Source organism: Ranitomeya variabilis, chromosome 2, assembly GCF_051348905.1.
Source record: "Ranitomeya variabilis isolate aRanVar5 chromosome 2, aRanVar5.hap1, whole genome shotgun sequence".
NCBI classification, from domain to species: Eukaryota; Metazoa; Chordata; class Amphibia; order Anura; family Dendrobatidae; genus Ranitomeya; species Ranitomeya variabilis.
The window spans coordinates 625165390-625285413 of record NC_135233.1 but is presented as its reverse complement, the minus strand read 5'-3'; the positions used below and the strand labels follow the sequence as shown (position 1 = coordinate 625285413).

At 48.7% G+C, this 120024-nt stretch overlaps 3 protein-coding genes across 9 annotated transcripts; 2 read left to right on the top strand and 1 right to left on the bottom strand.

Moving 5' to 3' along the window:
• Positions 1-15925: 15925 nt before the first annotated feature.
• KATNB1 (katanin regulatory subunit B1) lies at positions 15926-42305 on the top strand. Of its 4 annotated transcripts, none has more exons than XM_077288999.1 (20): positions 15926-16048; positions 19119-19160; positions 19240-19370; positions 19566-19683; positions 19801-19901; positions 33678-33719; positions 33796-33879; positions 37328-37443; positions 37521-37592; positions 37738-37888; positions 37981-38168; positions 38257-38354; positions 38434-38484; positions 39753-39826; positions 39965-40105; positions 40179-40328; positions 41518-41594; positions 41666-41740; positions 41812-41928; positions 42005-42305. In XM_077288999.1, the coding sequence occupies exons 2-20, from the start codon at positions 19121-19123 to the stop codon at positions 42150-42152; spliced, it is 1974 nt and encodes a 657-aa protein (XP_077145114.1). In that variant the 5' UTR covers positions 15926-16048; positions 19119-19120; the 3' UTR covers positions 42153-42305. The 4 variants fall into 4 exon arrangements, with proteins under 4 accessions (XP_077145114.1, XP_077145111.1, XP_077145112.1 ...); XM_077288996.1 differs by having other exon boundaries at positions 15982-16104; XM_077288997.1 differs by having other exon boundaries at positions 16034-16178.
• Positions 42306-42311: 6 nt separating this feature from the next.
• On the bottom strand, positions 42312-119589 carry KIFC3 (kinesin family member C3). 4 transcript variants are annotated; one of them, XM_077288994.1, is made up of 18 exons: positions 119518-119589; positions 63197-63690; positions 62918-62962; positions 62552-62659; positions 62236-62457; positions 54782-54955; positions 54282-54429; positions 53886-54016; positions 53697-53808; positions 53364-53545; positions 53189-53293; positions 52987-53117; positions 44194-44317; positions 43978-44107; positions 43666-43895; positions 43256-43390; positions 43078-43141; positions 42312-42933 (listed from the first exon to the last, which is right to left on the bottom strand). In XM_077288994.1, exons 2-18 carry the CDS (start codon positions 63560-63562, stop codon positions 42908-42910), a joined length of 2433 nt encoding a protein of 810 aa, XP_077145109.1. In that variant the 5' UTR covers positions 63563-63690; positions 119518-119589; the 3' UTR covers positions 42312-42907. The 4 variants fall into 4 exon arrangements, with proteins under 4 accessions (XP_077145109.1, XP_077145108.1, XP_077145107.1 ...); XM_077288993.1 differs by lacking the exon at positions 119518-119589 and adding an exon at positions 105023-105129; XM_077288992.1 differs by lacking the exons at positions 42312-42933; positions 43078-43141; positions 43256-43390; ... (1 more) ...; positions 43978-44107; positions 44194-44317 and adding exons at positions 50474-51680; positions 51769-52167.
• LOC143808972 (uncharacterized) lies at positions 47508-50510 on the top strand. The gene is made up of 7 exons (XM_077292151.1): positions 47508-48083; positions 48202-48291; positions 48492-48575; positions 48660-48870; positions 48951-49107; positions 49227-49889; positions 50501-50510. Exons 1-7 carry the CDS (start codon positions 47880-47882, stop codon positions 50508-50510), a joined length of 1419 nt encoding a protein of 472 aa, XP_077148266.1. The 5' UTR covers positions 47508-47879.
• Positions 119590-120024: the final 435 nt, after the last annotated feature.

Genomic DNA, 120024 nt, shown 5'->3' with positions numbered 1-120024 from the left:
GTTAGGGGTGTATTGGGATTAGGGTTAGGTTTGAAGTTAGGGTTGAGATTAGGATTAGGGGTGTGTTGGATTTAGGGTTCTGATTAGGGTTATGGTTGTTTTGGAGTTAGCGTTGTGATTATCGTTAGGGTTGTGATTAGGATTATGGATCGGGTTGGGATTAGGGTTAGGGGTGTGTTGGCGTTAGGGTTGGAGTTAGAATTGGGGGGTTTCCACTGTTTAGGTACATCAGGGGGTCTCTAAACACCACAGCCAATTTTGCGCTCAAAAAGTCAAATGGTGCTCCCTCCCTTCTGAGCTCTGCCGTGCGCCCAAACAGTGGTTTACCCCCACATATGGGGCATCAGCGTACTCAGGATAAAATGGACAACAACTTTTGGGGTCCAATTTCTCCTGTTACCCTTGTGAAAATAAAGGGGGCTAAAAAATATTTTTAGTGGAAATTTTTTATTTTTGTTTTCACGACTCTGCATTATAAACTTCTGTGAAGCACTTGGGCATTCAAAGTTCTCACCACACATCTAGATTAGTTCCTTGGGGGGTTTGTTATGATCCTAGTGGTAGAGGATCTCAGGAGTTCCAGCTAAGTCCGCAAACACAAAAACCAGCTCATAGGGAAGTGGTAACTTGGCTGACCGCATATCTGATCCTGGCACAACAACTAGAAGTAGCCGGGGAACGTACCTACGTTGATTCTAGACGTCTCGCACCAGCCGGAGAACTAACTAACCCTTTCAGAGAAAATAAGACCTCACTTGCCTCCAGAGAAAAGACCCCAAAGTTATTATACAAGCCCCCAACAAATAATAATGGTGAGGTAAGAAGAAAAGACAAACGTAAGAATGAACTAGATTTAGCAAAGAGAGGCCCACTAATTAATAGCAGAAAATAGGAAGAGGACTTATGCGGTCAGCAAAAAACCCTATAAAAATATCCACGCTGAAGATCCAAGAACCCCCGCACCGACTAACGGTGTGGGGGGAGAATATCAGCCCCCTAGAGCTTCCAGCAAAAACAGAAATCACATTTTGAACAAGCTGGAACAAAATAAGAGCAAATGCAAAAGGACAAAAATAAGAAAGCAGAACTTAGCTTATCTTGCAAAACTCAGGGACCAGGAGTCAGGAGGAAAACAGACATAGACTGATTACATCGCTTCCAGGCACTAGACTGAGTTTCCAGGAAGTCTAAATAGGAACACCCAAGGCCTAACGAACCAGGTGGGTACCAACCTGGGGAAGGATAATCCAAGTGCCATACCGCTAGTGACCACAAGAGGGAGCCAACAAATATAGTTCACAACAGGGGTTGTTATGATCTGGTGACATTGGAGCCGCATGAAACTTTCTCTGGAGTCGGTGGAACCTGTACTGACTGCAAATCCTGAACTAACACCGCAGCTAGAAGTAGCCGTGGGGTGTGCCTAACATACCCTAGACACCTCGACACAGCCGGAGGACTAAATACCCCTATAGATGGAAATAGGAATGCTACCTTGCCTCAGAGCAGACCCCCAAAGGATAGGCAGCCCCCCACGAATAATGACTGTGAGTAGGAGAAGAATAGACACACGCAGGTAGAAACAGGATTTAGCAAAAGAGGCCACTCTAGCTAAATAGGAAAGGATAGGACAGATTACTAGGCGGTCAGTATTAAAACCCTTCCAAAAATATCCACAGCAGATAATACAAAAAGTTCCACAATCTAACTAAAGACATGGAATGTATATCTGCCACTCCAGAGAATCCAACAAGACTGAGAAAATACTGACACAATCTAAGCTGGACAAGAAAACACAAAGAATAGCACTGAATTGTGAAGCACATAGCATGTGTGCCACAAGAAAAAAAAACCAGACACTTATCTTTGCTGATTTGGCAGAAAGGCAGGAGGAACCAAGCAGAGGTCCAACACCTCCCAACAACAATTGACAACTGGCAAGGACTAATGAATCCTGCATGCCTAAATACCCCAGTCAGAACTGCAAACAGCAGATACACCTGACCAGGACTGCAACTCAGGGGCAACTGCATTACCACCTACAACCACCGGAGGGAGCCCAAAAGCAGAATTCACAACAGTACCCCCCCTTGAGGAGGGGTCACCGAACCCTCACCAGAGCTCCCAGGCCAATCAGGACGAGCCAGATGAAAAGCTTGAACCAAATCAGCAGCATGGACATCAGAAGCAAAAACCCAAGAATTATCCTCCTGGCCATAACCCTTCCATTTGACAAGGTACTGAAGCCTCCGCCTCGAAAAACGAGAATCCAAAATCTTCTCAACCACATACTCCAACTCCCCATCAACCAACACAGGGGCCGGAGGATCAACAGAGGGAACAACGGGCACCACATATTTCCGCAATAAAGATCTATGGAAGACATTATGGATAGCAAAAGAGGCCGGAAGCGCCAATCGAAAAGACACCGGATTAATAATCTCAGAAATCCTATAAGGACCAATAAACCGAGGCTTAAACTTAGGGGAAGAGACCTTCATAGGAACATGACGGGAAGACAACCAAACCAAATCCCCAACCCGAAGCCGGGAACCAACACACCGACGACGGTTAGCAAAACGTTGAGCCTCCTCCTGAGACAACACCAAATTTTCCACCACACGAGCCCAAATCTGCTGCAACCTGTCAACCACAGAATCCACACCAGGACAGTCAGAAGGCTCAACCTGCCCAGAAGAAAAACGAGGATGAAAACCAAAATTACAAAAAAAAAGGCGAAACCAAAGAAGCCGAACTAGCCCGATTATTAAGGGCAAACTCGGCCAAAGGCAAAAAGGCCACCCAATCATCCTGATCGGCAGACACAAAGCATCTCAAATAAGTCTCCAAAGTCTGATTAGTTCGCTCGGTCTGGCCATTTGTCTGAGGATGAAATGCAGAAGAAAAAGACAAATCAATGCCCAGCCTAGCACAAAAGGCCCGCCAAAACCTAGAAACAAACTGGGAACCTCTGTCGGACACAATATTCTCCGGAATACCATGCAAACGAACCACATGCTGAAAAAACAACGGAACCAACTCTGAAGAGGAAGGCAATTTAGGCAAAGGCACCAAATGAACCATCTTAGAAAACCGGTCAGAAACAACCCAGATAACCGACATCCTCTGGGAAACCGGAAGATCAGAAATAAAATCCATAGAAATATGCGTCCAGGGCCTCTCAGGGACCGGCAATGGCAAAAGTAACCCACTAGCACGGGAACAACAAGGCATGGCCCGCGCACAAGTCCCACAGGACTGCACAAAAGAACGCACATCACGTGACAACGAAGGCCACCAAAAGGACCTACCAACTAAATCTCTGGTACCAAAAATACCAGGATGACCAGCCAACACAGAACAGTGAACCTCAGAAATCACTCTACTAGTCCATCTGTCAGGAATAAACAATTTCCTCACAGGACAGCGGTCAGGTCTATCAGCCTGAAATTCCTGAAGAACCCGCCGTAAATCAGGGGAAATGGCAGAAAGGACCACCCCTTCTTTAAGAATGCCGACCGGTTCAAGGACCTCAGGAGAATCAGGCAAAAAACTCCTAGAAAGGGCATCAGCCTTAATATTCTTAGAACCCGGAAGATACGAAACCACGAAATCAAAACGGGAAAAAAACAAGGACCATCGAGCCTGTCTAGGACTCAGCCATTTGGCAGACTCGAGGTAAATCAAATTCTTATGATCGGTCAGGACCACAATACGGTGCTTAGCTCCCTCAAGCCAATGTCGCCACTCCTCAAACGCCCACTTCATAGCCAACAACTCCCGATTGCCGACATCATAATTGCGTTCAGCAGGCGAAAACTTGCGGGAGAAGAAGGCACACGGTTTCATCAAAGAACCAACAGAATCCCTCAGACAAAACGGCCCCTGCCCCAATCTCAGAAGCATCAATCTCAACCTGAAACGGAAGAGAAACATCTGGTTGGCGCAACACCGGAGCAGAAGTAAATCGGCGTTTAAGCTCCTGAAAGGCAGAGACAGCCGCAGAGGACCAATTCGCCACATCAGCGCCTTTTTTCGTCAAATCAGTCAAGGGTTTAACCATGCTGGAGAAGTTAGCAATGAAACGGCGATAAAAATTTGCAAAACCCCAAAATTTCTGAAGGCTCTTCACGGATGTGGGTTGAATCCAATCATGAATGGCCTGAACCTTAACCGGATCCATCTCCATAGATGAGGGAGAAAAAATAAAGCCCAAAAAAGAAACCTTCTGCACCCCAAAGAGACACTTAGACCCCTTCACAAACAAGGCATTGTCACGAAGGATCTGAAATACCATCCTGACCTGTTCCACATGAGACTTCCAATCATCGGAAAAAAATCAAAATATCGTCCAAATATACAATCAAGAATTTATCAATATAAGTCCGGAAGATATCATGCATGAAGGATTGAAAAACAGATGGAGCGTTAGTGAGCCCGAATGGCATCACAAGGTATTCAAAATGGCCTTCGGGCGTATTAAACGCAGTTTTCCATTCATCACCCTGCTTAATACGAACAAGATTATATGCCCCCCGAAGGTCAATCTTCGTAAACCAACTAGCCCCCTTAATCCTAGCAAACAAATCGGAAAGCAAAGGTAAAGGGTATTGAAACTTGACCGTGATCTTATTCAAGAGACGATAATCAATACAAGGTCTCAAGGAGCCATCCTTCTTAGCAACAAAAAAAAAAAACCTGCTCCCAACGGTGAAGAAGATGGCCGAATATGCCCTTTCTCCAAAGACTCCTTAACATAACTCCGCATGGCGGTATGTTCAGGCACAGACAGGTTGAAAAGTCGGCCCTTAGGAAACTTACTGCCTGGAATCAAGTCAATCGCACAATCACAGTCCCTAAGCGGTGGAAGGGAACTGGACTTGGGCTCATCAAATACATCCTGAAAATCAGACAAAAACTCTGAAATGTCAGAAGAGGAAGAAGAGGAGATTGACATCAAAGGAACATCATTATGAACCCCCTGACAACCCCAACTAGTCACAGACATAGATTTCCAATCCAACACAGGATTATGTACCTGCAACCACGGGAAACCCAGCACGATAACATCATGCAAATTATGCAACACCAGAAATCGACAATCTTCCTGATGGGCTGGCGCCATGTGCATGGTCACCTGTGTCCAAAACTGGGGCTTATTTTTAGCCAAAGGTGTAGCATCAATCCCCCTTAAAGGAATAGGGTTCTGCAAAGGCTGCAAGGGAAAACCACAACGCCTGGCAAACTCAAAATCCATTAAGTTCAAGGCGGCGCCTGAATCCACAAATGCCATGACAGAAAATGATGACAATGAGCAGATCAAGGACACCGATAACAGAAATTTAGGTTGTACAGTACTGGTAGTAAATGAACTAACGATCCTTTTTGTCCGCTTAGGGCAGACTGAAATGACATGAGAAGCGTCGCCACAATGACTTTGCTCTAAGGACGACGCCACAGCGCGCACAGTTTGACGCTCCCGCAAGCGCCGATCAATCTGAATGGCCAGAGACATAGAATCACTCAGACCGGAAAGCGTGGGAAACCCCACCATAACATCTTTAACGGATTCAGAAAGACCCTTTCTGAAAATTGCCGCCAAAGCATCATCATTCCATTTAGTCAACACAGACCATTTTCTAAATTTCTGACAATACAATTCTGCCATCTCTTGACCCTGAGACAGGGCCAACAAGGTTTTCTCCGCTTGATCCACAGAATTCGGTTCATCATATAATAATCCTAAAGCCTGAAAAAAGGAATCTACATTAAACAAGGCCGGATTCCCAGATTCCAGGGAAAATGCCCAATCCTGTGGATCGCCACGCAGCAGAGAGATGACAATTTTAACCTGCTGAATGGAACCAAGCAGAGGTCCAACACCTCCCAACAACAATTGACAACTGGCAAGGACTAATGAATCCTGCACGCCTAAATACCCCAGTCAGAACTGCAATCAGCAGATACACCTGACCAGGACTACAACTCAGGGGCAACTGCATTACCACCTACAATCACCGGAGGGAGCCCAAAAGCAGAATTCACAACAGGGGGTCTAGTTTCCAAAATGGGATCACTTGTGGGGGGTTTCTACTGTTTAGGTACATCAGGGGCTCTGCAAACGCAACATAATGCCCGCAGACTATTCTATCAATGTCTGCATTCCAAAACGGCGCTCTTTCCGTTCCGAGCTCTGCCGTGCACCCAAACAGTGGTTTACCCCAACATATGTGGTATCAGCCTACTCAGGAGAAATTGGACCCCAAAATTTATTGTGCAATTTATGCTGTTTCCCTTGCGAAAGTAAAAATTTGGGGGTGAAAAGATCATTTTTGTGGAAAAAATATGATTTTTTTTATTTTCATGGCTCTACATTATAAACTTCTGTGAAGCAGTTGGGGGTTCATAGTGCTCACCACACATCTAGATAAGCTTTTTGGGGGGTCTAATATCCAAAATGGGGTCACTTGTGGGGGGTTTCTACTGTTTAGGTACATCAGGAGCTCTGCAAATGCAACATGACGCCCGCAGACCATCCCATCAAAGTCTGCATTCCAAGCGGCGCTCCTTCCCTTCCGAGCCCCGATGGGTGCCCAAACAGTGCCCCCCCCCCACATATGGGGTATCAGCGTACTCAGAACAAACTGGTCAACAGATTTTGGAGTCCAATGTCTCCTGTTACCCTTGAGAATAAAAATAATTGCAGGCTAAAAAATAATTTTTGAGGAAAAAAAAAAGGATTTTTTTATTTTCACGGCTCTACGTTATAAACTTCCGTGAAGCACCTGGGGGGTTTAAAGTGCTCACCACACATCTAGATAAGTTCCTTAAGGGGTCTAGTTTCCAAAATGGTGTCACTTGTGGGGGTTTCCACTGTTTAGGCACATCATGGGCTCTCCAAACGTGACATGGCGTCCGATCTCAATTCCAGCTAATTCTACATTGAAAAAGTAAAACGGCACTCCTTCTCTTCCAAGCTCTGCGGTGCGCCTAGACAGTGGTTTACCCCCACATATGGGATATCGACGTACTCAGGAGAAATTGCACAACAACTTTTGTGGTCTAATTTCTCCTGTTACCCAAGTGAAAATACAATTTTGGGGGCAAAAAGATCATTTTTGTAGAAAAAATGCAATTTTTTTTTTTCACGGCTCTACGTTATAAACTTCTGTGAAGCACCTGGGGGTTTAAAGTGCTCACCACACATCTAGATAAGTTCCATAAGGGGTCTAGTTTCCAAAATGGTGTCACTTGTGGGGGTTTCCACTGTTTAGGCACATCAGGGGCTCTCCAAACGCGACATGGCGTCCGATCTCAATTCCAGCCAATTCTGCATTGAAAAAGTGAAAACGGCGCTCCTTCTCTTCCAAGCTCTGCGGTGTGCCCAAACAGTGGTTTACCCCCACATATGGGGTATCTGCGTATTCAGGAGAAATTGCACAACAAAATTTATGGTTAAATTTCTGTTTTTACACTTGTGAAAATAAAAAAAAATGGTTCTGAATTAAAATGTTTGCAAAAAAAAGTTAAATGTTCATTTTTTCCTTCCACATTGCTTCAGTTCCTGTGAAGCACATAAAGGGTTAATAAACTTCTTGAATGTGGTTTTGAGCACCTTGAGGGGTGCAGTTTTTAGAATGGTGTCATACTTGGTTATTTTCTATCATATAGACCCCCTCAAAATGACTTCAAATGTGATGTGGTCCCTAAAAAAATGGTGTTGTAAAAATGAGAAATTGCTGGTCAACTTTTAACCCTTATAACTCCCTAACAAAAAAAATTTTTGTTTCCAAAATTGTGCTGATGTAAAGTAGACATGTGGGAAATATTATTTATGAACTATTTTTTGTGACATATCTCTCTGATTTAAGGGAATAAAAATACAAAGTTTGAAAATTGCAAATTTTTAAAATTTTTCACCATATTTACATTTTTTTCATAAATAATCGCAAGTAATATCGAAGAAATGTTACCACTATCATGAAGTACAATATGTCACGAAAAAACAATCTCAGAATCAGCGGGATCTGATAAAGCGTTCCAGAGTTATAACCTCATAAAGTGACAGTGGTCAGAATTGTAAAAATTGGCTCGGTCATTAAGTCCCAAATTGGCTCTGTCACCTGTAACTAGAGGTAGACCACGTTGCAAAAGGACCCAGTGTTTTTTTTATAATCCCACTAATACGATTACTAGCCGAATTGACACAAATGGGATACGTTCACAAGATTGTTTCATAGAGGCTTTTTTACAGACACTTTCACGTGAAGAGTTACAGGCCTTTACTTTAAACTTATCCACTCCTTCATTAGGATATCCCCTTGCTATAAACTTGAAGCACATATCCTTTAACTGTTGATCAACCATATTTTCATCAGACACTATTCTACGCGCTCTCAATAATTGGCTCCAAGGAAGTGAATCCACTATCTTCCTTGGATGATTACTGTCGAACAACAACAAACTGTTCCTATCAGTCTCTTTCACAAAAATATCGGTTTTCAATCTGTTTCCATCTTTGTAAACGAGAGTATCCAAAAATTGTACCTGAACTGTTGAATGTGTCAACGTAAATTGTAATTCTGGATATACTCCATTAAGATCGTCAGAAAAAAACCCAATTCTGTCAAGTTACTGTCCCATATCACAAAGATATCATCAATATAGCGCCACCAGCAGGGCCGGACTGGCCATAGGGCACTTCTGGCAAATGCCAGAAGGGCCGGTGCCAGTGGTGGGCCGCTCAATCCGCCGCCCCCGCCGTCGCATTCAACTATACCGGCGTATAGACGCCGGTACAGTTGAATGCAATGATGGAGGAGAGAGCGTCTACAGACGCTCCTCTCCCATCATTCCCCGCTCTGCCTCTGACACTGCGGGTGCGCGATGATGTCATATCATCGCGCACCTGCTGTGTCCCGGGCAGACTGCAGCTGCTGAGACAGGAGCAGGAACCAGGAAGCAACGCTGGGCACGAGGAGAGGTGAGGAGAGTTTTTTTTTTTTCTGGACTGTGGGGCCATTCTCGGAGGAGGTGAGGGGAGGAAGAGAAGAAATGTGGGCTGTATATAGTTCTCTGTGGGCTGTGCTCTGTGCTGTATACTGCTGTGGGCTGTATATAGTTCTCTGTGGGCTGTGCTCTGTGCTGTATACCACTGTGGGCTGTATATAGTTCTCTGTGGGCTGTGCTCTGTGCTGTATACTGCTGTGGGCTGTATATAGCTCTCTGTGGGCTGTGCTCTGTGCTGTATACTGCTGTGGGCTGTATATAGTTCTCTGTGGGCTGTGCTCTGTGCTGTATACTGCTGTGGGCTGTATATAGTTCTCTGTGGGCTGTGCTCTGTGCTGTATACTGCTGTGGGCTGTATATAGTTCTCTGTGGGCTGTGCTCTGTGCTGTATACTACTGTGGGCTGTATATAGTTCTCTGTGGGCTGTGCTCTGTGCTGTATACTACTGTGGGCTGTATATAGTTCTCTGTGGGCTGTGCTCTGTGCTGTATACTACTGTGGGCTGTATATAGTTCTCTGTGGGCTGTGCTCTGTGCTGTATACTGCTGTGGGCTGTATATAGTTCTCTGTGGGCTGTGCTCTGTGCTGTATACTGCTCTGTGCTGTATATAGGTCTCTGTGGGCTGTGCTCTGTGCTGTATACTGCTGTGGGCTGTATATAGTTCTCTGTGGGCTGTGCTCTGTGCTGTATACTACTGTGGGCTGTATATAGTTCTCTGTGGGCTGTGCTCTGTGCTGTATACTGTGGGCTGTATATAGTTCTCTGGGCTGTGCTCTGTGCTGTATACTGCTGTGGGCTGTATATAGTTCTCTGTGGGCTGTGCTCTGCTGTATACTACTGTGGGCTGTATATAGTTCTCTGTGGGCTGTGCTCTGTGCTGTATACTGTGGGCTGTATATAGTTCTCTGTGGGCTGTGCTCTGTGCTGTATACTGCTGTGGGCTGTATATAGTTCTCTGTGGGCTGTGCTCTGTGCTGTATACTGCTGTGGGCTATATATAGTTCTCTGTGGGCTGTGCTCTGTGCTGTATACTACTGTGGGCTGTATATAGTTCTCTGTGGGCTGTGCTCTGTGCTGTATACTGCTGTGGGCTATATATAGTTCTCTGTGGGCTGTGCTCTGTGCTGTATACTACTGTGGGCTGTATATAGTTCTCTGTGGGCTGTGCTCTGTGCTGTATACTACTGTGGGCTGTATATAGCTCTCTGTGGGCTGTATATAGTTCTCTGGGCTGTGCTCTGTGCTGTATACTACTGTGGGCTGTATATAGTACTCTGTGGGCTGTGCTCTGTGCTGTATACTACTGTGTGCTCTGTGCTATATATAGTTCTCTGTGGGCTGTGCTCTGTGCTGTATACTACTGTGGGCTGTATATAGTACTCTGTGGGCTGTGCTCTGTGCTGTATACTGCTGTGGGCTGTATATAGCTCTCTGTGGGCTGTGCTCTGTGCTGTATACTACTGTGTGCTCTGTGCTATATATAGTTCTCTGTGGGCTGTGCTCTGTGCTGTATACTGCTGTGGGCTGTATATAGTTCTCTGTGGGCTGTGCTCTGTGCTGTATACTGCTGTGGGCTGTATATAGTTCTCTGTGGGCTGTGCTCTGTGCTGTATACTACTGTGGGCTGTATATAGCTCTCTGTGGGCTGTGCTCTGTGCTGTATACTACTGTGGGCTGTATATAGTTATCTGTGGGCTGTGCTCTGTGCTGTATGCTACTGTGGGCTGTATATAGTTCTCTGTGGGCTGTGCTCTGTGCTGTATATAGTTCTCTGTGGGCTGTGCTATGTGCTGTATACTACTGTGGGCTGTATATAGTTCTCTGTGGGCTGTGCTCTGTGCTGTATACTACTGTGTGCTGTATATAGTTCTCTGTGGGCTGTGCTGTATATAGTACTCTGTGGGCTGTGCTGTATATAGTACTCTGTGGGCTGTGCTGTATATAGTACTCTGTGGGCTGTGCTGTATATAGTACTCTGTGGGCTGTGCTGTGTATAGTACTCTGTGGGCTGTGCTGTATATAGTACTCTGTGGGCTGTGCTGTATATAGTACTCTCTGGTCTGTGCTTTATATAGTACTCTCTGGGCTGTGCTGTATATAGTACTCTCTGGGCTGTGCTTTATATAGTACTCTGGGCTGTGCTGTATATAGTACTCTGGGCTGTGCTTTATATAGTTCTCTGTGGGCTGTGCTGTATATAGTTCTCTGTGGGCTGTGCTGTATATAGTTCTCTGTGGGCTGTGCTGTATATATTACTTTGTGGGCTGTGCTGTATATATTACTTTGTGGGCTGTGCTGTATATATTACTCTGTGGGCTGTGCTGTATACTACTGTGTGGACTGTGCTGTATACTTCTACGTGGGCTGTGCTGTATACTACTGTGTGGTCTGTGCTGTATACTACTGTGTGGTCTGTGCTGAATACTGCTGTGTGGGCTGTGTTATCTACTATGCGAGCTGTGCTATAGTATGCAGGCTGTGCTGTATACTATGCGGTTTGTGCTATATAATATGCGGGCTTTGCTATATACTATGGGGAGTATATTATATTCTATGGGGGAGGCCATGTTATGTACTATGTGGCTGTGTTATATACTATTGTGGGGGTATATTATATTCTATGGGGGAGGCTGCGTTATATACTATGGGGGGCTGCATTATATTCTATGGGGGGCTACATTATATATTATGGGGAGGTGGGCTGTATTATATTCTATGGGGGTTACATACTCTGGGGTGGCTGCATTATACTCTGTGGGGTGGCTGCATTATACTCTGGGGTGGCTGCATTATACTCTGGGGTGGCTGCATTATACTCTGGGGTGGCTGCATTATACTCTGGGGTGGCTGCATTATACTATATGTGGGCTGCATTATACTGTATCGAGGACTATGGGGAATACGTTATACTATATGAAGAACTATGGGGTGCATTATACTATGGGAAGTGAATTGTACTACATGGATGACTGTGGCGGTGCATTATACTATATGGAGCACTATGAGGATTGTATTATGCTATATGGAGGACTATGAGGATTGTATTATGCTATATGGAGGACTATGAGGAGTGTATTATACTATGTGGAGGACTGAGCAGTGTATTTTAATATATGGAGGACTATAGGGAGTGTATTATACTATATGGAGGACTATGGAGCACATTATAATATATGGAGGACTATGGGGTGTATTTTACTAAACAAGTAAAATGCTGCATATTCGGATTGTTTTTGCTGGAACAAAAAGCCTTGTTGTCAGCAGCACATTGCCAGTGTAAACTGTAGATGTGCTGCTGAAAACATGATACTGTATGGTGATCTATTAGTGATCGTTCTGTCTCATCATTATTCCTCAGCTGGTGGAAAGAGGCCGGGAAACAAGCGTTGAACAACTTCAGTATTGTCGATCAAACTCGTTTAGCGGCCTGAACTCAGCGCACGTAAATACAACAGAAAGGCTTCTGTGTGATGTGCAATATGTTAGCATTTGGGGACCCATTTTAAACTTTGCCTAGGGCCCCACTTTGCCTAAAACCGGCCCTGCCTACAAGTGTACAAAGATATTATACAGTCACCATGTGACAAGTGGGCCTGTGTAACTTCAAATGCCAGGGCTGAATTTTAGTCCCAGTCCGGCCCTGGCCACCAGGCTCTGACGTGGCGCCAGAGGTTGGAACGGTACACAAACCTTTCCTCAAATACCGCCATGTAGATGTTTGCATATGTGGGGGCCACATTGGACCCCATGGCGGTACCTCTCAACTGCAGGTAGTACTCATCCCTAAAGAGGAAATAATTCCTCCTGAGCATGAGCTCCAGCAGTGTGAGGACAAGCTGTGCACACTCTGGGGCCACGTCAGAGACCGATAGAGCACTGGAAACAGCCTCAAGGCCCTGTCGTGTTCAATCGATGTGTATAAAGATGTCACATCGAACGATGCCAAAATAGAAGTTTCTGAAACTGTCACATCATCAATTTTATCAAGAAAATCATTTGTGTCCCTAATATAGGACCGTGTTGACATAGCAAAGGGACGTAATATTCGATCCAAGAAAATAGCAGTTTTATTAAACAATGAACCCCTACCCAAGACGATCGGTCTACCCGGAGGGTTAAACAAATCCTTGTGGATTTTAGGTAACACATATAGCACAGGCGTAACTGGTGCATCCACAGTCAAGAACTCAAGACAGCTTGTGGTCAATGAGTCCCATGGCTAGGGAGTCACTGCCCACAAGCTGTATTTCCTTCTGAAAATGTAAGGTTGGATTACAAAATAACTTCTCATATACAAGGTGATCATCCAAGTATCTCAGCTTTATATTTGGAACTGTCTCTGCCATTAAGCCCTTCCTGTGTGACCGGTGATGTCTGCACCATTAACCCCTTCCTGTGTGACCGGTGATGTCTGCACCATTAACCCCTTCCTGTGTGTCTGGTGATGTCTCCGCCATTAACCCCTTCCTGTGTGACCTGTGATGTCTGCGCCTTTAACCCCTTCCTGTGTGACCGGTGATGTCTCCGCCATTAACCCCTTCCTGTGTGACCGGTGATGTCTGCGCCATTAACCCCTTCCTGTGTGACCGGTGATGTCTCCGCCATTAACCCCTTCCTGTGTTGTCTCCGCCATTAACCCCTTCCTGTGTGACTGATGTCTGCGCCATCAACCCCTTCCCGTGTGTCCGGTGATGTCTCCGCCATTAACCCCTTCCTGTGTGTCCGGTGATGTCTCCGCCATTAACTTCTTCCTGTGTGACGGTGTGCACAGTGCCGTGTATGAGGCATTCGGGGTGGATATATCGGGGCGCACTATCTCTACTCTCTCCTCTCTCACATGTCATCACACGTCGCTCTTTCTCACTTTGCGGTCTTCGCTGGAGGCCCCGCCCATTCTGGTGACGTCATTTCCCTACATAACTCCCCTGTTTATGCATAAATATAAATTTTTAAGCGGGCATCATTCAATAATATATAGATAAATGACGTGGGTTCACTACCAAGCATGTATTATATAAGTCACAATTAGAAGAAAAAAGCACATGCCAAAAACGGTTGGAACTCCACAAGAAGATTTTGTTTCAAAATTACAATAGTTTATTTCCACATAGAGATACTACACACAATTTAAAAACATTTAAAAAATACTCCAGAGAGGAGACAACTCCAATAGTCCAGAAGACAAATCATGCAAGTATTTACCAAATAATATAAATATTGCCTGGTTTAGAGAGATTTTTTGGCACCAAATGTGTTTATATATATCTCAATTGCTGCATAAAGTGTTGTTCAAAAAATATGTATATATAGTTCCCATATACGGAACCCTTGGGTTAGCGACATTATGTATACAGGAGGAACGTGTCATACATAAAGAGAGAGAATCACAAATGGTATGGCAAACTCATAAATTATAACACTTATGCCCACAGATGGCGTGCTGCCACTATATTTGCATGCATTGATATTACTTAGTCTGATATTGGGTCTACAAAGCTGCTCACACTAATACCAAAAGCAGCACAGATCATAGAAACCAATGAAGAGGCATTAGTTGCCAACCAAAATAACAGATAAAGGCTGTATACTTCACCCTAATCAGTCCTCTACAGTCGCCCCCTGGTCCCTAAAGCAGCGGTGCAGCCAGGATATATTGGAGTACGAGACCCACGCGTTCCGACACACACGGTGTCTTTTTCAAGGTGAGTGTATCCCTTGTGTGGAAGTCTACTTATTTAAGCCATCTAAATCATATTTACCCTTGTTTCAGGTGTAAGAAGCGGAACCTGGCAGTAGCGTTCAGCGTGCCTGGTCCTAACCCGGAAGTGTGAAGCTGGGGTCATATCTTTGCAGAGCGCTTGCGCAGTGATCTACTGCATTTTCTTTTTTACAATGCGCTGGCGCGTCTGGATCCTGGAAAGTGTATTGTTGTGCGCCTGCGCTTGTAGATGTTATAATCACGCCTGCGTACTGAGTACTCAGATTTGTCTTTATGCGCTTGCGCATGGATCCGGAATAGCGTTTTTCGCAAAAAACAATTTATAAATATATAAGGATAAATATGCTTATATATCTAGTTTCCAGAAGCTATATCCTTATATATATATTTGCGCAACTGCAGTTCCTTGTTATTGTGATCCCAACATGAGCATGTTCAAGTGTTGGGATCACAATAACAAGGAACTCACCTTGAAAAAGACACCGTGTGTGTCGGAACGCGTGGGTCTCGTACTCCAATATATCCTGGCTGCACCGCTGCTTTAGGGACCAGGGGGCGACTGTAGAGGACTGATTAGGGTGAAGTATACAGCCTTTATCTGTTATTTTGGTTGGCAACTAATGCCTCTTCATTGGTTTCTATGATCTGTGCTGCTTTTGGTATTAGTGTGAGCATCTTTGTAGACCCAATATCAGACTAAGTAATATCAATGCATGCAAATATAGTGGCAGCACGCCATCTGTGGGCATAAGTGTTATAATTTATGAGTTTGCCATACCATTTGTGATTCTCTCTCTTTATGTATGACACGTTCCTCCTGTACACATAATGTCGCTAACCCAAGGGTTCCGTATATGGGAACTATATATACATATTTTTTGAACAACACTTTATGCAGCAATTGAGATATATATAAACACATTTGGTGCCAAAAAATCTCTCTAAACCAGGCAATATTTATATTATTTGGTAAATACTTGCATGATTTGTCTTCTGGACTATTGGAGTTGTCTCCTCTCTGGAGTATTTTTTAAATGTTTTTAAATTGTGTGTAGTATCTCTATGTGGAAATAAACTTTTGTAATTTTGAAACAAAATCTTCTTGTGGAGTTCCAACCGTTTTTGGCATGTGCTTTTTTTCTTCTAATTGTAACTCCCCTGTTTATATCACACAGGAAATAACATTTCTCATTTCCGCCAGAAACCATCATGGAGTCAGGGCACGTTTGTCGCCACGTCTTTACGTCAGACGCACGTTGGGGGCGTGACCTTAAGTTTGTTTTTACGCTGGTTGTTAAGAAACCGCGATGGGAGCGCAGGTGTGAACACGTGCCAAGCGGAGAGTGACCGGGAACGGCGGCACCGGGAGAAGGGAGTGAGTGACCGGGAACCTGCGGCACCGGGAGGAGGGAGGGGGTGACCGGGAACCGGCTGCTCCGGGAGGAGGAAGTGAGTGACCGAGAACCGGCTGCTCCGGGAGGAGGGAGTGAGAGACCGGGGAACGGCGGCACCGGGAAGACGGAATGAGAGACCGGGGAACGGCGGCACCGGGAGGAGGGAGTTAGAGACCGAGAACAGGCGGCTCCGGGAGAAGGGAGGGAGTGAGTGACCGGGGAACGGCGGCAGCGGGAGGAGGGAGAGAGTGACCGGGGGGAAAATGGCTTGGTGTCCGGGCGCTCCTCTGTGATATTGAGGTGTTCGGGGGCTCAGTACTGGGGCGTACCTCTGTGATATTGAGGTGTTTGGGGGGCTCAGTACTGGGATGCTCCTCTGTGATATTGAGGTGTTCGGGGGGCTCAGTACTGGGATGTTCCTCTGTGATATTGAGGTGTTCGGGGGGCTCAGTACTGGGATGTTCCTCTGTGATATTGAGGTGTTCGGGGGGCTCAGTACTGGGATGTTCCTCTGTGATATTGAGGTGTTCGGGGGGCTCAGTACTGGGATGTTCCTCTGCGATATTGAGGTGTTCGGGGGGCTCAGTACTGGGATGTTCCTCTGTGATATTGAGGTGTTCGGGGGGCTCAGTACTGGGATGTTCCTCTGTGATATTGAGGTGTTCGGGGGGCTCAGTACTGGGATGTTCCTCTGCGATATTGAGGTGTTCGGGGGGCTCAGTACTGGGATGTTCCTCTGTGATATTGAGGTGTTCGGGGGGCTCAGTACTGGGATGTTCCTCTGTGATATTGAGGTGTTCGGGGGGCTCAGTACTGGGACGTTCCTCTGTGAAATTGAGGTGTTCGGGGGGCTCAGTACTGGGACGTTCCTCTGTGATATTGAGGTGTTCGGGGGGCTCAGTACTGGGGCGTACCTCTGTGATATTGAGGTGTCCGGGCGCTCCTCTGTGATATTGAGGTGTTCGGGGGCTCAGTACTGGGGCGTACCTCTGTGATATTGAGGTGTTCAGGGGGCTCAGTACTGGGACGTTCCTCTGTGATATTGAGGTGTTCGGGGGGCTCAGTACTGGGATGTTCCTCTGTGATATTGAGGTGTTCGGGGGGCTCAGTACTGGGATGTTCCTCTGTGATATTGAGGTGTTCGGGGGGCTCAGTACTGGGAGGTTCCTCTGTGATATTGAGGTGTTTGGGGGGCTCAGTACTGGGATGCTCCTCTGTGATATTGAGGTGTTCGGGGGGCTCAGTACTGGGATGTTCCTCTGATATTGAGGTGTTCGGGGGGCTCAGTACTGGGATGTTCCTCTGTGATATTGAGGTGTTCGGGGGGCTCAGTACTGGGATGTTCCTCTGTGATATTGAGGTGTTCGGGGGGCTCAGTACTGGGATGTTCCTCTGCGATATTGAGGTGTTCGGGGGGCTCAGTACTGGGATGTTCCTCTGCGATATTGAGGTGTTCGGGGGGCTCAGTACTGGGATGTTCCTCTGTGATATTGAGGTGTTCGGGGGGCTCAGTACTGGGATGTTCCTCTGTGATATTGAGGTGTTCGGGGGGCTCAGTACTGGGACGTTCCTCTGTGAAATTGAGGTGTTCGGGGGGCTCAGTACTGGGACGTTCCTCTGTGATATTGAGGTGTTCGGGGGGCTCAGTACTGGGGCGTACCTCTGTGATATTGAGGTGTTCGGGGGCTCAGTACTGGGGCGTTCCTCTGTGATATTGAGGTGTTCGGGGGGCTCAGTACTGGGGCGTACCTCTGTGATAGAGGTGTTCGGGGGCTCAGTACTGGGGCGTTCTTCTGCGATATTGAGGTGTTCGGGGGGCTCAGTAATGGCGCGTACCTCTGTGATATTGAGGTGTTCGGGGGCTCAGTACTGGGACGTTCCTCTGTGATATTGAGGTGTTCGGGGGGCTCAGTACTGGGGCGTACCTCTGTGATATTGAGGTGTTCGGGGGGCTCAGTACTGGGACGTTCCTCTGTGATATTGAGGTGTTCGGGGGGCTCAGTACTGGGGCGTACCTCTGTGATATTGAGGTGTTCGGGGGCTCAGTACTGGGGCGTTCCTCTGTGATATTGAGGTGTTCGGGGGGCTCAGTACTGGGATGTTCCTCTGTGATATTGAGGTGTTCGGGGGCTCAGTACTGGGGCGTTCCTCTGTGATATTGAGGTGTTCGGGGGGCTCAGTACTGGGGCGCTCCTCTGCGATATTGAGGTGTTCGGGGGGCTCAGTACTGGGGCGCTCCTCTGTGATATTGAGGTGTTCGGGGGCTCAGTACTGGGGCGTTCCTCTGTGATATTGAGGTGTTCGGGGGGCTCAGTACTGGGGCGTACCTCTGTGATATTGAGGTGTTCGGGGGCTCAGTACTGGGACGTTCCTCTGTGATATTGAGGTGTTCGGGGGGCTCAGTACTGGGGCGTACCTCTGTGATATTGAGGTGTTCGGGGGGCTCAGTACTGGGACGTTCCTCTGTGATATTGAGGTGTTCGGGGGGCTCAGTACTGGGGCGTACCTCTGTGATATTGAGGTGTTCGGGGGCTCAGTACTGGGGCGTTCTTCTGCGATATTGAGGTGTCCGGGGGGCTCAGTAATGGCGCGTACCTCTGTGATATTGAGGTGTCCGGGGGGCTCAGTACTGGGGCGTACCTCTGTGATATTGAGGTGTTCGGGGGCTCAGTACTGGGGCGTTCTTCTGCGATATTGAGGTGTTCGGGGGGCTCAGTAATGGCGCGTACCTCTGTGATATTGAGGTGTCCGGGGGGCTCAGTACTGGGGCGTTCCTCTGCGATATTGAGGTGTTCGGGGGGCTCAGTCATGGGGCGTACCTCTGCGATTTTGAGGTGTTCGGGGGCTCAGTTCTGTGGTGACCCTTGTAATATTGTTACCTCTACATTCGTGGTTTCGTCCCTGTGGGGTTTTTGTGCTGAAGACTTGGAGGGTCCTCCCCCTGAATCCTGGGCCGCCTTCACCTTGTGATGCTCTTCTGTTCCTTCCCACACAGCCATGGCTACTTCAGGAGTGACAAAAAGATCCTGGAAGCTGCGTAAGTGTGGTGGGCACAGTGGAGGATGGGCGGGCCCATGGTGCCAGCGCTGCAGCCTGTGACCTTTCCTGTCTTACAGAAGAAATTGTGGCTCATGCCAGTACCGTGTCTACGCTCGCCCTGGGGAAGAGCTCGGGCCGCCTCCTTGCCACCGGCGGAGATGACTGCCGCGTCAATCTGTGGTCCGTGAACAAACCCAACTGTATAATGGTGAGGGTCCGTCGCCTTGCCCTGCCCCGATGGAGTGCCCCATTTTGTCTTGCACTGCCCCGATGGGGTGCCCCCTTTTGTCTTGCCCTGTCCTGATCGGGGGGCCCCCTTTTGCCTCGCCCTGTCACGAGGGGGGCCCCTCACTGACGGCCGCTGTCCTTCCCTTCTCTCTAACATGGCGGTGTCTATTTACAGAGCCTGACTGGTCACACGTCCCCGGTGGAGAGCGTCCGATTCAGCATCTCCGAGAAGCTGATTGTGGCTGGATCTCAGTCTGGTTCTCTGCGGGTGTGGAATATGGAAGAAGCTAAAAGTAAGTGACCCCTTCCTGGGGGCAGAGGTGCAATGTGGAGGGGGCAGCGGTATAATGGGGGGCAGGGGTGTAGTGTGGAGGAGGGCACCTTGTCTGACCCTTCCTTCTCGCCCTCAGTACAAAGGACGTTAATGGGGCACAAGGCTGGAGTCTGCAGCCTGGATTTCCACCCATACGGAGACTTTGTGGCCTCGGGGTCTCTGGACACAAATATTAAGGTATAGTGAGATTATCCCTGTACGATACCTCATTACTATAGATGACCCCTCAGGCCCAGTCGAGGGGGCATCGCCGTCAAGTCCGGCCCATAATCCATCACCTCCAGCAGAATCTAAGACTCCCATCAGACCCCCCTTAATGACCGCCATTATGTCTTTTTACTGCCCTGAGATAAGAGACTAGCCTCCCCATACGGTGACAATCCAGCAGCTGTCGGCCGTACGCTATAGCTGGCAACTAGCTGCACCAGCCACTATCATATCTGTTTAACCCCTTATATGCTGCTGTCAATAGTGACTGCATCATATAAACTTTTAGCAGAGTGTGGTTGTAGGGAAACTATGTATTTGTAGGTGATGTATGGCCGGCAGTAAATTAGCATCTGTTCTGGCCCCGTCTCACATAGCGATTTACCAACGATCACGACCAGCGATACGACCTGGCCGTGATCGTTGGTAAGTCGTTGTGTGGTCGCTGGGGAGCTGTCACACAGACAGCTCTCTCCAGCGACCAACGATCAGGGGAACGACTTCGGCATCGTTGAAACTGTCTTCAACGATGCCGAAGTCCCCCTGCAGCACCCGGGTAACCAGGGTAAACATCGGGTTACTAAGCGCAGGGCCGCGCTTAGTAACCCGATGTTTACCCTGGTTACCAAAAAAAACAAACAGTACATACTCACCATCTGATGTCCGTCAGGTCCCTTGCCGTCTGCTTCCTGCTCTGACTGAGTGCCGCCGTACAGTGAGAGCAGAGCGCAGCGGTGACGTCACTGCTGTGCTGTGCTCTCACTGTACGGCGGCACTCAGTCAGAGCAGGAAGCAGACGGCAAGGGACCTGACGGACATCAGATGGTGAGTATGTACTGTTTTTTTTTTTTTTTACATTTACGCTGGTAACCAGGGTAAACATCGGGTTACTAAGCGCGGCCCTGCGCTTAGTAACCCGATGTTTACCCTGGTTACCAGTGAAGACATCGCTGGATCGGTGTCACACACACCGATTCAGCGATGTCAGCGGGACCTCAACGACCAAAAAAAGGTCCAGGCCATTCCGACACGACCAGCGATCTCGCAGCAGGGGCCTGATCGCTGGTACGTGTCACACATAGCGAGATCGCTACTGAGGTCGCTGTTGCGTCACAAAACTTGTGACTCAGCAGCGATCTCGCTAGCGATCTCGCTATGTGAGACGGGGCCTTTAGGCTGCAGCTCATCACAAAGGTCATAACCTATGTTATCTATCACAAAGGTAGCTTTCCTGGTCGCAGGGTCTCAGACCCCAGGGGGCCTTCCTGAGAAATCGCAGAATTGGAAACCTTTCACACCTCTAATGCCTTTGAAGGAAGACAGCGAATGGGACCTAGTGCAGACTGACAACTGCTATTTACTATGGGAAAGAAAGGCTAAGACAAAGAGCGTTTAGAGAAAAACTAATGTATTAATTGGGGAGTAGCCACGGTCCAGTCACAAGCCCGGAATTAGAATATTAAAGGGAACCTGTCACCCCGTTTTTTCAGTATGAGATAAAAATACCATTAAATAGGGCCTGAGCTGTGCTGGACAATAGTGTATTTTGTGTATCCTGATTCCCCACCTATGCTGCCGAAATACCTTACCAAAGTCGCCGTTTTCGCCTGTCAATCAAGGTGGTCTGGTCAAATGGGCTTGGTGAAATCGCTTCTTCTCCCCCAGATCTTGCTTATCTCTCCGTTGGTGGCATAGTGGTTTGCGCATGCCCAACAGCGGAATGCACTGCGCAGCTGAAGAAAAAGAGCGCGATCTGCGCTATTCACCGCTTTATCGCTGGCGGCGGCCATCTTCCTGAGGCCGCGCGTGCGCAGATGGAGCGCTCTGCTGCCCGGGGCTTCAGGAAAATGGCCGCGGGATGCCGCGCGTGCGCAGATGGAGATCGCGGCGGCCATTTTCCTGAAGCCGATATGCGAACTCGTATTTTTATGTTACAATTTTTGTGTCACCAAATTCCCGCCGTCATACGCTCGCAGACGCTTGCGGAAGGAGTGCGTCAAAACAACGCATTAGTCCATAGGAACGCAAGGACATGCATTCGCTTGCACAAGGGTCTATATACAGAAATCCCATGAGACACCCCCATTGGGCATGGCTTATGTCTAGGAAATTCTAATGGAAAATCTTTTCCCTATCAAACGCATGCGCATAAACAATGCGAACGCATGCAAAAATGCATGCAAAGATTGCGTTTTTTTATCCGTCATGAGTAAGTTGATGCGATAAAAAATGCAGCGTTATCATGCGTTTTGCCATGCGGGTGCGTATGAAACGCTGCGGACTCAACTGCAAATGTGAACCTAGCCTTACTGTAACGCTGATGCGTGTCATGCGTATGCTCGTGTTATGGATGTTTTGTGGCCCGTGCTGACATAAAAAAACGGACATGTCAGCGTGTTTTGCCCTCGGACACAGGGTCCTTGGAAACCCACTGACATGACAGACCTATTCACTTGAATAGGCAAATAGCGCTCCATTCCTCCTGAGTCCCTCCACATGGCTGCCCAATGGTATAATATTCTGTGACACACCCATGGTGTCAATATGATCACTGCACGCCTAGATGAATTCATTGAGAGGTGTAATTCATAAAATGGGGTCACTTATGGGGGGTTCTGCTGTTTCGGCCCCTCATGGGCTCTCCCAGTGGGTTATGGCACCTGCAAACCATAACTGTAAAATCTGGCGCTCCTTCCCTTCCAAGCTCTGCCATGCACCCAAACAGTGGTTTACCCCCACATATGGGGTATCAACGTACTCAGGAGAAATTGCACAACAACTTTTGGGGTCCAATTTCTTCTGTTACCTTTGGGAAAATAAAAAAAAAATTGGGGGCGAAAAGATCATTTTTGCGGAAAAATTGATTTTTTTTTTATTTTTATTGCTCTACGTTATAAACTTCTGTGAAGCACTCGGTGGGTCAAAGTGCTCACCACTCATCTAGATAAGTTCCTTAGGGGTTAAGTTTCTAAAATGGTGTCACTTGTGGGGGGTTTCCACTGTTTAGGCACATCAGGGGCTCTCCAAACGCGACATGGCATCTGATCTTAATTCCAGCCAATTCTGCATTGAAAAGTCAAACGGCGCTCCTTACCTTCCGAGCTCTGCCGTGTGCCCAAACAGGGGTTTACCCCCACATATGGGGTATCAGCGTACTCAGGACAAATTTGACCTCTTTTGGGGTCCAATTTCTCCTCTTACCCTTGGGAAAATACAAAAAAAATTGGATCTGAAGTACATTTTTTATGAAAAAGTTAAATGTTCATTTAAAAAAAAAATTCCTATGAAGCATCTGAAGGGTTAATAAACTTCTTGAATGTGGTTTTGAGCGCCTTGAGGGGTGCAGTTTTTTAGAATGGTGTCACTTTTGGGTATTTTCTATCATATAGACCCCTCAAAGTGACTTCAAATGTGATGTGGTCCCTAAAATAAAAAAAATAAAAAATGGTGTTGTAAAAATGAGAAATCGCTGGTCACCTTTTTTATTATTATTATTATTTATTTATATAGCACCATTAATTCCATGGTGCTGTACATGAGAAGGGGTTACATCAAAATACAAATATCACTTACAGTGCACAAAACTAACTGACTGACTGGTACAGAGGGGCGAGGACCCTGCCCTTGCGGGCTTACATTCTACAGGATTATGGGAAAGGAGACAGTAGGTCGGGGGTTGCAGTAGCTCCAATGGTGTTGAGGTGTCTGTGTGGTCTTTACAGGCTGTAAGCTTCTTTGAAGAGATGGGTTTTCAGGTTTCTTTTGAAGGATCCAAAAGTAGTGGATAACCGGATGTGTTGGGGCACTGAATTCCAGAGGATGGGTGATATTCGGGAGAAGTCTTGGAGGCGATTGGATGAGGAGCGAATAAGTGTGGAGGAGAGAAGGAGGTCTTGGGAGGACCGGAGATTACGTGAGGGAAGATATTGAGAGATTAGTGTGGAAATATACAGAGGAGAAAGATTATGGATGGCTTTGTAGGTCAGTGTTAGTAGTTTAAACTGGATATGCTGAGAAATTGGGAGCCAGTGAAGGGATTTGCAAAGAGGGGAAGCAGGAGTGTAGCGAGGAGAGAGATTCATCGGGCAGCAGAGTTAAGGATGGACTGGATTGGTGCGAGAGTGTTAGAAGGTAGGCCACAGAGGAGTATGTTGCAGTAGTCGAGGCGGGAGATGATTAGGGCATGCACGAGCATTTTGGTAGAGTGTGGGTTGAGGAAAGGATGGATTCTGGAAATATTTTTGAGCTGGAGGCGACAGGAGGTGGCGAGAGCTTGGATGTGCGGTTTGAAGGACAGGGCAGAGTCAAGGGTTACTCCGAGGCAGCGGATTCTGGGCACAGGGGAAAGTGTAATTTCATTTATTTTGATAGATAGATCAGGTAGGGAAGATATGCGAGATGGAGGAAAGATAATGAGTTCAGATTTGTCCACATTGAGCTTGAGGAAGCGAGAGGAGAAGAAGGAGGATATGGCTGATAGACACCCTGGGATTCTGGAGATCAGAGAGGTGACATCTGGGCCAGAGAGGTAGATCTGAGTGTCATCGGCATATAGATGTTACTGGAAGCCATAGGACCTTATGAGTTGTCCCAGGCCGAGTGTATAGATTGAGAAGAGTAAGGGTCCTAGGACAGAGCCTTGAGGGACACCAACAGAGAGGAGGCGAGATGAAGAGGTAGTATGGGAGTAGGAAACGCTAAATGTGCGGTTGGCAAGGTATGAGGAGATCCAAGATAGGGCAATGTCTTTGACCCCAAAGGAAGAGAGGATCTGTAGTAGGAGGCAGTGGTCAACTGTGTTGAAGGCAGAGGACAGGTCTAGGAGGAGGAGTATAGAGAATTGTCTGTTAGCTTTGGCTGTAAATAAGTCGTTAGTAATTTTGGTTAGGGCAGTCTCAGTGGAATGGTGGGGACGGAAGCCAGATTGTAGGTTGTCGAAGAGAGAGTTAGATGCAAAGTGAGAGGAAAGTTCAGCATGGACGTGCTGCTAAATGAGTTTGGATGCAAATGGGAGCAATGATATGGGGCGATAGCTGGACATAGCGCTTGGGTCAAGGGATGGCTTTTTGAGGATAGGTGTGATTGTGGCATGTTTGAAGGCAGAGGGGAAGGTACCAGAAGTTAGTGAAAGGTTGAAGAGATGGGTTAGGGATGGGATTAGTGTGGTGGTGAGGTTGGGGAGGAGGTGGGATGGGATGGGGTCAAGTGCACAAGTGGTGAGGTGTGATTTGGAGAGAAGATGAGCAAGCTCCTCTTCAGAGATTTTGGAGAGTGAAGTTATGGGGTTTGGGCATTGGTCTCTCACAGAAAGGGGTTGTGGTGGTTGGACAACAAAGACCTGCCTTGTTTGGTCTATCTTATTTTTGAAGTGCGTGGCAAAGTCCTCGGCAACGATTAGGGAACTCGGAGGCGGCAGTGGTGGGCAGAGGAGGGAGTTAAAAGTGTTGAACAACTGTTTGGGGTTGTGGGATAAGGAAGATACGAGGGTTGTGAAGTAGGCCTGTTTAGCAGAGGTGAGAGCTGATTTGAATGCCAGTGTTGCTTGTTTGAGTGCACTGAAGTCATCTTGTGAGTGCGTTTTCTTCCAACGCCGTTCTGCAAATCTCGATACTTGCCGAAGCTTTTTAGTGATGCTATTGTGCCAGGGTTGTCTATTGGTTCGTCGCGCTCGGCTATGCATGACAGGGGCAACCGTGTCAATAGCTGATGCAAGAGTGGCATTGTAGAAAGCAGTGGCAGTGTGTGTCGTGGAGTGAGGATATAGAGGACAGTGGTAGGATAGAGTCAGAGAGTGTGTGGGTGTCTAGGTGTGCGAGGTTCCTGCGTGGGTGCGCATGGTGCTGGACGTGGGTGACAGGTGAAGAGGACAGGGATGAGAAAGTGAGTAGATGGTGGTCAGATAGAGGGAGAGGGGAGGTAGTGAAGTTAGATAGGGAGCATAAACGGGTGAAGACCAGGTCTAATGTATGTCCGTCTGTGTGGGTGGCTGAGGAGGACCACTGAGTAAGTCCAAAGGATGAAGTAAGGGACAGGAGTTTGGACGCTGCTGACTGGTGGGTGTTAATGGGGATATTAAAGTCACCCATGATGATGGTGGGAATGTCAGCAGAGAGAAAGTGAAGGAGCCAGGTGGAGAATTGGTCAATAAAGGCAGTGGTCGGGCCTGGACGTCGGTATATGACGGCCATTTGGAGGTTGTAGGGGGAGTAGATGCGGACAGAGTGGACTTCAAAAGAGGGGAGGATAGGGGAGGGTAGAGGTGGGATTGGGTTAAAGGTACAGTTGGAAGAAAGGAGAAGAGCCACTCCTCCACCATGTTTGTTGCCAGGGCGAGGAGTGTGGGTGAAGTGGAGGCCACCGTAACATAGTTCAGCAGGGGAGGCTGTGTCAGAGGGTTTCAGCCATGTTTCGGAGATGCCCAGAAAGAAAAGATTTCGAGAGGTAAAGAGGTCGTGAATCACGTGGAGTTTATTGCAGATGGAGCGGGCATTCCATAGTGATCCAGAGAGAGGGTGCAGGGGGGTGGGCGTCATGGGCACGGATTTGAGGTGAGCAAGATTTCGGGTGTTTATATTGGGTTGGGAGCGATAGGAGGGGGTAGTAATGGGAGGTATGAGCTGTGGGGGTCCAGGATTGGGAGATATGTCTCCAGCACTGAGGAGAAGCAGAGAGAGACAGAGCAGGTGGGAGAAGGAGAGTGGGCGGCTTGCTTTGTGTGTTATTAGGAGAGATCTGAGGTTGAGGAGCAGGTCAGCAGAGGTGGTCAGGTGAGGAGGCAGGAGGGAAGGACAGATTATTACTTGGTTAGGGGGTGATGGAGTTTGAGGATAGCGAAGGAGAGTGAGGATTAAGGGAGCCAGAACTGTTAGAGCGTATGTCAGCATGATGAGAATAAGTATGGCGGAAAGGGAATGAAATTTAGTACAGTTATTAACAGTGGTTAGTCTTACCTTCTGTTCACTTCTGGCTCATTTCTGGCATATTTCTGCTATAATATTTGTTATTATCCTTTTAGCGACATCCTATAGAGACAGACCAAGGTCCAGACAGACCTGTGACTCTGAATTTATAACAGGCTAAGGGCTCATGAAATAGGCCAGGTGTGATCAGGAGGGAGGGGCAGCAGGAAGACTGGTCACAGACACAGGAGGGAATTAATTAGTCAGAAGGGAAAATGCAAGGGGAAATAGATCCAAATGGAAAGATAAAGCCAAACTGTGTATTGGCATCAAGGAATTAAAATGAGAATACATGCAGGGGAAGGGGAAAAAAAAACAAAACAAAAAACAGAAAAAACAGTCATAGCAGCCAGCGGACATACCAGGAAGAAATTGCAGGGTGAGGAAGATCAGGAAAGTTGGGTGATGGTGATGGGATTGGGGTAGCAGCCAGCGGACATACCAGGAAGAAATTGCAGGGTGAGGAAGATCAGGAAAGTTGGGTGATGGTGATGGGATTGGGGTAGCAGCCAGCGGACATACCAGGAAGAAATTGCAGGGTGAGGAAGATCAGGAAAGTTGGGTGATGCTGATGGGATTGGGGTAGCAGCCAGCGGACATACCAGGAAGAAATTGCAGGGTGAGGAAGATCAGGAAAGTTGGGTGATGCTGATGGGATTGGGGTAGCAGCCAGCGGACATACCAGGAAGAAATTGCAGGGTGAGGAAGATCAGGAAAGTTGGGTGATGCTGATGGGATTGGGGTAGCAGCCAGCGGACATACCAGGAAGAAATTGCAGGGTGAGGAAGATCAGGAAAGTTGGGTGATGCTGATGGGATTGGGGTAGCAGCCAGCGGACATACCAGGAAGAAATTGCAGGGTGAGGAAGATCAGGAAAGTTGGGTGATGGTGATGGGATTGGGGTAGCAGCCAGCGGACATACCAGGAAGAAATTGCAGGGTGAGGAAGATCAGGAAAGTTGGGTGATGGTGATGGGATTGGGGTAGCAGCCAGCGGACATACCAGGAAGAAATTGCAGGGTGAGGAAGATCAGGAAAGTTGGGTGATGCTGATGGGATTGGGGTAGCAGCCAGCGGACATACCAGGAAGAAATTGCAGGGTGAGGAAGATCAGGAAAGTTGGGTGATGCTGATGGGATTGGGGTAGCAGCCAGCGGACATACCAGGAAGAAATTGCAGGGTGAGGAAGATCAGGAAAGTTGGGTGATGCTGATGGGATTGGGGTAGCAGCCAGCGGACATACCAGGAAGAAATTGCAGGGTGAGGAAGATCAGGAAAGTTGGGTGATGCTGATGGGATTGGGGTAGCAGCCAGCGGACATACCAGGAAGAAATTGCAGGGTGAGGAATTTCAGGAAAGTTGGGTGATGCTGATGGGATTGGGGTAGCAGCCAGCGGACATACCAGGAAGAAATTGCAGGTTGAGGAAGATCAGGAAAGTTGGGTGATGGTGATGGGATTGGGGTAGCAGCCAGCGGACATACCTGAGGATGAAGCAGATGGGTTGTCAGATTGATAGCAATAACAAAGCATAGCAAAGATAAAAATAAAAATGAAGCATCTATAGCAGGGGGTTATTTTTCTGGCATATTTCTGCTATAATATTTGTTATTATCCTTTTAGCGACATCCTTTTAACCCTTATAACCAGGGCTGTGGAGTCAGTAAGCCAAACCTCCAACTCCGACTCCTCAGTTCCCATGACACCAACTCCCTCATACATGGCTCATGTTTAAGTGATACATTTACTGTAGTAAAGTGGTAACATTCAGGCTTTTAATCATCATTATGATACAATCAGTGGTTGATACCTTTTAATGGCTAACTGAAAAGATGGTAACAAATTGCAGCTTTCGAGACGACTCAGGTCTCTTCATCAGGCATAGAATAAAAGAAGTTCACATATTTAGGAGAGGAAGGAGAGAGGGCGGATATGTCCACCGTCAGACACTGAGTCCACCGCACGACGTGCGGCCCTCTCGCCTTCCTCTCCTCTCCCAGCTCCTATATGCCACTTAATGTCCAGCGGCCGAAGTACCCGCCTATCCTCATTCTCTGTGTCTCATATACCACTTAGTGCCCTCTCCCGCTTAGGTACTTTTCACATTCAGTCCTTTTCTGGGAACTAGGTTATATACAAGCCCAGTATATCACGTTACTGATGAAGGTCCTTGTGGACTGAAACATTTCATTCATGTGCTACAATAAATTCAATTTTATGCATTTAAGTTGAGTGCAAGGTTTACTTTTACTGTATTAACAGTTTGGGAACCTAACCTTAGCACCACCCCATAGCTGTGCACACGGTGTTTTCTAAATATATGCCTGATGAAGCGACCTGAGTAGTCTCGAAAGCGTGCAATTTGTTACCATCTTTTCAGTTAACCATTAAAAGGTATCATCCACTGAGGACTCTCAATTGTACATATTTTTCTGAGAAATGGTATCGCCTCCATCAGATCCTCCTTCATAGATGACCTCACATCTGACCTAATTATTTTAAGGCCGGAGAACGACCTCTCTACAGTAACTTGGGTTGGTGGTAAAGCAGTAACCACATGGGCGAGATCTCTAACAATTTCAGGGTGTAAAGGAATTGCCTCGTGCACAGTTAATTTTGATTGGACTCTTCTACTTCTTTGAGAGCAAGTGAGAAATCTTGCTGAAATATGGTCAATCTGTTTTCTATGGGAGTGGAATCTTTTTCCCTGTGGCGACGCTTTGCCTGCTCCATGTCGTCCAAGTACTTGTCGAAATCAAATTCCTCATCTGACGAGGATGAAGGAACGGCAGCAGCAGCACTGGCAGGACCCGAGTCCTCTTGCTCTTGGCCGTCCTGTAGCCACTCATCCTAACTGCTACCTCAATCAGAGCTTCTTTTCCTTTAGTAAGCTGTTGATCACCCAGCAATATACGATGACTCGGGTCCACATAAACAGCTGCCAGAAGAGTTTTACTTTCTAATAGCAGTGTCTCCGTTTCATTGAAGCAGCAATGTCATCTGCAATTAAACCTCCTCTTTTGCCTGTCCCAAACAACAAGTTCTTCCACTCCTTTATAAAAATGGCAGGAGTTAAATCCTTGGCTTGTAACTTTTTAGTCACTGTAAATGGGTGATGAAGCAATGCCTTCAATTCAGCCACCTGTGTCCATTGACCTTCATGTAGTGTTACCTGAGAGTTGGCCGTATCTACAAGGAAGGGTTTCAGCTCAAGCAGTCGCTCAATCATTAAATAGGTGCTGCCCCACCGAGTGGCTTGATCCACAAATTGCCCCTTCTCCAGCACATCTCTTCAAGATGGAATCAATTTTAGGGGTTCTGGCAGCAATCGCCAATTTCCTCACTTTGCTAATCAGAGTTCCAGCATGTTTCTCTTGCAGACTCTTTTTGTCAATTGCAGGCTTGTCTCAGGGTACAGCTCACTAAATGCTTCACATCATATTTCTTCACAGTCTATGAAGAGGGAGGGAGGGAGCATGTTTGTACTGAATCACATTCCAGAACACACACCAATATATATGTCCTCATCGATCTGTTACTGTATTTATGAATTTGAGATGTTAGAAAACATTTTTCCCCTTATATTCTATGTATAGTGTATATAAGTCATCAGAGCAGATAATTTCTCCAAACAATGAGCTAAGAGGAAAAACAAACTAAAACATCGAGCATACAGGGACAACATATACTGGACTATTGATTTATGCACAGTTAATGGAAAGTTTAGATATGCTTTAGGAAGTACTTACCTTCTTTACTCCTGCTTTCCTGTTCATTTCAGAAATTCTGAGATTAATGTAGGCATTCCTTCCCTGTGTGTTTGTTATTTTTTTCCCCTTATCTGTAGAGGAGGAGCCTCACTACTTATCATGACCATAAACTGCAGCACAGATTCATCTCCACTAAAAGACTAGATCTTCGATCAGGAATAGGACAGACATTTATAGGACATTTCATAACTTTACCAAATTCTTATGAAAAAAAATATTCCCCACAAACTGCATTGAACTACTGCACCCAATTTATTATATATTTTTGGAGTCGGTCCATTTTATACCAACTCCGACTCCACCAAAATGGTCTCCGAATCCACGACTCCAAATCCAACTCCACAGCCCTGCTTATAACTCCCTAACAAAAAAGTTGGTTCCAAAATTGCGCTGATGTAAAGTAGACATGTGGGAAATGTTACTTATTAAGTATTTTGTATAACATATCTCTGTGATTTAAGGGCATGAAAATTCAAAGTTGGAATAAACGCAAGTCCTATCGAAGAAATGTTACCGCTATCATAAAGTGCAATATGTCAAGAGAAACAAATCTCAGAATCACCAGGATCCATTGAAGTGTTCCAGAGTTATAAAGGGACAGTGGTCAGCATTGTAAAAATTGGCCCGGTCATTAACATGCCAACCACTCTCATGGGTAAAGGGGTTAAAGACAGGACAGTGGAATCTTTAAGCCAAACCTTTAACTCTTACTCCACGACTCCCTCATGCATGGCTCATGTTTGTGATACTGTAGTAAAATGGGATCATCAGGCTTTTAAAGGGAACCTGTCACCCCGTTTTTTCCTTCTGAGATAAAAATACCGTTAAATAGGGCCTGAGCTGTGCATTACAATAGTGTATTTTGTGGACCCTGATTCCCCACCTATGCTGCCGAAATACGTTACCAAAGTAGCCGTTTTGGGCTGTCACTCACGCTGGTCTGGTCGGATGGGCGTGGTGACAACGCTGTTTCTTCCCCCAGATCTTGCTTATTTTTCCGTTGGTGGCGTAGTGGTTTGCGCATGCCCAAGTGCTGAATCCACTGTACAGGTGAGGAAAAAGAGCGCGATCTGCGCTATTCCCCTGGTGATCGGTGGGGGCGGCCATCTTCCTGTGGCCGCACGTGCGCAGATGGAGCGCTCTGCTGCCCGGGGCTTCAGGAAAATGGCCGCGGGATGCCGCGCGTGCGCAGATGGAGATCGCGGCGGCCATTTTCCTGAAGCCGAGATGCGAACACGGCTTCAGGAAAATGGCCGCCATCTGCGCACGCGCGGCATCCCGCGGCCATTTTCCTGAAGCCCTTGGCAGCAGAGCGCTCCATCTGCGCACGCGCGGCCACAGGCAGATGGCCGCCCCCATCGATCACCAGGGGAATAGCGCAGATCACGCTCTTTTCCTTCAGCTGCGCAGTGGATTCGCCTGTTGGGCATGCGCAGACCACTACGCCACCAATGGAAAGATGAGCAGGATCTGGGGGAGAAACAGCGATGTCACCACGCCCATATGACCAGACCAGCGTGAGTGACAACCCAAAACGGCGACTTTACAAAGGTATTTCGGCAGCATAGGTGGGGAATAAAGGCACAAAAAATACACTAATGTAAAGCACAGCTCTGCCCCTATTTAACTCTATTTTTATCTCATCTTGAAAAAACGGGGTGACAGGTTCCCTTTAATCATTATTATGATACAATAATCAAGCCAATTAGATAGAACATAAAATATATTTATTGGAAAACAACTTTAGAACAAAAAAAACTTTGCATATTTACAATTTATTATACACTCTGCAGTAAGTGGAAAATAAGTTTTCAACAAAAACGTACTGAATAGCATTTGTGCAGTCTATGAATTTGTTCTGAGAAATAGTATCGCCTCCATCAGATCCTCCTCCATAGATGACCTCACATCTGACCTAATTATTTTAAGGCTAGAGAACGACCTCTCTAAGGGCATGAAAATTCAAAGTTGGAAAATTGCAAAATTTTCACGAAATTTCCATTTTTTTCCACAAATAAACGCAAGTCATATCGAAGAAATGTTACCACTATCCTGAAGTACAATATGTCACGAGAAAACAATGTCAGAATCATCGGGATCCGTTGAAGCGTTCCAGAGTTATAACCTCATAAAGGGACAGTGGTCAGAATTGTAAAAATTGGCCTGGTCATTAACGTGCAAACCACCCTTGGGGGTAAAGGGGTTAAACCTCCTAAAAGGCGAACTAAATAAGAGCATTATACAAATGGCGCTGATGTAAAGCCGACATGAGGGAAATGTTATTTATTAATGTTGTTCTATGGTACGACGATCTGGATTAAAGGGATAATCATTCAAAGGTTGAAAATTGCAATTTTATTTTTATTTTTATTTTTTTTTTTACATTTTTGTCAAATTTCTGATGTTTTGTTTTTTTATAAAAAATATCGACCTAAATATACCATGATTGAAGCGTTCTAGAGTTACCACATAAAGGGACACTAGTCAGATTTAAAAAAATTTGGCCCCGTCACTAAGGGGTTAATGACCGTCTGCAGTGTGATAGAGGTCAAAGGACCTGAAATATTGGGACTTTCTCAGTGTGACCGCCCTTACTGTGCAGAGCTCTATAGTGTGACCGCTCTTACAGTACAGAGCTCTATAGTGTGACCGCTCTTACAGTACAGAGCTCTATAGTGTGACCGCTCTTACAGTACAGAGCTCTATAGTGTGACCGCTCTTACAGTACAGAGCTCTATAGTGTGACTGTTACAGTACAGAGCTCTATAGTGTGACCGCTCTTACAGTACAGAGCTCTATAGTGTGACCGCTCTTACAGTACAGAGCTCTATAGTGTGACTGTTACAGTACAGAGCTCTATAGTGTGACCGCTCTTACAGTACAGAGCTCTATAGTGTGACCGCTCTTACAGTACACAGCTCTATAGTGTGACCGCTCTTAGGCAGGGACCTCCACGGCGTCGCCGTTCTAACCCTGTTGGTCGTTTTCTATCTTCTCATCTTTTGTCTGTTCTTTGCAGCTGTGGGATGTGCGCAGGAAGGGATGCGTGTTTCGATACAAGGTGAGTGCGCCCCCTGCTGTATGTGCTGATAGACACCCCACCTCATCGGTCTCGTCACCATTTGCTTTATGTTTAGGGGCACACTCAGGCCGTGCGCTGTTTACGCTTCAGTCCAGATGGCAAGTGGCTAGCATCATCTTCAGATGACCACACAGTAAAGGTAAGTGGTGGAGGTGGGTGGACACGGGCACGCCGGCAGGGGAGGAGAGGAAGAGGCACGCCGGCAGGGGAGGAGAGGAAGGGGCACGTCGGCAGGGGAGGAGAGGAAGGGGCACGTCGGCAGGGGAGGAGAGGAAGGGGCACGTCGGCAGGGGAGGAGAGGAAGGGGCACGTCGGCAGGGGAGGAGAGGAAGGGGCACGTCGGCAGGGGAGGAGAGGAAGGGGCACGTCGGCAGGGGAGGAGAGGAAGGGACACGCCGGCAGGGGAGGAGAGGAAGGGACACGCCGGCAGGGGAGGAGAGGAAGGGGCACGCCGGCAGGGGAGGAGAGGAAGGGGAACGCCGGCAGGGGAGGAGAGGAAGGGGCACGCCTGCAGGGGAGGAGAGGAAGGGGCACGCCGGCAGGGGGGAGAGGAAGGGGCACGTCGGCAGGGGAGCTGAGAGGAAGGGGCACGCCGGCAGGAGAGGGGAGCTGAGAGGAAGGGGGACACCGGCAGGAGAGGAGAGCTGAGAGGAAGGGGAACGCCCGCAGTAGAGGGGAGCTGTTAGGAAGGGGCACGCGGGGAGGAGAGGAAGGGGGACGCCTGCAGGAGAGGTGAGCTGAGAGGAAGGGGCACGCCGGCAGGGGAGGAGAGGAAGGGGCACGCCGGCAGGGGAGGAGAGCTGAGAGGGAGGGGGATGCCAGCAGGAGAGGGGAGCTGAGAGGAAGGGGCACGCCGGCAGGGGAGGAGAGGAAGGGGGACGCCGGCAGGAGAGGGGAGCTGAGAGGGGGGGACGCCGGCAGGAGAGGGGAGGAGAGAAAGGGGGACGCCGGCAGGAGAAGGGAGCTGAGAGGAAGGGGCACGCCGACAGGAGAAGGGAGCTGAGAGGGAGGGGGACACCGGCAGGAGAGGGGAGCTGATGGCAAGGGGAACGCCGGCAGTAGAGGGGAGCTGTTAGGAAGGGGCACGCCGGCAGGAGGGGGGGAGGTGAGGAAGGGGGACACCTGCAGGAGAGGTGAGCTGAGTGGTAGGGGCACGCCTGCAGGGGAGGAGAGGAAGGGGGACGCAGGCAGGGGAGGAGAGCTGGGAGGGAGGGGGACGCCGGCAGGAGAGGGGAGTTGAGAGGGAGGGGGACGCCAGCAGGAGAGGAGCTGAGAGGAAGGGGCACGCCGGCTGGAGAGGGGAGTTGAGAGGTAGGGGCACGCTGGCAGAAAAGGGGAGCTGAGAGGAAGGGGCACGCCGGCAGGGGAGGAGAGGAAGGGGGACGCCGGCAGGGGAGGAGAGCTGAGAGGGAGGGGGACTCCAACAGGAGAGGGGAGCTGAGAGGGAGGGGGACTCCAACAGGAGAGGGGAGCTGAGAGGGAGGGGGACGCCGGCAGGAGAGGGGAGCTGAGAGGAAGGGGGACGCCGGCAGGGGAGGAGAGAAAGGGGGACGCCGGCAGGAGAAGGGAGCTGAGAGGAAGGGGCACGCCGGCAGGAGAAGGGAGCTGAGAGGGAGGGGGACGCCGGCAGGAGAGGGGAGCTGAGAGGAAGGGGGACGCCGGCAGGGGAGGAGAGAAAGGGGGACGCCGGCAGGAGAAGGGAGCTGAGAGGAAGGGGCACGCCGGCAGGAGAAGGGAGCTGAGAGGGAGGGGCACGCCGGCAGGAGAGGGGAGCTGAGAGGAAGGGGGACGCCGGCAGGGGAGGAGAGAAAGGGGGATGCCGGCAGGAGAAGGGAGCTGAGAGGAAGGGGCACGCCGGCAGGAGAAGGGAGCTGAGAGGTAGGGGCACGCCGGCAGGAGAGGGGAGCTGAGAGGAACGGGGACACCGGCAGGAGAGGGGAGCTGATTGCAAGGGGAACACCGGCAGTAGAGGGGAGCTGTTAGGAAGGGGCACGCCGGCAGGAGGGGGGGAGGTGAGGAAGGGGGACACCTGCAGGAGAGGTGAGCTGAGAGGTAGGGGCACGCCCGCAGGGGAGGAGAGGAAGGGGGACGCCGGCAGGGGAGGATAGCTGGGAGGGAGGGGGACGCCGGCAGGAGAGGGGAGTTGAGAGGGAGGGGGACGCCAGCAGGAGAGGTGAGCTGAGAGGAAGGGGCACGCCGGCAGGAGAAGGGAGCTGAGAGGAAGGGGCACACCTGCAGGAGAGGAGCTGAGAGGAAGGGGCACGCCGGCTGGAGAGGGGAGTTGAGAGGAAGGGGGACGCCGGCAGGGGAGGAGAGGAAGGGGCTCGCCGGCAGGAGAGGGGAGCTGAGAAGTAGGGGCACGCTGGCAGGAAAGGGGAGCTGAGAGGAAGGGGCATGCCGGCAGGGGAGGAGAGGAAGGGGGACGCCGGCAGGGGAGGAGAGCTGAGAGGGAGGGAGACTCCAACAGGAGAGGGGAGCTGAGAGGTAGGGGCACGCCCGCAGGGGAGGAGAAGAAGGGGGACGCCGGCAGGGGAGGATAGCTGGGAGGGAGGGGGACGCCGGCAGGAGAGGGGAGTTGAGAGGGAGGGGGACGCCGGCAGGAGAAGGGAGCTGAGAGGAAGGGGCACACCTGCAGGAGAGGAGCTGAGAGGAAGGGGCACGCCGGCTGGAGAGGGGAGTTGAGAGGAAGGGGGACGCCGGCAGGGGAGGAGAGGAAGTGGCTCGCCGGCAGGAGAGGGGAGCTGAGAGGTAGGGGCACGCTGGCAGGAAAGGGGAGCTGAGAGGAAGTGGCATGCCGGCAGGGGAGGAGAGGAAGGGGGACGCCGGCAGGGGAGGAGAGCTGAGGAGGGAGGGGGACTCCAACAGGAGAGGTGAGCTGAGAGGGAGGGGGACGCCGGCAGGAGAGGAGAGCTGAGAGGAAGGGGGATGCCGGCAGGAGAGGGGAGCTGAGAAAAAGGGGGACACCAGCAGGAGAAGGGAGCTGAGAGGAAGGGGCACGCCGGCAGGAGAAGGGAGCTGAGAGGAAGGGGGACGCCGGCAGGAGAAGGGAGCTGTTAGGAAGGGGCACGCCTGCAGGAGAGGAGTTGAGAGGAAGGGGCACGCCGGCTGGAGAGGGGAGTTGAGAGGAAGGGGCTCGCCGGCAGGAGGGGGGGAGGTGAGGAAGGGGGACACCTGCAGGAGAGGTGAGCTGAGAGGTAGGGGCACGCCCGCAGGGGAGGAGAGGAAGGGGGACGCTGAGAGGGAGGGGCATGCCGGCAGGAGAGAGAAGCTGAGAGGAAGGGGGACGCCAGTAGGGGAGGGGAGCTGATAGGAAGGAGCACGCCGGCAGGAGGGGGGAAGGAGAGGAAGGGGGACGCCGGCAGGAGAGGTGAGCTGAGAGGAAGGAGGATGCCAGCAAGGAAGAGTAGAGAGGGGTTACGGGGGTGTGAACAGGAGGGGAAATTGAGGGAGGGACAGGGTAAGCAAAGGAGGCTTTGGGAACACAACAAAGAGGGTGGCCCCTCGTCTTTAAGGTGGAGCGTAGACAATGCTGGGTGGCTGTCTGGCTGTGGAGGCCTTCTCTGGTGACTCTTCTTTTTTTCTTTCAGCTTTGGGATCTTGTTGCTGGGAAATTAATGGCGGAGCTGACGGAGCACTCGGGGCCGGTGCACATTGTGGAGTTTCACCCCAATGAGTATTTGTTGGCGTCAGCAAGTGCGGACAGGTACTGTTGGGGGCCGCCCTCTCACCCAGAACCTTTCTTGTGTCCTTTGACTTGTTGTGACTCAGATTTCCCTCCAGGACAGTTCGCTTCTGGGATCTGGAGAAGTTCCAGTCGGTGGGATGCATGGAGGGAGACGCCACGCCGTCCAGGTGAGCACAGTCAGCCACGCCATCGCTTCAGGACACGGCAAGGTTTGCACCTTCCTGGCATCTCCAGACGTTGGTCTGACCCTGACGGTGGGGCTGGAGGGTCGGCCCTCCCCTCGTCCAGACCTGCTTGTGTTTTGCTCTGCAGGTCCATTCTGTTCAGTGCTGACGGTGGCTGCCTGTTCTGCGGGGGCCGGGATTCGCTGCGTGTTTATGGCTGGGAACCAGAACGCTGCTTTGATACGATCCCTGTGTTATGGGGCCAAGTCTCAGACCTGTCTGTATGCAACAACCAGCTTGTGAGTGGCTCCCCGGTGACCTTGTGGACCAGCGACCGGCTCCATGGGTAGATTGCCCTAGACCTCTTTGATGTGTCCTTCGTGCTTTGCAGATTGGCGTCTCTCACTTCCAGTCTAATGTGTCCTCTTTTGTGGTTGACCTAAATCGTGTGAAAATGACTGGATCTGGATTACTGGGGTCACTTCCCAAAGAAACGCCAGTTAGTCAGCCCGCTCCAACAGGATCGTCCCTAAGACGTAACTACGAGCGTCCATCTACCACCTGCACAAAGCCAAAAAGGTGGGTGCGTGCCCTGGTGGTACTGCCCGAGCCTCTCACGCCCGACACTTTCATGCTGTGTGCTAGATGATGTACTTTCTACTCACAGGGTCAGCCCAACCAGTGATGAGGAGGAGAAGGAGTCCCGAGCCGAGATCCAGAATGCAGAGGATTATAAGGAGATCTTCCAGGCCAAGAATGCTATCTGTAAGTGGAAACCATCACCTCCTGACTGTGCCACACATCGAAACGTCTTCATATCTATCGTCATTCCTCCCACTTGCAGCTCGGACACCCCCACGGAACAGTGAACCTTTCCCGGCCCCTCCAGAGGACGGTAAGATCATACATACGCATCACACATAATACCGAGGAGATGACCGACCTCACTGGTGGGGTCTCCTCCTAATCTACACATCACACTAGGGGGATGTCTGCCCTCACTGGTGGGGTCTCCTCCTAATCTTCACATCACACTAGGGGGATGTCTGTCCTCACTGGTGGGGTCTCCTCCTAATCTTCACATCACACTATGGGGGTGTCTGCCCTCACTGGTGGGGTCTCTTCCTAATCTTCACATCACACTAGGGGGATGTCTGTCCTCACTGGTGGGGTCTCCTCCTAATCTTCACATCACACTAGGGGGGTGTCTCCTCACTGGTGGGGTCTCCTAATCTACACATCACACTAGGGGGGTGTCTGTCCTCACTGGTGGGGTCTCCTCCTAATCTTCACATCACTCTAGGGGGGTGTCTGTCCTCACTGGTGGGGTCTCCTCCTAATCTTCACATCACACTAGGGGGATGTCTGTCCTCACTGGTGGGGTCTCCTAATCTTCACATCACACTAGGTGGGTGTCTGTCCTCACTGGTGGGGTCTCCTCCTAATCTTCACATCACACTAGGGGGGTGTCTGTCCTCACTGGTGGGGTCTCCTCCTATTCTTCACATCACACTAGGGGATGTCTGTCCTCACTGGTGGGGTCTCCTAATCTTTACATCACACTATGGGATGTCTGTCCTCACTGGTGGGGTCTCCTCCTAATCTACACATCACACTAGGGGGATGTCTGTCCTCACTGGTGGGGTCTCCTCCTAATCTTCACATCACACTATGGGGGTGTCTGCCCTCACTGGTGGGGTCTCCTCCTAATCTTCACATCACACTAGGGGGGTGTCTGTCCTCACTGGTGGGGTCTCCTCCTAATCTTCACATCACTCTAGGGGGGTGTCTGTCCTCACTGGTGGGGTCTCCTAATCTTCACATCACACTAGGTGGGTGTCTGTCCTCACTGGTGGGGTCTCCTCCTAATCTTCACATCACACTAGGGGGGTGTCTGTCCTCACTGGTGGGGTCTCCACCTAATCTTCACATCACACTAGGGGGATGTCTGTCCTCACTGGTGGGGTCTCCTCCTAATCTTCACATCACACTAGGGGGATGTCTGTCCTCACTGGTGGGGTCTCCTCCTATTCTTGTACACTGGTGTTTCTCGGCTCCATCTTCCGTGTCCGTGGCCGGTCTTCAGATGTAGATCAGTAGTATGGAGATCTGCCGCCACGTTCTGCTCTTCTTCACCTGGTCTTCCTCATTATCTACCCGCAGACTCCACGGTGATGAAGGAAGCTGTGCCTGCAGCTCCAGAGGCCATTACTCCTGTGCCCACCACCAAGAATAATGTATGTACTGTTGTCTGACTATCGGAGGCCGGCGTTGTCTCCTGGGCCGGTGACTAGCACTAGGTGTGCCTCGCCTGCAGCTGGCGCTCGTCTGTGATGGTGGTCTCAGTTTTTACTCTGTTTTCTTCCACTATTTAGTGTGAACAATTCCACAGACCTCCAGTAGCGGGTCCCACACCCACTGTGTTCCCGGACCCCCCGGCTGTGTCCAGTAACCCCCCGGTTATCTCCGCTGCACGCAATGAGCCTATTGGCCTGATAGTGGCAGACTTTCTCCCAGTAAGTAAGGCTGTGACGGGTGAAGTCAGGTTAGGCCTGATTTTTGGCAGAACCTGTTTGTTTCTTCCTGCAGGTCTTTGAGGGCTCGTCTCCAGCTGAGATGGTGGATGAGGAAGCCATATGTCAGATCCGCAAGGGACATGACACCATGTGCATGGTGCTAACCAGCCGGCTGCGCAGCCTGGCGACAGTGAGAGCGGTGTGGAGCACAGGCGACGTGAAGGTGAGATCTTGTCCTGGTGTGACGGTGGGGCGAGGGCTCTCCCGCCTGAAGGTGGGGCTGTGGCGGTATATGTGGGAGGGGGCAGGGAGCTGTGTCGGCAGATGGCGGGATGCTGTGACGGCAGATGGGTGGGGGGTATGCTGTGTCGGCAGTTTGGTGGGGGGGTGTGCTGTGATGGCAGATGGGTGGGGGGGTGCTGTGACGGCAGATGGGTGGGGGGGTGCTGTGACGGCAGATGGGTGGGGGGATGCTGTGACGGCAGATGGGTGGGGGGATGCTGTGACGGCAGATGGGTGGGGAGGTTGTACTGTGATGGGTGGGGGGATGCTGTGACGGCAGATGGGTGGGGGGGTGCTGTGACGGCAGATGGGTGGGGGGTGTGCTGTGTCGGCAGATGGGTGGGGTGTGTGCTGTGTCGGCAGATGGGTGGGGGGTGTGCTGTGACAGCAGATGGGTGGGGGGTGTGCTGTGATGGCAGATGGGTGTGCTGTGACGGCAGATGGGTGGGGGGGTGCTGTGTCGGCAGATGGGTGGGGGGTATGCTGTGTCGGCAGATAAGTGGGGGGGTGTGCTGTGATGGCAGATGGGTGGGGGGGTGCTGTGACGGCAGATGGGTAGGGGTGTGCTGTGACGGCAGATGGGTGGGGGTGTGTGCTGTGACGGCAGATGGGTGGGGGGGTGCTGTGATGGCAGATGGTTGTGCTGTGACGGCAGATGGGGGGGTGTGCTGTGACGGCAGATGGGTGGGGGGGTGCTGTGTCGGCAGATGGGTGGGGGGGTGTGCTGTGACGGCAGATGGGTGGGGGGGTGCTGTGACGGCAGATGGGTGGGGGGGTGCTGTGACGGCAGATGGGTGGGGGGGTGCTGTGACGGCAGATGGGTGGGGGTGTGCTGTGACGGCAGATGGGTGGGGGGTGTGCTGTGACGGCAGATGGGTGGGGGTGTGCTGTGACGGCAGATGGGTGGGGGTGTGCTGTGACGGCAGATGGGTGGGGGTGTGTGCTGTGACGGCAGATGGGTGGGGGCGGTGCTGTGACGGCAGATGGGTGGGGGGTGCTGTGTCGGCAGATGGGTGGGGGGGTGTGCTGTGTCGGCAGATGGGTGGGGGGGTGCTGTGTCGGCAGATGGGTGGGGGGTGCAGAGGGACGCTGTTCCGTCTGACGGGGGCTCTCTGCTGTTTTTGTTGTAGACTTCTATGGACTCTGCTGTAGCTCTTAATGATCTCTCTGTGGTTGTGGATCTTCTAAACATTATCAACCAGAAAGCGTAAGTGTCATGGCCGGGTACCTCCATTGCCGTGGTCGCGGCTGCCACTGACGTCTCGCCTCCTGCCTCAGGTCGCTGTGGAAGCTGGATCTCTGCCTGACCGTATTGCCACAAATTGACAAACTGCTGCAGAGCAAGTACGAGAGGTGAGTGGCGAGGAGAGCGGCTGCCATCACAGCGTCCTGTTCCTGCTGACTGCCTTCTCCCTCACCCCCAGCTACGTACAGACCGGCTGCGTCTCCCTCAAGCTTATCCTCCAGAGGTTCTTGCCGCTGATCTTGGAGACGCTGTCCGCTCCACCCACCGTGGGTGTAGATATTACACGTGAAGAAAGGTGAGGTGTGAGTGTGGGGACGTGGCCCGTGGACGTGGCCCACGCTGCTTCTGCAGTCATGGTCTCCTCTCTGCAGGCTGATGAAGTGTAAGCTCTGCTACAAGCTGCTGAAGGGCCTCTCCGTGCTGGTGGCCGGCCGAGCCTCGCAGAGTGGCCGAAACGGGAGCACCTTCCGTGAGCTGCAGCTGCTCATGTCCAGCCTGGATGAGCGACCTTCTTTATGAGGTGACCCACTGTCTCTGTGAGACCGGCGCTTGTCACGGTGTGGCTACTGCCGGGATATGTCCGCCTGTGGTGTCTCTGTACAACGGTATAACTAAACAAGTGTCATATTTTGCACAACTTGTCTGATGCTGCGAATAAAGACAATAACACGACGACTCTGCATATAAAAGCCTCTGTAATAAACCTGCTATCTACAGAAATATACCGCCATACTAGTGTCCAAGTACGTAGGCAAAGAGTTAATGTAACCATGCACTTCTAGGAACTGCACCAATGGTTTGGGGTGTCCAAAGGGGGCTGTCCTGCAGTGGGGCATGTCCATGGGGCACCGACCTGCAAGGGGGGGTGTCCATAGAGGGCCTACCATGGAGCGCCGGCCCGCTGTAGTGTTGGGGTCCATGGAGCGCCGACCTGCTGCCTGGAAAGGGGGGGGACCATAGAGGGCCTACCATGGAGCGCCGCCTGCTGTAGTGTTGGGGTCTATGGAGGGTCGGCCTGCTGTCGTGGGGGGTGGAGGTCCATGGAGCGCTGACCTGCTGCAGGGAAAGGGGGGTCCATAGAGGGCCGGCCTGCTGTCGGGGTGGGTCCATGGAGGGCCTACCAAGGAGCGCTGGCCTGTTGTCGTGATGGGATCTATGGAGGGTCGGCCTGCTGTTGTGGGGTGGTCCATGGGGCGCCTGCCTGCTGATGGTGGGGGCCGAGCTACTGCAGTGGGCACGATTTGCTCCTGTGACGTGGTGGCAGTCTGCTTCAATCAGGGAGGGCCAATCCGCTGCCGCACTGAAAACAAAAGAAGATCATGGGTTAGTGTCCTGCAGTAGTATACACCGTGCACTGCCTGGAATTGAAGGAGAATGTGGCCTGTATCCTCCCGGGGGCTTTTATCACACCATGTGTCCCATGTAATGAGGTGACAGTATGTACCTGACACTGGCAGCTTCTTGCGCACTGATGATGATCTTGCTCCACGTGAAGAGGGGCTGTCACTCTGGTGAAGAGGAGAAAATGCTGTAATATCCCAGGTTGCCCACACTGTAGGGGTCAGCACTGGGGCGAGGCCTCCTGTCTGCTGCCACATACAGACCCTTGCGTCATGGCCTACCTCAGAACTCTCTGTTCCTGCTGCCGGCAGCTGCTCTATTTTCCTGGTTGGGACCCCTAACTCCACAGATCGAACTCTGTCCCCAAACCGTAAGGAACAGAGAGACTCATTCATGTTCTGCTCCACCGGCGCCACCTGTAGAGAAGGACAGAGCTTGGGACTAGTCATATTGGCTGCAAAGTCCCTGCAAGTGCCGGACAATCACATCAGCGGCCCAGCGGTTTGGGACTGAAGGGCTCCCCCTCTGGAGCTTGCTTTGGGGTTTTTCTGAATAATGGCCCCTATGGTGGCAGTAGCTTGTTGATATGGTGAGCAGAGACCTTGTTAGCGGGTCCCATGCATGGGTATATTTCTGGGCTTGGATACTGGTTTTGTTCCCGTCTAGGCATACAGAGCAGAGGTGTTATTACCTGAAGGAGCAGCAGAGCTTTCCCATCCCGGCTCATCGCTTCCTGCAGCAGGTACGTGAGCTTGGAGTTGCGGTATGGAATGTAGGCTTGTTGAGATCGCAGGGCTGAGAAGACGTCACCCAGAGCAGATAAGGAACGATTGATGCACTGTGCCTCCCGCAAACGATCACCAGCCGCTCCTGACCGTGACACCCGCTCTGACCCGGCCAGGTCCACCAAGTAGAGCTTTCCTGATGAAGAGAAGGTGCATTGATGCCATCACATATTCTCCTGCAGAAGGGCAGCACCTCACCACCTGCTCAAGTCACTCACCAGTTGTACCGATCCCTGTGCTGGTCTCCCGCCCCTTGACCGACAGGATGAGGAGGGCGTGGGAACGTGAGCTGTGGGTATTAAGATTTGTGTGTTCTGTGGCTCGCTGTTTGCATCCAAGGTCCAAAATCTGTGAGGGAGAATCGTACATGATCTGTACAGCTGTCATCAGATGTAGTGCTGCTCTGTCACACCCCAGCGTCGCTCCCATCTCACCTTATTTATATCCAGCATGTTCCTGACACTGCGCTGCGTCAGACCTGGCACGTACAGCTCCCCAGCGCCCCCCGGAGCCATCTTTATATCCAGAGAGCTGTGGCAGTCAGAGCCCAGCAGATCCCTTTTGGTCAAAAAGAAGGGTTAGAGAAAGGAGGCAGCCAAAGACTGCGCATATAGGGAGAAAGGCGGACGGAGAGAGGAGACAGATAGCGGTTGTAGAGAAGAGACAACAGAAAGCGAATGTAGAGGAGACAGCAGATGTAGGGAGAAGGAGACAACAGCAGATGTAGGGAGAATGTGGCAACAGAAAGCGAATGTAGAGAGGAGACAACAGAAAGCGAATGTAGGGAGACAATAGAAGGTGGATATAGAGAGAATGGCAATAGAAAGCAGATGTAGAGAGGAGACAACAGAAAGCGGATGTAGGGAGACAATAGAAGGCGGATATAGAGAGAATGGCAACAGAAAGCGGATGTAGGGAGACAATAGAAGGCGGATATAGAGAGAATGTGGCAACAGAAAGCGGATGTAGAGAGGAGACAATAGAAGGCGGATATAGAGAGAATGTGGCAACAAAGTGGATGTAGGGAGACAATAGAAGGCGGATATAGAGAGTGTGGCAACAGAAAGCGAATGTAGAGAGGAGACAACAGAAAGCGGATGTAGGGAGACAATAGAAGGTGGATATAGAGAGAATGTGGCAAAAGAAAGCGGATGTAGGGAGACAATAGAAGGCGGATATAGAGAGAATGTGGCAACAGAAAGCGGATGTAGAGAGGAGACAACAGAAAGAGGATGTAGGGAGATAACAGAAGGCGGATATAGAGAGAATGTGGCAACAGAAAGCGGATGTAGAGAGGAGACAACAGAAAGAGGATGTAGGGAGATAACAAGGCGGATATAGAGAGAATGTGGCAACAGAAAGCGGATGTAGAGAGGAGACAACAGAAAGCGGATGTAGGGAGACAATAGAAGGCGGATATAGAGAGAATGTGGCAACAGAAAGCGGATGTAGCGAGGAGACAACAGAAAGCGAATGTAGGGAGATAATAGAAGGCGGATATAGAGAGAATGTGGCAACAGAAAGCGAATGTAGGGAGACAATAGAAGGCGGATATACACTATGTTCCAAATTATTATGCAAATTACATTTTTCTCTGATTTTCCTAAATGGTTGGTGCAAATGACAGTCTAATAAAAGTCATCACCCGTTAGAGTATACATTGAATTTTATTGAAGAAACCTCCCAATGATAACAGTATAATCTCCAAAATGAATAAAAACTTAAAATGCACTGTTCCAAATTATTAGGCACAGTAGAATTTCAAAACATTTAATATGTTTTAAAGAACTGAAAATGCTCATTTGTGGAATTTGCAGCATTAGGTGGTCACATTCACTGAACAAAGAGCTATTTAACTCCAAAACCTCCTACTAGGCCAAGTTACATGTTACCATAGGAGCCTTCTTTGATATCACCTTCACAATTCTTGCATCCATTGAACTTGTGAGTTTTTGGAGAGTTTCTGCTTGTATTTCTTTGCATGAAGTCAGAATAGCCTCCCAGAGCTGCTGTTTTGACGTGAACTGCCTCCCACCCTCATAGATCTTTTGCTTGATAATACTCCAAAGGTTCTCTATAGGGTTGAGGTCAGGGGAAGATGGTGGCCACACCTTGAGTTTATCTGCCCATAGCAGCCAATGACTCGGAGGTATTCTTTGCAGCAGGAGATGGTGCATTGTCATGCATGAAGATGATTTTGCTCCTTACATTTCTGCTTTTTATACCATGGAGGAAACTTGTCAATCAGAAACTCTATATACTTTGCAGAGGTCATTTTCACACCTTCAGGAACCTTAAAGGGCCCTACCAGCTGTTTCTCCATGATTCCAGCCCAAAACATGGCTCCTCCACCTCCTTGTTGTTGCAGCCTTGTTGGGACATGGTGGCCATCCACCAACCATCCACTACTCCATCCATCTGGACCATCCAGGGTTGCTCGACACTTATCAGTAAACAAGACTGTTTGGAAATTAGTCTTCATGTATGTGTGGGCCCAATGCAACCATTTCTGCTTGTGAGCACTGTTTAAGGGTGGCCGAATAGTAGGTGTATGCACCACAACAAGCCTTTGAAGGAGCCTACACCTTGAGGTTCGAGGGACTCCAGAGGCATCAGCAGCTTCAAATATCTGTTTGCTTCTTTGTAATGGCTTTTTAGCAGCTGCTCTCTTAATCCGATGAACTTGCCTGGCAGAAATCTTCCTCATTATGCCTTTATCAGCACAAACACATCTGTGCTCAGATACAGCCACAAATCTCTTAACAGTACGATGATCACGCTTAAGTTTTCGGGAAATTTCTAATGTTTTCATCCCTTCACCAATGCATTGCACTATTTGATGCTTTTCAGCGGCAGAGAGATCCTTTTTCTTGCCCATGTTATTTGAAAACTGTGACCTGCTTAATAATGTGGAACATCATTTTTAAGTAGTTCTCCTTTAATTAGAATGACCTGGAAAACTAATTATCACGTGTTTAAGATTGATTTCAGTGATCCATTGAGCCCTGAGACACAATACAATACACGAGTTTATTTGAAAAACAAAACAATTAAATCTTTATCACACTTAAATCCAGTTTGCATAATAATTTGGAACACAGTGTAGAGAGAATGTGGCAACAGAAAGCGGATGTAGAGAGGAGACAACAGAAAGCGAATGTAGGGAGACAATAGAAGGCGGGTGTAGAGAATGTGGCAACAGAAAGCGGATGTAGAGAGGAGACAACAAAGCGAATGTAGGGAGACAATAGAAGGCGGATATAGAGAGAATGCGGCAACAGAAAGCGGATGTAGAGAGAAGTAGACAACAGAGCGGACGTAGGGAGAATGTGGCAACAGTAAGCGGATGTAGAGAGTAGACAACAGAAAGCGAATGTAGGGAGAATGCGGAAACAGCGAATGTAGAGAGGAGACAACAGAAGTCGGATGTAGAGAAGCAGCGACAAAAAGCGGATGTAGGGAGAAGACAACAGAAAACATGTAAGAGAAGACGACAAAGTGGATTTAGGGAGAATGCAGCAACAGAAAGCGGATGTAGAGAGGAGACGACAGAAAGCGGATGGAAGAGAGGAGACGACAGAAAGTGGATGTAAGGGAAGGAGACGACAAAGCCGGATGTAAGAGGGAAGGAGACGACAAAGCGGATGTAAGAGAGGAGACGACAAAGCGGATGTAAGGCTGCTTTCACACATCAGGTTTTTTGTTTCAGGCGAATTCCGGCTCTTCCGCCAAAAAACGGAATTGGAAACCGGATCCGGCTTTTCCCCCGTTGAATATTATTGGCGCCGGATGGCCCAGCGTTCCTTCCGGTGTGATGCCGGATCTGGCGTCGAGTCGATTCCGGCGTCTGGAAAAAACGTCTACTGTAAAGTTTTTTTGTCTCCGGCGAAAAAGTAGGAAAGGCCGGATCCGGCCTTTCCGGCTTTTTGCAACAATGCATGTCTATGGACGCGGGAAAGCGCCGGATCCGGAAAAAGTCGGATCCGGCGGCCGTATCCGGCTTTTTACACTGAGCATGCTCAAAAACCTATGGTCAGCCCCCTGGACTATATATAAAGCAGGGCCATGAGGCCTTTATCCATTTCCAGCCAAAAAGCAGAAGAGCCAACACCCTGCCAGGATGGAAGGAGCCAGAAACCTGCCAGAGAGCCTGAATCCTGCCAGAGAGCCGAGAACCTGCCAGAGAGCCGAGAACCTGCCACAGAGCCGAGAGCCTGCCACAGAGCCGAGAGCCTGCCAGAGAGCCGAGAGCCTGCCCCAGAGCCTGAGGCCTGCAGTCATGTCTTCAGGGAGCCCTCCTCCTCCTCCTCGTCAACGCACAGAGGTAAATATGAACATAAGTTCTCTTGCTCCATCGTTGGTGTGTGTGTGTGTGTGTGTGTGTGTGTGTGTGTGAGAGTGTGTGTGAATCTATAATGTATTTTTTTTATCTTTCATTGTAGGAAGCTGATGAAGCTGACCCCCCAGTAGAAGAGGTGCTCCCCGAAGAAGAGGGAAGGGGTGGAGAAACACACGGAGAAGGCTCACAATTGGTATGTATCTGTCATGTATTGCGGAAACACACCCTACACTACACACAAAACATAACACGAGATACTTACAACAAAACACATAGAAACTGATACTTTCAAACCTCACACAACACATACAAAACTTATTATAGATTTCACATGGCACACAACACATAGAATGGCTACCAACAAGCACATAATTTTTTTTATTTTTCTTCTAGAGTTCGGAATCTGGTGCCCAAGCAAGAGGTCCTTCCATTGGCTCCCAGGGTCGTCGGCGTCAATCTCGTGGCGGCCGTCACCGTGTAGGTTTCTTTTTTTATTTTTTGGGGGGAGGTTAGCAATGTTTCAAATTTTGTGTTAATTTTTTTTTTCCTCTTTTCAAACAGGTTTCACGGCGTGCTCCTGATTCTGACGGTGAGGAGGTCGGTCTTGATATTGACCTCATCATCGATCTTGTCCGAGACAGGGAGCCGCTGTGGAACATGGCTGACCGCCGCCATGCTGATCTGTCAGTGAGCCGTCGACTCTGGGAGCAAATCTGCCGCGAACTGATACCGAGGTGGGAGGACCTTGATGTTCGGGCCCAGATTCGAGAACGTAAGTATCCTCAGTTCAGTTTTGGTGATGCATTCTAAAATGCTGTTTCTAACCAAGTTGTCTTTCTCCTTTTTTAACAGGTGAGCAGATTGTGAAAAGGTGGCGGTCGATCAGGGATCGCTTTAAGAAGGAGTTCAACAAAGAGATGTGGGCCCCGAGTGGATCTGGAGGACGCAGGAGCACGTACAAATATGCAAGGGTCCTGTCGTTCCTCAGGTCAACGATGGTCACCCGAAGGTAAATATTACCCACCACATGCACTAATGTTTTAAATGTCTAAACCTCTTTTGCCCTTTCAGCCAGGGCCATGCAATGACAGTATATTAATATTTTGTTTTTCTCCTTTTTTTCCACAGTACCGTCGAGAGCACTCGGGAGCCTGCAGCACAGTTGAACCCTTCTGGGGCGATCCCTCAGGAGGCCGCCACCGAGGGACACTTTGACAGTGAGGAACCCTCTGCACCTTCCCACTCTGCACCTTCCCACTCTGCACCTTCCCACTCTACTGATCCCTCTTTCCGATCCACGAGCGCTGGAGCATCCTTGCCAGTTCCATTGCATGTAGCTGCTGGTGAGGACATAGTGTTTCCTGTACCCCACCCCTCTGCTGCAGCCACCTCTAGTACACCTGTAGCATCGTGGCGGTTTCGGCAGAGGGGTCAGGTACATAGTTATGCTCCCGAGTTCTTGCACCTGAACGCATCGTTCCAGAACTGTCTGAAAGTTTTGTCCGAGCAAATGGCTGCAGGTTTCAATTTCATAAATAAAAGTATGCTCGAGATGCATACACTTCTGGTAACGATGCGTTCAGAGGCAAGACAGTCACCGAACAACACTTTTTTTCAGTCGGTGCTTGAGCCAATGGAGACGCTATCTACTTCTCAGCAGATGCAAGTAATGGAATCCTGCCAGTCTACTCTAGAGCTCATTGCCTCTAGAGCAGATAGTCTTTCCAACAATCCTCCAACTGTCCCCCCTTCAACTGTCCATCACTACAGCCAGTACCATCCTCCTGACCCGTACCGCCAAACTGACCGTGCCCCATCCCGCCCACCTCACCATCATCCACATCGTGCCCCATCCCAACATCCACAACACTTACAGCGTTCCCGTGCCCCTTCCCACCAGCCACACTACCAGCCCCGTGCCCCTTCCCACCATCCACACTACCAGCCTCCCGCCCGTGCCCCTTCCCACCCATATGATGATCCCGACCCATACAACTTCCCATCTACTTCATCCTCGCCTCCTCTCCCTGCCCACTTCCAACAGCCTCTATCACCCTCTTCCCAAACATCTTCTCCACACATCACTCATTCTGCCTCCCAATCCTCACAAAACATTACCTACACCCCTCCATCCTACCAAATTCCTAACCCCAATCCCACTTTCTTGTCCACCCGCTCAATAGCTTTCTCCACTCCTTCACCCCTAACTATAGAACATTCCTCACCACCACCACATTCCTCTCTCCACACTCCCACTGTCGAAGTGTCCCTATCCGACAGTCCCTCCGACAGTATCTCCACCCCGACGTATGAAAACATTTAGTTACCTGTATGTTTTTTTGGTTGTTTAATAATGTTAATAAAACTTTTTGGTTGAAAACTATCTTGTATTTACTCATTAGGGACAAATAACACTTTTGTTAAACAAGGTTTATTGGTAACAGCTAAAGTACTTTGGGTACAACCCAAACAGATGCACATCTTGGTTAAAAATTAAAATCAAACAGGTACCCAACAGTGCTAAAAGGAAAACCCAAACAGGTACACAACATGGGTAAAAGGTAAAAACCAAACAGGTACACAACATGGGTAAAAGGTAAAAACCAAACTGGTACACAACATGGGTAAAGGTAAAAACAACAGGTACACAACATGGGTAAAGGTTACAGTCATTACTAGGTACATACAAAGTGTTTAAACTCTCTCATCCTGCCAGTGTATTCTTCCTTGGGGTGAAATAAAATATTCTGCAAAGTGATCCCGTATTCTGGAAACTGTGGCAGAACTTCTGTATGTTTGGTTGCTATAATCCGTCAAGGTGGTTTCGGAAGAGTGGTCCTCAATGGAAAGCTGTTCCTTGGATATAACATAATTGTGTAGGACAACACACGCTTTCACCACCTCATCCACAGTGTCTGTCTTCAAGTTAATGGATGTGAGTAGAACTCTCCATTTGGCGGTTAGGATTCCAAACGCACACTCCACCATTCTCCGTGCATGTGTGAGTCTGTAGTTGAAAATTCTTTTAGTATTCGTTAAACCACGGCTGGAGTAAGGTTTCAAAAGATGCTCGGAAAGCTGAAAAGCTTCATCCCCAACACATACAAATGGCATTGGTGGCTCAGAGGTTTGAGGCAGTGGTCTTGGGGGGGGGGGGGAAATTGAAAGGTTTGTCCATATAAATGCCGCCCCATAGAAGACAGTTTGAAAACTTGCGAATCATTAGAACGGCCATACGCCCCAATGTCCACCGCTACAAATTTGTAATCCGCATCAGCAATGGCCATCAGCACTATGGAAAAGTACTTCTTGTAGTTGAAATATTGAGATCCAGAACCAGCCGGTTTCACGATACGGATGTGTTTCCCGTCCACCGCACCCAAGCAATTGGGAAACTGGCACACTTCCAGGAATCTGTCAGCTACTTCCAACCATGTCTGCATTGTGGGATGTGGAATGTATTCTTCATGCAGAGAGTCCCACAGTGCACGGCAAGTGTGCCTCACTATTCCTGATATGGTTGAAATGCCCAGTCTGGACTGAAAATGTAGTGAAGACAGGGATTCACCAGTTGCTAGCAATCTGTGGACAAAAGCAAGGCTGTAATTACTGTAAATTCAAAATATCAACGAAAGTGCCCTACAAGAGTTGATTCAAAAAGAATGCTTACCGAAGAGTGACCATCAGACGCTCAGCCGGGGTAATGGAGAATCGGCAATAGGTATCACTCCTTCTTATCAGATGTTCAACCCGATCCACCAATATATCAAAGTTCTCCGCTTTCATCCGAACATAGCTGAAAAACTTGTCGGGGTCACCTCGAAGCTCCATATACAAAGTGGAAAAGACTCCCCGGGTCATTCTCTGTGCCGTGATGGGGTGGATCCACAAACGGCGTCGTCGCAGACGCATGACACGCTGTCTCTCTTGCTCTTTCTGAATAACAATTGCTTTCAATCGATTCGCTTCTGTGATGAAATCCACGTTGTTCTGCAGAATCTTTGCAATAATGCCATCCATCTTGCTCTGTATCTTGCTCCTCTCCAACCCGTCACAGATGTTAGGAACACTGTATATATAGTTTTAAGCCGGCCAATCAACGTTTTAACCTTTCAGGGGGCGTTTTTAACAGCCGGATCCGTAAAAAAACGGAAAGAAAACCGGACGAACCGGATGAGACAGATCCGGTTTTTCGCCGGATCCGGTGTCCGGATCCGGCGAAATACCGGATCCGTCTCATCCGGTTGCCATCCGGTTTCCTGATAAAAAACCGGATACGGTGATGCGGCGCGATGCCGGAACCGGCATCCGGCATCCGGCAAAAAACCTGATGTGTGAAAGCAGCCTTAGGGTATGTTTCCACGGTCAGGAAACGCTGCTTGTTTGACGCTGCAGCGTCAAACAAGCAGCGTCCAGATGTTCCAGCATAGTGGAGGGGATTTTATGAAATCCCGTCTCCACTATGCGTGGAAACCCGCACGCGGCGGCCCTGCGACTCCGGACATGCTGCGCGTCTTTTCAGAACGCAGCATGTCCGTACACCTTGTGGGGACGCAGCGTCCCCGCAAGGCATATCACAGGGCCCTATGGCGAGGGGTGCGATGATCCCGGATGTGTACTGTACACATCCGGCACCATCGCGTCCCATTAAGGGGGTGGGGCTTATCGCCGAGCGGCTTCGCCGCTGCGCCGATACCGGCCCCCAGACGGACCGTGGAGACATACCCTTAGAGAGGAGACGACAATGCGGATGTAAGAGGGAAGGAGGAGACAATGTGGATGTAAGAGGGAAGGAGACGACAATGCGGATGTAAGAGAGGAGACGACATATAGCGGATGTAAGAGGGAAGGAGGAGACAATGCGGATGTAGATCTGCGCTACTCTCACCTCAGCGTCTCGTTGTAGATTTCGGCCATGCTGACACTAAGGTGATGTTCCCAGCTTCTGGATCTTTCGCTCACTTCTGACAGCAGCAGGCGAAGGGCCCTCTGGTTTATCCCAGGATTAGAAGCAGTACCCTGCCAAAGGGTACAGATTTATTCAAATGTTCTCCCATATAGGCTATCCTCTCCTCTCTACGGGCCCTTACCTCCATGCTGTATGTTTTACCAGATCCTGTCTGTCCATAGGCCAGAATACAGACATTGTACCCGTCCAGACAGGACGTGATGAGCGGAGAAACCTCATCAAAGACCTACAAGACAAGAGAGCGGCTGCAGCAGTGTCCTCCAGCACTCCTCAGCAGGCACCTGTCCTTTTCCTACCTCCTCCTGTGTTGTGCTTGGAGGGAAAACTTTGTCAAACTCGAAGCTCTGCCTTTTTCCTTTGTTAGTGATGTGCAAGATTCCATCATCATCCTGGTCAAAGGTGAGGATGTTCTGTGCCCCCGGACCTGTGCCATCATCAGATGTGATGGGCCGCACACGAACAAGCACACGGATGTTCCCTGATGAGACAGGAGCCCTGTGTCCTTATGATAAAGTAATGCAAGCTGCCCGGATACTATAGCACCTCAGCCACTATACTCGGGGGTCCCATCCATGAGGTGCCCGGTGATGGCCGAGGTGCCATGGTGGACATAGACAGCACTCGCTCACCTCGTAGACGCACCAGTTGGTTATGGCACTCTTTGCGCAGATAGAGTTCCTGCCTGTATTTGGAGAGGAGCTCGGCGTTGGTGTCTTCAACACTTTTCACACCTCGAGAGAACTATGAAATGCACAGAGTTATGGCACATCATGTCCATGTCCCCACTACCCTTCCATCTGGCCTCTTGCACTACGTACCTCATCTTGGGCCTCTCGCATGACCTTGTACACCAAGCCCGGAAAGTCTCGTACCTGTCTCTTCAGAACATTGTAGTCGTGGGTCAGGGTACGGAGCGCTGGCTGTAACATGAGGAGATTCCTGCGGACACCTAACAGGAAACATTGACCACTGAGATGGGGGGCTTCAAAGAACATCAAGGCTTTACATGTTTCTAGAAAATTCATGGCCTCTGCACAGAAATCTGAGAAGAAATCTATAGAAGACACCACAGGTGAAGCGGTGGGTGGAGAAGTGGAGATATAGATTGGGGCAGCAATAGGACACTTGGGCAAGGTCCAGGAACCGATAAAAGGGATGGTCAGCAGGAGAATCCACAATTTGGCGATGGTAGTTCAGTGTCATCTGGCACTCACCATCCAAGCTCTGATGCACCGCTCTCATCTCCTCCTGGGCTCGCTCGAATGCCTCCGACACCGCCAGTTCCTTCTCCTCCTGCAGGGAACGGAACTCCTCTACCATCTGCTCCTGTGCACGGTCCAGCTCTGTGGCATACAACGCCACCTGCAGGGGACGGCAGTCACTTAACACTTATTCAGGGATCTCTTATAATGGGTGGGCAGCTACAACTGGTTGTTACGCTAAAGTCATAGACCAGACCATGGCGATAGCTGGGGGTTCTTACCTGAGGTGCCTAGGCAGTCGGGGGCTCAGCCTCTGACTGACCCTGATCTCTGCTTGAGAGGTAGTCGGGGCTCTATCTTCTGGAGGATTTCTTGGGGGCCCCTATCTAAGGCACATTGGTAGTTGGAGCCATGTACTATGCTTGAGAGATAATTGGGGCCCCTAATCTAAACCATGTTCGATGTCCTGATCTAAGGTGCAGCAGTGGATGTTGAACAGATGTTCTCCTGACCTGAGCATGAAGCTTGGACGTCTCTTGTTGTTCACGCTGCAGATGCTTCTTTATGTCTTGTACAACCTGATTCTGTCTATCCAGTTGTTTCTGGAGATGGAGGCTCCGGTTCTCTGCCTGGCCCAGAGCGTGCTTCATCGCACCAGATTCAACCTCAATGTTCTTCAACACATACTGCAAAAGAGAGTTTACTCAATACATGTGTCATACACAATCTACACAACACATACAGTGGGTACGGACAGTATTCAGACCCCTTTACATTTTTCACTCTTTATTTCATTGCAGCCATTTGGTAAATTAAAAAAAAAAGTTCATTTTTTGTTTCTCATTAATGTACACTCTGCACCAAATCTTGACTGAAAAAACAAATGTAGACATTTTTGCAAATTTATTAACCCCTTTAACCCTAAGGGTGGTTTGCACGTTAATGACCGGGCCAATTTTTACAATTCTGACCACTGTCCCTTTATGAGGTTATAACTCTGGAACGCTTCAACGGATACCGGTGATTCTGACATTGTTTTCTCGAGACATATTGTACTTCATGATAGCGGTAACATTTATTCGATATGACTTGCGTTTTATTTGTGGGAAAAAAAATGGAAATTTGGTGAAAATGTTGAAAATTTCACAATTTTACAACTTTGAATTTTTATGCCCATAAATCACAGAGATACGTCACACAAAATACTTAATAAGTAACATTTCCCACATGTCTACTTTACATCAGCACAATTTTGGAACCAACATTTTTTTTTGTTAGGGAGTTATAAGGGCATGTGTCCACGTTCAGGATGGCCGGCGGTATCGTCGGAGCGGCAAAGCCGCTCGGCGCTAAGCCCCGCCCCCTTCTGGGACGCGATGATGCCGGATGTGTTAACTGTACACATCCGGGATCATCGCACTCCTCGCATAGGGCCCTGTGATATTCCTTGTGGCGACGCTGCGTCGCCGCAAGGAACACGGACATACTGCGATCTGAAAAGACGCGCAGCATGTCCGGAGTCGCAGGGCTGCCGCGTGCGTGTTTCCACGCATAGTGGACACAGGATTTCAAAAAATCCCCTCCACTATGCTGGAACATCTGGACGCTGTGTGTTTGACGCTGCGGCCCCACGCAGCGTCAAACACGCAGCGTTAACTGACCGTGGACACATACCCTAAGGGTTAAAAGTTGACCAGCAATTTCTCATTTTTACAACACCATTTTTTTTTTTAGGGACCACATCACATTTGAAGTCACTTTGAGGGGTCTATATGAGAGAGAATAACCAAGTGTGACACCATTCTAAAAACTGCACATCTCAAGGTGCTCAAAACCACATTCAAGAAGTTTATTAACCCTTCAGGTATTTCACAGGAATTTTTGGAATGTTTAAAAAAAAAAAAAATGAACATTTAACTTTGTCACAAAAAATTTAATTCAGCTCCAATTTGTTTTATTTTAGCAAGGGTAACAGGAGAAATTGGACCCCAAAAGTTGTTGTACAATTTGTATACGCCGTTACCCCATATGTGGGGGTAAACCACTGTTTAGGCGCACGGCAGATCTCGAAAGGGAAGGAGCGCCATTTGACTTTTCAATGCAAAATTGACTGGAATTGAGATGGGACGCCATGTCGCGTTTGGAGAGCCCCTGATGTGCCTAAACAGTGGAAACCCCCCACAATTTACACCATTTTGGAAAGAAGACCCCCTAAGGAACTTATCTAGATGTGTGGTGAGCATTTTGACCCACCAAGTGCTTCACAGAAGTTTATAATGTAGAGCCATAAAAATAAAAAATCATATTTTTCCACAAAAATGATTTTTTCGCCCCCATTTTTTTATTTTCCCAAGGGTAACAGAAAAAACTGGACTCCAAAAGTTGTGCAATTTGTCCTGAGTACGCTGATACCCCACATGTGGGGGTAAACCACTGTTTGGGCGCATGGCAGAGCTCGGAAGGGAAGGAGCGCCATTTGACTTTTCAATGCAAAATTGACTGGAATTGAGATGGGACGCCATGTCGCGTTTGGAGAGCCCCTGATGTGCCTAAACAGTGGAAACCCCCCACAAGTGACACCATTTTGGAAAGTAGACCCCCTAAGGAACTTGTCTAGATGTGTTGTGAAAACTTTGAACCTCTAACTGTTTCACTACAGTTTATAACGCAGAGCCGTGAAAATAAATTTTTTTTTTTTTTTCCACAAAAATTATTTTTTAACCCCCGGTTTTGTATTTTCCCAAGGGTAACAGGAGAAATTGGACCCCAAAAGTTGTTGTCCAATTTGTCTTAAGTATTCTGATACCCCATATGTTGGGGTAAACCCCTGTTTGGACGCACGGCAGAGCTCGGAAGGGAAGGAGCACTGTTTTACTTTTTCAACGCAGAATTGGCTGGAATTGAGATCGGACGCCATGTCGCATTTGGAGAGCCCTGATGTGCCTAAATAGTGGAAACCCCCAATTCTAAATGAAACCCTAACCCAAACACACCCCTAACCATAATCCCAACCACACCCCTAACCCCAACTCCAATACACCCCTAACCCTAATTCCAACCCTAACCCCAACACACCCCTAATCCCAAACACACCCCAACCCTAACCACACCCCTAACTCCAACACACCCCTAATCCCAACCCTAACCCCAACACACCCCTAACCCAAACACCCCCCAACCCTAACCACACCCCTAATCCCAACCGTAAATGTAATCCAAACCCTAATTTTAGCCCCAACCCTAACCCTAATGGGAAAATGGAAATAAATACATATTTTTTTATGTTTCCCTAACTAAGGAGGTGATGAAGAGGAGTTTGATTTACTTTTATAGCGTGGTTTTTTAGCGGATTTTTATGATTGGCAGCTGTCACACACTGAAAGATGCTTTTTATTGCAAAAAATAGTTTTTGCGTTACCACATTTTGAGAGCTGTAATTTTTCCATATTTTGGTCCACAGAGTCATGCGAGGTCCTGTTTTTTTGCGGGACGAGTTGACGTTTTTATTGGTAACATTTTCGGGCACGTGACTTTTTTGATTGATTTTTATTACGATTTTTGCAAGGTCGAATGAACAAAAAACAGCTATTCATGAATTTCTTTTGGGGGGGGCGTTTATACCGTTCCACGTTTGGTAAAATTGATAAAGCTGTTTTATTCTTCGGGTCGGTACGATTACAGCGATACCTCATTGATATCTTTTTTTATGTTTTGGTGCTTATATACAATAAAAACTATTTTATAGAAAAAATTATTTTTATATTTTTGCATCGCTTTATTCTGAGGGCTATAACTTTTTTATTTTTTTGCTGATCATGCTGTATGGCGGCTCGTTTTTTGCGGGACAAGATGACGTTTTGAGCGGTACCATGGTTATTTATATCCGTATTTATGATCGCGTGTTGTTCCACTTTTTGTTTGGCGGTATGATAATAAAGCGTCGTTTTTTGCCTTTTTTTTTTACGGTGTTCACTGAAGGGGTTAACTAGTGGGACAGTTTTATAGGTCGGGTCGTTACGGACGCGGCGATAATAAATGTGTACTTTTATTGTTTTTTTGTTTTTTTTAATTAGATAAAGAAATGTATTTATTGGAACAATATTTTTTTTTTTATTTAGGAACTTTTTTTTTTTTTACTTTGCCCCAAGGGGGGACATCACATTATAGTGACAGATCGCTGAACTGACACTTTGCACAGCACTGTGTCAGATCACCGATCACACAGGCACAGCAGGGAGGCTTCCCGGCGCCTGCTCTGGGCAGGCGCTTGGAAGCCACCTCCCTGCAGGACCCGGAAGGCCCCCCGCGGCCATTTTGGATCCGGGCATGCAGGGAGGAGGAAGTAGGAGACCCTCGGAGCAACGCGATCACATCGCGTTGCTCCGAGGGTCTCAGGGAAGCCCGCAGGGAGCCCCCTCCCTGCGCGATGCTTCCCTATGCTGCCGGAACGCGGCGTTCATGTTTGATCGCAGTGTGCCGGAGGTTAATGTGCCAGGAGAGGTCCGTGACCGCTCCTGGCACATAGTGCCAGATGTCAGCTGCGATACCTGACACCCGGCCCCGATCGTCCGCGTTTCCCCCGTGAGCGCAGCTGATTGCGCTGGACGTACTATCCCGTCACTGGGAATTAAGTCCCAGGTCACCTTGACGGGATAATACGTCCAATGGGATTAAGGGGTTAAAGAAGAAAAACTGAAATATCCCATGGTCATAAGTATTCAGACCCTTTGCTCAGACACTCATATTTAAGTCCCATGCTGTCCATTTCCTTGTGATCCTCCTTGAGATGGTTCTACTCCTTCAATGGAGTCCAGCTGTGTGTAATTTAAACTGATAGGACTTGATTTGGAAAGGTGCACACCTGTCTATATAAGACCTCACAGCTCACAGTGCATGTCAGACCAAATGAGGATCATGAGGACAAAGGAACTGGCCAAGGAACTCAGAGACAGAATTGTGGCAAACCACAGATCTGACCGAGGTTACAACAGAATTTCTGCAGTACTCAAGGTTCCTATAAGCACAGTGGCCTCCATAATCCTTAAATGGAAGTCTTCCTAGACCTGGCCGTCCAGCCAAACTGAGCAATTTTTGGTGAGAGAGGTAAAGAAAAACCCCAAGATCACTGTGGCTGAGCTCCAGAGATGCAGTAGGGAGATGGAAGAAAGTTCCACAAAGTCAACCATCACTGCAGCCCTCCACCAGTCAGGCCTTTATGGCAGAATGGCCCGACGGAAGCCTCTCCTCAGTGCAAGACATATGAAAGCCGCATAGAGTTTACTAAATAACACATGAAGGACTCCCAGACTATGAGAAATAAGATTCTCTGGTCTGGTGAGATGAAGATAGACCTTTTTGGTGACAATTCTAAGCGGTATGTGTGGAGAAAATCCAGGTACTGCTCATCACCTGCCCAATACAATCCCAACAGTGAAGCATGGTGGAGGCAGCATCATGCTATGCGGGTGTTTTTCAGCTTGTGGGACAGGACGACTGGTTGTACTTGGCCACATTCATGTTTCCTTCAATGGCAGAGATATCCTGGATGAAAACCTCTTCCAGAGTGCTCTGGACCTCAGACTTGGCCGAAGGTTCACCTTCCAACAAGACAATGACCCTAAGCACACAGCTACAATAACAAAGGAGCGGCTTCAGAACAACTCTGTGACCATTCTTGACTGGCCCAACCAGAGCCCTGACCTAAACCCAACGGAGCATCTCTGGAGAGACCTGAAAATGGCTGTCCACCAATGTTCACCATCCAACCTGACGGAATTGGAGAGGATCTGTAAGGAAGAATGGCCGAGGATCCCCAAATCCAGGTGTGAAAACTTGTTGCATCATTCCCAAGAAGACTCATGGCTGCACTAGCTCAAAAAGGAGCTTCTACTCAATACTGAGCAAAGGGTCTGAAGACTTATGGCCATGGGATTTTTCAGTTTTTCTTTTTTAATAAATTTGCAAAAATGTCTACATTTGTTTCAGTGTAGATGGGGTGCGGAGTGTACATTAATGAGAAAAAAATGAACTTTACTGAATTTTCCAAATGGCTGCAATGAAACAAAGAGTGAAAAATTTAGAGGGGACTGAATACTTTCCGTCCTCACTGTACAATACACAATATACACACAATCTACACATCCCATACAATACACAGTCTACATATCACGTACAATACACAGTCTACACGTCACGTACAATACACAATCTACACGTCACGCACAATACAGTCTACACATCACGTACAATACACAGTCTACACATCACGTACAATACACAATCTACACATCACATACAATACAGTCTTCACATCACGTACAATACAGTCTACACATCACGCACAATACACAGTCTACACATCACGTACAATACACAGTCTACACATCACGTACAATACACAATCTACACATCACATACAATACAGTCTACACATCACGTACAATACACAGTCTACACATCACGTACAATACACAGTCTACACGTCACGTACAATACACAGTCTACACGTCACGCACAATACACAGTCTACACATCACGTAGAATACAGTTTACACATCACATACAATACAGTCTACACATCACGTACAATACAGTCTACACATCACGCACAATACACAGTCTACACATCACGTAGAATAGTTTACACATCACATACAATACAGTCTACACATCACGTACAATACAGTCTACACATCACGCACAATACACAGTCTACACATCACGTACAATACACAGTCTACACATCACGTACAATACACAATCTACACATCACATACAATACAGTCTACACATCACGTACAATACACAGTCTACACATCACGTACAATATACAGTCTACACATCACGTACAATACAGTCTACACGTCACGTACAATACACAGTCTACACGTCACGTACAATACACAGTCTACACGTCGCGCACAATACACAGTCTACACATCACGTACAATACACAGTCTACACATCACGTACAATACAGTCTACACGTCACGTACAATACACAGTCTACACATCACGTACAATACACAGTCTACACATCACGTACAATACACAGTCTACACATCACGTACAATACACAGTCTACACATCACGTACAATACAGTCTACACGTCACGTACAATACACAGTCTACACGTCACGTAGAATACAGTTTACACATCACATACAATACAGTCTACACATCACATACAATACGCAGTCTACACATCACGTACAATACGCAGTCTACATATCACGTACAATACACAATCTACACATCATACGCACACAAACTGCACACATCATACACACTTCATGCATCATACGCACACACAATACGCACATCATACCTAATCATATGCACTGCGTACTTCATACATACACATACATACTGCACGCTTCATACGCACACATGCACACCTCATTCACACTGCGCGCATCATACCTGCACATCCTACATGCTGCACGTTTCATACCTGCACATCATACATGCTGCACGTTTCATATGCACGCACTGCGCCATCATACCTACACATCATGCCCACACATACGTACACACAGTAACATCTTGACGACATTGAGATGTTATTCTTGCCTAAAATGTTCTTTTCTTCACCTCCTCATGGCATCATCCATCCCCATCAATAAGATGGTTCCTGTGGAATTCCAGGAGTGTTATCGGAGCCTCAGACACCAATAGACAAGCCATTTCTGTTTTATCTATTGAATGAGACCTGCTCCATTCCTAGTGCAGCAGGTCCGTGAGAACCAGAACCTTTCAGGTAAGAATCAAGGTGATGTTTCTGCTTTCTCTGGATCTGCGGAGGTGGTGGGTGGCCCGGTGCCAGCTGGGCGCGACATTGGGGCAGACTTATAGTAGATGGGTCAGTGGTGGGATGGTTACAGTTGGGATAATGCTTTTTCCGCTCTTCAGCTGGCAGCCGGTAAATTTTTGTATATTTCTGGTAAGGCATGACACATGATTAACCTTTATTTGCGGCGGTTGAGAGAGCTGGTACTCCCTTAATCTGCGATTCAGCCTCTCCTCTTCCTCCACCCTCTCACGTATGGAGTCCCTCACTCGCAGTTCAGCCTCGGCCAGCCTCTCTGCTTTCTGCTGAACCTCGTGTTGTAAAGTGCAGATGAGCGCCTTTCTCTCAGCCTCTTCGTGCTCCAGGTGCAGGAGACGCTGCCTCATAGCCTCCAGTTCCTGGATCACAAAAAGAAAAAGCCGCTTATCACAGGAGATTGCCAGTGCGAGGTCTGACCACAGCCCTGAGGTGGCAGGGAGGGCATGGTGTTACCTGACTATTTTCATTGTCCTGTTCGCTCCTGAGATGCTGCAGCTCCTGCCTCAGACGTCTGTTCTCTGACACCAGGATGTCACGGTGCTTCTCCAAATCTGTGTCCCCCTAAAAGTAAAGGATGTGACTTATTCCTGATTCCATATGAAAAGTTTGGCCAAGAACGGTTCCTGGTTTCCCTGGATCGGCGGCGGATTACCGAGGGGTGTCCCTGTTTTCAGATTCTTGATTGCAAGATTCAGCATTCTCCATCATGTTTTTAATATGATAGATACCCAAATATTATCCCAAACTGGAGCTGACTGGATCAGTTGTGGGATTCAGATCCAGGACATATCTTTTATTCTGCTGCTAAGCTCAACTTACCATCTGAGGCTGAAGACTAGATATCTCCTCAACCTGGTGCTTCATCTGTAAAACACAAGCACAAAACCATGATTAACCACATGACCCATGATGGTGCCTTACAAGCCATAAGAATGACCACAAGACCCACAATAGCACTACACAAACCATAAGAAAGACCACAAGACCCACAATGGTGCCACTCAAACCATAAGACCCACAATGATGCCACACAAATCATAAGGATGACCAAAACACCCAAAATGTGCTACCCAAACCATAGTGGTGATCAGATCTCACCTCTAGAAGTTTCTTGCACATATCTTCATTTTCCTTCTGCTTCTTAATTAACATGTCCTGCATGTTGTACAACTTGATATGTAACATGTCTTCTTCCACACATCGTTCCTTTCCATTACCAGGGCTATCACCTTCCAGCTGTCTCATTTCTGCTGGTTCATCACATTTGGTCTGTCTGTCGTCTTGTACTATGGGCTCTACCTGCAGTCTTGTTAACTGCATCTGTACTTGGATGTCTCTGGGGGTCTCTTGTTGGTTGCTGAGCTCCGCCTGTCTCTTTCCTGGAGGGCTTTTCTCCTCGTGATGTGCTCTCCATGCTTGGACCTTTGCCATTGGTGGCCTCTGTGTTACCCTCAGATGCTGCATTGAACTGCTGTCCTGAGGACTTTGCTCTACAAGGTCTGGGGATCTTTTTCCATCATATTTCCAGGGTCCCACCGTGATCAGGGGGCCTGGAGTACCATAAGTCCTCCCCAGTACACACCACCAGCAGCCTGGGATGGAGAATATGGCAGAGGGTTAGAAAAAAGGTACACCGTGCAGGGGACAACACTTGCATCGACACCATGTCCCTGAAAGCCCTGCTTTATACATATGCTCATGCCTAGGCCCTTTATAAGACATATGACCCCTAATAACCTATACATTATATACTGAGAAACACCCTTCACCCGACCCTATAGGTTACGTAGAAATAACAAGAAGCTTACATAAGCTAGACACCACCCACCCATAACCTATACAAGATAGGATATGATGACATGATATGATGATGTGGGAAGGGAAGCAAAAGGCCAGAAAAAGCCGTACACCTGACAAATACTATTAAGAACTCTATTAGAAATGGAAAGGAAGAACAAAGACAAAAAAATCTAAATAATAAAAATATTGGAGGAAGGGAAACCAATCACAAACTAAAATGTTTCTATACAAAAGCACAAAGCATGGGCAACAAACAAGGAGAATTGAAACTACTAACACAGGAAAAGAAATATGATGTCATTGGAATCACTGAAACTTGGTGAGATGATACACATGATTGGAATATAAGGCTAGAAGGATACAACGTATTTGCAAGAAACAGACTTCATAAATGAGGAGGAGGTGTTGCCTTGTATGTTAGAAAAGCATATATCTGCACAGAGATCCAAGCTTCAGAGACTGGGAGTTCTGTGGAAACTGGGTAAGAATACAAGGACAGAACAATCTAAAGGACACCACTGTAGGCATTTAGTACAGGCCGCCTGTGCAAGCTGAAGATATCGATGAACTTTTTATGCTCCAAATGGCCAAATTCTCCAAAAAATATGACATAGTTGTCATGGGAGATTTCAACTATCCAGACATTTGTTGGGAATCTCTCTCAGGCAAAACTAACAGGTCAAACAAATTCTTATCCTCTCTTGCTGACAACTTTATCTTCCAAAAGGTAGGAGAGAAAACAAGGGGATCTGCTACCTTGGATCTAATTCTCTAAACAGGGAGGAACTGGTTGAGGAGGTAAAGGTGGCTGGGACCCTAGGTAGTAGCAGCCATGCTATTTTAGAATTTTGGATAAGTAGAGGAGGAAGACCTGTGAAGACTCAAACTTCAAAGTTAGATTTCAGAAAGGCAGATTTTAAAGATTCATAAAGAGAATCGGAGGGATCCAATGGCTGGATATCCTTAAGGACAAAAATGTCCAGGAAGGATGGGAAATCTTGAAAAATGAGATTCTCAAAGCACAATCATTAACATTTCCAAAAAGAGGGAAGAATATGAAGCATTTAAGGAAACCAGGATGGATGAACACAGAACTTAAGCACATGCTAAAAAGGAAGAAAGAAATGTTTATCAAATGGAAAGAGGGAGGCATTTCTAAAGAAGAATATAATGCTGTCTGCAGAACCTCCAGGGCACGAATCAGATTATCTAAAGCTGACAATGAATTAAGGCTTGCAAGAAACGTCAAAAGCATTAAAAAAGGATTTGGGGATATGTCAAAAGTAAAAGAAAAGTCAAAGATGCTATAGGATTTTTACAGGATGAAAATGATGAAATGGTAAGAAAGGATGTTGAGAAGGCCGAACTTTTAAAATCCTATTTTGCATCTGTTTTCTCTCAGAAAGGAAATGTAACATCAACTGATTTTCACTGTCCTATTAACCCCTTTCTGACATTGGACGTACTATCCCATCGAGGTGGGGTGGGCCCGTATGACCACCGACGGGATAGTACGTCAAGCCCTTTAATGCGACACCGCGACTTAAGTCGCGGTGATCGCATTAAAATTCCGACGCCATCTTAGCTTACGGAAGATGGCCTCGGCATCTTGGGGTATGGTGCCGCCCCCCGGCCTCCCGATCGCTGTGATTGGCTGTTCAATTCTGAACAGCCAATCACAGCCTTTCTCATTGTTTCAGCCAATCAGATTGGCTGAAACAGTGAGGTCCCAGGCTAGGATCGAGTACCGATGTACTCGATCCTGGGGCCGGTGCCTGGCAACGCCAGGCATCGGCCGAAACCCCCCGGATTGGCGCGATCGACGATCACATCGATCGCGCCAATCGCAGGGCACAGCGGCGGTGTTACCGCGCTGTGCCCTGCTTCTAACTACCTGCTCCGCAGCCTCCGGTGCCCTGCGTCGTGTGCCATGCCTCCTGTGCCCTGCTCCGGATCCTGCAGCTCTGATTGGCGCCATCGGTGTGATCGTCGATCGCGCCAATCACAGGGCACAGCAGCGGTGTGACCGTGCTGTGCCCTGATGGGACCTGCCGGTCACCTGCCGGTGACCTGCCTATGATTGGAGCTGTGAGCTCCGATCATAGGCTGGTGCCTAGCAACACCAGTGTCACCAGGGCCTCCTCTGATTGGTGGGATCGATGTGATCATCGATCCCACCAATCACAGGTCACAGCAGCGGTGTGACCACTGTGACCTGTCTCACCTGCCCCTGACCTGTCTGACTGCTCTGCAGGAATCCTCACACTTGGTGAGGATTCCTGCAGAGCGGTCATGCCGAAAGAGATCCCCTCCTGTGCGGAGACTTGTGGTGCCACAGTAGCCTGTGACACCACAATTCTTGCTAAAGAAAAAAGAAAGAAGCCAGAAGAAAGAAGAAAGAAGAGAGACTAAAAACGTAAGTGTTTATCCCCGATCTCGGCCCGCTCTTACTTCCCCCCCCTTCCCCTTTCCCCCCCTTCCCCTTTCCCCTCCCCTTCCCCTTCCCCCTCCACCACCACTTTGCGCCACGTCCGTCCGTGCCCAAATTTAGCAGCCGCCGAGCGTTGATTGGTGACGCAGTTCACCGATCAACACTCGTGCTCACTTTTCTTTCCCGCATCCCCTTGCGCGCACCCAGCCGCTGCGTCTAAACCCGTGCCTTTCTTTTCTTTTTTTTTTCACATCCCCTTGCGCGCACTCAGCCGCTGCGTCTAAACCCATGCCTTTCGTTTCTCTTTTTTTTTTCACATCCCCTTGCGCGCACCCCGCCGCTGCGTCTGAACCCGTGCCTTTCTTTTCTTTTTTTTGTTTTCACATCCCCTTGCGCGCACCCCGCCGCTGCATCTAAACCCGTGCCTTTCTTTTCTTTTTTTTTTTTCACATCCCCTTGCACGCACCCCGCCGCTGTGTCTGAACCCGTGCCTTTCTTTTCTTTTTTTTCACATCCCCTTGCGCGTACCCCGCCGCTGCGTCTGAACCCGTGCCTTTCTTTTCTTTTTTTTTTCACATCCCCTTGCGCGCACCCCACCGCTGCGTCTAAACCCGTGCCTTTCTTTTCTTTTTTTTCACATCCCCTTGCGCGCACCCCACCGCTGCGTCTAAACCCGTGCCTTTCTTTTTTCTTTTTTTTCACATCCCCTTGCACGCATCCCGCCGCTGCGTCTGAACCCGTGCCTTCTTTTCTTTTTTTTGTTTTCACATCCCCTTGCGCGTACCCCGCCGCTGCATCTAAACCCGTGCCTTTCTTTTCTTTTTTTTTTTTCACATCCCCTTGTGCGCACCCCGCCGCTGCGTCTGAACCCGTGCCTTTCTTTTCTTTTTCACATCCCCTTGCGCGCACTCAGCCACTGCGTTTAAACCCATGCCTTTCGTTTCTCTTTTTTTTTTTCACATCCCCTTGCGCGCACCCCGCCGTTGCGTCTGAACCCGTGCCTTTCTTTTCTTTTTTTTGTTTTCACATCCCCTTGCGCGCACCCCGCCGCTGCATCTAAACCCATGCCTTTCTTTTCTTTTTTTTTTTTTCCACATCCCCTTGCGCGCACCCCGCCGCTGCGTCTGAACCCGTGCCTTTCTTTTCTTTTTTTTTCACATACCCTTGCGCGCACCCCGCCGCTGCGTCTGAACCCGTGCCTTTCTTTTCTTTAGGGGCCCTTAGAGTGTATGAAGGGAAGGACAGCAGGATTGAACCGCCTGAGTGTCCTTCCATCCTGGGAGTGAGTGGGAAAATTGTGTGGGATTTGGTGCACCCACTGCTGGATAAAGGTTATCACCTCTACACCGATAACTTTTATTCCAGCATCCCACTCTACAACTCCCTCTCTGCGCGAGGTACCGCAGCCTGCGGTACTGTCCGCAAAAATCAGAGAGGCCTCCCGAAGATGCTACTTGGGCAGATGCTCAGAAAAGGTGAGAGCAAAGCCCAATGTAGCGACCACCTGCTGGTGGTCAAGTACAAGGACAAGAGGGATGTCCTTCTCTTGACCACCATACACGGTGATGGCAGTGCCCTCAGCACTGTAAGGGGTACCTCTACACAGGTCAGCAAACCGGACTGTGTACTGGGGTACAACAAAAACATGGGGGGCATTGATCTCTCTGATCAACTCCTCCAACCGGACAGTGCTTTGAGAAAGGCCAAGGTATGGTACAAAAAGCTGTCCGTGTACATCGTACAAATGGCAATGCCCAACGTTTTCCTGCTGCCACGATGTGCACACAACACCGATACGTCGTACCTTCAGTTCCAGGAGGTAGTAGTTAAGGCCCTGATGTTTGGCACGAGGGAAGGAGCGGGCCCCAGTACTTCCGGAACTGAGGGTGCTCGTATCGTACCAGGTCAGCATTTTCCAGGGGTGGTCCCGCCAACTGATAGAAAAGGTAAGCCACAAAAAAGGTGCCGAGTGTGCTACAAAAGAGGAGTATGCAAGGACACCATCTATCAATGCGACACCTGCCCCGACAAACCTGGCCTGTGTATGAAGGATTGCTTCAAATTGTACCACACCTCCATGCACTACTAATTTACTTTACATGAACCATATATCACAAAATCCCAAATATCATAACGACCTTTAAACAATATTATAGAACACAATTCCCCATGTGTATGGGAAAGAAAAGGTATACAAAAAGAAATAAAATTGAAAACAACTTTATTGAAGCTAATCACAAATAACCATAAAAGGCCACAAAATTACAAAACAAGGGAAATCTCAGTAAAACAAAGCAGACACTGGGCAATAGTGATCTACTGGACACAGGTGAATTACATCAATGCACAATGCAATATATAATATAGTGATTGACTATAGTTGTACTAACAAAGGTCATACAATACTATGGTAGAAGGTACACTATAATGTGCAAACAAAAAAGCACAATGAGATAGTATAGATTGCAATTATTGCCAAGGATCTATATATATGTAGAACTTATGTGCTAAATTGTTACAATTATTACCAAAATTGTATATGTATGTAGAACTTATATGCTAAAAGGATATATGCAAAACAAGCGACAAAAAAATCTTTTTGTGACAACAAAGAAAGGGTAAGTGGTAAAGTGCAAATAGTGCTATAAGCCTTTGGTTCTATGAAAACCCAAAATAGGCACAAGACGCCACCCTTAAAGAGCTTACTAGTAAGGTATAGCTCCAATGAATACTGCCATAAAGATCCGCAATTAAGGTGCATCTACATATAAACTACAAATAAATATGCATTGAACGGCAATGAAAGACTATAACTTACATTAATGCCCAAACAAGTGTCCCGTGCCCATGCTGCAACCCCGACAGCGCCGTTTCGCCAATCAGGCTTCTTCCATACGGGGGCAAGATGTATTGTGTGTGAAAAACGCTCATCTTATATCGTGTGAGTTAATCCGGATACCGGCAACAGCTGATGACAAAAGCGGCGTTCAGGATACATAACGGCGCATGCGTCGGATTCCACGCGCTCGTGAGAAGAATGTGACTTGTGGACCTCCGCATCTGGAACGCAAGCGTGGAACGCTCGCGTCACCTGGTGGGCACGGCCGGAAGTCACCGGGCGGCTAGATCCAGGGCATGCGCACAAGACCATGAACACAGTATGTGCAAAGACTCCGCTGACAAAGCTAAAGATACGTACTAGGGAACATGTGCTTGACATTGAAAAAGCTACCATCGTGGAAGATGTCAACATGTTGAAAACCTTACCAAAACATTTTAAATTATTTCATAATTCTAATCCAGCTGGTCTAAAAATACAAGCTATTGATCAAGTCATACTGAATGATAGAGGAGGTAATCTAGGAAGAATCCTAGCACGTAAGGAGAGTAGATGGATTTATCAACTTGGTACCATGGCTCCCCAAGGTCTTAATGAAACCATGGGATTCATTTCTTTTCTTTAAACCATTTAATGGCTCCTTATTTACTTCTAGTGGTTAGTGCATCATTTTCCCTTTTCTTTCTCCTCATTCCTCCTATTTAGGTTCTACTTCTCGTTCCTAAGCTTCCCCTCTTTTTCTGCCCCTCCCTTCCCTTCGGTTTGGTTTGTTTTTTCTGGGTTTCCCCTGTTTATCTCAAGATTTTGTGTTATACATCTCTGTGCAGCTTTTAATGTGTGTGTCTGGTTTTGTCGCTATTTTAATTATTTATTATTGATATTTTAGGATTATTTATTGTATTCGGGAATCAATTTTATGGTTTGGAATCTTGATTATAGCCAGATGCAGGGTCGTCTCTTCTATCAAGATCTACATTTCCTGCTTATAATTTTATATATGTGTATACATCTACATTGTGGATTATTCCGTTTGCTGTCCAATTTTATATTGTGTCTATCCTTTGTATTCTTGGTATATATATTCAGTCTGTAAAATGCTCATTTTTATGTGGTGTTTATATTATAGTTGTGAGTAAAGTTATTGCTCCTTAGAGTATTTATTATATTTATCCACTATTTTATAATATATACTTGCACATTATTATGGTATTATTATAATTGTTTAGTATGTTTATATTACTATTCTGTCTATCACTATATTTGTTAATTATATACATGTTATTAATCATTATTTTGTGCATAATTTAGTTTTTCAGTTATCCATTTATAACTTTTGGGCATTTTTTTGTTGTTTAAATATTTTGCACACATTTAGGGCACTATTCTTTTGCAATAGCCAACCTTTATCACGTCCCTGTTTAGTCTCACTTCACTTTGTCAGCGGAGTCTTTGCACATACGGTGTTCCTGGTCTTGTGCGCATGCCCTGGATCTAGCCGCCCGGTGACTTCCGGCCGCGCCCACCAGGTGACGCGAGCGTTCCACGCTTGCGTTCCAGAGGCGGAGGTCCGGAAGTCACATTCTTCTCACGAGCGCCTGGAATCCGACGCATGCGCCGTTATGTATCCTGAACGCCGCTTTTGTCATCAGCTGTTGCCAGTATCCGGATTAACTCACACGATATAAGATGAGCGTTTTTCACACACAATACATCTTGCCCCCGTATGGAAGAAGCCTGATTGGCGAAACGGCGCTGTCGGGGTTGCAGCATGGGCACGGGACACTTGTTTGGGCATTAATGTAAGTTATAGTCTTTCATTGCCGTTCAATGCATATTTATTTGTAGTTTATATGTAGATGCACCTTAATTGCGGATCTTTATGGCAGTATTCATTGGAGCTATACCTTACTAGTAAGCTCTTTAAGGGTGGCGTCTTGTGCCTATTTTGGGTTTTCATAGAACCATAGGCTTATAGCACTATTTGCACTTTACTACTTACCCTTTCTTTGTTGTCACAAAAAGATTTTTTTGTCGCTTGTTTTGCATATATCCCTTTAGCATATAAGTTCTACATACATATACAATTTTGGTAATAATTGTAACAATTTAGCACATAAGTTCTACATATATATAGATCCTTGGCAATAATTGCAATCTATACTATCTTATTGTGCTTTTTTGTTTGCACATTATAGTGTACCTTCTACCATAGTATTGTATGACCTTTGTTAGTACAACTATAGTCAATCACTATATTATATATTGCATTGTGCATTGATGTAATTCAACTGTGTCCAGTAGATCACTATTGCCCAGTGTCTGCTTTGTTTTACTGAGATTTCCCTTGTTTTGTAATTTTGTGGCCTTTTATGGTTATTTGTGATTAGCTTCAATAAAGTTGTTTTCAATTTTATTTCTTTTTGTATACCTTTACAGGAACCAGTAGATTAGTTCCAAAGAGGGGGCACATCTAAGTAAGTTCCTTGGGGGTCTAGGTTCCAAAATGATGTCACCTGTGTTTTTTTTTACTGTTTAGGCACATCAGGGGCTCTACAAACGGAACATGACGCCCTCAGACCAGTCCATCAAAGTCTGCATTCCAAATCGTCACTGCTTCCCTTCTGAGTCCTGAAGGGCTCAAACAGTTTTTTCCCACATATGGGGTACCAGCGTACTCAGAACAAATTAGACAGCAACTTTTGGGGTCCAATTTCTCCTGTTACCCTTGGGAAAATAAAAAATTGGGGACTGAAAGATAATTTTTGTGGGAATAAAATACAATTTTTTATTTTCACGCCGTGCGTCATAAACTTTAGTGAAGCACTTGGGGGTTCAAAATTCTCACCACACACCTAGATAAGTTCCTTAGGGGGTCAAGTTTCCAAAATGGGGTCACTTGTGGGGGTTTCCACTGTTTAGGCACATCAGGGGCTCGCCAAACGTGACATGGCGTCCGATCTAAATTCCAGCCAATTTTAGCTTGAAAATGTCAAACGGCGCTCCTTTTCTTCTGAGCCCTGCAATGCGCCCAAACAGTGGTTCCCCCTCATATATGGGGTATCAGCGTACTCAGGACAAATTGGACAACACCTATTGTGGTCCAATTTCTCCTGTTACCCTTGGGAAAATAAAAAATTGGGGACTAAACGATCATGTTTGTGGAAAAAATAGGATTTTTTATTTTCACGCCCGGGCGTTCTAAACTTCTGTGAAGCACTTGGGGGTTCAAAGTGCTCAACACACACCTAGATAAGTTCCTTAGGGGGTCTAGTTTCCAAAATGGGGTCACTTGTGGGGGGTTTCCACTGTTTAGGCACATCAGGGGCTCGCCAAACGTGACATGGCGTCCGATCTAAATTCCAGCCAATTTTAGCTTGAAAATGTCAAACGGCGCTCCTTTCCTTCTGAGCCCTGCCATGCGCCCAAACAGTGGTTCCCCCCCCACATATGGGGTATCAGCGTACTCAGGACAAATTGGACAACACCTTTTGGGGTCCAATTTCTCCTGTTACCCTTGGGAAAATAAAAAATTGGGGACTAAACGATCATGTTTGTGGAAAAAATAGGATTTTTTATTTTCACGCCTGGGCGTTATAAACTTCTGTGAAGCACTTGGGGGTTCAAAGTGCTCAACACACACCTAGATAAGTTCCTTAGGGGGTCTAGTTTCCAAAATGGGGTCACTTGTGGGGGGTTTCCACTGTTTAGGCACATCAGGGGCTCGCCAAACGCGACACGGCGTCCGATCTAAATTCCAGCCAATTTTAGCTTGAAAATGTCAAACGGCGCTCCTTTCCTTCTGAGCCCTGCCGTGCACCCAAAAAGTGGTTCCCCCTCACATCAGCGTACTGAGGACAAATTGGACAACAACTTTTGAGGTCCATTTTCTCTTTTTACCCTTGGGAAAATAAAAAAATTATTGCTGAAAGATCATTTTTGTGACTAAAAAGTTAAATGTTCATTTTTTCCTACCATGTTGCTTCACCTGGTGTGAGAACACCTGAAGGGTTAATAAACTTCTTGAATGTGGTTTTGAGTACCTTGAGGGGTGCAGTTTTCAGAATGGTGTCACTTTTGGGTATTTTCTGCCATATAGACCCCTCAAAGTGACTTCAAATGTGAGGTGGTCCCTAAAAAAAAATGGTTTTGTAAATTTTGTTGTAAAAATGAGAAATTGCTGGTCAACTTTTAACCCTTATAACTCCCTAACAAAAAAAAAATGTGTTTCCAAAATTGTGCTGATGTAAAGTAGACATGTGGGCAATGTTATTTATTAACTATTTTGTGCCGCATAACTCTCTGGTTTAAGAGCACAAAAATTTAAAGTTTGAAAATTGCGAAATTTTCGCCAAATTTCCATTTTTTTCACAAATAAACGCAAGTTATATTGAAGAAATTTTACCACTATCATGAAGTACAATATGTCACGAGAAAACAATGTCAGAATCGCCAAGATCCGTTGAAGCGTTCCAGAGTTATAACCTCATAAAGGGACAGTGGCCAGAAATGTAAAATTTGGCCCGGTCATTAACGTGCAAACCACCATTGGGGTAAAGGGGTTAAAGGAATAGCACAATCCAGGATATCAATAAACAGAAAGATAGCGAGGGAATACTTGGCAAACATAAGTGAATTCAAGTCTCCAGGTCTAGATGAATTACACTCCAGAGTACTGAAGGAGATAGCAGAAGAAATTTTTGAACCACTCTCCATAATCTTTGAAAATTCTTGGAGAACAGGAGAAATCCCAGAAGACTGGAGAAGAGCAAATGTTGTTCCTATCTTCAAAATAGGGAAGAAGGTGGACCTAGGGAACTATAGGCCGGTGAGTCTGACGTCTATACCAGGAAAGATCTTTGCGCAAATTATTAAACAACATGTATGCAAGTACCTGGATAAGAATTAAGTAAATAACCAGAGTCAGCCTGAGTTTGTAACTAATAAGTCATGTTAGACTAACTTAATTTCCTTCTATGACAGAATCACTGACTGGGTGGATCAGGGAAATGCTGTAGATATACTATATCTTGACTTCAGCAAAGTATTTGACAAAGTATCTCACACCATCGTTATTGAAAAATGACTAAGTATGGAATGGAGAAGGCAACTGTTAGGTGGATTCATAACTGGCTTAGTGATCGGACCCAAAGAGTGGTCGTAAATGCTGCACATCCAGTTCGAAGAATGTCTCAAGTGGGGTACCGCAGGGTTCTGAAGCCTGAGCCCTGTATTGTTCAACATCATTATCAATGATTTAGATGAAGAAATTGAGGGTACACTAATTAAATTTGCTGATGACACAAAGCTAGGAGGGATAGCTAATACTAGAGAAGAGAGAGGATTCAAGATTTAAATAAACTGGAGCAGTGGGCAGCAACTAACAGAATGGTTTTTAATAAGGAAAAATGCAAAGTACTACATCTGGTCAATAAAAATGAAAAAGCATATACAGAATGGGAGGAATAGGGCTAAGCAACAGCACATGTGAAAAAGACTTGGGTATACTAATAGATCACAGACTGAACATGAGTCAACAGTGTAATGCAGCAGCAAAAAAGGCAAATGCAATTCTGGGATGTATTAACAGAAGCATACAGTCTAGATCACGTGAAGTCATTATTCCCCTCTACTCCCCTTTGGTCAGACCTCATCTGGAATACTGTGTACATTTAAAAAAAAGACATTAACAAAGTGGAGCAAGTTCCGAGAAGAGAGACCAGAATGGTGACCGGTCTGAAAACCCATGTCCTATGAGGAACGTTTACAGGATTTGGGAATGTTTAGCTTGCAAAAAAGAAGACTGAGAGGAGACTTAATAGCTGTCTACAAATATGTCAAGGACTGTCACATTGTAGAAGGATGATCCTTATTCTCATTTGCGCAAGGAAAGACTAGAAGGAATGAAACTGAATGGGAGGAGACACAGATTAGATATTAGAAAATACTTTTTGACAGGGTGATCAATGAGTGGAACAGGCGGCCATGAGAGGTGGTGAGTTCTCCTTCCATGGAAGTCTTCACACCGAGGCTGGACAGACATCTGTCTGGGATGATGTAGTGAATCCTGCTTTGAGTAGGGGGTTGGAGCAGATGACCCAGGAGGTCCCTTCCAACTCTAACAGACTGCAGAGCCCATATGGGTGAAAGCTAGAAAAATACAGTTCAGTGCCCAATTCCCCCCTCCCACTACCCGGGTGATGCACTAATTGGGACGCCCAACTGACCAATGGGAGTAAAGTGGAAGTGTCCTACAGCTACACCTACATGGGTTAAATCCAGATGCCCGGGGTCAGTGACTTCCTTTTCTTTAAACCCTGACCCCTGTTCCTTAATTAGTACAGTGCCTACCATTCTATGATTCTATGAGCACCTGCAACTTTCTGACACCAACCCTGACTATATACAGACACCACCCACCCAGAACCTATACATGATATACAGACAACACCACCACCCTCCAAGAACCTGTACATGATATACAGACACCTCCAAAATCCACCCAGAACCTATACATGATATACAGACACCTCCACCATCCACCCAGAACCTATACATGATATACAGACACCACCCACCACCTATAAATGATATACAGACACCACCACCACCCACCCAGAACCTATACATGATATACAGACACCACCACCAAGAACCTATACATGATATACAGACACCACCACCCACCAAGAACCTATACATGATATACAGACACCTCCACCACCCACCAAGAACCTATACATGATATACAGACACCTCCACCATCCACCCAGAACCTATACATGATATACAGACACCACCACCCACCCAGAGCCTATACATGATATACAGACACCTCCACCATCCACCCAGAACCTATACATGATATACAGACACCCCCCACCCAGAACCTATGCATGATATACAGACACCGCCCACCCAGAACCTATACATGATATACAGACACCCCCCACCCAGAACCTATACATGATATACAGACAACTCCCACCCAGAACCTATACATGATATACAGACAACTCCCACCCAGAACCTATGCATGATATACAGACACCGCCCACCCAGAACCTATGCATGATATACAGACACCCTCCACCCAGAACCTATACATAATAATAATCTTTATTTTTATATAGCGCTAACATATTCCGCAGCGCTTTACATTTTTTGCACACATTATCATCACTGTCCCCGATGGGGCTCACAATCTAAATTCCCTATCAGTATGTCTTTGGAATGTTGGGAGGAAACCGGAGTGCCCGGAGGAAACCCACGCAAACACGGAGAGAACATACAAACTCTTTGCAGATGTTGTCCTTGGTGGGGTTTGAACCCAGGACTCCAGCGCTGCAACGCTGCAGTGCTAACCACCACTGCACATGACATACAGACACCGCCCACCCAGAACCTATACATGATATACGGACACCCCCCACCCAGAACCTATAAATGATATACAGACACCTCCCACCCAGAACCTATACATGATATACAGACACCCCCCACCCAGAACCTATACATGATATACAGACACCTCCCACTCAGAACCTATACATGATATACAGACACCCCCCACCCAGAACCTATACATCAGGGGTGTCAAACTGCATTCCTCGAGGGCCTCAAACCATGAGTGTTTTCAAGATTTCCTTAGCATTCCACAAGGTGCTGGAATCATTCTGTGCAGGTGATTAAATTATCACCTGTGCAATACAAGGAAATCCTGAAAACATGACCTGTTTGCAGTCCTCGAGGAATGCAGTTTGACACCTCTGCTATACATGATATTCTTGGACAATGATGGATCTGTAGTTCACACCATGTTCTGACTTCTCAAGTGCTTTCAATACCTTACAGCCGCCCTTACTACGTAATAAGCTGACTGATATGGCGGTAGATGAGGGGATGGCGAACTGGATAAGCGACTATCTGACGGACAGGCCGCAGTTTATAAGGATGGGGGAGGTGGTATCTGGCAGTGTTGGAGCCCCTCAGGGTACAGTGCTGCCGCCCTTCCTCTTCACATTGTATACAGCTGACTTTCAGTATAAATCAGATTTTTTCACCTCCAAAAGTTCTCAGATGACTCAATAATTGTAGGGGGCATTGTGGGGGGGCCGGGGGGAGGAGGAATATAGAAGGGTGGTTTCTGACTTTGTGGATTGGTGCCGGACTAACTGTCTAGAACTAAATGTAAAGAAAGAGTTGGTGGTGAGTTATAGAAGGAAAAAGGAGGATCACTTACCGATCAATATTACTGGCCAGGAGGTGGAGATTGTTGAGAGCTACAAATATTTGGGGGTTCACCTTGACAGTAAACTCGATTGGAGGTGTCATACGGAGAAGGTTTACAAGAAGGGAATGAGCAGACGGTACTTTCTACTGAAGCTCAGGTCGTTCAATGTGTGCAGTAAAATGCTGGAAATGTTCTACCAGTCCGTTGTGGCAAGCGCCATCTTTTTTGCTATCATATGCTGGGGCAGTAGTGTGCGAGTATCTGACGCTAATAAGCTCAACAAACTTATCAAGAAGGCAAGCACGGCTGTTGGCCTCCATCTGGACTCTTCTGAGGAGGTATTGGAGGATAGAATTCAGAAGAAGTGTAGGGCTAATATGAACAATAATATACACCCACTATACAAGCAGAAGAGCACATTCAGCAGCCGTCTAATCCTACTAAGGTGAAAGAAGGAGAAATTCAGGAAATCGTTTGTGCCTATTGCTATGGGGATGTATATTGCCAGGCGTGGTACTGCATAAAGAGCGTGCCTCTGACTGTGGAGCCAATATAACAGACGCCAATAAGATACTGTCAGTGGATACCCCAGCCGGCCATTGGTTCTTAAAGGGGAAGGTTCCTATGGCCACACCTACAGGGGTCCGTGCCAGTAACTTCCTCTGGTGCGGCGGCGCCGCCTCATCGGTCGCGCAGCTTCCGGCAGCTGTCCTCTAGGCACAGGAATCGTGCTCCCTCGGGCTCCTCTCTGCGCCCTGGCCAAACTCCACCCACTCACTTCCGGTCCCCTCCGCGTCAGGACGGGCAGCTCTGGCCTGGTCTCCATTAACTTACCTGTGGGCGCAACTATGCCGCCCGCAGGGGGGAAGCTGGAGACCAGCATAAGCCCAATTAATACACCCGAAGAGCGTGCTGATCGGTCAAGCCCAACCGAGCAGTACGCAAATCGTCAGCACCATACAGGTCTGGTCTCCAAGCTACCCCCTACAGGCGCAGCCTCTACGCCTGCATCGGGGGACTGGCAGGAGAGATGGAGCGCTCCACAGCTGCACAATGCTGATCACTGTAATATATCAGTAATGGCTCCAAACACCGATATAGTTACACCCCCCCCCCCCCACAGCCCAAATGCCTAATAAAGATTTCCCATTATGCCCCGTCATATCCCAGCAATGGTATTGAGTGCAGTTACCTCATAACACCCCCCGTGCTAAGCAGCACGACTGTACCGACTACGGACAGTAACCCCCCGCGGGCGACCGATATAACCTCCCAACACACCACATAGTAACTGTGGATGCATGCGTAGATGCCACACGTCCTCACAATCTTCCTCTAACAACTCCCTTCACTTTTCTCGCTACCCCCTCTAAATGCCCCTCGTTACCAACGCAGTAGGAGCTGCCGCAGATCGCGGGCCTCAGGATGGCTTTCGTCAGCCACATCTGAAGGGTCCGATAGGTCACAGAGTCCAGATAGGCTATATCGGCACACGACAGACGTCAAAAGTCACGTGCACCCTCCAAGGCTGGGGAGAACCATCTTCATCCCCGAGGGCTTCCAGCCACGCCAGCTGCCACGTAGTCGCACAGGACAGAGCCACAATTCCGCCATCACATGGTTGTAATCAGGCTCGAGCGCACAACAGTCCGTCATGTGCTCCAACGTTGGATAACAACCAGGAATACGCCTCTCAAGCTTCCCTGGTTTCCAGTCAACACATCGGCCAGTCCATCGCGGTAGCGCGAGCCAGAGTTTCTCCATCCTGTGACATCAGTCGGGGTACACCTCCAGAGCCACACAACGGTGTGTGTTCCAAAAGTAGCGAGGAACTGTTAGGCTACAGGGTTAACTTAAAAGAAATGGAGCTAACCTCAGCGATAAAGGAGCTAATTTTACACCTATTGCATCTGAGCGATACAGCGGTAAACGATACAACAATACAGTCAGTTTACACAAAGACGCGTTTTTCTGCGGCATCAGTCCGCTAGGTGCTCAATAAACCAGAAAACTAGACAAAAAATATGGAACAGCGATTATGTTGACATATGGTCGTCATTATCAGTCGACTAACAAACGGTAGATAAAGCTAACAAACGAGGATATGAGAGGAATAGATCAAGAATAGCATTAACAATGAATCATTGGCTTCAGGCCTTCGCAGTATTGGGCTGTATTATGGGCCAGAAACATCCGAAACGCTGCTCTGAATTATTTATATACCAGGACCTGATATATAGTTTATACAAATCGCATGGCGGTTCAGCTTGCGGCGGTGTGACAAGGAGTTCCGCAGGCATCTGGCCCTACAGCCCGTTCTAGGCTGGGGAGTTAAAGCGACAGACTTGTGGTTGCAACTGATGCTGTCGCAGAAGCAGCCCCCCTTTTCAACTACGACCATTAATTACTCCGCAGCCGCAGGTCAAACCTCAGTGGTCGTACAAAAACCTGGGGCCTGCTGGCTATATAAAAAAGGAAACTGCCATTTCCATGCACTATGCAAATTCAGGCACGACTGCCCAGCTTGCGGGGGGGGGGGACACCCAGCTTCAAGGTGCACTTGTCAGTCATACAAAGCGCTCACAGGGCAGAACACCAGCGAGCATAACCGAGATGGGACCCTGGCTAGACCTCTACCCCAGTAAAAAAAAAAGCGGCACAGCAACTACAATCTGGTTTTACGGACAGGTTTTTTATCCCTTTCAAGTTTACGAGAACCCCAACCCTATCTGATAACCTAAAATCTGCTTGTGAATTCCCTGAAATTCTAAGACAAAAAATACAAAAGGAGGTTGAATAAGGTAGAATAGCAGGCCCCTTTCAGGCGCTGTCCTTCAAAAATATCGCCGATCCATTAGGCATTATTCCAAAAAAGGAACACGGTAAATATCGTCTAATCCATCATCTGTCACACCCACAGGGCGAATCAGTTAACGACGCTATCTCCCCAGAAGATTCTGTCACATACGCGTCTTTCGATAAGGCAGTAGAATTAGCCTGGGCAGCCGGACCCGGTGCTCTGTTAGCTAAATCCGACATAGAATCGGCATTCCGTTTACTACCTGTGCACCCCGAATGTTTCCACCTACTGGGATGCAAAGTGGACCAGCACTGTTATTTCGATATGTGCTTACCAATGGGATATTCCATCTCATGTCACTATTTTGAGCTATTCAGTACGTTCTTGGACTGGGTAGTTTGGTACGAAACAGGCAGCAATTCCCTGATTCACTACCTCGACAATTTTTTGTTTGTCGCCCCCAGAAATTCTAATCTCTGCTCCTTCCTACTAGAGAAATTTAAATTTATTTCACGGCAATTCGGTGTACCGTTTTCGCCTGAAAAAACTGAGGGACCATGCAATGTATTGCCTTTCTTGGGCATCGAAATAGACACCAATTCGATGGTTTTTCGCTTACCGGCAGATAAAATACAAAAAACCCAGCAGATGTTGGAAGGCTTCCGCGAAGTTAAAAAAGTAACCCTCCAGCAAATGCAGGCATTATTGGGTCTACTGACGTTCGCCTGCCGTGTAATGCCGGTCGGCAGAGCATTCTCGCGCCGACTATCGTTGGCAACCAAAGGCACTTCAAAGCCTAGCCATAGAATTAGGCTCACTCGCGCGTTAAAAGCAGATCTGCTAGTATGGAAGACTTTCCTGCAATCGTACAACGGACATACATGTGTCATGGCTAGAGAGACTGCAAGCAAGGACCTAGGGCTCGCAATAGGGTGGAGCAAAAAAGAGGGTTTTGCAGCAATCAAAAAAACCAATGGTTCAAAAACGATTGGCCGGAGCTATGGGCAACATCAAACTGGGGGCGCAATCCAGTGCTAAGGGAAATTTTCTCAATAGTGGAAGTTGTTGAGATATGGGCTAATCAGTTGAGGAACAATAACATTCTTTTCCAAACAAAAAATACGATAACAGCAAAGACTCAAAACCACATGTCCTCTTCATCCTTGCTCATACTCGCCCTCTTATATCGGCTAGCGCTTCTATGCCTGGAAAACAATATTTGATGTAGAGCCACCGTTGTGGCGGAAGTAGACGACAATATCATTAACTCACTGTTTATTTTCTGATTGGCAGGCTTTTAGAATCCAGCATCCCAAAGCGCAACCCCAGGGTATTCAGTGTCCACCATCCCTATGGGACACAGTGGCCAATCACTGATGCCCTTAATCCTTGCCTCCGTTTCGCCGGCTACCTGGCAGGTCTATGGTAAGGCTTGGGAGGAGTGGCGCTCATTAATTCAAAGTAGGCCAGTCGATAAATGCGACCGAACAAGAGGTGCGGTGACGGCGGAATTTCTAGTGCAGCTGAAGGAAAGCGGGACGTAGGGGACGTCGGCGCAACGGAAATTATCGGGGTTAGCCTTTTTCTTTCAGCTAATAGGATGGGCTGACGCAACAAAGTTCTTTTTTATTAAACAAGCTATTAAAGGCTTGAAAAAGCTTCAACCCAGCCAAGAATGCCGTTGCCCCTTTTCACTGAGATTATTGCATGACATTATTTCTATATCCCCATCAGTATGCACATTGCAATACGAGGCGGTCCTCATATCCGCAGCTTTTGCGATCGTCTTTTTCAGAGCACTGCGCATTAGCGAATTACTACCACGGTCAAAAACGCTTCAGAAGGAGGCCTAATTAACGAGCACATAGTCATATGCAGCGATGCTCTTCGCATTCGGGTGAGGAAATCCAAGTGCACTCCCACAGGTAGGGGCACAAGGGGCCTGGTTAAGTCTGCAGATGGCCCAGTATGCCCGCTAAAAATTGGCAAAAGATACTCCGGCAGGCAGATTTTTCCTCACTCATACAGACGGGTGCCCTCTGACCAAGTACCAATTCCAGGCAATTTTCAAGTTATGCTTGGAAAAAAAACGGCGCAAATCCAAAGGAGTACGGAACACATTCGTTCCGAATCGGGGCAGCTAGGGCAGGAGTATCGGAAGCTGAGGTGCAGAGAATGGGTCGTTGGAAATCCACATGCTTCACCAGATACATAAGAACTGATTTGATAAATTAACATATGTCCTCTCTTACAGGAGTAGAAGTTTGGGTGGTAGGACATTCCTATGTCTATTGGGTGGTAAAAAGGGCCAAACTGTGGCCGGGAGGAAGAAATCTTGGCTTTCCAGGCCTAGAAGTCAACTGGAGGGGTATCAGAGGCCTCCAATGGAAACAGGTGTTCAAAGAGATGGTTGACATATCAAGGAGGGCGAAACGCCCGGTGATAATGGTGTTACACATGGGTGGCAACGATCTAGGCAAGCAAAAGGTGGCTGATCTTTATAAATGGATAACAGACATGGAACGGTTCAGCTGTTTTTTCGGGAATATGATACTGGTGTGGTCGGACATGATACCACGGGCTGTCTGGCGTGGCGCAAGAGATAAAAAAGCCATAGAGCGTACAAGGAAGAAATTCAATGCTCGGATTGGAAAATTTGTAAGTGGAAAATGTGGTATCGTAATTCGTCACCACCAGCTGCAAGGGGGTAACACGGCACTATTAAGACTGGACAGAGTTCCCCTGACGGACATTGAGCTCAATATTTTTTTGTCTGGCTTACAGGATGGGGTTGAACAGGCCCTATTGTTGATGGGTGGGGGTCGGAGTCCCTTGTAGGTTATACACGGGATCCTCCGTGGCGGAAGAAGCTGAGGAGGGCAAAGGTTCATAACTGCTCGTTGGGCCAACTCGCCTGTCGACCGTAGACAGGAGCTCGGCGCAAGCCGCCCGTTACCAAATGTAATTTCCTTTTCTCTGCTTATGTAATTAATAAACTGTGACCAACCTGTTCAACCCACCTAGGACTGTGTGTGCTTCATTACGGGATTGGAGGGAGGGGGGAAGGCACTGGTTACGACACACAGGTCTCCACAGTCTGGCAGGTGCGGTACTGCAAAAGGAGCGCACCTCTGACTGTGGAGCCCATATAACAGATGCCAATGAAATGCTGTCAGTGCCCAGTTCCCCCCTTGCACCACGCCCCTTGGTGATGCACTAATTGGGATGCCCCAGCCGGCCAATGGTTCTCAAAGGGCAAGGTTCCTACGGCCACACCTACAGCGCACAACCTGCTCTACCCTCTCCTAGTGTATCCTCACCCATCCCCTGCAGACTGTGAGCCCTCGCGGGCAGGGTCCTCCCTCCTTATGTACCTTTGTGCCTTGTTTTTTTGCTCATGTTTATTGTATTTGTCTATATTTGCCCCCTTTTCACATGTAAAGCGCCATGGAATAAATGGCGCTATAAAAATGTATGACAATAATAATACAGGGGTTAAATCCAGGTGTCCGGGCCAGTAACTTCCTCTTTTCCCTGGCGGACACCTGGAAGCTTTTATCCCACCCTCCCTCCCTTATAGTGGTTAATGGGGGTGAATGACCATACTAACTGGCGGATAGATGTAAACGTGAAAATTATATTTATAAAAAAAACAAAAACATGAGTAAAGTTAACGATGGTTAATTATATATACAAAGTCACAGTGGAAGAAGCGGAGGAGGGCAAAGGTTCGTAACCGCTCGTTGGGTCAACTCGCCTGTCGTTCATGGACAGAAGCTTGGCGCGAGCCGCCCGTTACGAAATGTAATTGCCTTTTCTCTGCTTATGTAATTAATAAACTGTGACCGACCTGTTCAACCCATCTAGGACTGTCTGTGTTTCATTACAGGGTTGGAGGGAGGTGGGAAGGCACTGGTTACGACACCCAGGTCTCCACAGTCTAACTTCCTAAGGGTGGAAGACAACAATGACTGATTGCAGGTGTACTAATGTCAATTAACGTGACTTATATACCTGAACCACCCACATTTATTTATGTAATGTTGGTATACTTGTTAAAGATTTGTGTCCTGTTGTTTGTATTGCTGCTGTAATACCGTAATTTCCCCCGGGATCAATAAAGTGTATCATATTGTATATACAGACACCCCCACCACGAACCTATACATGATATATAGACACCTCCACCATCCACCCAGAACCTATACATGATATATACACATCACCCACCCAGAACCTATACATGATATATACACACCACCCACCCAGAACCTATACATGATATATACACACCACCACCCACCCAGAACCTATACGATATATACACACCACCACCACCCACCCAGAACCTATACATGATCTACAGACACCCCACCACCCACCCAGAACCTATACATGATCTACAGACACCCCACCACCCTCCCAGAACCTATACATGATATACATACACCACCACCCACCAAGAACCTATACATGATATACAGACACCGCCACCCACCAAGAACCTATACATGATATACAGACACCACCACCCACCAAGAACCTATACATGATATACAGACACCACCACCCACCAAGAACCTATACATGATATACAGACATTACCACCCACCAAGAACCTATACATGATATATACACACCACCACCACCCACCCAGAACCTATACATGATACTGTATATACACACCACCACCACCCACCCAGAACCTATACATGATCTACAGACACCACCACCCACCTAGAACCTATACATGATATACAGACACCCCACCACCCACCCAGAACCTATACCTGATATATAGACACCACCCACCCAGAATCTATACATGATATATAGACACCTACCCAGAACCTATACATGCTATACAGACACCACCACCCACCAAGAACCTATACATGATATACAGACATCACCACCCACCAAGAACCTATACATTATATATACACACCACCACCACCCACCCACCCAGAACCTATACATGATATACAGACACCCCACGACCCACCCAGAACCTATACATGATATACAGACACCACCACCCACCAAGAGCCTATACATGATATACAGACAGCCCACCACCCACCCAGAACCAATACATGATATATAGACACCCACCCAGAACCTATACATGATATACAGACACCACCACCCACCCAGAACATGTACATGATATATACACCCCACCACCACCCACCCAGAACCTATACATGATATACAGACACCCCGCCAGGAACCTATACATGATATATAGACACCACCCACCCAGAACCTATACATGATATACAGACACCACCCAAGAACCTATACATGATATACAGACACCCCATCACCCACCCAGAACCTATACATAATATACAGACACCACCCACCCAGAACCTATACATGATATATAGACACCCACCCAGAACCTATACATGATATACAGACACCGCCCACCCAGAACCTATACATGATATACAGACACCCCACAACCCACCCAGAAAGTATACATAATATACAGACACCACCACCCACCAAGAACCTATACATGATATACAGACATCACCAACCACCAAGAACCTATACATTATATATACACACCACCACCACCCACCCAGAACCTATACATGATATACAGACACCCCACGACCCACCCAGAACCTATACATGATATACAGACACCACCACCCACCAAGAGCCTATACATGATATACAGACACCCCACCACCCACCCAGAACCAATACATGATATATAGACACCCACCCAGAACCTATACATGATATACAGACACCACCACCCACCCAGAACATGTACATGATATATACACCCCACCACCACCCACCCAGAACCGATACATGATATACAGACACCCCGCCAAGAACCTATACATGATATATAGACACCACCCACCCAGAACCTATACATGATATACAGACACCACCGACCCAGAACCTACACATGATATACAGACACCACCCAAGAACCTATACATGATATATGGACACCACCCACCCAGAACCTATACATGATATACAGACACCCCATCACCCACCCAGAACCTATACATAATATACAGACACCACCCACCCAGAACCTATACATGATATATAGACACCCACCCAGAACCTATACATGATATACAGACACCGCCCACCCAGAACCTATACATGATATACAGACACCCCACAACCCACCCAGAAAGTATACATAATATACAGACACCACCACCCACCAAGAACCTATACATGATATACAGACATCACCACCCACCAAGAACCTATACATTATATATACACACCACCACCACCCACCCAGAACCTATACATGATATACAGACACCCCACGACCCACCCAGAACCTATACATGATATACAGACACCACCACCCACCAAGAGCCTATACATGATATACAGACACCCCACCACCCACCCAGAACCAATACATGATATATAGACACCCACCCAGAACCTATACATGATATACAGACACCACCACCCACCCAGAACCTGTACATGATATATACACCCCACCACCACCCACCCAGAACCTATACATGATATACAGACACCCCGCCAAGAACCTATACATGATATATAGACACCACCCACCCAGAACCTATACATGATATACAGACACCACCCACCCAGAACCTACACATGATATACAGACACCACCCAAGAACCTATACATGATATATAGACACCACCCACCCAGAACCTATACATGATATACAGACACCCCATCACCCACCCAGAACCTATACATAATATACAGACACCACCCACCCAGAACCTATACATGATATATAGACACCCACCCAGAACCTATACATGATATACAGACACCGCCCACCCAGAACCTATACATGATATACAGACACCCCACAACCCACCCAGAAAGTATACATAATATACAGACACCACCACCCACCCAGAACCTATACATGATATACAGACACCCCACCACCCACCAAGAACCTATACATGATATATAGACACCACCCACCCAGAACCTATACATAATATACAGACACCACCGCCCACCCAGAACCTATACATGATCTACAGACACCGCCCACCCAGAACCTATACATGATATACAGACACCACCACCCACCAAGAACCTATACATGATAAACAGACACCCCAGAACCCACCCAGAACCTATACATGATATATACACCACCACCCACCAAGAACCTATACATGATATACAGACACCACCACCCACCAAGAACCTATACATGATATACAGACTCCTCCCACCCAGAACCTATACATGATATACAGACACCCCCACCACCCACCCAGAACCTATACATGTTATACAGACATCACCACCCACCAAGAACCTATACATGATATATACACACCACCACCCACCCAGAACCTATACATGATATACAGACACCACCCACCCAGAACCTATACAAGATATAGACACCGCCCACCCAGAACCTATACATGATATACAGACACCACCAAGAACCTATACATGATATACAGACACCCCCACCACCCACCCAGAACCTATACATAATATACAGACACCGCCCACTCAGAACCTATACATGATATACAGACACCGCCCACCCAGAACCGATACATGATATACAGACACCTCCCACCCAGAACCTATACAAGATATACAGACACCACCAAGAACCTATACATGATATACAGACACCCCCAACACCCACCCAGAACCTATACATAATATACAGACACCGCCCACTCAGAACCTATACATGATATACAGACACCGCCCACTCAGAACCTATACGTGATATACAGACACCGCCCACCCAGAACCTATACATGATATACAGACACCAACACCCACCAAGAACCTATACATGATATACAGACACCACCAAGAACCTATACATGATATACAGACACCGCCAACTCAGAACCTATACATGATATAAAGACACCAACACCCACCAAGATCCTATACATAATATACAGACACCACCACCCACCCAGAACCTATACATGATATACAAACACCAACCAAGAACCTATACATGATATACAGACACCCCACCACCCACCAAGAACCTATACATAATATACAGACACCACCACCCACCCAGAACCTATACATAATATACAGACACCACCCACCAATAACCTATACATGATATACAGACACCCCACCACCCACCAAGAACCTATACATAATATACAGACACCACCACCCACCCAGAACCTATACATAATATACAGACACCACCCACCAAGAACCTATACATGATATACAGACACCCCACAACCCACCCAGAACCTACACATGATATACAGACACTGCCCACCCAGAACCTATACATGATATACAGACACCACCCACCCAGAACCTATACATGATATACAGACACCAACACCCACCAAGAACCTATACATGATATACAGACACCACCCAGAACCTATACATGATATACAGACACCGCCAACTCAGAACCTATACATGATATACAGACACCAACACCCACCAAGAACCTATACATAATATACAGACACCACCACCCACCCAGAACCTATACATGATATACAGACTCCACCCAAGAACCTATACATGATATACAGACACCAACACCCACCAAGAACCTATACATGATATACAGACACCCCACCACCCACCAAGAACCTATACATAATATACAGACACCACTACCCACCCAGAACCTATACATGATATACAGACACTGCCCACCCAGAACCTATACTGTTATGACCCCAGTGGACAGGGTCTCAGAGGAACGTGTCCCCAGTGGACAGGGTCTCAGAGGAACGTGTAAGTCTGCAAGATACAAAAATCCAGCTCATAGGGCTGTGGTAACTGGGTTGACCAAATAGCTACTCCTAACGCCAACACTAGAAGTAGCCGGGGATCATGCCTACGGTGATCGCTAGATGACTCGCGCCAGCCGGAGAATCTAACTACCCCTAGGAGAAGAAAACAAAGACCTCTCTTGCCTCCAGAGAAAGGGACCCCAAAGCAAGATACAAGCCCCCCACAAATAATAACGGTGAGGTAAGAGGAAATGACAAACACAGAAATGAACCAGGTTCAGCAAAGAGAGGCCAGCTTACTAATAGCAGAATAAAGCAAGATAACTTATCTGGTCAACAAAAACCCTATAAAAATCCACGCTAGAGATTCAAGAACCCCCGAACCGTCTAACGGTCCGGGGGAGAACACCAGCCCCCTAGAGCTTCCAGCAAAGGTCAGGATACAGATAGGAACAAGCTGGACAAAAATACCAAACAAAACAAAAGCAAAAAGCAAAGAAGCAGACTTAGCTTGAAAAACAGGAACCAGGATCAGAGGACAAGAGCACAAAAGATTAGCTCTGATTTCAACGATGCCAGGCATTGAACTGAAGGTCCAGGGAGCTTATATAGCAACGCCCCTGAACTAACGGCCCAGGTGAGGATATAGGAAAAGACAGACGCTCCAGAGTCAAAACACTAATGACCACTAGAGGGAGCAAAAAGCAAAATCACAACACTATACATGATATACAGACACCTCCCACCCAGAACCTATACATGATCTACAGACACCAACACCCACCCAGAACCTATACATGATATACAGACACCACCAAGAACCTATACATGATATACAGACACCCCCACCACCCACCCAGAACCTATACATAATATACAGACACCGCCCACTCAGAACCTATACATGATATACAGACACCGCCCACCCAGAACCTATACATGATATACAGACATCACCCAGAACCTATACATGATCTACAGACACCGCCCACCCAGAACCTATACATGATCTACAGACACCGCCCACCCAGAACCTATACATGATCTACAGACACCGCCCACCAAGAACCTATACAAGATCTACAGACGCCGCCCACCCAGAACCTATACGTGATCTACAGACGCCGCCCACCCAGAACCTATACATGATATACAGACACCAACACCCACCCAGAACCTATACATGATATACAGACACCAACACCCACCCAGAACCTATACATGATATACAGACACCAACGCCCACCCAGAACCTATACATGATCTACAGACACCAACACCCACCCAGAACCTATACATGATATACAGACACCACCAAGAACCTATACATGATATACAGACACCCCCACCACCCACCCAGAACCTATACATAATATACAGACACCGCCCACTCAGAACCTATACATGATATACAGACACCGCCCACCCAGAACCTATACATGATATACAGACATCACCCAGAACCTATACATGATCTACAGACACCGCCCACCCAGAACCTATACATGATCTACAGACACCGCCCACCAAGAACCTATACAAGATCTACAGACGCCGCCCACCCAGAACCTATACGTGATCTACAGACGCCGCCCACCCAGAACCTATACATGATCTACAGACGCCGCCCACCCAGAACCTATACATGATCTACAGACACAGCCCACCCAGAGCCTATACATGATACAGACACCGCCCACCCAGAGCCTATACATGATATACAGACACCGCCCACCCAGAGCCTATACATGATATACAGACACCACCAAGAACCTATACATGATATACAGACACCCCCACCACCCACCCAGAACCTATACATGATATACAGACTCCTCCCACCCAGAACCTATACATGATATACAGACACCGCCCACTCAGAACCTATACATGATATACCGACACCGCCCACCCAGAACCTATACATGATATACAGACACCAACACCCACCAAGAACCTATACATGATATACAGACACCGCCAACTCAGAACCTATACATGATATACAGACACCAACACCCACCAAGAACCTATACATAATATACAGACAACACCACCCACCCAGAACCTATACATGATATACAGACACCACCCACCAAGAACCTATACATGATATACAGACACCAACACCCACCAAGAACCTATACATGATATACAGACACCCCACCACCCACCAAGAACCTATACATAATATACAGACACCACCACCCACCCAGAACCTATACATAATATACAGACACCACCCACCAAGAACCTATACATGATATACAGACACCCCACAACCCACCCAGAACCTACACATGATATACAGACACTGCCCACCCAGAACCTATACATGATATACAGGCACTACCCACCCAGAACCTATACATGATATACAGACAACACCCACCAAGAACCTATACATGATATACAGACACCACCAAGAACCTATACATGATATACAGACACCGCCCACCCAGAACCTATACATGATATACAGACATCACCTAGAACCTATACATGATCTACAGACACCGCCCACCCAGAACCTATACATGATATACATACACCGCCCACCCAGAGCCTATACATGATATACAGAGACCGCCCACCCAGAGCCTATACATGATATACAGACACCCCACGACCCACCCAGAACCTATACATGATATACAGACACCACCACCCACCAAGAGCCTATACATGATATACAGACACCCCACCACCCACCCAGAACCAATACATGATATATAGACACCCACCCAGAACCTATACATGATATACAGACACCACCACCCACCCAGAACATGTACATGATATATACACCCCACCACCACCCACCCAGAACCTATACATGATATACAGACACCCCGCCAAGAACTTATACATGATATATAGACACCACACACCCAGAACCTATACATGATATACAGACACCACCGACCCAGAACCTACACATGATATACAGACACCACCCAAGAACCTATACATGATATATAGACACCACCCACCCAGAACCTATACATGATATACAGACACCCCATCACCCACCCAGAACCTATACATAATATACAGACACCACCCACCCAGAACCTATACATGATATATAGACACCCACCCAGAACCTATACATGATATACAGACACCGCCCACCCAGAACCTATACATGATATACAGACACCCCACAACCCACCCAGAAAGTATACATAATATACAGACACCACCACCCACCAAGAACCTATACATGATATACAGACATCACCACCCACCAAGAACCTATACATTATATATACACACCACCACCACCCACCCAGAACCTATACATGATATACAGACACCCCACGACCCACCCAGAACCTATACATGATATACAGACACCACCACCCACCAAGAGCCTATACATGATATACAGACACCCCACCACCCACCCAGAACCAATACATGATATATAGACACCCACCCAGAACCTATACATGATATACAGACACCACCACCCACCCAGAACCTGTACATGATATATACACCCCACCACCACCCACCCAGAACCTATACATGATATACAGACACCCCGCCAAGAACCTATACATGATATATAGACACCACCCACCCAGAACCTATACATGATATACAGACACCACCCACCCAGAACCTACACATGATATACAGACACCACCCAAGAACCTATACATGATATATAGACACCACCCACCCAGAACCTATACATGATATACAGACATCCCATCACCCACCCAGAACCTATACATAATATACAGACACCACCCACCCAGAACCTATACATGATATATAGACACCCACCCAGAACCTATACATGATATACAGACACCGCCCACCCAGAACCTATACATGATATACAGACACCCCACAACCCACCCAGAAAGTATACATAATATACAGACACCACCACCCACCCAGAACCTATACATGATATACAGACACCCCACCACCCACCAAGAACCTATACATGATATATAGACACCACCCACCCAGAACCTATACATAATATACAGACACCACCACCCACCCAGAACCTATACATGATCTACAGACACCGCCCACCCAGAACCTATACATGATATACAGACACCACCACCCACCAAGAACCTATACATGATAAACAGACACCCCAGAACCCACCCAGAACCTATACATGATATATACACCACCACCCACCAAGAACCTATACATGATATACAGACACCACCACCCACCAAGAACCTATACATGATATACAGACTCCTCCCACCCAGAACCTATACATGATATACAGACACCCCCACCACCCACCCAGAACCTATACATGTTATACAGACATCACCACCCACCAAGAACCTATACATGATATATACACACCACCACCCACCCAGAACCTATACATGATATATAGACACCACCCACCCAGAACCTATACATGATATACAGTCACCCCATCACCCACCCAGAACCTATACATAATATACAGACACCACCCACCCAGAACCTATACATGATATACAGACACCGCCCACCCAGAACCTATACATGATATACAGACACCCCACAACCCACCCAGAACCTATACATGTTATACAGACATCACCACCCACCAAGAACCTATACATGATATATACACACCACCACCCACCCAGAACCTATACATGATATACAGACACCACCCACCCAGAACCTATACAAGATATAGACACCGCCCACCCAGAACCTATACATGATATACAGACACCACCAAGAACCTATACATGATATACAGACACCCCACCACCCACCCAGAACCTATACATAATATACAGACACCGCCCACTCAGAACCTATACATGATATACAGACACCGCCCACCCAGAACCGATACATGATATACAGACACCTCCCACCCAGAACCTATACAAGATATACAGACACCACCAAGAACCTATACATGATATACAGACACCCCCAACACCCACCCAGAACCTATACATAATATACAGACACCGCCCACTCGGAACCTATACATGATATACAGACACCGCCCACTCAGAACCTATACGTGATATACAGACACCGCCCACCCAGAACCTATACATGATATACAGACACCAACACCCACCAAGAACCTATACATGATATACAGACACCACCAAGAACCTATACATGATATACAGACACCGCCAACTCAGAACCTATACATGATATAAAGACACCAACACCCACCAAGATCCTATACATAATATACAGACACCACCACCCACCCAGAACCTATACATGATATACAGACTCCACAAACCAAGAACCTATACATGATATACAGACACCAACACCCACCAAGAACCTATACATGATATACAGACACCCCACTACCCACCAAGAACCTATACATAATATACAGACACCACTACCCACCCAGAACCTATACATGATATACAGACTCCACAAACCAAGAACCTATACATGATATACAGACACCAACACCCACCAAGATCCTATACATAATATACAGACACCACCACCCACCCAGAACCTATACATGATATACAGACTCCACAAACCAAGAACCTATACATGATATACAGACACCAACACCCACCAAGAACCTATACATGATATACAGACACCCCACTACCCACCCAGAACCTATACATAATATACAGACACCACCCACCAAGAACCTATACATGATATACAGACACCCCACAACCCACCCAGAACCTATACATGATATACAGACACTGCCCACCCAGAACCTATACATGATATACAGACACCTCCCACCCAGAACCTATACATGATATACAGACACCAACACCCACCCAGAACCTATACATGATATACAGACACCAACACCCACCCAGAACCTATACATGATATACAGACACCAACGCCCACCCAGAACCTATACATGATCTACAGACACCAACACCCACCCAGAACCTATACATGATATACAGACACCACCAAGAACCTATACATGATATACAGACACCCCCACCACCCACCCAGAACCTATTCATAATATACAGACACCGCCCACTCAGAACCTATACATGATATACAGACACCGCCCACCCAGAACCTATACATGATATACAGACATCACCCAGAACCTATACATGATCTACAGACACCGCCCACCCAGAACCTATACATGATCTACAGACACCGCCCACCCAGAACCTATACATGATCTACAGACACCGCCCACCCAGAACCTATACATGATATACAGACACCGCCCACCCAGAGCCTATACATGATCTACAGACACCGCCCACCCAGAGCCTATACATGATATACAGACACCGCCCACCCAGAGCCTATACATGTTATACAGACACCGCCCACCCAGAGCCTATACATGATATACAGACACCGCCCAGAACCTATACATGATATACAGACTAGCAGAATTATTGAATTGTTTGCTGTCCTCAGTGTCTGGTATCTGACCTCACAGGAAGGAATAACTGGGATCGTCAACAAGGAAACAGATGCCATTCTCATGAGCACAGAGGAATCTGGGCTTGTACTTATTACTACCCTCACTGCCCCCCAGCCTGCGCTCATTACTACCCTCACTGCCCCCCAGCCTGCCCTCATTACTACCCTCTCTGCCTCCCAGCCTGCGCTCATTACTACCCTCACTGCCCCCCAGCCTGCCCTCATTACTACCCTCTCTGCCTCCCAGCCTGCGCTCATTACTACCCTCACTGCCCCCCAGCCTGCGCTCATTACTACCCTCACTGCCCCCCCAGCCTGCTCTCATTACTACCCTCACTGCCCCCCCAGCCTGCTCTCATTACTACCCTCACTGCCCCCCAGCCTGCTCTCATTATTACCCTCACTGCCCCCCCAGCCTGCGCTCATTACTACCCTCACTGCCCCCCAGCCTGCGCTCATTACTACCCTCACTGCCCCCCAGCCTGCGCTCATTACTACCCTCTCTGCCCCCAGCCTGCTCTCATTACTACCCTCACTGCCCCCCCAGCCTGCTCTCATTACTACCCTCACTGCCCCCCAGCCTGCTCTCATTACTACCCTCACTGCCCCCCCAGCCTGCTCTCATTACTACCCTCTCTGCCCCCCAGCCTGCGCTCATTACTACCCTCACTGCCCCCCAGCCTGCGCTCATTACTACCCTCACTGCCCCCCAGCCTGCTCTCATTACTACCCTCACTGCCCCCCAGCCTGCTCTCATTACTACCCTCTCTGCCCCCAGCCTGCGTTCATTGCTACCCTCTCTGCCCCCCAGCCTGCGCTCATTACTACCCTCACTGCCCCCCATCCTGCGCTCATTACTACCCTCACTGCCCCCAGCCTGCGTTCATTGCTACCCTCACTGCCCCCCAGCCTGCTCTCATTACTATTCTGACTGCCCCCCATCCTGCGCTCATTACTACCCTCACTGCCCCCCAGCCTGCTCTCATTACTACCCTCACTGCCCCCCCAGCCTGCGCTCATTACTACCCTCACTGCCCCCCCAGCCTGCGCTCATTACTACCCTCACTGCCCCCCAGCCTGCGCTCATTACTACCCTCTCTGCCCCCCAGCCTGCTCTCATTACTACCCTCACTGCCCCCCCAGCCTGCGCTCATTACTACCCTCACTGCCCCCCCAGCCTGCGCTCATTACTACCCTCACTGCCCCCCAGCCTGCTCTCATTACTATTCTGACTGCCCCCCAGCCTGCGCTCATTACTACCCTCTCTGCCCCCCAGCCTGCTCTCATTACTACCCTCACTGCCCCCCCAGCCTGCGCTCATTACTACCCTCACTGCCCCCCAGCCTGCGCTCATTACTACCCTCTCTGCCCCCCAGCCTGCTCTCATTACTACCCTCACTGCCCCCCCCAGCCTGCTCTCATTACTACCCTCACTGCCCCCCCAGCCTGCGCTCATTACTACCCTCACTGCCCCCCAGCCTGCTCTCATTACTACCCTCACTGCCCCCCAGCCTGCTCTCATTACTACCCTCACTGCCCCCCCAGCCTGCGCTCATTACTACCCTCACTGCCCCCCAGCCTGCTCTCATTACTATTCTGACTGCCCCCCAGCCTGCGCTCATTACTACCCTCTCTGCCCCCCAGCCTGCTCTCATTACTACCCTCACTGCCCCCCAGCCTGCGCTCATTACTACCCTCACTGCCCCCCAGCCTGCTCTCATTACTATTCTGACTGCCCCCCAGCCTGCGCTCATTACTACCCTCTCTGCCCCCCAGCCTGCTCTCATTACTACCCTCACTGCCCCCCAGCCTGCTCTCATTACTACCCTCACTGCCCCCCAGCCTGCGCTTATTACTACCCTCACTGCCCCCCAGCCTTCGCTCATTACTACCCTCACTGCCCCCCAGCCTGCGCTCATTACTACCCTCACTGCTCCCCATCCTGCGCTCATTACTACCCTCAATGCCCCCCAGCCTGCGCTCATTACTACCCTCTCTGCCCCCCAGGCTGCTCTCATTACTACCCTCACTGCCCCCCAGCCTGCTCTCATTACTACCCTCACTGCCCCCCCAGCCTGCTCTCATTACTACCCTCACTGCCCCCCCAGCCTGCGCTCATTACTACCCTCACTGCCCCCATCCTGCGCTCATTACTACCCTCACTGCCCCCCATCCTGCGCTCATTACTACCCTCACTGCCCCCCAGCCTGCTCTCATTACTATTCTGACTGCCCCCCAGCCTGCGCTCATTACTACCCTCTCTGCCCCCCAGCCTGCTCTCATTACTACCCTCACTGCCCCCCAGCCTGCTCTCATTACTACCCTCACTGCCCCCCCAGCCTGCTCTCATTACTACCCTCACTGCCCCCCCAGCCTGCGCTCATTACTACCCTCACTGCCCCCATCCTGCGCTCATTACTACCCTCACTGCCCCCCATCCTGCGCTCATTACTACCCTCACTGCCCCCCAGCCTGCTCTCATTACTATTCTGACTGCCCCCCAGCCTGCGCTCATTACTACCCTCTCTGCCCCCCAGCCTGCTCTCATTACTACCCTCACTGCCCCCCAGCCTGCTCTCATTACTACCCTCTCTGCCCCCCAGCCTGCTCTCATTACTACCCTCTCTGCCCCCCCAGCCTGCTCTCATTACTACCCTCACTGCCCCCCAGCCTGCTCTCATTACTACCCTCACTGCCCCCCCAGCCTGCGCTCATTACTACCCTCACTGCCCCCCAGCCTGCTCTTATTACTACCCTCACTGCCCCCCCAGCCTGCTCTCATTACTACCCTCTCTGCCCCCCAGCCTGCTCTCATTACTACCCTCACTGCCCCCCAGCCTGCTCTCATTACTACCCTCACTGCCCCCCCAGCCTGCTCTCATTACTACCCTCTCTGCCCCCCAGCCTGCTCTCATTACTACCCTCTCTGCCCCCCCAGCCTGCTCTCATTACTACCCTCTCTGCCCCCCAGCCTGCTCTCATTACTACCCTCTCTGCCCCCCAGCCTGCTCTCATTACTACCCTCACTGCCCCCCCAGCCTGCGCTCATTACTACCCTCTCTGCCCCCCCAGCCTGCTCTCATTACTACCCTCTCTGCCCCCCAGCCTGCTCTCATTACTACCCTCACTGCCCCCCAGCCTGCTCTCATTACTACCCTCACTGCCCCCCAGCCTGCTCTCATTACTACCCTCACTGCCCCCCAGCCTGCTCTCATTACTACCCTCTCTGCCCCCCAGCCTGCTCTCATTACTACCCTCTCTGCCCCCCAGCCTGCTCTCATTACTACCCTCTCTGCCCCCCAGCCTGCTCTCATTACTACCCTCACTGCCCCCCAGCCTGCTCTCATTACTACCCTCACTGCCCCCCCAGCCTGCGCTCATTACTACCCTCTCTGCCCCCCCAGCCTGCTCTCATTACTACCCTCTCTGCCCCCCAGCCTGCTCTCATTACTACCCTCTCTGCCCCCCCAGCCTGCTCTCATTACTACCCTCTCTGCCCCCCCAGCCTGCTCTCATTACTACCCTCTCTGCCCCCCAGCCTGCTCTCATTACTACCCTCACTGCCCCCCCAGCCTGCGCTCATTACTACCCTCTCTGCCCCCCCAGCCTGCTCTCATTACTACCCTCTCTGCCCCCCAGCCTGCTCTCATTACTACCCTCACTGCCCCCCAGCCTGCTCTCATTACTACCCTCACTGCCCCCCAGCCTGCTCTCATTACTACCCTCTCTGCCCCCCCAGCCTGCTCTCATTACTACCCTCTCTGCCCCCCAGCCTGCTCTCATTACTACCCTCTCTGCCCCCCAGCCTGCTCTCATTACTACCCTCTCTGCCCCCCAGCCTGCTCTCATTACTACCCTCACTGCCCCCCAGCCTGCTCTCATTACTACCCTCACTGCCCCCCCAGCCTGCTCTCATTACTACCCTCTCTGCCCCCCAGCCTGCTCTCATTACTACCCTCTCTGCCCCCCAGCCTGCTCTCATTACTACCCTCACTGCCCCCCAGCCTGCTCTCATTACTACCCTCTCTGCCCCCCAGCCTGCTCTCATTACTACCCTCACTGCCCCCCAGCCTGCTCTCATTACTACCCTCTCTGCCCCCCAGCCTGCTCTCATTACTACCCTCTCTGCCCCCCCAGCCTGCTCTCATTACTACCCTCACTGCCCCCCAGCCTGCTCTCATTACTACCCTCTCTGCCCCCCAGCCTGCTCTCATTACTACCCTCACTGCCCCCCAGCCTGCTCTCATTACTACCCTCTCTGCCCCCCCAGCCTGCTCTCATTACTACCCTCTCTGCCCCCCAGCCTGCTCTCATTACTACCCTCTCTGCCCCCCAGCCTGCTCTCATTACTACCCTCACTGCCCCCCAGCCTGCTCTCATTACTACCCTCTCTGCCCCCCAGCCTGCTCTCATTACTACCCTCACTGCCCCCCAGCCTGCTCTCATTACTACCCTCTCTGCCCCCCAGCCTGCTCTCATTACTACCCTCTCTGCCCCCCCAGCCTGCTCTCATTACTACCCTCACTGCCCCCCAGCCTGCTCTCATTACTACCCTCTCTGCCCCCCAGCCTGCTCTCATTACTACCCTCACTGCCCCCCAGCCTGCTCTCATTACTACCCTCTCTGCCCCCCCAGCCTGCTCTCATTACTACCCTCTCTGCCCCCCCAGCCTGCGCTCATTACTACCCTCACTGCCCCCCAGCCTGCTCTCATTACTACCCTCTCTGCCCCCCAGCCTGCTCTCATTACTACCCTCACTGCCCCCCCAGCCTGCGCTCATTACTACCCTCACTGCCCCCCAGCCTGCTCTCATTACTACCCTCTCTGCCCCCCAGCCTGCTCTCATTACTACCCTCACTGCCCCCCAGCCTGCTCTCATTACTACCCTCACTGCCCCCCAGCCTGCTCTCATTACTACCCTCACTGCCCCCCAGCCTGCTCTCATTACTACCCTCTCTGCCCCCCAGCCTGCTCTCATTACTACCCTCACTGCCCCCCAGCCTGCTCTCATTACTACCCTCTCTGCCCCCCCAGCCTGCTCTCATTACTACCCTCACTGCCCCCCAGCCTGCTCTCATTACTACCCTCTCTGCCCCCCCAGCCTGCTCTCATTACTACCCTCTCTGCCCCCCCAGCCTGCGCTCATTACTACCCTCACTGCCCCCCAGCCTGCTCTCATTACTACCCTCTCTGCCCCCCAGCCTGCTCTCATTACTACCCTCACTGCCCCCCCAGCCTGCGCTCATTACTACCCTCACTGCCCCCCAGCCTGCTCTCATTACTACCCTCTCTGCCCCCCAGCCTGCTCTCATTACTACCCTCACTGCCCCCCAGCCTGCTCTCATTACTACCCTCACTGCCCCCCAGCCTGCTCTCATTACTACCCTCACTGCCCCCCAGCCTGCTCTCATTACTACCCTCTCTGCCCCCCAGCCTGCTCTCATTACTACCCTCACTGCCCCCCAGCCTGCTCTCATTACTACCCTCACTGCCCCCCAGCCTGCTCTCATTACTACCCTCACTGCCCCCCAGCCTGCTCTCATTACTACCCTCACTGCCCCCCAGCCTGCTCTCATTACTACCCTCTCTGCCCCCCCAGCCTGCTCTCATTACTACCCTCACTGCCCCCCAGCCTGCTCTCATTACTACCCTCTCTGCCCCCCCAGCCTGCTCTCATTACTACCCTCTCTGCCCCCCCAGCCTGCGCTCATTACTACCCTCACTGCCCCCCAGCCTGCTCTCATTACTACCCTCTCTGCCCCCCAGCCTGCTCTCATTACTACCCTCACTGCCCCCCCAGCCTGCGCTCATTACTACCCTCACTGCCTCCCAGCCTGCTCTCATTACTACCCTCACTGCCCCCCCAGCCTGCTCTCATTACTACCCTCTCTGCCCCCCAGCCTGCTCTCATTACTACCCTCTCTGCCCCCCAGCCTGCTCTCATTACTACCCTCACTGCCCCCCAGCCTGCTCTCATTACTACCCTCTCTGCCCCCCAGCCTGCTCTCATTACTACCCTCACTGCCCCCCAGCCTGCTCTCATTACTACCCTCTCTGCCCCCCAGCCTGCTCTCATTACTACCCTCTCTGCCCCCCCAGCCTGCTCTCATTACTACCCTCACTGCCCCCCAGCCTGCTCTCATTACTACCCTCTCTGCCCCCCAGCCTGCTCTCATTACTACCCTCACTGCCCCCCAGCCTGCTCTCATTACTACCCTCTCTGCCCCCCCAGCCTGCTCTCATTACTACCCTCTCTGCCCCCCAGCCTGCTCTCATTACTACCCTCTCTGCCCCCCAGCCTGCTCTCATTACTACCCTCACTGCCCCCCAGCCTGCTCTCATTACTACCCTCTCTGCCCCCCAGCCTGCTCTCATTACTACCCTCACTGCCCCCCAGCCTGCTCTCATTACTACCCTCTCTGCCCCCCAGCCTGCTCTCATTACTACCCTCTCTGCCCCCCCAGCCTGCTCTCATTACTACCCTCACTGCCCCCCAGCCTGCTCTCATTACTACCCTCTCTGCCCCCCAGCCTGCTCTCATTACTACCCTCACTGCCCCCCAGCCTGCTCTCATTACTACCCTCTCTGCCCCCCCAGCCTGCTCTCATTACTACCCTCTCTGCCCCCCCAGCCTGCGCTCATTACTACCCTCACTGCCCCCCAGCCTGCTCTCATTACTACCCTCTCTGCCCCCCAGCCTGCTCTCATTACTACCCTCACTGCCCCCCCAGCCTGCGCTCATTACTACCCTCACTGCCCCCCAGCCTGCTCTCATTACTACCCTCTCTGCCCCCCAGCCTGCTCTCATTACTACCCTCACTGCCCCCCAGCCTGCTCTCATTACTACCCTCACTGCCCCCCAGCCTGCTCTCATTACTACCCTCACTGCCCCCCAGCCTGCTCTCATTACTACCCTCTCTGCCCCCCAGCCTGCTCTCATTACTACCCTCACTGCCCCCCAGCCTGCTCTCATTACTACCCTCACTGCCCCCCAGCCTGCTCTCATTACTACCCTCACTGCCCCCCAGCCTGCTCTCATTACTACCCTCTCTGCCCCCCCAGCCTGCTCTCATTACTACCCTCACTGCCCCCCAGCCTGCTCTCATTACTACCCTCTCTGCCCCCCCAGCCTGCTCTCATTACTACCCTCTCTGCCCCCCCAGCCTGCTCTCATTACTACCCTCTCTGCCCCCCCAGCCTGCTCTCATTACTACCCTCTCTGCCCCCCCAGCCTGCTCTCATTACTACCCTCACTGCCCCCCAGCCTGCTCTCATTACTACCCTCTCTGCCCCCCCAGCCTGCTCTCATTACTACCCTCTCTGCCCCCCCAGCCTGCTCTCATTACTACCCTCACTGCCCCCCCAGCCTGCTCTCATTACTACCCTCACTGCCCCCCAGCCTGCTCTCATTACTACCCTCTCTGCCCCCCAGCCTGCTCTCATTACTACCCTCTCTGCCCCCCCAGCCTGCTCTCATTACTACCCTCACTGCCCCCCAGCCTGCTCTCATTACTACCCTCTCTGCCCCCCAGCCTGCTCTCATTACTACCCTCACTGCCCCCCAGCCTGCTCTCATTACTACCCTCTCTGCCCCCCCAGCCTGCTCTCATTACTACCCTCTCTGCCCCCCCAGCCTGCGCTCATTACTACCCTCACTGCCCCCCAGCCTGCTCTCATTACTACCCTCTCTGCCCCCCAGCCTGCTCTCATTACTACCCTCACTGCCCCCCGAGCCTGCGCTCATTACTACCCTCACTGCCCCCCAGCCTGCTCTCATTACTACCCTCTCTGCCCCCCAGCCTGCTCTCATTACTACCCTCACTGCCCCCCAGCCTGCTCTCATTACTACCCTCACTGCCCCCCAGCCTGCTCTCATTACTACCCTCACTGCCCCCCAGCCTGCTCTCATTACTACCCTCTCTGCCCCCCAGCCTGCTCTCATTACTACCCTCACTGCCCCCCAGCCTGCTCTCATTACAACCCTCACTGCCCCCCAGCCTGCTCTCATTACTACCCTCACTGCCCCCCAGCCTGCTCTCATTACTACCCTCTCTGCCCCCCAGCCTGCTCTCATTACTACCCTCACTGCCCCCCCAGCCTGCGCTCATTACTACCCTCACTGCCCCCCAGCCTGCTCTCATTACTACCCTCTCTGCCCCCCAGCCTGCTCTCATTACTACCCTCACTGCCCCCCAGCCTGCTCTCATTACTACCCTCACTGCCCCCCAGCCTGCTCTCATTACTACCCTCACTGCCCCCCAGCCTGCTCTCATTACTACCCTCTCTGCCCCCCAGCCTGCTCTCATTACTACCCTCACTGCCCCCCAGCCTGCTCTCATTACTACCCTCACTGCCCCCCAGCCTGCTCTCATTACTACCCTCACTGCCCCCCAGCCTGCTCTCATTACTACCCTCACTGCCCCCCAGCCTGCTCTCATTACTACCCTCTCTGCCCCCCCAGCCTGCTCTCATTACTACCCTCACTGCCCCCCAGCCTGCTCTCATTACTACCCTCTCTGCCCCCCCAGCCTGCTCTCATTACTACCCTCTCTGCCCCCCAGCCTGCTCTCATTACTACCCTCACTGCCCCCCAGCCTGCTCTCATTACTACCCTCACTGCCCCCCAGCCTGCTCTCATTACTACCCTCACTGCCCCCCAGCCTGCTCTCATTACTACCCTCACTGCCCCCCAGCCTGCACTCCTTATCCAGAAGGTCACATTCCTTTAGAAATCATTCTTGCAGTGTTAATCATTCACCTTCTGGAATTCCTTAAAGGGAACCTGTCACCACGTTTTTGGAAGATGGGATAAAAATAGCGTTAAATAGGGGCAGAGGTGGGCGTTACATTAGTGTGTGTGTTATGCGTTTATTACCCACCTAAGTTGCCGAAATAACTTTGCAAAGTCTCCGTTTTCGCCTGTCAATCAGGCTGGTCAGGTCGCATGGGCGTTGTCTTCCCCCAGATTTGGCGTAGTTTTCCGTTGGTGGCGTAGTGGTGTGCGCATGCCCAAAGTCCGGAATCCTCTTCCAGGGGATTTAAAATAGCGCGGTGTTCGTTATTGCATTGGTGATCGGTGGGCGCGGCCATCTTCCTTTGGCCGCGCGTGCGCAGAAGCGGCGCTCTGCTGGCCGCGGCTTCAGGAAAATGGCCGCCGCGATATCCATCTGCGCACGCGCGGCATCCCGCGGCCATTTTCCTGAAGCCGCGGCCAGCAGAGCGCCGCTTCTGCGCACGCGCGGCCAAAGGAAGATGGCCGCGCCCACCGATCACCAATGCAATAACGAACACCGCGCTATTTTAAATCCCCTGGAAGAGGATTCCGGACTTTGGGCATGCGCACACCACTACGCCACCAACGGAAAACTACGCCAAATCTGGGTGAAGACACCACGCCCATGTGACCTGACCAGCCTGATTGACAGGCGAAAACGGAGACTTTGCAAAGTTATTTCGGCAACTTAGGTGGGTAATAAACGCATAACACACACACTAATGTAACGCCCACCTCTGCCCCTATTTAACGCTATTTTTATCCCATCTTCCAAAAACGTGGTGACAGGTTCCCTTTAAAGAAGTCCTGCTGTTAACCCTTCCAGCTCCTGCACAGGCAGAGTCGCCCTGTGCCCCGCACCCACCTTCACTGCAGATCCCAGCAAAGTTACAGAGAGCTCAGCCGGGTCCATGACAAACTTTAGACAGGAAAGTGAGAGGACAAAGAGAGGGAGAAAGAGAAGCAGGGGCGGGAGCAACCACAACTACTACCCACATCAGGGAGGAGGGGGCAGCGACAGCCAGGACCGGCGTCAGCACCCGGGCAAGTAAGTATATATACACTGCACAGTGCCACCTCTCCTGTCCTGTATATATACACTGCACAGTACCACTCCTCCTGTATATATACACTGCACAGTGCCACCTCTCCTGTCCTGTATATATACACTGCACAGTGCCACCTCTCCTGTCCTGTATATATACACTGCACAGTACCGCTCCTCCTGTCCTGTATATATACACTGCACAGTACCGCTCCTCCTGTCCTGTATATATACACTGCACAGTGCCACCTCTCCTGTCCTGTATATATACACTGCACAGTACCACTCCTCCTGTATATATACACTGCACAGTGCCACCTCTCCTGTCCTGTATATATACACTGCACAGTGCCACCTCTCCTGTCCTGTATATATACACTGCACAGTACCGCTCCTCCTGTCCTGTATATATACACTGCACAGTACCACTCCTCCTGTCCTGTATATATACACTGCACAGTACCACTCCTCCTGTCCTGTATATGTACACTGCACAGTGCCACTCCTCCTGTCCTGTATATATACACTGCACAGTACCGCTCCTCCTGTCCTGTATATATACACTGCACAGTACCACTCCTCTTGTCCTGTATATATACACTGCACAGTACCACTCCTCCTGTCCTGTATATATACACTGCACAGTACCGCTCCTCCTGTCCTGTATATATACACTGCACAGTACCGCTCCTCCTGTCCTGTATATATACACTGCACAGTGCCACTCCTCCTGTCCTGTATATATACACTGCACAGTACCGCTCCTCCTGTCCTGTATATATACACTGCACAGTGCCACCTCTCCTGTCCTGTATATATACACTGCACAGTGCCACCTCTCCTGTCCTGTATATATACACTGCACAGTGCCACCTCTCCTGTCCTGTATATATACACTGCACAGTGCCACCTCTCCTGTCCTGTATATATACTGCACAGTACCACTCCTCCTGTCCTGTATATATACACTGCACAGTGCCACCTCTCCTGTCCTGTATATATACACTGCACAGTGCCACCTCTCCTGTCCTGTATATATACACTGCACAGTACCACTCCTCCTGTCCTGTATATATACACTGCACAGTACCACTCCTCCTGTCCTGTATATATACACCGCACAGTACCGCTCCTCCTGTCCTGTATATATACACTGCACAGTACCACTCCTCCTGTCCTGTATATATACACTGCACAGTACCACTCCTCCTGTCCTGTATATACACACTGCACAGTACCACTCCTCCTGTCCTGTATATATACACTGCACAGTACCACTTCTCCTGTCCTGTATATATACACTGCACAGTACCACTCCTCCTGTCCTGTATATATACACTGCACAGTACCACTCCTCCTGTCCTGTATATATACACCGCACAGTACCGCTCCTCCTGTCCTGTATATATACACTGCACAGTACCACTCCTCCTGTCCTGTATATATACACTGCACAGTACCACTCCTCCTGTCCTGTATATACACACTGCACAGTACCACTCCTCCTGTCCTGTATATATACACTGCACAGTACCACTTCTCCTGTCCTGTATATATACACTGCACAGTACCACTCCTCCTGTCCTGTATATACACACCGCACAGTACCGCTCCTCCTGTCCTGTATATATACACTGCACAGTACCACTCCTCCTGTCCTGTATATATACACTGCACAGTACCACTCCTCCTGTCCTGTATATATACACTGCACAGTACCGCTCCTCCTGTCCTGTATATATACACTGCACAGTACCACTCCTCCTGTCCTGTATATATACACTGCACAGTACCACTCCTCCTGTATATATACACTGCACAGTACCACTCCTCCTGTCCTGTATATATACACTGCACAGTACCACTCCTCCTGTATATATACACTGCACAGTACCACTCCTCCTGTCCTGTATATATACACCGCACAGTACCACTCCTCCTGTCCTGTATATATACACTGCACAGTACCGCTCCTCCTGTCCTGTATATATACACTGCACAGTACCACTCCTCCTGTCCTGTATATATACACCGCACAGTACCGCTCCTCCTGTCCTGTATATATACACTGCACAGTACCACTCCTCCTGTCCTGTATACAGTGGGGCAAAAAAGTATTTAGTCAGTCAGCAATAGTGCAAGTTCCACCACTTAAAAAGATGAGAGGCGTCTGTAATTTACATCATAGGTAGACCTCAACTATGGGAGACAAACTGAGAAAAAAAAATCCAGAAAATCACATTGTCTGTTTTTTTATCATTTTATTTGCATATTATGGTGGAAAATAAGTATTTGGTCAGAAACAAACAATCAAGATTTCTGGCTCTCACAGACCTGTAACTTCTTCTTTAAGAGTCTCCTCTTTCCTCCACTCATTACCTGTAGTAATGGCACCTGTTTAAACTTGTTATCAGTATAAAAAGACACCCGTGCACACCCTCAAACAGTCTGACTCCAAACTCCACTATGGTGAAGACCAAAGAGCTGTCAAAGGACACCAGAAACAAAATTGTAGCCCTGCACCAGGCTGGGAAGACTGAATCTGCAATAGCCAGCCAGCTTGGAGTGAAGAAATCAACAGTGGGAGCAATAATTAGAAAATGGAAGACATTCAAGACCACTGATAATCTCCCTCGATCTGGGGCTCCACGCAAAATCCCACCCCGTGGGGTGAGAATGATCACAAGAACGGTGAGCAAAAATCCCAGAACCACGCGGGGGGACCTAGTGAATGAACTGCAGAGAGCTGGGACCAATGTAACAAGGCCTACCATAAGTAACACACTACGCCACCATGGACTCAGATCCTGCAGTGCCAGACGTGTCCCACTGCTTAAGCCAGTACATGTCCGGGCCCGTCTGAAGTTTGCTAGAGAGCATTTGGATGATCCAGAGGAGTTTTGGGAGAATGTCCTATGGTCTGATGAAACCAAACTGGAACTGTTTGGTAGAAACACAACTTGTCGTGTTTGGAGGAAAAAGAATACTGAGTTGCATCCATCAAACACCATACCTACTATAAAGCATGGTGGTGGAAACATCATGCTTTGGGGCTGTTTCTCTGCAAAGGGGCCAGGACGACTGATCCGGGTACATGAAAGAATGAATGGGGCCATGTATCGTGAGATTTTGAGTGCAAACCTCCTTCCATCAGCAAGGGCATTGAAAATGAAACGTGGCTGGGTCTTTCAACATGACAATGATCCAAAGCACACCGCCAGGGCAACGAAGGAGTGGCTTCGTAAGAAGCATTTCAAGGTCCTGGAGTGGCCTAGCCAGTCTCCAGATCTCAACCCTATAGAAAACCTTTGGAGGGAGTTGAAAGTCCGTGTTGCCAAGCGAAAAGCCAAAAACATCACTGCTCTAGAGGAGATCTGCATGGAGGAATGGGCCAACATACCAACAACAGTGTGTGGAAACCTTGTGAAGACTTACAGAAAACGTTTGACCTCTGTCATTGCCAACAAAGGATATATTACAAAGTATTGAGATGAAATTTTGTTTCTGACCAAATACTTATTTTCCACCATAATATGCAAATAAAATGATAAAAAAACAGACAATGTGATTTTCTGGATTTTTTTTTTCTCAGTTTGTCTCCCATAGTTGAGGTCTACCTATGATGTAAATTACAGACGCCTCTTATCTTTTTAAGTGGTGGAACTTGCACTATTGCTGACTGACTAAATACTTTTTTGCCCCACTGTATATACACCGCACAGTACCGCTCCTCCTGTCCTGTATATATACACTGCACAGTACCGCTCCTCCTGTCCTGTATATATACACTGCACAGTACCACTCCTCCTGTATATATACACTGCACAGTACCACTCCTCCTGTCCTGTATATATAGACTGCACAGTACCGCTCCTCCTGTCCTGTATATATACACCGCACAGTACCACTCCTCCTGTCCTGTATATATACACTGCACAGTACCACTCCTCCTGTCCTGTATATATACACTGCACAGTACCATTCCTCCTGTCCTGTATATATACACTGCACAGTACCACTCCTCCTGTCCTGTATATATACACTGCACAGTACCACTCCTCCTGTCCTGTATATATACACCGCACAGTACCGCTCCTCCTGTCCTGTATATATACACTGCACAGTACCACTCCTCCTGTATATATACACTGCACAGTACCACTCCTCCTGTCCTGTATATATACTGTGATATATGTGATGGTGTAGTGACCCCTGTGGTAGCTAGGGGGCGCTTTGTGCGCTCTGTGCGCTCTGTGAGATATGCATGGAAGCGTATCTGTTGTGGTGATATTCATGGTGTACCTGTAATCGGCAGTGTTATGAATGGCCGATGTGTGTCGCGGAAGGAGTCTGCGTAGTAAGTCAGATGTATTGTGGTTATGCTGGGACCTGTAGTCCCTCAAGAGTTTTGTTACAATGTGTATAGTTAAGTTTGGGTGACTTACTAGGCTAGTCATGAGAGACGGGAGGGTCAGACTAGCCACACATCCACACACCCATCCAGGGGTGTGGTTTCAGGTATATAATGTGACCAGGTTGTGGGTCACATGGGAGGCGTGTCCGGCAGGTCCTGTGTGAAACCTGTGTGGTTCCTGTGTATGGACCTGGCCGGGGGGATTGTCCTAGGAATGACTAGGGTCCCGGGGATTGTCCTAGGAATGACTAGGGTCCCGAACAACGCTGACCGGTGGGACCGTCCTAGGAATGACTAGGGTCCCGGGGATTGTCCTAGGAATGACTAGGGTCCCGAACAACGCTGACCGGTGGGACCGTCCTAGGAATGACTAGGGTCCCGGGGACTGTCCTAGGAATGACTAGGGTCCCGAAGATGCAGGACTGTCCTAGGAATGACTAGGGTCCTGAATGCTGCTGGGTTGGCCTGGGAATGACCAGGGTCCTGCAAGCACCAGAGAACGAGGTGAAGGTGCTGGATTGTCCTAGGAACGACTAGGGTCCTACAAGCACCTGAGAACATGGACTAGGCCACCGGCGTGATCCTGGTAACCTAAGGTAACAGGTGGAGGACGGGGTCCAGGACCTAAGCTGATAGGTGGAGGACGGGGTCCAGGACCTAAGCTGACAGGCGGAGGACGGGGTCCAGGACCTGTTGTGACAGGTGGAGGACGGGGTCCAGGACCTAAGCTGACAGGCGGAGGACGGGGTCCAGGACCTGTTGTGACAGGTGGAGGACGGGGTCCAGGGCCTAAGCTGATAGGTGGAGGACGGGGTCCAGGACCTAAGCTAACAGGTGGAGGACGGGGTCCAGGACCTGTGGGTACGAGGTGAGCACCAGGATCTGCTGGGCCGGTGTCTGTTACTGTGTGGGGAAGCTGGAGTCCTTCGGTGAGGTCTGGACTGACTACTGTATGCCGGACAGGCGAGTTGGTGATCCCCGTTAGGCAGCTTACCCGGAAGAGGGTTAACAGAGTGTGGGGAAGCTGGAGTCCTTCGGTGAGGTCTGGACTGACTACTGTGTATTGACCAGGCGAGTTGGTGATCCCCGTTAGGCAGCTTACCCAAAGGCTGTTGGAAGAGTCGGCAAGGTGGAGCAGGAGCTCCCGTCAGGTACCAAAGAGACTGTTGGTGCCTGTTGTGTTCTATGTAATGAACTGTGTTTAAACCCGGTTTACGTGGCTTAATAAACCGTATGAACTGTTTTGATATAAAAACCCATGCTGTGTGCTTAAATATCGCGGCTAAGCGAGTGTCCCCCAACACTCTCAGTAAGAGAAACCTTACAATACACTGCACAGTACCAGTCCTCCTGTCCTGTATATATACACTGCACAGTACCACTCCTCCTGTCCTGTATATATACACCGCACAGTACCACTCCTCCTGTCCTGTATATATACACTGCACAGTACCACTCCTCCTGTCCTGTATATATACACTGCACAGTACCACTCCTCCTGTCCTGTATATATACACTGCACAGTACCACTCCTCCTGTCCTGTATATATACACTACACAGTACCACTCCTCCTGTCCTGTATATATACACCGCACAGTACCACTCCTCCTGTCCTGTATATATACCCTGCACAGTACCACTCCTCCTGTCCTGTATATATACACTGCACAGTACCACTCCTCCTGTCCTGTATATATACACTACACAGTACCACTCCTCCTGTCCTGTATATATACACCGCACAGTACCACTCCTCCTGTCCTGTATATATACCCTGCACAGTACCACTCCTCCTGTCCTGTATATATACCCTGCACAGTACCACTCCTCCTGTCCTGTATATATACACTGCACAGTACCACTCCTCCTGTCCTGTATATATACACTGCACAGTACCACTCCTCCTGTCCTGTATATATACACTGCACAGTACCACTCCTCCTGTCCTGTATATATACACTGCACAGTACCACTCCTCCTGTCCTGTATATATACACTGCACAGTACCACTCCTCCTGTCCTGTATATATACACTGCACAGTACCACTCCTCCTGTCCTGTATATATACACTGCACAGTACCACTCCTCCTGTCCTGTATATATACACTGCACAGTACCGCTCCTCCTGTCCTGTATATACACACTGCACAGTACCGCTCCTCCTGTCCTGTATATATACACTGCACAGTACCACTCCTCCTGTCCTGTATATATACACTGCACAGTACTGCTCCCCTGTATATATACACTGCACAGTACTGCTCCCCTGTATATATACACTGCACAGTACCGCTCCTCCTGTATATATACACTGCACAGTACCACTCCTCCTGTATATATACACTGCACAGTACCACTCCTCCTGTATATATACACTGCACAGTACCGCTCCCCTGTATATATACACTGCACAGTACCACTCCTCCTGTCCTGTATATATACACTGCACAGTACCACTCCTCCTGTATATATACACTGCACAGTACCACTCCTCCTGTCCTGTATATATATACTGCACAGTACCACTCCTCCTGTATATATGTACTGCACAGTACCACTCCTCCTGTATATATACACTGCACAGTACCACTCCTCCTGTGTATATATATATATACTGCACAGTACCACTCCTCCTGTATATATACACTGCACAGTACCACTCCTCCTGTATATATACACTGCACAGTACCACTCCTCCTGTATATATATACTGCACAGTACCACTCCTCCTGTATATATACACTGCACAGTACCACTCCTCCTGTATATATATACTGCACAGTACCACTCCTCCTGTATATATACACTGCACAGTACCACTCCTCCTGTATATATATACTGCACAGTACCACTCCTCCTGTATATATACACTGCACAGTATTAGGCTACGTTCACACGATCCGGATTTTGATCCGGATCCGTAGCGGATTTTCAGCTGCGGATCCGGATCAGTTTTCCATGTTGGTTACAGTACAATGTAACCCAATGGAAAACCAAAACCGCTGTGCTAACGATCCGTTTTTCCGCTGGAAAATCCGCGCGGATTTTCCAGCGGAAAAAAGAAGTAGCATGTCAATTCTTTCAGCGGATTCCGCACCGGTTTTCCAGCAGCTCCAATAGGAAACTGCTATTGGAAACCCGCAGTGGAAAACGCTGAAGAAAAAGGATCAGAAAACGCAGCTCAAATTCACTGCGGAATTTAGCTGCCGTTTTCCAAAAACGGGCAGGAAAAAAAAAGGATGGAAATCCTGATCGTGTGAACGTAGCCTAACTCCTCCTGTCCTGTATATATACACTGCACAGTACCGCTCCCCTGTATATATACACTGCACAGTACCACTCCTCCTGTATATATGTACTGCACAGTACCACTCCTCCTGTGTATATATACACTGCACAGTACCGCTCCTCCTGTCCTGTATATACAGTTATATGAAAAAGTTTGGGCACCCCTATTAATCTTAAGCTTAATATTTTATAAAAATTGTGTTTTTTGCAACAGCTATTTCAGTTTCATATATCTAATAACTGTTGGACACAGTAATGTTTCTGCCTTGAAATGAGGTTTATTGTACTAAGAGAAAATGTGCAATCTGCATTCAAACGAAATTTGACAGGTGCATAAGTATGGGCACCTCACCAGAAAAGTGACATTAATATTTAGTAGATCCTCCTTTTGCAAAAATAACAGCCTCTAGTCGCTTCCTGTAGCTTTTAATGAGATCCTGGATGAAGGCATTTTTGACCATTCCTCTTTACAAAACAATTCCAGTTCAGTTAAGTTTGATGGTCGCCGAGCATGGACAGCCCTCTTCAAATAATCCCACAGATGTTCAATGATATTCAGGTCTGGGGACTGGGATGGCCATTCCAGAACAGTGTAATTGTTCCTCTGCATGAATGCCTGAGTAGATTTGGAGCGGTGTTTTGGATCATTGTCTTGCTGAAAGATCCATCCCCTGCGTAACTTCAACTTTGTCACTGAATCATGAACATTATTGTCAAGAATCTGCTGATACTGAGAGGAATCCATGCATCCCTCAACTTTAACAAGATTCCCGCTGCCGGCATTGGCCACACAGCCCCAAAGCATGATGGAACCTCCACCAAATTTTACTGTGGGTAGCAAGTGTTTTTCTTGGAATGCTGTGTTTTTTTGCCGCCATGCATAACACCTTTTTGTATGACCAAACAACTCAATATTGGTTTCATCAGTCCACAGGACCTTCTTCCAAAAAGAAATTGGCTTCTCCCAATGTGCTTTTGCATACCTCAGCCGACTGTTTATGGCGTGCTTGCAGAATCGGCTTCTTTTGCATCACTCTCCCATACAGCTTCTCCTTGTGCAAAGTGCGTTGTATAGTTTACCGATGCACAGTGACACCATCTGCAGCAAGTTGATGCTGCAGCTCTCTGGAGGTGGCCTGAGGATTGTCCTTGACTGATCTCACCATTCTTCTTCTCTGCCTTTCTGATGTTTCTCTTGGCCTGCCACTTCTGGCCTTAACAAGAACTGTACCTGTGTTCTTCCATTTCCTTACTATGTTCCTCACAGTGGAACTTGACAGGTTAAATCTCTGAGACAGCTTTTTGTATCCTTCCCCTGAACAACTATGTTAAATAATCTTTGTTTTCAGATCATTTGACAGTTGTTTTGAGGAGCCCATGATGCCACTCATCAGAGGAGATTCAAACAGGAGAACAACTTGCAAGTGGCCACTTTAAGTAGCTTTTCTCATGATTGCATACACCTGGCTATGAAGTTCAAAGCCCAATGAGGTTACAAAACCAAAAAAGTGCTTTAGTAAGTCAGTAAAAAGTAGGTAAGAGTATTTAAAACAAGAAAATGATAAGGGTGCCCATACTTATGCACCTGTCAAATTTTGTTTGATTGCAGATTGCACATTTTCTGTTAGTACAATAAACCAATAAACCTCATTTCAAGGCAGAAACATTACTGTGTCCAACAGTTATTAGATATATGAAACTGAAATAGCTGTTGCAAAAAAAACCTAGTTTTATAAAACATTAAGCTTAAGATTAATAGGGGTGCCCAAACTTTTTCATATAACTATACACTGCACAGTACCACTCCTCCTGTCCTGTATATATACACTGCACAGTACCACTCCTCCTGTCCTGTATATATACACTGCACAGTACCACTCCTCCTGTCCTGTATATATACACTGCACAGTACCGCTCCTCCTGTCCTGTATATATACACCGCACAGTACCACTCCTCCTGTCCTGTATATATACACTGCACAGTACCGCTCCTCCTGTCCTGTATATATACACCGCACAGTACCACTCCTCCTGTCCTGTATATATACACTGCACAGTACCACTCCTCCTGTCCTGTATATATACACTGCACAGTACCGCTCCTCCTGTGTATATATACACTGCACAGTACCACTCCTCCTGTCCTGTATATATTCACTGCACAGTACCACTCCCCTGTATATATACACTGCACAGTACCGCTCCTCCTGTCCTGTATATATACACTGCACAGTACCACTCCCCTGTATATATACACTGCACAGTACCACTCCTCCTGTCCTGTATATATACACTGCACAGTACCACTCCTCCTGTATATATACACTGCACAGTACCGCTCCTCCTGTCCTGTATATATACACTGCACAGTACCACTCCTCCTGTATATATATACTGCACAGTACCGCTCCTGTATATATATACTGCACAGTACCGCTCTTCCTGTATATATACACTGCACAGTACCGCTCCTCCTGTCCTGTATATATACACTGCACAGTACCACTCCTCCTGTATATATACACTGCACAGTACCACTCCTCCTGTATATATACACTGCACAGTACCACTCCTCCTGTCCTGTATATATACACGGCACAGTACCACTCCTCCTGTCCTGTATATATACACTGCACAGTACCACTCCCCTGTATATATACACTGCACAGTACCGCTCCTCCTGTCCTGTATATATACACTGCACAGTACCACTCCCCTGTATATATACACTGCACAGTACCACTCCTCCTGTCCTGTATATATACACTGCACAGTACCACTCCTCCTGTATATATACACTGCACAGTACCGCTCCTCCTGTATATATATACTGCACAGTACCGCTCCTGTATATATATACTGCACAGTACCGCTCTTCCTGTATATATATACTGCACAGTACCGCTCCTGTATATATATACTGCACAGTACCGCTCCTGTATATATACACTGCACAGTACCACTCCTCCTGTCCTGTATATATACACTGCACAGTACCACTCCTCCTGTATATATACACTGCACAGTACCACTCCTCCTGTATATATACACTGCACAGTACCACTCCTCCTGTATATATACTGCACAGTACCGCTCCTGTATATATACACTGCACAGTACCGCTCTTCCTGTATATATACACTGCACAGTACCGCTCCTCCTGTCCTGTATATATACACTGCACAGTACCACTCCTCCTGTATATATACACTGCACAGTACCACTCCCCTGTATATATACACTGCACAGTACCGCTCCTCCTGTATATATACACTGCACAGTACCACTCCTCCTGTCCTGTATATATACACTGCACAGTACCACTCCTCCTGTCCTGTATATATACACTGCACAGTACCACTCCTCCTGTATATATACACTGCACAGTACCACTCCTCCTGTATATATACACTGCACAGTGCAACTCCTTCTGTCCTGTATATATACACTGCACAGTACCATTCCTCCTGTATATATACACTGCACAGTACCCCTCCTCCTTTATATATACACTGCACAGTACCACTCCTCCTGTATATATACACTGCACAGTACCACTCCTCCTGTATATATACACTGCACAGAGCCACTCCTTCTGTCCTGTATATATACACTGCAAAGTACCACTCTTCCTGTCCTGTATATATACACTGCACAGTACCACTCCTTCTGTCCTGTATATATACACTGCACAGTACCCCTCCTCCTGTATATATACACTGCACAGTACCCCTCCTCCTGTATATATACACTGCACAGTACCCCTCCTCCTGTATATATACACTGCACAGTACCACTCCTCCTGTCCTGTATATATACACTGCACAGTACCACTCCTCCTGTCCTGTATATATACACTGCACAGTACCGCTCCTCCTGTCCTGTATATATACACTGCACAGTACCACTCCTCCTGTATATACACTCACCGGCCACTTTATTAGGTACACCATGCTAGTAACGGGTTGGACCCCCTTTTGCCTTCAGAACTGCCTCAATTCTTCGTGGCATAGATTCAACAAGGTGCTGGAAGCATTCCTCAGAGATTTTGGTCCATATTGACATGATGGCATCACACAGTTGCCGCAGATTTGTCGGCTGCACATCCCAAAGATGCTCCATACAAGGCAGGATGGATCCATGCTTTCATGTTGTTTACGCCAAATTCTGACCCTACCATCCGAATGTCGCAGCAGAAATCGAGACTCATCAGACCAAGCAACGTTTTTCCAATCTTCTACTGTCCAATTTCGATGAGCTTGTACAAATTGTAGCCTCAGTTTCCTGTTCTTAGCTGAAAGGAGTGGTACCCGGTGTGGTCTTCTGCTGCTGTAGCCCATCTGCCTCAAAGTTCGACGCACTGTGCGTTCAGAGATGCTCTTAGGCCTACCTTGGTTGTAACGGGTGGCGATTTGAGTCACTGTTGCCTTTCTATCAGCTCGAACCAGTCTGCCCATTCTCCTCTGACCTCTGGCATCAACAAGGCATTTCCGCCCACAGAACTGCCGCTCACTGGATTTTTTTTCTTTTTCGGACCATTCTCTGTAAACCCTAGAGATGGTTGTGCGTGAAAATCCCAGTAGATCAGCAGTTTCTGAAATACTCAGACCAGCCCTTCTGGCACCAACAACCATGCCACGTTCAAAGGCACTCAAATCACCTTTCTTCCCCATACTGATGCTCGGTTTGAACTGCAGGAGATTGTCTTGACCATGTCTACATGCCTAAATGCACTGAGTTGCCGCCATGTGATTGGCTGATTAGAAATTAAGTGTTAACAAGAAGTTGGACAGGTGTACCTAATAAAGTGGCCGGTGAGTGTATACACTGCACAGTACCACTCCTCCTGTATATATACACTGCACAGTACCGCTCCTCCTGTCCTGTATATACACTGCACAGTACCACTCCTCCTGTCCTGTATATATACACTGCACAGTACTGCTCCTCCTGTCCTGTATATATACACTGCACAGTACTGCTCCTCCTGTCCTGCATATATACACTGTACAGTACCACTCCTCCTGTATATATACACTGCACAGTACCACTCCTCCTGTATATATACACTGCACAGTACCACTCCTCTTGTCCTGTGTATATATATACACTGCACAGTACCAGTCCCCTGAATATATACACTGCACAGTACCACTCCCCTGTGTATATATACACTGCACAGTACCAATCCCCTGTATATATACACTGCACAGTACCACTCCTTCTGTCCTGTATATATACTGCACAGTACCACTCCTCCTGTATATATATACACTGCACAGTACCACTCCTCCTGTATATATACACTGCACAGTACCACTCCTCCTGTATATATACACTGCACAGTACCACTCCTCCTGTGTATATATACACTGCACAGTACCACTCCTCCTGTCCTGTATATACACTGCACAGTACCACTCCTCCTGTCATGTATATATACACTGCAAAATTTTCAATAGCTATCACTCATGTAAGAAGTGATATCTGGCATTGTACTATAGCTATATTTCTCTGCTGTATCTGGGCATCATGAATCGTGGTATGTGTTAAGGGGGGTGGGGGGGCAGTGAGACTCTTTCGCCCGGGGCCCTCAAACACCTGAAGCTGGCCCTGGCGACAGAGCTACTTCTATCATCAGGGAGGAGGGGGCGACGTCAGCTACTGCCCCCATCTGGGAGGATGGGGTGACGACAGCTACTACCCCCATCAGGGAGGAGCAGGCAACAGCTACTTCCATCATCAGGGAAGAGGGGGTGACGACAGCTACTACCCCCATCAGGGAGGAGCAGGCAACAGCTACTTCCATCATCAGGGAGGAGGGGGTGACGACAGCTACTACCCCATCAGGGAGGAGCGGGCAACAGCTACTTCCATCATCAGGGAGGAGGGTGTGACGACAGCTACTACCCCCATCAGGGAGGTATTCTCTGCTCTGTCTGGCCCATGTGCCCGCGGTATTCTCTGCTCTGTGTGGCCCATGTGCCCGCGGTATTCTCTGCTCTGTGTGGCCCGTGTGCTGGCGGTTTTCCTGGCTCCATATGACCCGTGTGCTGGCGGTTTTCCTGGCTCCATATGACCCGTGTGCTGGCAGTTTTCCTGGCTCTGCGTGGCCCGTGTGCCAGCGGTATTCTTTGCTCTGTGTGGCCCGTGTGCTGGCGGTATTCCCGGCTCTGTGTGGCCTGTGTGCTGGCGGTATTCCCGGCTCCATATGACCCGTGTGCTAGCGATATTCTCTGCTCTGTGTGGCCCGTGTGCTAGCGGTATTCCCGGCTTTGTGTGGCCTGTGTGCTGGCGGTTTTCCTGGCTCCTTATGACCCGTGTGCTAGCGGTATTCCCGGCTCTGCGTGGCCCGTGTGCTATAGCGGTATTCTCTGCTCTGTGTGGCCCGTGTGCTAGCGGTATTCCCGGCTCTGTGTGGCTCATGTGCTGGTGGTTTTTCTGGCTCCATATGGCCCGTGCGCCTGCGGTATTCCCTGCTCCATATGACCTATGTGCCGGCGGTGTTCCCGGCTGTGTATGACCCCTGTGCCGGTGATGTTACTGTCCCCATTAGACCCCCGTGCCAACAGTGAGTTCGGCTCTGTGTGACCCGTGTGCCGGCGCTGTACCTGGTGGAGCACCTCGGGCTGCAGGTGATGGTCTCGTCTTCAGCTCATGTTATGTCTGAGCTTACAGGTAATGTGAGGAATGTGATCTAACCTGCCGGTTTAGCTGTGGCCCCTCCCTGACAGCTACGGGCGGGCGATACTCACCACCGGGGCTCTGGGCAGTTCTCACACGGGAGGCGAGATGGAGGCGCTGAGGGATGCGATGCAGACTGCAGCCCTGGGGAGACAGATGTAACATGATGAGATAAGAAGGTGGCCCCATGCACCTGAATTACTGCGCCACCAGTCTGGGGCCACATGAACAATCACTGGGTTGTCACGGCACCAGTCTGGGGCCACATGGGTTGTCACATCACTAGTCTGGGCCACATGGGCAATCGCTAGGTTGTCACGGCACCAGTCTGGGGCCACTTGGGCAATAACTGGGTTGTCACATTACCAGTCTGGGGCCACATGGGCAAACACCGGGTTGTCTGGGGCCACATGAGCAATCTCACTGACACATAG

Bases quoted from the DNA above. Each gene is read 5' to 3' on its own strand.
- KIFC3 (XM_077288992.1), bottom strand. From the start codon at position 63,562: ATGCAGCATCTGAGGGTAACACAGAGGCCACCAATGGCAAAGGTCCAA. The intron at 62,458-62,551 runs GTAACACCATGC...TTTGTGATCCAG, and splicing joins AGGACAATGAAAATAGTCAG to GAACTGGAGGCTATGAGGCA. The intron at 53,809-53,885 runs GTACGTAGTGCA...TGCATTTCATAG, and splicing joins TGCGAGAGGCCCAAGATGAG to TTCTCTCGAGGTGTGAAAAG.
- LOC143808972 (XM_077292151.1), top strand. From the start codon at position 47,880: ATGGAAGGAGCCAGAAACCTGCCAGAGAGCCTGAATCCTGCCAGAGAG. The intron at 48,084-48,201 runs GTAAATATGAAC...CTTTCATTGTAG, and splicing joins CTCCTCGTCAACGCACAGAG to GAAGCTGATGAAGCTGACCC. The intron at 48,576-48,659 runs GTAGGTTTCTTT...CTTTTCAAACAG, and splicing joins CTCGTGGCGGCCGTCACCGT to GTTTCACGGCGTGCTCCTGA.
- KATNB1 (XM_077288999.1), top strand. From the start codon at position 19,121: ATGGCTACTTCAGGAGTGACAAAAAGATCCTGGAAGCTGC. The intron at 40,106-40,178 runs GTAAGTAAGGCT...TTCTTCCTGCAG, and splicing joins TAGTGGCAGACTTTCTCCCA to GTCTTTGAGGGCTCGTCTCC. The intron at 41,741-41,811 runs GTGAGTGGCGAG...CCTCACCCCCAG, and splicing joins CTGCAGAGCAAGTACGAGAG to CTACGTACAGACCGGCTGCG.